Source organism: Betta splendens, chromosome 9 (genome assembly GCF_900634795.4).
Source record: "Betta splendens chromosome 9, fBetSpl5.4, whole genome shotgun sequence".
NCBI lineage: Eukaryota > Metazoa > Chordata > Actinopteri > Anabantiformes > Osphronemidae > Betta > Betta splendens.
This window is the reverse complement of record NC_040889.2, coordinates 31,120,717-31,232,217: the sequence shown is the minus strand read 5'-3', so window position 1 is coordinate 31,232,217 and position 111,501 is coordinate 31,120,717. Positions and strand designations below refer to the sequence as shown.

Sequence of the window (111,501 nt, the reverse complement as noted above, 5' to 3'; positions counted from 1 at the left end):
CACTGTAGCTAGGCTAAAGGCAGATTAAATCCAATCAACCAATCTTTACATTTAGGCCTTGTACCACAGGCTTTTAAAGTGGCTGTGGTCAAACCTTTATTGAAAAAATCTACTCTGGACCCTGGAGAAATAGCCAACTATAGGCCCATTTCAAATTACCCTTTATTTCTAAGATTCTTAAAAAATTGTGGCTAAACAATTATCTGACCACCTGAGTGGGAATCACCTGTACGAAGATTTTCAGTCAGGATTTAAAAAAACATCATAGAACAGAAACAGCTCTGGTTAGAGTCACTAATGTCTTTTCTTAGCTTCAGACAATGGTCTAGTTCTGTCTTGTCCTTAGATCTTAGTGCTGCATTTGATACAATTGATCATAAAATTCTATTGCAGGGACTAGAACCTAGTATCGGAATCACAGGAACAACATTGGTATGGCTTAAATCCTATTTCTTGAACAGATTCTAGTTGTTCATGTTTAATGAGAAATTTCCACATGCACAAGGATTAGCTATGGAGTACCACAGGGCCTGTGCTTCGTCCAATTTGTTTAGGCCTATACACCGTCTCCCCTAGGTGAGATTATTAGGAAGGATTCTATTAATTTTCATTGTTTGTGTCTTTGTGTCCTATTTCATATTACATGTCTTTGGAACCAAATGAAACAGATCAACTAGTCGAAATTCAAAGTTGTTTAAAAGCAATCAAATCCTGGATGTCCAAAAACTTCCTTTAAACTAAATTCAGATAAAACTGAAATTCTTATTGGGGCCTAAAAATCTGAGAGAGACACTTGAGTCAGATAGCCACTCTGGATGGCATAACATTAGCTTCAGATTCTACTGTGAGGAAACCTTGGTGTCATCTTTGTCCAGGATCTCTCTTTTACATCATACATTAAACAAATCTCCAGAACCGCCTACTTTCATCTTACAACAACAAATTTGAATGCAACTGTTGCAATGCATGTTTTTTTGAGAGTTAATTGTTGTGCTTCATAATCCACAATTTAAGCACAACCACAGATACTTCATGTAAAATACGATATGTGTAATATATCTATGTTACAGATAAAAAACAAAGAGCGGACCTGAGTTATGCTGTAGTGCATTGGAGACTTCTAATCAACAGCGCCACATTGGGCAGAACACTAAAAGGTGGGTGGAGGTCTGGCCTAGAGGAGAGATCATGGATACCGGCCAAGGATGTTTTGGACCAGGACCTAATCTGGGACTTCCATATGTCCATCTGGAGATTCCTGGCTCGTCTGGGCTCTGAATTTTTAATGAACTCCAGCGTTGAGGTCTGCGTCTTCTGAGTTCTGACCTCGTTTTCGACACTGCCTGCCATATCTTGTCTGTACTACCACCTGAACAGAGGCTGCCGTTGGGCTGGGTGCTTGGTGATTTGGCACACCGGAGCACATTGTAGCTCCTCACCCAATACTCGACTCTATCACATTTCTTCCGTGCTGAAGTAGTCGATCACACCACTCCTCCATTATGATGTTTCCAGTTCATCCACGGCGGCAAGCCAAGCCTCAACGGTGGTGTTGTGGCGTCGTCCAGGAGATATCCGTAGCATACCTGGAAGTGTTGGACAATCCTGACCACACAAAAATCACCAGACTTGAAACAAAAACTGGGGAGATGATCGAACAGTCTGGCAAGGAACGTGAGAGGTTGATTACAGATCAAGCTGATGAATCGCTGTGACTACATTGTGAAACCATACTAAGCAGACAGGATACAAAACTGAAGTACTGAAATAAAACAGAAAATGTGAAGCGGAACTAAAAGGTTAGAACTAAACTGGAAATAGCACAAATAATACAGGAAATGGCAAATGAAAGTCCAGGCTATGATAGTATGAGTGGATGGACAAACCTTTTTTTTTTTTTTTTCTCCAGCGCGGTGGAGCTGGCTGCTGGTACAACAGCTCCTGTCGTCTTACTTCTATTAATTAATTTCTTCACTTATTTAATTTTTTTATTTTGTGTTTGTTAGTAACATTAGTGTACACAACCTGTACACAGCTTTTTATTATTTTTTTCAAGTTGGTTCAGTACGAAAGCAGTTTAAAAGTACGATGTGCGTGGGGCCAGAGCACACATTGTTTACACCGCGGAGCAGCTGATCGCGGGGGAGCAGCTGATCGCGCGGAGCAGCTGACGCGGAGCAGCGCCGCAGTTCTACCCAGAGACAGACACGAGATCAATGCTGAGCTGACATTGACCTGTTAGCGGTGGGTATGAGGCCATTCTTCCTGCCACTGGAGAGTTCACACACGTATAATAATTGCTGTGTATGTCCCCCCTCGCTAACGCCGACACAGCTTCTGAGACCCTGCTCTCAGTCACCAGCAGGCTGCAAACACAGCACCCACAGGCCCTCTTCCAGATCTCTTTGGACTTTAACCACACACCTCCTTCAGCTGCTCTGCCTACATACAACCAGTATGTGACCTGCCCCCAGCAGAGACAATAAAACCCTGGACTTATCTACGCCAACACCAAAGAGGCCTACACTGCATCCTTCCTCCAACCGCTGGGCAGAGCCGACCACAACATCCTGCATCTCCTGCCTGTGTATAAACTGTTGTACACAGGCAGCCGGTGGTGCCCTGCACACTGTGAAGAGGTGGACAGCTGAGAGCTAGGAGGCCTCAGGGATGTTTTAACACCACTTCGTGGACGGAGTTCTGCGACCCACATGTTATGCAATAACACCACATTTATGCAATAACAGACTGTGTAACGGACTACATCAACTTGCTGTGGAAAAACACCATTCCCTCCAGTCATGTTCGGTGTTCACCAACTGGGTCACCCCTGATATTAAAGCTCTGCTAAAGGAGAAGAAGAGAGCATTTAAATCAGGGGACAGGGAGAAGCTGAGGAGGGTGCAGAAGAGGAGCTGAGGAGGAAAATCGTGAGGGGAAGGCCAACTACCTAAGACACCACATGCCAAAGACCTCAGCAGCTTTAGACTAGTGGGCTCTGACATCACACTGATGAAGACACTGGATAGACTGGTTGTGGGTCACCTCCGCTCTGCGTGGGAACTAACTAGACCATCTTCTTCCTACATCGAGCTCTTCCTCACCTGGAGAAGCCTGGCAGCACTGTGAGGATCATATTCTTGACTTCAGGTGATGCTTCTGAAACACAAACTGGAGGAGGCTGGTGTGGACCTCCACTGACGGAGTGGATTATGGACTATCTCACAAACAGGCCTCAGTTGAGAGCCAGGGACTGTGTGTCTGACACTCTGACCTGCAGTGGGGGGGCCCACAGGGGACTGTACTGGCCCCCTTCCTTTTCACCCTCTACACGTCAGACTCAGACACAACACGGACAGCTGTTCTCAGAAGTTCTCTGATACTCTGCGATCGTCGACTGAATCACCAATGATGACGATGCAGAGTACAGAGGATTCACTCAGAACTTTGTGGACTGGGCCAGAGGAACCACCTCCTGATCAATGCAGGGAAAAACGAAGGAGATGGTGGTGGATTTCTGCAGACGGCAGCCTGCTGTCATCCCACCAATGCACATCCAGGGAAAAGGACATTGAGAGAGTGGACTCTTACAAGTACCTGGGTGTGCGTCTGAACAATAAACTGGACTGCACTCATAACACGGATGCACTGTACAGGAAGGGTCAGAGCAGACTCTACCTGCTGAGGAGATTGCGGTCTTGTGAGTGAGGGGCCACTCTTGAAGACCTTCTATGACTCTGTAGTGGCATCAGCCATCCTGTATGGTGTTCAATTCAATTCAATTTCAATTCAATTTTATTTTATAGCGCCAAATCACAACAAAGTTATCTCAAGGCACTTTACAAAGTAAGGTTTAAGACCTTACTCAAACCCAACAAATCCCAAATACAGCAAGCATTTAATTTGACAGCAACAGTGGGGAGGAAAAAAAACTCCCTCTCTAACGAGGAAGAAACCTCCAGCAACCAGGCGGTGGGGCGGCCATCTGCCTCAACCGGTTGGGGTGAGAGATAGAGAGATAGAAAGCACCAGCAAACAACAAGCAACAAAAGAGCACAGGCAGGATGGTAGGACAGGGACTGGATGCAGGAGGATGGTTGGATCCGCAGTGCCCATCAAGACACAAAACTTTGAGTCCAGATACCTGGAGGTGAGACAGAGAGGGAGAAGAGTGGGGGGGGGGGGGGGGGGAGAGAAGCACAACTACTGGACAGAAAGAGACAAGGTTAGTTAAACATGGGACATGATGGGAGGTTATGGGACAGAGGAGGTAGAAGGAAACAGAGAGCTCAGTGTATAAATTAAGTCCCCCAGCAGTCTATGTCTATTGCAGCTTAACTAAGAGATGGTTCCTGTGACACAATAATTGCCAGTGACCTGAACCATCTCTAACATAAAGCTTTATCAAAAAGGAAGGTTTTAAGCCTAATCTTAAAGGTGGAGAGTGTGTCAGCTTCTCGAACCTGAAGAGGGAGCTGGTTCCAGGGAGAGGAGCTTGGTAGCTAAAGCTCTGCCCCCTGTTCTACATTTAAACACTCTAGGAACCACAGTAGCCCAGCGCTCTGAGAACGAAGAGTGTTCTGCTGGGAGCATAAGGAACTATAAGGTTCTTAAGATAAGAAGGAGCTTTATCATTGAGTACTTTGTATGTGAGTAGGGAATTTTTTTTTAAATTCTATCCTACATTACAGGCGCCAGTGCACAGAAGCTAATGTAGGAGAAATGTGATTCTTCTTTCTAAGTCCTGTCAGAACTCTGGCTGCAGCATTTTGAATAGTGTAGGCTTTTAAGGAGCTGTTAGGACATCTATGAGTAAGGAGTTACAGTAGTCCAGTTAGAGGTAACAAATGCATGGATCAGTTTCTCTGCATCGCTCTGAGAGAGGATGGTTCTGATTTTAACTATATTTCTAAGGTGGAAGTAGGCGGTTCTGGAGATGTTGTTAATGTATGATGTAAAAGAGAGATCCTGGTCAAACATGACACCAAGGTTCCTCACAGTAGAATCTGAAGCAATGGATGCCATCCCGGGTGGCTATCTGACTCAATAGTGTCTCTCAGATTTTTAGGCCCCAACAGTAAGAATCTCGGTTTTATCTGAGTTTGTTGAAGGAAGATTTGGGACATCCAGGATTTGATGTCTTTTTAACAACCCTGAATTTTGACTAGTGATCTGTTTTTTGGTTCCAGGACAATATAGCTGAGTATCATCTGCGTAAAAATGAAAATTAATAGAAGCTTCCTAATAATCTCACCTAGAGGAGACATGTATAGGCTAAACAGAATTGGACCCAGCACAGAACCCTGTGGAACTCCATAGCTAATCCTGTGCGTGTGGAGAATTTATAATTAACATGAACAAACGGAATCTGTTCAACAAATAGGATTTAAACCATCCCAATGCTGTTCTTAATCCCGATTCTATGTTCTAGTGGTCTGTAATAGAATGTTATGATCAATTGTATCAAATGCAGCACTAAGATCTAACAGGACAAGGACAGAAACTAGACCATTGTCCGAAGCTAATAGAAGATCATTAGTGACTCTAACCAGAGCTGTTCTGTGTATGATGTTTTCTAAATCCTGATGAAAATCTTCATAACAGTTATTCCCACTAAGGTGGTCAGATAATTGTTTAGCCACGATTTTTTTCCAGAATCTTGGAAATAAAGGGTAAATTTGAAATGGGCCTATAGTGGCTAGTTGTCCAGGGTCAAGGGTTGTTTTTTCAATAGAGGTTTGACCACAGCCACCTTAAAAGCCTGTGGTACATAGCCTAGTTGTAAAGATTGGTTGATTTGATTTAATATGGATGAGCTGATTAAAGGGAGAACTTCTTTGAATAATCTGGTTGGGATTGGATCTAAAAGACAAGTGGACGACTTGGAAGAGTTAATTATTGAGGTTAACTCCATATGAGTTATGAGGGAGAAGCTGTCTAGGTAAGACAGAGGATTTAATAATTAAAGTTGATGGATCTAGACAGTGCTTCTGTCATTTGGAAGAAGGCGCTGCTGAATGTTTTTTCTAATGATGATAATTATTAGTAAAGTAGTTCATAAAGTCATTGCTGCTGGATTAAGGGGATAGTAGACTCAATACAGCTATGACTCTTTGTCAGCCTGGCTACAGTGCTGAAAAGAAACCTGGGGTTGTTTTTGTTTTCCTCAATAGAGGAGGAATAATAATTTCTAGCAGCACAAAGTGCTTTTTATATTTCATTGGACGTCCTTCCATGCAATGCAGTTTACATTTATTCTGTTGGAACGCCACTGTCTTTCTAGTTGTCTAGTCCAGGAGGCACTGTGTCTAACATTGTACGTAGAGAAGCTCAGCATCATCTACAAGACAGTCAACCTGTTCATAAGGATTAAGGGTGACTGTTTCTATGTATCTACAAGACCTTGGCAAAAGATGATGGAATCATCTGCTTGAATTGTCAACAGCATTGTCAGATAAACATCTGCTATAGTAACATTTCTTTCCGCTATTGTAAGGTCAATGTGCTAAATTCAAAAGTTAATAAGAAATGGTCAGATAACAGAGGGTTTTGGGGAAGAACTATTAAATTTCAATTTCAACCCCATATGTCAGGACAGATCGAGGGTATGGTTAAAACGATGAGTGGGTTTATTTACCTGCTGTGTAAAACCAATAGTGTCTATTAAGAACTTAAAAGCAGGGCTGAGACAGTTGCTGTCAACATCTAAATGAATGTTAAAGTCTCCCACTACAATGACTTTATCTGTGCTAAAAACTAGCTCAGATAGAATTCAGAGAATTCAGTTAAGAACTCCAATATGGAGCAGGAGACGGGGTAAACAATACAAAAACACAACTGGCTCTGAGTTTTAGAGTCTTAGCGAGAAAGGCTAAGAGTGAGGCTCTAAAATGAGTTATTATAACTATGTTTAGGTTTAGGTAATTATAAATCTGATTTATAAAGGCTGTACTCTTCCACCTCTACCTGTACTTCTTGGACATGATAGTTGATGTGACTCATTGGAGTCGACTCATTTAAAGTAACATATTCATCTGCTGCAGCCAGGTTTCATTGAGACAGAACAGATCTACAGTATGTGATGGTCACTTATCAAGTCTTATTAACAAGGATTTAGATGAGAGAAATTGTATTTATAAACCACACTTTATAACTTACTGTTACTTTGCGTCTCTATGCGATAACTAAGACTAGAGTGGGTGGCGGCTGTAGAGAACATGCAGAGAGGCGGGTATAACTGCGATTCTGCAACTGGGCTCCACTCGTTGGCACGGAATGGGGAGGCTAAGCAACATGGCCATTATCAGAAACAGAGAGGCTCCGTTCAACGTGGGATGAGCCGTCTCTTCTAATCAGTCCAGGTTCCCCAAAAAGTGCGCTCAATTAGCCCCAAAGCCCACATCGCTTGCAGGGCACCACCAGACAACCAGCGGTGAAGCGATGACAGCCAGCTATACATGTCATCGCTGGTCCATTGGGGAGGGGTCCAGAGAAAACTACGGAGTCCGACATTGTTTTGGCGAACGAACACACCGACTCAATGTTAGTTTTAGTGACTTCGATTGGTGTAACCGGGCGTAATTAGCTCCTGCGGTATTACGATCTTAGTGTACTTACGCTTAAGATAAGACTCAACGTTGCCCGCTCTGCTGCCCAGGCAAACACTTAACTATGACCGCGTGGATTCTCTAACTTCACGTTGACTATGGGTCACCAATGATCAGAGTGGGTTTCTCAGCAGGGGTGTATCGCTGAGTGGGGAAAATCTGTTGAACGTGAAGCGGTGGTGGTGAACGTGGGCGCCTGCCTAAAGCTACGTTTCTTATGAGCGTGATCAGTCGCCTCTCTACGCCTAGCCGCTGCTGTGGAGCTGCGGGGAACGTGTGACGCGAAGCGCTAGGAGAGCCCGCACCGGCTAAAGGGACCTGGCTAGCTGGCCGTTTTCTAAAGTGCGAAGCCGAGACTCTAAGTCTAACAACTTCGCCTTCAACCCTGCAACTAGCGTACACCTATACAGATACCATTACCAAGGAAAGGATGCTTGAGTGTTACAAGCTTGTTTTGCAACTTTTAGCAGTCGCTACCAGATATAAAACGATAATATTTTAAAAGAGCGAGAGAGTAACGCCGTACACACACAGCGGCAGCAAACCTCAGTAACCGGAGTGATGCGATACGCTTACCGTCAGTCAGCCAAAGACAAGTTTCTAGATCACACTGACAAATCTGCTTACTTCTGCTTAATTGAACTGCTGCGGTTGTCTGATCTCCCTCTACAGACTTTAAATCATTGTATGACCAAGCCAAGGCCAGGTATTGAATTTTGAAATGTTTAAGCAATATGTGTTTTTGTTATAGTTTATTATAGAACTAAGCCTTGTTTTTTGCTTGTACACTCATGTTCTGGATAGTGTTTGTTAACCTAAGGAGGAGAATGTTTTGAAGAACTGTGTTTAAGAAATGTTGAGAAAAGGTAATATCACTTCCTGTACCGTTTTGCATGTTTTTTTAAGGAGTTGAAGTAGTGAGTTATTGTGCTTCAGGGTTTGTGTTTGCAACGTCTCCTCAGTGCTGTGGATTCTGTATAAGCACTACTTACAGTTACGAGTGTAGTAGGTGGTGGCTCCAGGAAAATCTGCCATATAAGACACACAGAGTCGCTTATCTGCTTATATTGAGTGACCAGCTGCTGCCAAACAGTACTATAACTATACTGTATATTTTCAATATACATTCACAATATTAATAAATAGGCAATATTTGAATGGTGTTCTGGTTTTCTGTTGGAGTCCATTTCCCATTCTGAACAGCAAGATAGGAACAAAGTATGAGTATTAATAATTGGAATGTCAAGTCATTTTGAAAGCACAGCTGTTTAATTATGTGTAACTTGGCACTCTGCTCCATTAAAATTTGAATCTTCTGTTACAAGGACCAGATTACGGAATGGCCTTTGTGGAGCATAACTTTGTATTTTGGACTTTGTAATTATGGCTGTCAGGAGCTTCTGTCATTGTTAGCTCCGGCTATTTTCGTACACCCTCTGTGTGAAGAAACATTAATTAGTCAATGCACCTCATCACCATATGCCATTTTGATTTACCCTGGCTACCTACTACTCTGGTTGCCTGTGTTCTTTAGTGTCTTTTGTATTGAATGCTTCTACTCACTAATTCTCCTCCAACTGCTTTGGCAGCTAATTGTGTTACCCACCGAACAGGCTAGTTGAATATTCCAGTCTTCCAGTCTCCACTCTGCAATACTGTGGGTAAATACCTAAATACGCAAAAAATGTGTCTTACCATTGGGTTTTGATTAACTGTCCAACAGGTGGGTCTTTCAGCCCCTGAAGAAAGCTGGCAGGTGTACAGTTCAGCTCAGGACTTGAAGGTCGATGTTTGTACTGTGGTGGCTCCACAGCAAACCATCTGCTCTAGAGATGCTCAAACCAAACAACTGCGACAGCTGCTGGAAAAGGTTGTGTTGTGTTTTTGTTGATAATCCAACTGACAGTATATACTATTAACATAAAATAATAAGTTCACTTAAAGCTTTCTCAATATTTATATAACCTTATATTTAAATTAATGTAATTATCAGATCTGACCTAACTCCTCAACATCAAGAATAACAGACATTAAAATTTATTTAGAAGGCTAGAAGTTTGTGCACCAATGTCAAATTAATTCTGTGTTTTCCAGGTGCAGAATATGAGTCAGTCCATTGAGGTTTTAGACCAACGGACTCAGAGAGATCTGCATTTGTGGAGAAAATGGAAGTTCAGCTGAAAGGCTTAGAAATCAAATTCAAACAGGTCGAAGATGGACATGAAACAAATATCGCCAGACAATATAAGGTACCCACCTACCAACACAAATCTTAAACTACCAATCAGCAGAAGTCTAGATGTAAATAAATATGAAGGTGCAGGGGTCTTTACTCATAATGTACAGAACTTATCTAGTGTACTGCTAATGAAAGCTTGGTTGCTGATTCGTCACACCTGGTTGAGCTACCACACGACCAGCCTTCCTCAATGAAAGCAAGATCATTTTTATACATTTTTTAAGTGAACAATCCAAATATACACTTCATGTTGGATAGAGAAATCTAAAACCAAGAGTTCATATAGTTTACAGTTTCAGTACTTGTTCATGTGGTCACACCTTCACGTCTGTTAGTCTATCAAGGCAAAAATGGATGAGTTGCGTCCCTCATTCCAGTCCTGGAAGGTACAAGGCAGATGCTTTGCTGGTTCGTCAGTTTAAGGAAGAGGCAGCAAATGTGACGGAGGTCCTGGGATCTGCAAGAAAAACTTGGAGGGTTGGACTACCAGGAGCTCCATAGCAGAGTACTAAGTTGGAGGATAGATTAAAGGCCTGCATGCAACGACATGGGTAAGTAAACACCACAAGACAGAGAAATAGTTCAGGAGTCAGTCACATTTAATCAGTTATGTTTATGTATTTCCTGATTGGTGGACATTTAATCAGTCCTGTAACTTTTCTTACTCAAGGCCATTTACCTGTCACAAATAAAACGCATAGAAAACCCAACCCAAACTAGTCTCAATTTACTCATGTTACTAAACAGGCCCACGTTTTTTCACCAAGACCAAGGGCAGATTATTTCTTTTTTCTTGTGAAATATTATCTATGATTATATTACCTATTACCAGCAGTGTTCAAAGTAATAACACCCTCTGGGGACTAGCATGTAATTGTTCTGTATGTTATTACATGCCACTTGAATAAAGACAGACTGACAATACCGTGAGAAAGGCACAGAAGAGGGGAAACAACCACAAGAGAAAAGAGAGTTAAAGGTAATACCGAGCAGTACAAAAAGGCATGGTAATAATGGGAGGAAAGGCAGGGAAACTAGTGGAGCTCAGTGTATGAGAGATATCCCCCAGCATCTAAATCTATAGCACGTTCATTAAGAGATGGGCAAATGGCCTGAGGAAGAATATAGGTAAAAAGTCATTAACTATACTCTTAATCCTGGCTTTAGTCCTGATGAAGCTTGGTATCTTTAACCCAGATAAAACCTGCCTACTCTCATCTTAGGAAGATTTCCAAAATGAGGAGCCTCCTATTCATAGCATGTCCCTGTAACTGAGCATCCAGCTCGTTACACAATGCTGCAGCGTCTGACTGAAATCAGCAAAGATATGACATTTTAAATTAGGTTCTCAACATTGTTCCTTGTAAAATCTATAATAAGTATAAATTCTTCTCTCCACTTACAAGCACTTGATGATGCAGCCCCAGCTTACCTTAAAAGCTCATAGCACGTACGTCCCCACAGAATGCCTGATTTCCAGAGCTCTGATCTACTTGTGGTTTAAAGCATTAGCTATCAAAACCTTATATGTCGAACCGTTTATTCCGAGACCTTCTTGTAATAAAGCTGTCAATCAGAGCTGGCTCAGGTCAGTCTGAAGTGTCTCAACTAGAAAACTTTCATCTGGATCATTGTTAATGGAAGAGCGACTGTTGGTGTTTGGCATTTTGTATAACAGATTAATTATTTAATTTATTATATATTATATTATTGTTGATGTTATAGATTTAATGTTGTTCATGTTTTAGCCTGTGGGAAACTAACTGAAATCCGAGCCAGTCACCATGAAGACATCTGGATCACGTTTCGGATCATGGATGACTGACCACTTGCTTTGCCTGGAGACAACAGAGTGAGACCAAAATATTGACGTCAAACATTTTGACACATTCAATGTGATCCTTTTCTTTTTCAGCTGAATCCTGGTTGTGGCTAACCTAACTAAGATATTAGGATACGTATATTCTATACATACTTATATTGCACTATACATTTATATATATATTCATAGGCTAATTTGTTCTGTCTCTGGTGTATAAAAAATTAGAAACAAAAGGTTTAAGCAAAGCTACAATTTAATTAGATGATTTTAAAGGTGATTTTTACCCTCAATAGTGAACTTAAAAAACAAACAGCAAAAGTTCAAAGTGAAAATGTGACTATATGCCCACTATATCCTTGAACCTTGTGGTAGCAAAGTTGTGTTGGCCGCTAAAAGTCGAGCTTCACTGTAACTAAATCAGTGCTAGGGCAGCGTTTTCTAATGTGATGACTTAGGTTATGAATGATCCTTCCTTATTATATTAATCTAATTTTATTTTCTATCCCCTGTAGGGGTGGTACATGGATGGTTACCATAACAACGATTGTAGGGAGTATCAGTCAAGTATGACTTTCTGGCGACTGAAAACTTACGTCTCACCGTCTGCCTCACCCCTGGTCTGGTACAGGGCAGGTAGTTTATAATGGCTCTTGTACTTAACAAGTTCCAGAGTCACAATCATCATCAAGTTTGACTTCAGCACTTCTCTCCATCAGTTCCAGACAGCTTGACTTTGCTGGATACAATAACATGTACATTACTCCTGGGGCGGTCACTCAGACATTGACCTCATGGTGGATGAGGGAGGGCTCTGGGCAGTGTATGCCACCAATCAAAATGCTGGGAACATTGTCCTCAGCCAGTTAAATCCAAACACACTGCAGATTGTCCGCAGCGGACCACCAACCACCAAAACGTAGTGCAGTGAGGGCGTTCATGATCTGTGGAACGTTGTATGTTACAAATGGCTACTCTGGTGGAACCAAAGTGTACTATGCGTACTTACACAACTCTTCACCTACGAGTATATTGACATTCCTTTAACAAATAAATACAGCCATCTGTCCATGCTTGACTACAACCCTCGAGACAGAGCATTGTATGCCTGGAACAATGGCCACCAAGTTCTTTACAATGTTACACTTTATCACATTATACAGTAAAAAGTTTCAGTGCAGGGACATTTGGAATTAAACCAGGACGATTAAAGGGTAATGGCAAATGCTATAATGTTACTTTTTTTAACGTGACACAACCCCTGAAAGCGATTGTTGAGTAGTGGCACAGCACTGACCCTTTTAGTGCTAATCACTACTGTAAGTACAGCAATAATTGATTCATAGTACAATAACTGAGTCTTAGTACAACCATTTTATACACTGGTATTCAACATATATATAATATCTACATATACTGAGATGGTACAAAGTACAGGGAGTAGTAAAACATTTAAAAAAATCTGTTCCCATGTTATGAGTCAAATTTTAAACAAAAACTGTCTTACATATATGATTCAAGATTTGACAGCAGGTTTTTGCAGGAATGCTATGATTTGATTTTAATTGTATGAGCAAATGTTATCTATTGAAATAATGCATCAATTTGCCACTGCAATATCAGGGTTTTCAATATATTATTGCAGGTCCAAGTATCACAAAGCTTTGTCTTAGTTTGTCCAACAGGACAAAGAAACAAAAATGTCTGAAACCATCCCAAAATAACATGAGAAGATATTGGTCTATTCGCATGTGGTATGATCCAAGTTCTTTCCTAGAACTAAACCTTGAAAGATACAGTCTGAAGGAGACAACGTTCAAACCTGATAGAGCTCATCAGGAGTGCCTCTGACAAGTGCAGACGTTTTTGTCCATACAAAACATACAGAGGAGTTTGAGGCTGCCTTATGATTGGTCCTTTCCAGTAAAATTAGTTTCGATAGTGAAATAATTTTGTTCAAGCAATGCAAATTCTAAATATCAATCACAATTTGAAGAAAGGTGTCATAAAGGGTATATTAGAACTACAAGAGTTAGTCTGAACTGTGCCTGTACACTATGTCTTGTGTATTGGTGTCAGGCGATGGCTGATGGTGGTTCTGTGTGGATTTTGTGAGCTTTGTCACGTATGTCTACATGAACAGACCCAGTATTGATTATTGTTCCACGAAAAATAAATTTTCAGCCTCACTGACTTGTGTCACTCAGTTTAATCAGAATTTAGTTGAAGGAAGTTATGGGACATGAGGATTTGAAGTATTTCAAACAAATTTGAATTTGGACTACTTGACCTTTTTCATTTAGTTCCAAAGACCAATATAGCTGGTATCATCTCATAGCAATGAAAATTATAGAATGCTTCCTTATAATGTTACCACAGGAGAAATGTATAAACTGATAATATGGAGAGAAGCACAGAAACCCGTGGTACTCCAAAGCTAACCCGTGCTGTGTGTAGAGAATTTGTGATCCCTGTGATCCCTGATACGAATCATCCATCGATTCATGGGGTTCTGCCCTTCTTAGGCTAAGGCACGAGCTTATAGATCCTGAACGTACGTCAGCTAGACATCTGGTTTTGCTCTAAGTTTTGGCCTGATACCAGCGGCAACAATAAGTGTTGTAAGCAAATGTCTGTTTCCTGGAGTCTATTTCAGACATTCCTTAGACAACGATTCTGCCGAAATACAAAGGTTATAGACCAGTCATTGCAACCTGTTAACATGACCAGAACAAATTGTTGATTCTTCAGAAGTGCAGCAGACACGGTGTATTTAAGAATGTATAATATTGTACATAAATATACTACAGGTTGATTTGATTATATAGGACAAGCTGAATAAAGGTAGAACTTCTTTGGTAAGTGGACGACTTGGAAGAGTTAATTTTAGACTTAACTCCTAAAAACTACTAATAAAATAAAACACATAAAGAAATACATAAACTACTCAGCACTGCTATCTACAGGTCTTGACTAAAACAGAAACAGCACTGTACACAGCAGCCAGGTTTCAGTGAGACGAACAGATCTATGTGATGGTCACTTATCAAGTCATTATTAACAAGGATTTAGATGAGAGAGATCTGATGTTTAATAAACCAAACTTTATAACTTACTGTACTTTGTTCTGTAAGAGGAACTGTTTGTTTGTGACTTACATAGTAGGTGGTCTGGGAGCAGATAGGGGTGTAAGACCGCGACTCTGCACCCTGGGCTCCACTCTGAGTTGTCACAGCGTGGGGAGGCTAAGCAACATGGCCTGTTATTAGAGAGTAGAGAGGCTGGGATGGACACCGTCTCTTCTGATCAGTCCAGGTTTTCCCCAAAAACTGCTCCAATTAGCCACAAAGTTGCTGGAACACCCTAGACAACCAGTGGTGGAGCGATCAGCCAGCTATACATGTCATCGCTGGTCACATTTGGGAAGGGTTGCAGAGAAAACTACGGAGTCCGACATTGTTTTGGCAAACAACACATCGACTCAAGTTTTAGTGACTTCCAACTGGCATAACTGGGTGTCAACACATGACCATTATAAAATTATTAGCTCCTGCATGTACGAACTTAGCCTACTTATGCTTACCTTAGACAGGAGTTTTAATATATAGACCATTCGCCCGCCCGGCCCCAGGCAAGCGCTTAACTATGACTACTAGATTCTCTAACTTCACATTTCGGACTATGGAGTCACCAATGATTAGCGGGTTTGTTGCCGAGTAGGGAAAATCATCCATTTGTTCAGGGGTCAGTTTGCCTAGTCCTGTTGTTAGTTTACAAAACCATAAGAAGTACACAGCCACTTCAGCACCCCTATGACATGAAGAGCAAACTTATTTGCGAATATTGAGAATATTAAATGCCACTGCCGATGGGATTCCTTGGTACTGTAGGAGCTTTGCCTTGTACAGCATAACATCCATTTATGACAGCCTCTTCTTGTTTGTCTAATAGTTGGAGTTAGAATGCTTTTGGCAAAGTTTTGTTTCCATTTTTCTAATAGTGCATCGCCATATGTATAAAATTATGTAATTTATCTGTCATTACACTGGTTTATTGGACATTCACACAATTCACACATAAAATAAACCAGCAACCCACATGAGATTTGTTTTGCCCATGTATTAAAGAGATGTAGTATTTAGAATGTTCTAGCGTGTTTCTTGACTTGAGGTGCGTGTGGGCGCCGTAAAAAAATGCCGCAGTTTTCAAACACTTATACTGAAGACAAACATGGTTTGCTTCAGCGGACAAATCTAATCACAAAATCTCACAAGCAATTTTAACCATGTGAAAATCAGCAAATACCCACCATTAACGTGATTTATGCCTGCAGCTTCCTGCCATGTTGTTAACAGCGCGACAGTCGCTTGGTAGTGGTCACATGACAAATGAAACGTCAATTTGTGAGGATCAGTAGGAATGAATAAGGAATGAACTGGATCGCTTGGTGCTCGCACAGAGCCTTCTGGCTGGCTGTCAGTGACAAAGAACAAACGATGATCCGTAAGATCCGTATGAACAAATCCAAAAGACCTGTAGTATTGCTGCTCGCCACAGAGCCTGAGCTGTAAAACATGAACGAGAACGTGAACTAATTGTGCAGCCCGAGCAGCCTTTTACGTGACGGCTGGTAGAGAACAAGTTAAAGTAAAACCTATTTTGACAATAGTGAGACTTTTAATCAAAAAAGTAACAAGTTCTAAAAGCTTACCTGGGGCATTGATTATTATTATTTATTTATTTTTTTTTTTTTATGTGACCGAGGTATACAATACTACAAAATCAACATGTTGATATAATGTTTGATTTACAAACACATTTTAATTATGTACACAAAAAACACACATTACAAGACTCAAAGACCACAATAATTACGATTCCATGATTAAAATGTATCAGGTGTCAGGTGACAAATATGAACTGAATATCAGACATAATTAATTTCCTTGTTTCGTCCACACAGCCCCATAGCTGATCTACAGCTGTCGCGTGACTAAAGAACAAAAGAAAGATCATAAGGACACTTCACACCTGATTCGTACGAACAAATCAGGAACGAAATGAAAAGCTTGCTGCTCGCCACACAGCCAAAGCGGCCGGCTGTCACATGACAAAAAAACAAATCTCCGTAGGAGGACACTTGTTGAGTGAATGAGCAAATCAATCTTTTTTTCCTCTTCTGTGACTGAGCTTAAAAAGCTGTGCTGCATGTGGCAAGAGAAGGTACTGCAGAAAATGAACGAATCATTATTGAGAGGACTTGTTTCTCTGATTCATATAAAAGTTAGTTACATTGAACACTTGTTCACGAACGACACATACTTTATTGTCCTTATCACATCTGTCTAAAAGCAGAAAAGGTGGTGATTAGCAAATTCAACATTTCTAAGTATCATATTCCAGAAATTTGAGTTATTAGTCAGAAAGGACAAAATAATGTTTATAGTCTCTTCAACTCAGGAGTCATTGTAACCCATGTCACACTTCACTGCAGTCAATGCTAGACCACTAAAACAGGAGTTATAAAGTGTCCAGCTTCTATATATAAGACAGGGGCGTGGGAGTTATGGGTCATTTTATGTAGAATAACAGCAAAGGTTGAGTTTCACAAAGACAGAACAGATTGAACAGGTAGGGGAAATTAAGTTCAATTTTCACTCAGGTTTTTTAAAAATGTAACAATATTATTATTGAAGTTTTAACATAATCTTTAAAGATGAGCTAATGCTTGTAAATTCTCTCAATTTTGTTTCAGTAAATGCAGTCACAAAATCTAACCTAAACATCAATAATTTACTTTGAAAGTTTTCTTAAAAGTTTTCATTCACCTATGGTAATATGTCAAGAGTTTGTTTAGGTGATGCCAATAAGTTCAAGTCTGGTCCTTAGTTTCATGATTTTTGAATCATAAATCCATGATGAAGCCAAGGCATTAGTTCAGACACAAGTTCGTCACAGTGGCAGTGCATCTAATCGTTGTATATTGTAAATAGTTTATAACTGAACTTGATCATGACATACACAGGAGTGAGAATGTTGTTGTTTCCATTGGAGCCATATAAGTGAAATCACTTTTGTGTGGGCAAAGCTAAAACTACAAGGTTTTAGTGTAATTTGGGATGTTTGATAAATTGATGTGAAACGTTTTTAGGTTACCTGCTTTTAAACATATTTGTGAAAGTGAAGAGATGCATATACTGTCAAAGGTATGAGATATTGGTTTTATACTATGAGACACTGAAATGTTACTGATTACTTGATGGTGAAAAGATGAAAGCTACAAATGTGTATGACTGTGTAGGCATATTTGTGTGTTTTAAGACTCACTGAAGTAATAATGTGAAAATGTTTTATTACTTCTGTGTATAATATAGCAATATGGATCCTTCATTGTAGCCCTTGCAGTTTTTGCTCAAGAATAAAGGGGATTTAACATTGAGTGGCTGACCATTTTGCAGGAGTCATCTTAACTGTCCTAACTAAAGTTTAGGACTCACGACCTTGCATTAAACCCTTTTTACCTGTCCGTCTCGAGCTTGTGCATGTGGGTCTGTCACTTTAGACATCAGCGCCCCCGTGGGTGGTTATGTCAGCTTCTGTTACTCTCCTACTGATAATGACCAGGTGTGTTTAGTCAATGACAAGCTTGGAAGCCAACTGACACTCCAGATCAAGTTTTCAGCAGAGAGAGCTGGAAAACCAACGAAATCAGCGGCCTCGATGGAACCATTTGAGACCCATACTAATTATAGCTAATTAATGAACAGTTGTTTTAATCATTGTTTTTATCCTGACGTCACTGACCTTGCTTTAGTATATAGATAGTGCATAATATTTTGTTGATTTTCTTTTCCTCTTTCTTTTTCCTTCCTTTCTTTTATTTTTTTTCTTTTTCCCTTTTTTACACTCCTTTTGTCCCTCCCACCGTTTCCCATACCTTGTTCCCTACTTCTCCCCTTTTTTTCCCCTCCCCCTCCTTCCCTCCCCTCTTTTTTACTTCCCTTTGCCCCCCTTTTCCCCTTTTTTCTTTCCTCCCCCACCTCTCTTCCTACCCCCACCCTTTTCCCTTGTCTTCTTGCTTCTTCCTCCTCTTTGTTCCCCTCCCTTACCCTCTTGCCCCCTTCTTCCCTTTTCCCCTTCCTTTCCCCCCCTCTTTCTTTCTTTCCTTCTTTTTTTTTGTTCCTTTTTTTTTTTTTTCCTTTTCTTCTAACCCCCCCTCTTCTTGTTTTTTCTCTTTCCCGCTTCTCCCTCTCCCTCCCCTTTCTTCTCTTTTTCTCCCCCCCTGTTCCCTTTCGCCTTTTTCCCCCCCCCTTCTTTTTTTTTTCTCGTTGTCTTTTTTTTCTTCCTCTCCCCTTCCCTTCCTTTTCGTTTTTCCCCCTTTCCCCTTTCCCCCCCCCCCCTTTTCTTCCCCCCCCCCCCTCCCCCCCACTTTTTTTTTCCCTTTTCCCCTCCCTCTTTGTCTCCTCATTTTTTTTTTTTTTCTTTCCCTTCCTTCCCCCTTTTCTTTTTCCCGTCCCCTTTCTGTCCACCCTTGTCTCTTCTTGCCCCTTCTTCCTCCCTTCCCCTCCTTCCCCTTTTTTCTTTTTTTTCTCCTTTTCCTTCTCTCCCCCTTTTCTTTCTTTTCCTTTCCCTTCCTCCCTTTTTCCGTTTTTACTCCCCTTTTTTCTTTCCTTTTTTTCTTTTTTTTTTCCGCCCCTTCTTTTCTTCTTAACCCATAATTGATGCTAAAAAATCGAGTTTTGGTGATTCCTTATTCTTCTATATAAAGAACCTATTTTTTCACTCGTCTGGTTTTTACCTCCAAGATTGGTTTTGGTTTGCTGAGTAGACGCGTTCACTTATAGATGTTAATAATGTGAAGTTACATAGATCAGTAGCGAAAGTTCTTACTTCCAAGGTTGCGTTCTGGTTCTTATATTTGTCACCTTTTGTTGGCAAGTACTTATTTTTACCCTTGGTTCTTTTCTCATAACTCACACCACACATCACCACCCAACACTTACCACACCACACAACAAACACCAAACATAACAGAAGCAAACCATATACAAATATAGATAATGTAATATGCGCCGAACTTAATTTAAATTACAATCATCATAGTTTTTAGTTTCCGATCTTCCGTGTCGTACTGACATGACTTGAATTGACTATACCTTTTTGCTGATGACATCTAAAATTGCATGTAAAATGTAAGGGGATTGTATATAGCCTTGTATTGTATTTTTTTGCGTCCGTATGGTGTTAATTCAATACATTTTTGTGTAGAATTTTAAAATAAAGAGTGTAATATGTCTAACTACAGGTAATGTCTTATGCCCTGGTAATGTGAGAGATAATAAACCATTATTCCCCCATCCAAAGAATCTATGATTACAGACGACCCCTCTCAGGCAAAAGGTGATCTGCCCATGTCCCCTCCCCCCCAAAGGTTCCCTCGACGATCCCTCACATACTGTTCAATAATTGACGATGGATGCCCGCCCATATCAAGCTGTTTTTGCTCCCTCAATGCCTCCAGGGTCGTTTTTTCACGGGGGTAGGAGGAGGGTGAGCAACGGTACTTCATTGGTCCGCGTTCTTTTGCCCGGGCCTGTTTTTTCCAGGGCCCCGGAGATGCACCAGGTCTTTCATCCCCTGGGCCCACTCCGTTCCCACCCCTCCCTACCTCCACCTTGAGCTTACACCGTGAGCGGTCCATGGTCCCCGAGCGACGGCGCCCTCCCTCTTACCGCGATCGGACCACTCGTGTACACTCATTTTGAGCCCTCTGGGACTCATCACTCGGTGTCGCATTGGCCTTACTATGAATTTTAACTTACCAACCCAAAAAAAACATGCCGCATGTGGAAGTTGAATGAACACCATCCCAACGCCGTGCACCGTTTGGGCTTAATAGTTTTTTTTAAATAAAATATAAGAATTTAAAATTTCCTAAATTGCGTTGTCACCTGTCTGTGCTTTTTTTCAATAGTTTTTAAACAAAAATAAACTATAATCCCGCAAACGTTTACACGACCCGACCGTTTGTTGTTTTTAATGTTGTTTGGTTAAGTGTTATTTAATCGGAATTTCTATAATGAAATAAATTCAAATAAAATAACCTATGAAATATTTCATCCAGACCCCGTTTTTAATTAACTTCCGAATTAATATCCAAAAACAACAAAGTGCCCAGTAGACGTTTTCTCGACCAATAAGGTACTTCTTCAGGATTGGGCACAAATGAAAAGAAAACTATCTTTTTTCCCTTTTTGAGAAGCTGATTACGGATAGGATGTGTCTTAGATGAGTGTCCCCCCACGCAGTTACAAGAACATTTAGAAATTGAGTCTCTTCAGGTTGTGCCGCTTCCGAGCTTTTATAAACTCGTTCCTTTGTCGGATTCTCTAAAAATGTGCTCGCTGTGGTATTTAATTCGTCTTTGGCCCTTGAGTTTCGGCTGTTTTATGTAAACCCTTACCTTCTTTCTGTGTGACTTTAATGCTACCACAGGTAATTTAACCTGGATTTCCCCCACTCTCAAATGGAATTCATTTTGATCAGCCCAATTATTTATTTATGGGAACTTTTTCCTCTCCCCCCCTTTTCCTTCTTATTTTTCTCCTTTATGTACTTATGTATTTTAGCCCAAATTAACCATCCTCTATGAATAATTGGTTAGGGTTAGGGTCTGGCCACACGACATTTTACCCCCTTGGTTTTAGTTCGGCTCCAACAATGACATGCGTTTTGGTGTAGGGCCGAAAAGTGGGACGGTTTTTTGGGTTAGAAAAGCACAAAAGAGTGGATCTCCGCCCTTCCCTGAATGTGCGATGGAGGGATCAGATGCAACTCTCCATACAATTTGGAGTCTCCTTTAGGTAACGGGAGGCCCACATCCATTTTTTTCTCGGCCGCTCCATAACCTTGTATCCATCACCGTCCCCTATAACTGTCTTTGGACCTCACCCCCGATGCAAAAAAAAAACTCTGAACATATCTCATTTATGGTTGATAACAGTGCAAACTCTTTTCTTCCCCTTTTTCCTCTCCCCTTTCCTCTTTTTTTTTTTTGCCCTTTTTTTTTCTTTCTTTTTTTTTTTTTTTTTAGAAACCACCATATGCAATTATTATTCTCACACATATCATAACATGTATTAAATATGTGTTCCCGTTTACTACAATTTGTAGCTTTTCCCTATTCCTTCTTTATGACCCTCATAATTTTTTGTATATATATATCTTTGGTTTTATTCGCGACGAGATGGGTTTGACGGTTGAGGTGCATATGTAAACAGTTGCAGAATGTTGGAACCGTGAGTAAAGCGGGTAGGGTTATTATATAGCGCATGATTATGAGGTGGTTTATGAGTTGTTTTTGTCGACTCCATGTGGTTCTGGGTCTAAAACTAAAAAATTACATAACTTAGAAGATAATTAGGGTTTGACGGACAATAAACTGGGTGGTTGTGGTTATGACTTCTTTGGATGTGGTCCGAGACCATGGACTATGGTAGGAACGCGAAAAATGCGCGTTGGGTTCTTAGGGTTTTCAGGGGAACGGGTTAGGGTTGTGCAGGGGTTAGGGTTAGGTATGGGTTTATCGATATGGGCTGGGTGAGGGTTAGGGTTTTCTGTTTATGGTCCCTTGATGGGTACTAGGTTTCCTGTTAGGGCTTAGCCGGTAGCGAGTTAGGGCTTTTTATGGGGTCAGCGCCCAGTACTAGGTGTTCCGTTAGGTGGTTAGTGTTTGCGGTCCTAGGTTCTTAGTGGTGGGGGGTAGGGCTTTTTAGCGTGTTCAGGGGGTGAGGATTGGTGAGGTGTTAGTTGGTTAGGGTTCGGTTTAGGGTGTAGTGCTGAAAAGAAACTTGGGCTTGTTTTAGGAATATGTTTTTCTAGCAGCACAAAGTGCTTTTTTATATATTATTGGACTGTCCTTCGATGCAATGCAGTTTACATTTATTCTGTTGGAACGCCACTGCCTTTCTAGTTGTCTGGTCCTGTGCTTTAGGCTGCGGATCTCTCAGTTATACCATGGAGCTAACCTCCTCTGATTCACTGCCTTTTTCAGTGGAGGAGCCACTGTGTCTAACATTGTACAAAGAGAAGCTGCAGCATCATCTACAAGACAGTCAACCTGTTCATAAGGATTAAGGTGACTGTTCCCCTCTGTGTATCTACAAGACAATGAGGCAAAAGATGATGGAATCATCAGCTTGAATCTGGCAACAGTGTTGTCAGATAAACATTTGCTACAGTAAGATTTCTTTCCAGCTGCTGTAAGGTAAATTATGCTAAATTCAAAGGTTAATAAGAAATGGTCAGATAATAGGGGGTTTTGGGGAAGAACTATTAAATTATCAATTTCAACCCCATATGTCATGACAAGATTGAGGTTATGGTTAAAATGATGAGTGGGTTAATTTACCTGCTGATTAAAACCAATAGTGTCTATTAAGTAGTTACAAGCAGTACTGAGACAGTTGCTGTCAATATCTACATGAATGTTAAAGTCTCTCACTACAATGACGTTATCTGTGCTAAGAACTAAGTCAGATAAGAATTCAGAGAATTCAGTTAAGAACTCTGAATATGGAGCAGGAGGACGGTAAACAATACAAAAAACAACTGGCTTCTGAGTTTTAGAGCTGGGTGAGAAAGGCTCAGAGTGAGGCTTTCAAATGAGTTATAACTATGTTTAGCTATAAGAGTAGTTAAGAAATCTGAGTTATGAATTGCTGCTACTCCTCCACCTCTACCTGTATTTCTAGGAACATGACAGTTGATGTGACTCATTGGAGTCGACTCATTTAAACTAACATATTCATGCTGCTGCAGCCAGGTTCCAGTGAGACAGAACAGATCTATGTGATAGTCACTTATCAAGTCATGTATTAACAAGGATTTAGATGAGAGATATTTAATAATATTTAATGAACCAATTAACTGATAATTAAACTGATATTTAATAAACCATACTTTATTAACTTACTGTTACTTTGTTTTGTAAGAGGAACTGTTTTGATGTTTATTCAATTTTGGTAAGTCACTCCTCTTTGACTTGTTTGTGACTTGTATAGTTTAGGTGCTCGGAGAGTGGTTGGCGGCTGTAGAGAACATGCAAAGATGCGTGAGACTCTGCGTCCTGGGCTCCACTCTGAGTTATCACGGAGTAGAGAGGCTAAGCAACATGGCCATGTTACTAGAGAGCAGAGAGGCTCCAGCTACATGTCATCACTGGTCACATTGGGGAGGGGTCCAGAGAAAACTACGGAGTCCGACATTGTTTTGGCGAATGAACACACCGACTCAATGTTAGTCTTAGTGATTTCCGATTAGAGTAACCAGGCGTCGTTAGCTCCTGTGTGTATTACGATCTTAGCGTACTTACGCTTATCCTTAGACAGGAGCTTAAGAATAATGCCCAACTTAATGATCAGAGTGGGTTTCTCAGCGGGTGTGTCGCTGAGTGGGGAAAATCTGTTTGAAACGTTTGAAAAGTGGTTGGTGGTGAACCCTGGGCGCCTGCCTAAAACTACGTTTCTTACAAACCGTAACCCAGCCATTACCCAGCTGCGTGGGGCCTGCCGGAGGACTGGTAGCAGCAAAACTAGGAGGCTCCACACCGGCTAAAGGGGCCAGGCTAGCTGGCCTGTTTTCTAAGGGGCGACACCGAGACTCTAATCCTAACAACCTTGCCTCCAACCCTGCAACTAGCATACACTTATTACAGATACCATTACCATGACTAAAGGAGGCAGAGCATAAGCTAAACATAAGACACACCGAGCACCGAACCGAGGGAGAAGAAAAAGGGGAAGCCATAGCAGGAAAGTAAGCTAGGTGATACGCTAGCAGAGAAAACACTAGATAACAGAGATGATTAGCATGACGTTTAATGAAAGGAAGGGATGTTGTTTTGCAACTCCAGATATAAGATGATAATATTTAGAAAAGAGCGGAGAGTAACGCTGTACTCACACAATGGCAGCAAACATCAGTAACCGGAAGTGAAACGTTACGCTTACCAGTCAGTCAGCCAATCTTCCTCAGCTCAGCTCTGTGCCACTGAGCCTGGCTGGGAACAGGCAGAGCACAGCAGCAAAACATTATTTTTTTCATTCTACTCAGCTTTATTGTGCCTTTAAATAGCAGGCATCTCGTAAGAATATGTACACACCCACTGCTCTTATATCTGATACATGTTGGTTTCACATATTTCCGTGATTATGGTTTGCAGTAATAGTATTATAATTTCAGTGTGCATGGCCTTGTAAAAATGTAGAGTGCAGTCCATCTGAGTGAGGAGGCAGTTTAAATCAGTGGTGCCACCGCTTACATCATAACTTGCTGTGGTGGATAGTTAGTTAGTTAGATAGTTTTACATACACATAGATTTCACGCTAGCGTTTCTGCCTTTTACTTCATTGTTCCTAGAAAACGTTTAACTGAATATGACCTGTCAGTCACATGTTACTGTAGCTAACCTAACAACATGTTTTTTTGTGTAGCCATGTAAGCTAATTGACCAACAATATCACCAGAAGCTTTGTGAGCTTTAATATCTGTAAGGACAAATAACCTTTATTTTTATATATAATTTTTTGTGTGTTCTTTGTATTTTGCTGTTGTTTGCATTCCTGTCATCTCCCGTTCATTTGTTAAGCAAAAATGGTCTGCTTTGTTTTTCAGACTACTGAGCCAACAGACACAAATGCCTGGAAGAAGACTTCCAGTCATCTTGGGGGATAACCGTTCCACGTTCTTGAAGACCTGCACTGTAAGTCTTTAAAGTTATTGTAAAAGTTCTTTTGGTGATTAGTTAGTTTATTAGTAGGTAAGGACTCAATTTAGGATGAGGGGTACTTTTGGGCTTGCAGTTTTGTCCAATTTTGTCTTATTGCTTAATGAAATAACATTTTTTTTTCTTGGGTTTACAACCAGTAGACTACATGCCTAATTATGGTAGTTTAATAAAATGCATACTGCTATTCTAACAGTTTTCTAGTTTAGGATCTAACTGACAAGGACTCGCACAGTGAAACACCAGTGGGAAAGCAGAAAATCCTCTGCTTAACCTGTCTTGACTGGGAACCATCTTGGAGGGAAGTGTGGTGATGGATGAAATGGCCAATTTGCCTCAGATTTTCTATCTTTGGACTGGTCAACACGCTCCACCTGGACTACCCTAAATACTATACACATGCAGCAATAATTAGCTTATACAGTCCAGCTGAATAATTATCATGTTTTTTAGTTAAATAATTTAGATAATTATTGCAGTGAATGTAAATGAAGTAGTCTAGCAGATCAGTTGATGGTAACGTTTAGGTGCATTTTTCAAAAGAACTTTCAGCCAAGGTGAGAATACATTATCATTCCATGCGCCCGTCCGTGGGGGAAGGGACAAGATCAACTCACAGCTAAGCTGAACTCAGCACAATGTAAATAAAAGTTGAACTGCACCTGGGACACACGATAGATAGAATAACTAAACAGAGATCGCATTATCTGCCTTTTGATCTGGGCATGAACCGCAACATTATACTTTACCAGAATCACATTAATCACAATATCGGCACGAAAACACACTTGTCACAATGTCATTACACAGGCAACACAGTGGATTTGGAACTCGTTCTGTGCCGTAAACATGGCGTCTCATGTTGATTCACAGTGGCAAAGGCAAACATTACCTCCCTTCCACCTACTCTGTATTGCCGCACAGACGTGTTTGTTGTGCATGATCAGCTGCACCTAGGCTGTGGGATGCCAAAACCTTTCACTTCACTTTTTTTAAACACGGTTATTATGGTCATTTACATAAAGTCTCACAGACTACCGCTGCTAACTTGTAGAAGATACTTATTTAAATAAATAAATGAACGAGTGAATGAATGAATGAATGGTATAAAATCCCTCTATGGCATTTCAGAACGCCAGGACTCAGAAGTTCAATGAGTCATTAATGCAGCCACTGTTTGTTCTACATAGGCTTACTATGCACTATTAAAACTATAAAAAAAACTTTTCTTAAATTGTCTCACAGGCAAAATGATAATAATGAAATATAAACTGTGTTTTTCCGGTAAATTAATTTAAAGCATTGGTCCCACAGGGATTTGAACTCAGAACAGAAGTTTGTAAACCCTTTCCCTTACAGTGTTTTAGGATTAAAGGTGGGAGCCAATCGCCATCTACAGGCCAAAAGAGTGTAGCACACACTTTTACACGGTGCAAATCCAGTGAGGCACTTTTTAGTAAGTAGGTGATGGAAAAACAGTAAAGAAAATTAAAGTGGAAGGTAAGTGAATGATTCATGCTTGATGAAACTTTGCATACTGTGAAGTGAGTGACATTAAAATGACAATAAACATTTAATTGAGATATCTGAGAGTTTGAATATTGGATGTAAATTTGTGACACCTAGATACCTTTGCATCTATTATTTTCCTGTAACAAACATTCTATCTTAAACCATTTTTGTTACATACCACCTGTTAATACAGCCACGGAGTTGCTTCCCATTCTTGGTACAGTTCCCGTTGACGTACAGTTTGTTGATGTTGAGTTTGTTCCCTATCCTTCTTACGGATGGGGAACAGTCGTCGGCGGCGGGCGAGGATCTCCTTACGGAATTGATCGTTGATGCTATAGTTGGTCCCCTTCAACTGTCTGCCCGGGTTGTTAACCAGTTCCTTCTGCCTAAAGTCATGAAACTTGATGACCAGGGTGCTGGCCATCCGGTTGCCTTCATCCCAGCCGGTGGGCGCAATAAAACGCAATGTTATTCACAACATCAGCTGGTAGCTTCATCTGTTGCGTCAAAATTTTTATTCATAGTTTCCGCGTTTTCCTCCGCCTCTTCTGGAATCCCCAAGAATACCAGGTTGTCTCTCATGCCGTGGGCCTGCAGATCGATAATGCTCTTACTTTTTTATTTTTCAGTCGCTAGCTGAGCCACATCCTCCGTCAGGGATTGTACCCTTTCCTTTCAGGGTCTCATTCTTGATGGCGAGGGAAACCACCTGCTGCTGGCTGAACTCCAGGGATTCCCATGCATCGAAACTTTTTAGTTTCTTTTCTATCGACTCCAGGATGTGATGTTTTTATGAGCCGAGTCAGCTCCAGGTGACTCACGGATGGCATCTTTTGTTTGGAGCTGTGTCCTTTTTTTCCGTAGGATGAAGTAGTTATTTATATATATTTATTGGCAGATAGTTTATCGAGCTGTTGTTTACTGTCAGTTTCGCGCCGCCTTGTTGTATTTGTCGTACTGTTCTCGCAGAGTCTCGCGTTCTCTCACTCCATTGCATTACTACCCCTCTCCCTGCCTGTCTAACTCCTCACTCTAGTGGGTGAATGTTGAGCAAACAAAACAAAAGAGAACCAGACACAAACCAAACAAGCTGTGTGCTTCATGAGAGGAGAGAGCTTGCCATTTTCAATGAGGGTTGACCAAAACGATGTCAGGTAATATTAAGAATGAAGGGACACTCAGATTGCTCTATAATTTATATGCAGAGACGTAATCATTTTTTCCTCCAGTAACGGCCCCCAGTAACGTGGTTTCCTCCTCATTAGAGAGGGAGTTTTTCCTCTCCACTGTTGCTGTCAAATTAAAGGCTTCCTTTATGTGCGATCTGTCTGTTGCAGGGCAGCCTCATACTCCTCCATACGGAGCTAACTTGTTGGCGCAGTACTCTGGCTCATACAACTAACCACGAATATCGGACTGTGCGTGCTGAAATACTCGCTGTCTTCTAAATAATCTACAGCGGGACCTCCGGCCATTGAATATTAGTGCTGTATGCAATGCAACGAAAAACAATGGCGGCCAGAACAGTTGTGCTCCAGAAGGCTGGCTCCGCCCCCACTCTGCCTGACTGTTGCTGGGGCAGGTACAGAGAAAACCAGAAAGCACTAGTTGTAGTCTGTGGGCTCATGGCAAATCCAGTAATCCACCAGGCTGTGTTGGGGGAGGAATGAATAATAATTTCTTTGCATAGAAAATATGGGGGAATCTGATTGCCCCTTCATTCTACAATATTACCTGAGGTCCTTTTGGTCACGCCCCATTGAAAATCGGTGAAGTTTTCTTTTAAGTGACCAGCAGTCTCATTACTGACTTTATTGGACCCATCTGAACTTGCTTTGTTTTGCCTAGCCTAGTATGACCTGGCCTAGCAAGGGAATGAAATTTTTTTATACATTGAAGAGATTTACAATTCCACACAAAAGACGTGTTTGGCGCTAATAGAAAAGTGTTGTGTCTGTTACTGTTCATCCAACATCACCTTAAAGCCATCAAACTGTTATTAAGTACAGTTTAACCTCATAATATAACAAACACCTGCATAAACTCATCTTTCCTGAGTGAGGCCTGCCAAGTGAGGAAAGCCAGCACAAACTGGCAAGAAGTGACCAAACCACTAAAATATCCTTAAAGACTTTTGAATGTCACCACTGTTGCTTTGAGGTGATCATTCAATAGAACTAGGTCAGATATTGAATGAGACGAACCTTTCACGGTGCCTCCTCTCCTAGATGGATGGTCCTACATTCATACCATGCTGTGAATACATGGAACCTTTGCGTCTGTGTGACTTTGTGCTGTGGTCAGAGTTACACATGACAAAAGTTTTGTTTAGATCTTGCTGCATAGTTAATGTTTAGAGACTCCTCTTCTAGTTGAGGATGTCAGTGATTTCAGTATCTGCAGCATCAGTATGATACTTGACCAAGAGTTGGTGTTTGATTCGATAGCAAATAGTAATGTTTTTTACAAAGAGGTTTTCCTTGGAGTATTTAATCTTAAGATTTAGTTCATAACTCTTAAACAATAATGAACTGAATACAAATATTACAGAAATTAAATGATCTATCAGATTTCATGCCATCTGTGAACACACACAGAACAGAAGCACAGCAACAAATTTAAATGTGTATTTTGTAAATTATACAGAATACAATAAAATAAACATTAAAACCTATAAACATACATTGAAGTGTTTAGCGTTTAACAAGAACGGAAACTGAAACACTGAAACATTAATGAAATCTACAGAACATCCATAAAACCAAGCATAGTGTTACCAGGGTAAACTGAGATCCGATGAGCAGCAGCTGCAGAAAAGCGCTGAGCAGATTTTCTTCAGACTCCATTGATCAACCCTTTGAACCGCTGGGTAACGTAGGTAGGTATAAACCTTAATAAACGGCTGCTTTATGGTTCAACACCTGCTAGTTTATCTTGTTACCAGTTGGATTATTAACCTGGTTCTCTACAAAGCTGTTGTTTCCGATTCTCTCCTCCTTCCCCCTCCTCTCTTTCCGTCTTCTGATGCGACACCAAAAATCAGCCGAGTGGAAATAAGATCCTCTGGTTCGTGTGTGTGTGTGTGAACAGATCTGAGCAGCAGCAGGAGGAGGAGGAGCTGTTTGTGCTGAGTGTGTGATAATGTGTGCGTGCGTGTGTGTGGAGGAAGCCATTTGGCCTCCAGCAGGAAAATGTCTTCTCTTAAAATATGAAATATTTCTGTCTCTATTTTTAGATTTTCAACACAGAAATACTAAAATATATATTTTTTTAGAATATTACATTTTAAGTCAAATTGTACTCTTTATTCATGGTTTATGTTGGATAAATAGTATTTTTTATGCATTTATTATTTGTATCATATTAAAATTACAATACCCCCTGGAAAAATGGGTAGAAGTAGTATGCAGGAGTACACAGTAAAAGACAAAGCAGGAACCCAAAAGGTACTTTGAGACAGTCCCTGCAACGGTTCTGGTTCCAGCCATTCCGGCTCAAGGTCCAAATTATCACAGCACAGTCCACAGGACATGACAACTTTCTCTGTCTCCTACTCAGGCTGAATTTGACCCACTGAGACATGTTTTACAATATGAAAATATATATATTTTCATTACAACAAAAACTACATTTCTTTTGCACAAAGAAAATCCATCTACATACTGACGTAGATTCATAGGTGAAAATGTCTGAGTAATACATTTCAGTGCAGGTTTTTAAAATAGCAAAAAAGAAAAAACTAAATAATATAATGTAAGAAGCCAAGTGAGCAGCACCAGGAGGCAGAGCAGAGAAACCAGGCTCTGGGTGGGAGGAACGTTAAGAAAGTTCTAGCATTTAAATCTATGGCAGCTTCATACAGAGATATGTTTGGTCCTAAGTGTAGAAAAGAAAACCTAAACTGGAACCTGCTTCTAAGTAAGCTCTTTCTCTCCGAACTGAAGCGCTCATGCAACTCACAGGGGACCAGTAGTGACCCAGAATTGGCTCCCCCTCCACTTTAAGGCTTGAAATAAGTGCACTATTAAATCTCATATCAGATCTTACAATAGATAATAATAATAAACAGAAATTAAAAGACAATATTCTTTCTTGTTGCCAAAAGAAAAAGGATACATGTGATGAAGGGAACATAATTATTATAAGTAAGATGAAAGTGAAGATGTGAAAATATTAGAATTAGCAAAACAATATTATTAATATTATATGCTTACACTTATTTCAGCAGCAGTAAAGTATTTCTGTTTTGTCATTTTCTAACATGTTTAAACATTAACTCAAAATAAACAGAAACAGAAGTCTTTAAATACCATTTTCCTTCAATCGTTGTCATGGAAACACCATCTCTCTGCAGTCTCACTGTGTCAGATGGTCTAACACACGCACACACACAGATTGCTGTTGTGTGACTGAGCACAGTGGGTGAGAGGAATTGTGACCGTGCTCCATTCCAAGCTGGTAGCACTGCTTTTTCTGAACAAACCTTAGCTGTTCACCTTGTACTACACTGGGAACTTGGAAGCCTGAACGTGGGCTTAGGGTTGGTACAGTAACAGGAACTTAAGAAGGCTATTTGAGGCTTTATTTGTCTCTTATCTGATAATTGCTTCTAGGGGTGCGGACGCAACACACTGTTTTGTGTGCTATTTATTACAGGAATATAGTCACAACCAAAGTGCCAATAGTATTTACAGTGCTTGGGGGTGAGCCAAGGCCAAAATAACAAACAAAAACCCTCTTACCCAAGGTGTTATCTAAATCCCTACTGCAAAAAAAAACAAACCAAATACATTTAACTAAAGTGACTCCCTATCCATAGAGGCAGCTCACCCCTTCAGTGATTCCTATAATACAATCCATAATCTGGCACAGAAACACACACACACAGTCTGCAAAGTCAAGATGCTGTTGTTACTGCTCAAAACCGGCCCTCGCAAATGTCGGGAGTGACAGGCTCTTGAAGCTGGCGCCTCTTCGATGCAGCCAATGGGGTCCAGCCTCCGCCTCCTTCTTTACAAATTGCCAAGCCTTCAGCTGACCTAGAGAAAACACCCCCCCGGCACCTCTACACACACGCAAACACAAATATGGCCTGGGTCATAACCCCACCTTAAAGGTCCATGCACACGCTTTTTTCATGCTCCACATTGCTAAAGAATTGGACCTTGATGTCTCAGTAAGGTGTCTGTAACTTTTAATGCCACAAAACGCTGTAGATCGCCCACACGTCCCGTTTGAAAATGTGTGTTTTAAGCTCTCGTCCACAACGCTCTATTTTCCGAGTGTGTCGGAAGCTAAACTGATCGCCACACCCCTTTGAGGAAGCGCATAGCCGTGATCCGCCGTGGGAATCAAACGTCACGGTCACTGAATCCAACAGCGACACTGGCTAACTCGTCCTCGTAGTGGAGTTCAACCATATGTTTGATCCAAAATCTGACTCTGAAGTCGAATGGGAGGCTGTTGAAGTGGTTACAAGGTAGTGGTTGCAAGGTACGTCTAACTGGCAGATTCACGTTTAAATTAATTTGATTTATATAATATGCAACTTGATTAGCTTCTAACGCTAATACTAATGGTTGCAAATTAGCAGCCTAAATTAATACAGAATATTCATAACACGACTACAGCTGGTTTGGGAGCATAGCTTGATAAACTAATATAAACTCATTTTTACATGTTTTTTTCTTTCTCGTTCTGCTGCTTTGTGAAAATAATTTTTCTATAATGGGGTCTTCAGCTGCAGCTTATATTTTACCGTATTTGTCTGTAATTAAGTGCCAGTGGAACAGTGCCAGTGGAACAGTGAATGCCTACAGAGGCATGGTGTGACAGCAACTATTGCTTTCAAGATATTGCATGTGTTTATTACTTTTATTAATAAATTAAAATTTCGATAAATCTTACCTCAAGACGCCTGAACCAGTTGCCAAACCTACTGTCATGAATGGTTAATGATCCAGGACTGGAGCCAATATGATTGAATGTGTATTCATTATAGAACACATTTAAGATACAGTATATCAGACAATTACACATGCATGGAATAAATCGGTATCTCAGAAATTCATAAAAAACTTTGGACCATTTTACTATTTACAGATTAATCATAATGTACCTGGGAACTCTGGTTTACAAACATAGTTTTGTTTCTAAATATATATTGACCTAATCTTTTTTTAATTGCTTTTAGTAAGGATGTATGATATATCAAGTGCTAATATATAACTAATAGAAATGTAGTTAATGTTTTTTTCAGTACTATGTCTGTGTGTATCTCAAGTTGTTGCAGGTATCTAGCCTAGGAGTCTTGTTAGCTGGTGCTGTGGACTAGGGCGAAGAGTGTTGGAAGACATCGGAAGCAGTGCAGATGCTGGAGGATGCAGCTGTTTTCCTTGACACCACTCTAGAAGGTATAAAGAATAGAATAGCAGATAATGAAATGACCAGTATTTCCTATGTATCTCACAACCTTTACAGATCTAAACAATAAATAGAGGTAGTTAGATTAGTTTTAATGGTGTTTGGCGCAAACATGTTTTCAACTTATTTTATAGTGCTGGTTTGTTAAATCTTAGCATGACATTAATGACCTCCTTTCTGTCAGGTTGCTTAAATTCTGCTCAGAGGGCCGGTGGGACAGGGATGTTTACAAGGTCCTCCATAGAACAACCTGAGTCCGGCAGGACTTTATTGAAGATGGTCTCCATCACATTTTCCACATAATCTGCACCATAACACTAGAGTTACAAATTACCCGTCAACAGACTAAAATATCAAAGTAGGTTGACCAACAGCATACAGCCTGTATAAAAAAAACGTCACGTTTACAGCTGAAGTAGCTGACTAGGTAAGCAACAACACACATGTTAGACTTAGATAAAACTTAACCCATAACCCAAATTCACGGGTCTACTCGGGCTCAACATACACACGACAGGCTCGGTAGTAATTAGAAACACAGCTGACTCTCACAACTTACTAGCGCTAGCCCTAGCTAGCTGTGCTACCATCGCGCTAGCAGCTACAATGTGAGCTGAGTGAGTGACCTCAGTACTAGTGATGGGTCCGGCAACACCGATGCGTCGGCGCCTGCGTTGAGCTCTTAGAGCGAAACACTGTGTCGGTGCGCGTATCACGTTGGGAAAGCATGTGACCACTACAGTTCCTTTATCAGTCACTGTCTGACGCGCCACTGTGTTTATAAGGAAGTGCATGTGTCGGGATGCATCTGCCGAAAGGAATCCCTGAGCGTTTGCCGTTCATCGTCAAATTCATCTATAATTCATCTCATATCGGAAAATAAGGTTTCTTTTTTGATTTAATTTTATGATAAAGTGAAAGTGTAGTATTAAAATAATTAATTAATTTTAAAAAGTTTTCACTTGATCTATTTGAATTCAGATTAATTTCCAAAGTGACTCTTTACTAATCATATTGTTTTATGCAGGTCAAATTTCGTATTTATTCGACAGAACTTTCCTATTTAAACAAAACTACCTCACAGTGTGTTGACCCCAGCAACACTTCTAGACCCCAGATTTAAATCACTCTGGTTCCGCAGTTCCTCCAAGTGCAATGAGGCCGTCAGTAGACTGCAGGCAGAACAGCAGCTGTCTACACCCACTTCAGGCATGTTATTCAGCATTATTTGTTTCTTGTTGTTTGGAAATGGTGTACTAAAATGGCAGTGTGTTGTTTCTAGATAACCTTTGGCAAGATCTCCTCATTGCAGTGGGCAGAGAGACCAAATTTGTTTAAAAAAAAAACAAAAAAAAGGCATCTTCATTTACAACATGTTCACTTAGATTTTTACGTTATGATACATGTCCACTTTATCGACTGTATCTAAAAATATAAAATTTAAATGTAAATGAAGATATGAAATAATACTATATAACATACAATGGCTTAAATTATATTATTGTATATAATAAGTCACAAAATCAGTGTCAGCTGAGTCTGTCAACTAGGTTGTCTGTAGGGAGTTTTAATGTCCAGCAGGTGTCAGTATTCAGTGACACATTATCGACACAGTATCAATACAGTTTTGCCATGTGTCGAAACGTTTCATGACGCCTCATCTACCCATCACTACTCAGTACCATATATCACACGATTCGAACCGGATGAATGCTGGAGAGGCTTGGACTCAAGCATGTACTTACGTTTGGGGAAGCAGCAAGTGGGCGCTTCTTCAACCTGAGTGACTTCTTCTTTTTGTCTTTTAAATGGTGGGTGCGGCCTCAGGGTAACGGGTTGCTGCACACATTAATGTCAACAAATACTGGTGACCAGATTTTGTTTTTTATAGGCAGAAGACCCACACAGTCCAGCATAATGTTCTCGAACGGCTCACCCATTACCGGTATGGGTTTTATTTGGTGTTGGGGGGATGACCTGATTCGGCTTCCCTGTGAGTTGGCAGATGTGGCACGAATGGGAAAACCTAGTTACATTCTTTTTTAAACCAGGCCGGAAAAAATATAGCAGGATGCGCTGATAAGTTTTTCGTACTAATAAATGAACAGAATAATTATCACGTGACAATCAGCCTTTAATCATTCTGCCTCCACAGTATCTCCTCTCCTGTCCCTAGTACCCTGTTAAACCCCGTTGGTAGTTTGTAAATCATGAGCAAGACTGAGTACTTGTGAACGGAATTTTTGTGGCGCCACAACGTGCTGAAGGGAATTCCAACTCAGATCACTCGCTTTAGGAGTATGCCAGCTGTGTATTAAAACACCATCTTCATTAAGGAAAAATCTGTCACTTGCCTTGTCAGAGTTGGCTACAGATGCGAAACATGAGGCCAGAGTTTGGTCAATCTGTTGCTCCTGGATGGAAACAAACCTGTTAACTTCAAAACATAAAGACGCGCCGAACGGCAACAGATTAAGAGCTGAAGGTTCCCTCTTAACGTTTTTACAGTCTACTGGCTCCTTCACACACAGAAAAGAGTCTAACAAACAGAGTCTTTCAAACAGATTTTCCCCACTCAGCGACACACCCGCTGAGAAACCCACTCTGATCATTGGTGACTCTTTTAGTTAGAGAATCCAGCGGTCATAGTTAAGTGTTTGCCTGGGGCCAGAGCAGGCGACATTGAGTCTTATCTTAAGCTCCTGTCTAAGGATAAAAGTACGCTAAGATCGTAATACACGCAGTAGCTAATGACGCTCGGTTACGCCAATCGGAAGTCACTAAAACTAACATTGAGTCGGTGTGTTCGTTCGCCAAAACAATGTCGGACTCCGTAGTTTTCTCTGGACCGGCTGTCATCGCTCCACCGCTGGTTGTCTAGGTGGTGTCCTGCAAACGATGTGGGCTTTGTGGCTAATTGGAGCACTTTTTGGGGAAAACCTGGGCTGATTAGAAGAGACGGCGTCCATCCCACGTTGAACGGAGCCTCTCTGCTCTCTAGTAACATGGCCATGTTGCTTAGCCTCCCCACTCCGTGACAACTCAAAGTGGAGCCCAGGACGCAGAGTCGCAGTCTTACCCGCCTCTCTGCATGTTCTCTACAGCCGCCACCCACTCTTAGTCTTAGTTATCACATAGAGACTGTGTCTGCTTCTCGACCACCTAAACTATACAAATCACAAACAAATCAAAGAGGAGTGACTTACCAGAATTTAATAAACATCAAAACAGCTCCTCTTACGGAACAAAGTAAGTGTGGTTTATTAAATATCAGATCTCTCTCATCTAAATCCTTTTTAATAAATGACTTGATAAGTGACCTTCACATAGATCTGTTCTGTCTCACTGAAACCTGGCTGCAGCAGGATGAATATGTTACTTTAAATTAGTCGACTCTTAGCCTTTCTCACCCAGACTCTAAAACTCAGAAGCCAGTTGTGTTTTGTATTGTTTACCGTCCTCCTGCTCCATATTCGGAGTTCTTAACTGAATTCTCTGAATTCTTATCTGACTTAGTTCTTAGCACAGATAAAGTCATTGTAGTGGGAGACTTTAACATTCATGTAGATGTTGACAGCAACTATCAGCACTGCTTTTAGCTCCTTAATAGACACTATTGGTTTTACACAGCAGGTAAATGAACCCACTCATCGTTTTAACCCACACCCTTGATCTTGTCCTGACATATGGGGTTGAAATTGATAATTTAATAGTTCTTCCCCAAAACCCTCTGTTATCTGACCATTTCTTATTAACTTTTGAATTTAGCACAACTGACCCTATAACAGCTGGAAAGAAATGCTACTATAGCAGATGTTTATCTGACAACGCTGTTGCCAGATTCAAGCAGATGATTCCATCATCTTTTGCCTCAATGTCTTGTAGATACACAGAGAACAGTCACCTTAATCCTTATGAACAGGTTGACTGTACAATGTTAGACACAGTGGCTCCTCTGAAGAAGAAGACAGTGAATCAGAGAAGGTTAGCTCCGTTGTAAAACTCAGAGATCCTCAGCCTAAAGCACTGGACCAGACAACTAGAAAGACAATGGCGTTCCAACAAAATAAATGTAAACTGCATTGCATGGAAGGACAGTCTAATAAAATATAAAAAAGCGCTTTGTGCTGCTAGAAAACCCTATTATTCCTCCCTAATTGAGGAAAACAAAAATAACCCCAGGTTTCTTTTCAGCACTGTAGCCAGGCTGACAATGAGTCATAGCTGTATTGAGTCTACTATCCCCTTAAATCTCAGCAGCAATGACTTTATGAACTACTTTACTAATAAAATTATCATCATTAGAAAAAACATTCAGCAGCGGCTTCTTCCAAATGACAGAAAGCACTGTCTAGATCCATTAACTTTAAATTTACCAAATCCTCTGTCTTACCTACAGTAGACAGCTTCTTCCCCATAAATCACAGTTAACCTCAATAATCAACTCTTCCAACTCGTCCACTTGTCTTTTAGATTCAATTCAATTCAATTCAATTCAATTCAATTCAATTCAATTCAATTCAATTCAATTCAATTCAATTCAATTCAATTCAATTCAATTCAATTTTATTTATATAGCTCCAAATCACAACAAAGTTATCTCAAGGCACTTTACAAAGTAAGGTTTAAGACCTCACACAACTAAACCCAACAAATCCCACATACAGCAAGCATTAAATTTGACAGCAACAGTGGTGAGGAAAAACTCCCTCTCTAACGAGGAAGAAACCTCCAGCAGAACCAGGCTGGATGTGGGTGGCCATGTGCCTCGACCGGTTGGGATGAGAGGATAGAGAGAGAGAAAAGCACAGCAACAACAACAAGCAACAACAAGCAAAAACAGAGCACAGGCAGGATAGTTGGATCCGCAGCTGCCCATCACAGACACCAAACTTTGAGTCCAATGATACCTGTAGGTGAGGACAGAGTAGAGGAGAGAGAGAGAGAGAGAGAGCGGGAGAGAAACACAACTACTGGAGAGAAAGAGACAAGGTTAGTTAAACATGGGACAATGATGGGAGGTTATTGGACAGAAGAAGTCGTAGCACTTAAAGGTGTCAGCCTTTACAGCAATCTGTTTGCATTTTCAGCGCAGTATCACTGGGTTTTTAGCGCGTTGGAGCTGTGTTACGTCTTTTTGGCCTATAGGTGGCGATCAGCCCCCACACTGGCCTTTATAACGCTATCCTATACTTATGTTATATAGGTCCATGTAAAGTTATGGATGAACGCCTCCTTGGTGTAATGGATTGTTTACAGCCTTGATGTGTCATTTTTTTACCCCGGGTTTGAATCCCGGTGGAAGCAGAAGTTGTAATTACTGAACATTTTTATATTTTGGCATACAAGATAATAAAAAATGATTAATAGGGCTGGCTGCCTGTATTATTTAGCAGAGCTACAGCCATGTTCCCAAGAGGTTCACCAGCCGCTTTCGGCAGTGAGTCATAGACGGACGTTGTTCTGCCTGCTTTCATGTAAACACGGAACTCTTCACAGTTTTTCAAACGTAGATTTTGTTAATTTCGTTATTCATATATAACAACATGCAAATGTTAAAAATTACTGAAAAGATGACAGTACACCCATCTAGTTTGGGTGAACAGAAAACGCTTGAAAGCGTTTCCGTTTTATACTTAGTTTATTTCGTTATTACTTCTTTCACCTGTACCACATAAAGTCATTGCAGAGCTACAGCAGTGTTCCTACGAAGTTAACCAGCTGTTTATTTCGTTATTCCCTCTTTCATGTCCGTCTGGTGAATGAAAATGGGCGGGGCCATCCACGTCCCAGAGCAGGGACACTGGGGGAAAGGGGAAACACACATCAACATGCAGGACAAAGATTTGGGTTTCTCTGCCTGCTACAGCCTCGCTGCGTTGGGTTGTTATTCTCCCTTTCACCTGTACCATATGAAATGTGTTCCTATAAAGTTGATCAGCTGCTTTTAGTGTCACACAAACACAAACACGAGGACATACTGTATTAAGACAGCAGCGACATCAGCAACTGACAACAAACACTAGCGCGTATTGACAACTTGATTTAAGTGATCTGTCTATGAATAAGCGGCTCCTCAGCACCATCGTTGGAACGTCACATCACTGTCTGCTTCAGACGGTGACGCCACATCCACGATTCTCTTGTTGCCTGCATTTGACAAGCATACATTTCCGGTTAAGCTCTACCTGGACACATCATCTGTCATTCGGGCTCTTACGTTTCATTCAGAATCAGAGCAAACTATAGGTCATTGCGGTCTGAGTAAATTTTAAGAGTTTGGTTGAACTTAAAAGCTGCTATAACAAGACAACGACTTAGTTTTTCGTTCTCTGCTTTTTTCTCAAAACGAAAAATCAGATTTAAATCCAACTCCGTGCGTTGTGTCGAAAAAAAAAAAAAACACTTGAATTCCGTTAATTAATATTACGAGCTGAAACGAAAACCAAGTTTGTTTTGTATTTTTTCCTCATGATCAACAAACCAGAAGACGAGTACAGATATGCATATAAAATACATTCATAACACAGACTGATGAAACTGTAAAAACATCAGCAGCTTCGGCAATTGACAACAAACACTAGCGCACTAGCGAACAAAGACGCATAATAATCTATAATATTTAAAAATGAACTACTTTACATTAAATGATACAATACCATGTCATCGTTTTTTGTGCTTAATGTGCAGACACAGATAAAAATGAACAGTCGGCCCTCACATCTTTGCGCCACCTGGTGGTTGAAACGAGACTAGCACCCTGATTTTTTTCAGCTGGCTGCAGGATTAAAAATCCTTAGTCGGGGACGCACCCATGGCGCGCTGGCGACGCGCACGTACTGCGCTAAAAAAGATGGTCGCTTTGAAGTGCTACGACTGTAGAAGGAAACAGAGGAGCTCAGTGTATAAATGAAGTCCCCCAGCAGTCTATGTCTATTGCACTGATCGCCTCTGTTTCCTTCTACCTCTTCTGTCGAATGACCTCCCATCATTGTTTCATGTTTAACTAACCTTGTCTCTTTCTCTCCTGTAGTTGTGCTTCTCTCCCGCTCTCTCTCTCTCTCTTTCTCTCCTCACCTACTGGTATCATTGGACTCAAAGTTTGGTGTCTGTGATGGGCAGCTTTGGATCCAACCATCCTGCCTGTGTCTAGTCCCTGGTCCAACCGTCCTGCCCGTGCTCTGTTGTTGCTTGTTGTTGCTTGTTGTTGTTGCTGTGCTTTTCTCTCTCTCTATCCTCTCATCCCAACCGGTTGAGGCAGATAGCCGCCCACATCCAGCCTGGTTCTGCTGGAGGTTTCTTCCTCGTTAGAGAGGGAGTTTTTCCTCACCACTGTTGCTGTCAAATTCAATGCTTGCTGTATATGTGATTTGTTGGGTTTAGTTGTGTGAGGTCTTAAACCTTACTTTGTAAAGTGCCTTAAGATAACTTTGTTGTGATTTGGCGCTATATAAAAAAAATTGAATTGAATTGAACATGGTTTGGTTCAGTGGGCCGTGGCCACTTGGGGACCGGGACTATGGTGGGCATCTTCCAGACCAGGGGGATGGTGGCAGTGAGATAAGCCTCACAAAAAAGTGAGTAGAGAATAGGTGAGAGCTCTTGGGCACAGTTCTTTAGTGCCTTTGCTGTGATGCGATCCAGACTAGGTGCCTTTTCTAGCTTACACGTGCTGAGCTGACGCCTGACATCCATTCATGGTGAAGGGAGGTAATTCATCAGGATCCAGTGGGGGGAGGGCCACCAGCAGTTTCTCACAGTCACTGGAGAAATCCATGTTGTCATTGCAAGCATAAAATGTATCGAGTTGTGCTTCTCTCCCGCTCTCTCTCTCTCTCCTCCACTCTGTCCTCACCTACAGGTATCATTGGACTCAAAGTTTGGTGTCTGTGATGGGCAGCTGCGGATCCAACCATCCTGTCTGTGTCTAGTCCCTGGTCCAACCGTCCTGCCCGTTCTCTGTTGTTGCTTGTTGTTGTTGCTGTGCTTTTCTCTTTCTCTCTCCCCTCACCCCAACCGGTTGAGGCAGATGGCCGCCCCACCAGCCTGGTTCTGCTGGAGGTTTCTTCCTTGTTAGAAAGGGAGTTTTTCCTCTCCACTGTTGCTGTCAAATTAAATGCTTGCTGTATGTGGGATTTGTTGGGTTTAGTTGTGTGAGGTCTTAAACCTTACTTTGTAAAGTGCCTTGAGATAACATTGTTGTGATTTGGCGCTATATAAATAAAATTGAATTGAACAAATTGAACTGAATTTCTTCACCAATAGTGCTGAATCTATTGATTCATAGGTGTTGGCTTTTGACTCATATCCCACTAATGTTCGTACTCTCTGGAATGCTTGTTTTGTGTTGATGTTAGAGAACTTATGTTCCAGTCTCTCCTTATATTGTAGATTTGCCGTGAATTACTCATTTTTTAATCTTCTGTTTGCCAGTTTCAGATTGATCCAATTCTTTTCTCTGTAAGCTTTGCATTTTTCTTTAAAGGTCCATGCACACACTTCTTTTATGCTAAATAATGGTGAAGAATTGGACCTTGATTTCTCAATAAGGTGTCTGTAACTTTTCATGTCATTAAGCTCTGGTCCACAATGCTCTGTTTTAGGGGTGTGTCGCAAGCGAAGCGTTGTTTGGACTACATAAACTTTGCTGTGAAAACACCGTTCCCTCTAGGCATGTTCAGTGTTTCGCCAACAATAAGCCGTGGGTCACCCCTGACGTTAAAGCTCTGTTAAAGGAGAAGAAGACAATGTTCAAATCAGGGGAAAAGGAGGCGCAGAGGGTGCTGAGGAGGAAAATCCATGAGGGGAAGGCCAGCTACAGGACGAAGATGGAGGAGCAACTGAAACAGAACGTCAGTGAGGTGTGGGGAAGCCTGAAAACCATCTCTGGCTTCAAAGCACCACGCCCACAGGCTGAGGGGGACCTGAGCTGGGTCAACAAGCTGAACTCACATTTCAATAGGTTTGACCTATCACCCCCCCCTCCAGCAGCTGCGTCCAAACCTTTTGTCACCTTACACCACTGGTCCACCCCCCACAGTCCTTCACACATACACAAAGGCCATTACCGTCAGCACTGCAGACCAGCATCCATCCTGGTCCAGGACTCTCACCCACTGGAGGACTCACTGTCTTCTCTGGAGAGCAGCTTCAGTGACAGACTGATCAACCCCCGCTGTGTGAAGGAGAGATTCCGCAGATTTTTCCTACCAGCTGCTATCAGCATGTATAATCAGAACCGTGAGCATCTGTGGTAAATTACTTTTGTTGCACCTCACAACAGCAACAGTGTTGTGTGAAACTCAGTGAAACTCCTGTGTTTTGACTGAAAATCTGGGCCTGGGCCAAAGGCAGAGTAAAACAGGGAGACTGACTTTTAAACTGCTCTCCTGGTCAGTGGAAGAAAGTCGAACAGATTAAATACAATTACAATTTGTAAGGGCCCAGACCAACAGGTGGCAGTAAGGCACAGGAAACAGGCAGTGGCTACAAGTGAACCATAGCAGAGAAACTGATTGTAGTCTTGAGTACTTACTCTGAAAACAGGGATGGCAGAAGTAGGCAGAGTGATGAGCAGACTGAAGGAGGTGGGTCTGATCGGTCCTACACACTAGAAAGTGATATTCTTCCAGTCTAAGGTAAATCACACTAATACAACCGAAGCTGCATATTGTTATTACAGCAGACTGTGACCAATATCAGCAGGGGAAATATCACAACAGCAACTCCACATTACTAAGAAGCTGCACGTTCTGTGCAGTCAATAAGCACCTGTCATAACCCATAGAGCAGTTGGAAGACAGCTACTGAAACACAGAAGGTCAAAATAAACTGGAACAGGATTAGGACTATCACACATGAAACATTCTTATGAACCCACACAGACAGTGAAATAAACACACACTTTAGAGAGTTTTTGTCTGAGATCAACAGGATACAGGATACAACTAACAGGACGTCACCATGTTTCATCTACACAATTACGTAGCCAAAAGAGAATCTGGCATCTCAAAGTTCTGGACCCTAATAAAACTACTCTGATCATTTAACAAACTGTGAGTTAGGAAGGACCCAGGTCAGTGCCTCTGAGCATGAGAAAATTAGACTCACTGCTTGATTAAGACTTTATTTTGAAACTTTAACACACATGAAGTTTAAAAGAGTTTGATCAGCAGGGTCAAAAAGTCAAAAGGTTTCACATTTTTACAATCAGTAACATCAAGGTTTGTTTGCAAAGAAATTGGCTAAGGCAGCAGCAGCAGGTTCTACGTATAGTACACATGGACTCAGCTTCAGCAGAGTGTGCACAGATACGTATCCACTACATGCACTATGCACAGTTTGGAACCATGGAGTAGGGGAGTATTCAGCCAGACGTTAGTCACAATCAGCACCTGATAGGTTGATTGATTATTTGTCTTTAACAAGTAAAATCATTGTGTGTTTTAGTACGACTTCTACAACAATTCCACAAAAAATAATAAGAACCTGAATTGTGGCCTTTTACAAAAACACATGATCACATTACAGTATGCATTTACAAACACACTCACTCAGCTCAGAGGCTTCACATTAAGTATGTTTCTTACCATGTGACATCAAGCTGAGATGAGATTAACAGTAATTCTATTTTAGAGTCAATTTTATATCAGTGATCGAGCAGGTAAAACTGATCTGTTGATCTGTCAGTGAATCCAATCCATTACATAAACTGGTTTTAAACTAGTACGTCAAAATCTTTACTTTACTCAGTTTTTAGTGTTTGCTTACTGATGATCTCATCTGTTTTTAAAGCAAAAATCAAAAAACTGAAACAAAACTTTTTTTTGTTCTAATTTGTAAAAACAGACATTAAGAATTATTTTTGCTTTTTTGCATTTTTAGGCTTTAATTAAAAGTTTTTTATCTGTCACCAGTTTTACAATTCTAAAGTGAACTTTACTAGCTGTAAGAACAGACACTGAGACTTTAGTCCACAACAGTCGTTAACCTTGAGTTTGTGACTACGTAAATAACTAATGTTGTCAGTGAGTCTGCAATAAGTTCATGTATGTGTGTGTCAGACCACTGCTGATAAGCCAGGGGATCTAATTTAAATATAAACATCTGTTTTTTCATGTTTAATTTAAAATTGGCATTTACTTTGAGAAACAAATTAATCAGTTGAAAAGCAGATTCTCACTAGCACCTGTTTTAATAAATCCAAATAAAATCCGACATCCTGATCATCCCAGGGTTAATATGAGGCAAAACAATTTTAACCCTGAATACTAAGCCAATGTCTGATCATCAGCTTTTCACCTGAAATAACTGATTTTTCTTATGTCTAACATAATGAATGAGTGAATGCTGGGTTTGTGTGTTGAAAATATAAAACTATGCTGATCAACATCTTTCACATCTGATCTCTGATATTTAAGTGTGTCTAATTGGTCCAATGAGAAGGCATTACCCTTTGTCTTCTGAGCTCTTTACATCACTTCCTGTGGCAAGACGTCCTCATTGGTTGAATACTGCACTAGACTAGACGGCTACTCTGCACAAAGCCTACAGAGACAGACAGGCAGAGAGACAGCTGTGTTAGAGTAGGTACAATTAGACAGGCAGAGAGTAAGACAGGTGATGACTTGGGGAGGGGAGTTGTGATGATAGACTGATTGAATAAAGGGGTTATCAGTTTGTTAGAAATTTGAGTGAAGTCGGTCAGACAGGCTGCAGGTTTGTCCTGGTTTAGCTCAGGGACCGATTGTTCTGCCATGGACAGGTTGATCATGCGCCTGGATGGTCAGTTCTGATCTATTAGTGTTATTAGTGTCTATTAGGAGAAACAGAGTAACAATTTTCGTAACCCAAAACCACATTTCTCTGTTCTGTTTCTCAGCATATCTGTGTAAAGTCATCTCAAACTGTAGACTCTCGGGTGAGTTCAGGGTGTTCGACAGAAAACTGGAATTCAGAGCCTGCTCAGGAACATGAGGATTTGAAACTAAAACATGAAGCAGAGTATTTTTTGTCTCCTCACACTTAGATAACTGGAGTGTGGGGCCTTGTGACGGTCTATACCCAGCTGAGTAGGGCCACAGCACCCTGTCAGGCCCTAATGATGATAAGCAGATTGAATGAGTGGGTGACTGATTTGACTACGTATTCATTCAGACACGTGAGGCACAGACCAGCAATAATACTGACAGATCTGCCTGTTTTCACTAGCCTGATCTACAGGATCTGAACAAATCAGAACTTTGTGGAAGTGTGTGACGGGAGTCATACTGACACACCTTCTTCACAAGTGTAAAGGGAAGTCAGACAAGTATTTAGCACACAGAAAGGCCAAGCACAGAATCAGACAGATTGCTGGTAACATTCATTGTCCACAGCTCACCTAGAGGGCCAGCTTTTAGTCATTAGGATTATCACATATAGTCACATAAAGGTCATTAAAGGGTCATAGAGGGGTGTGGATATCACAGAGGTCAGAGTAAGGATGTGTAGGTCAGTTGAAGGTCATTGACAGGTAATGCAAAGGTTATATGTAGGTCATGGCACCTTTGGCACTGCTGTCCAGGAAGACTTTGATGTAGGATGTGGGGACATATCCCTCCTCTTCCAAGTTTCTCCGTACTCTGGTCCACCCATCTCCTTTGTCTTCCTCCACTACGGAAAGTAGTTCCCCCTCAACCATTGAAAGAGTTCCTTCATTCTGACCTGCAGAGAACCACAGAAATCAGCAGAATACATAATCTTTGAGCCACATAATTCATTCATAGTTTGTTTGTTTATAGTTCGCAGGTTATGGGGTTAGGGTGGGTTAGGGTTGGAGTAATGCTTGAACGAGGACCCAAGCCGGTCTCCACGGCCACACCATCGCTGTTCCTCAACCTGCCTCATACTCGGCGCTTCTCCTCGCTCTTGCCCTGTTTCACCAGTTAGAACTGTACAGTGAAGCGAATTCTACAGTTGTAGCACTTCAAAGCGACCACCTTTTTTACCGCAGTACGTCCGCGTCGCCAGCGCGCCACGGGTGCGTCCCCGACTAAGGATTTTTAATCCTGCAGCAAGCTGAAAAAAATCAGGGTGCTAGTCTCGTGTTAACCACCAGGTGGCGCAAAGACGTGAGGTCCGACTGTTCATTTCTATCTGTGTCTGCACATTAAGCACAAAAAACGATGTCATGGTATTGTATCATTAAATGTAGAGTAGTTCATTTTTAAATATTATAGATTATTATGTGTCTTTGCTCGCTAGTGCGCGCTAGTGTTTGTTGTCAATTGTCGAAGCTGCTGATGTTTTTACACGGGCCAGCCGAGAGACACAGTCCCTCCTCCAGCCAATCCAATAGAATAATATAAGTATAATAAGTTCCATTTAAAGCTGATTTTTCGTTTTGAGAAAAAAAGCAGAGAACGAAAAACTAAGTCGTTGTCTTGTTATAGCAGCTTTTAAATTTAACCAAACTCTTAAAATTTACTCAGACCGCAATGACTATAGTTTGCTCTGATTCTGAATAAAACGTAAGAGTCCGAATGACAGATGATGTGTCCAGGTAGAGCTTAACCGAAAACGTATGCTTGTCAAATGCAGGCAACAAGGGAATCGGAGAAGTGGCGTCACCATCTGAAGCAGACAGTGATGTGGCGTTCCAACGATGGTGCTGAGGAGCCGCTTATTCATAGACAGATCACTTGGATCAAGTTGTCAATACACGCTAGTGTTTGATGTCAGTTGCTGATGTCGCTGGTGTCTTTATACAGTATGTCCTCGTGTTTAAGTGTCGGGTCTGTGTACGTTTTAACGGTTTGATTTCCCCCTCCAGAATAAAAGTTGGGAAGACGTTGTTTTAGAACGTTTTAAACCCGGAGGACCTGTTAATGTGTCTGGACACGCTCCCAGTAAGTCCAGTAACTTCGTATTGTAACGAGAAACCCCCACCATCTTGTTTAAAAAGGACAAACCGCATTTATTCGAAGCTGTTAAAAACTAATTAACGAGCTGAAAACGAAGTTTTCAAAACCAGACACATTAATGGATTTAAAGCCGTTTCCCGTTTTCTCGTTTCGGGGAAAAACAAATCGACTGTGGCATTGGAGCATTTTGCCAGAATGAGCTTTGCAAAAAAAGGACACTTGGTTTCCAAACCGCGACCTAAGCATCCCCTTAAACTTCACAGTTGGGGAATGATTTCTAGGTGGGGACCAGGACCGATGATTATTTTCGAGGGGATTATAGATGGACATTTTTTCGAGGAGCCTATAATCAAATGCACAGTGGGGCCATATACAGTATTAGAAAGTATATTGAAACACGGCATCGTTTTTTCCAGGACAATGACCTCAAACATGTCGCTGCAAGAGCCTGTCTGGAGGCGAAAGGAATCAGCTGGGTGCGCACACCGGCAGAGTGCCCTGATCTGTTCCCCTACTAATTAAACAACATCTTGCTTCTAAAACCAATGGTCTTTTTCTTATACTCCTGACATTAAAAACCTTTCACTTCACTGCTTTTAAATGCAGTTCTTATGGACGTTCACATAAAATGTGTAAGAGGATTTTATTAAATATAAATAAATACATTGTATTAAATCTTTTTCTATGGCGCGTCAGAACGTCAGGACTCAGCAGATGAACAACGCATTAATGCAGCAGCTTGTTTGTTTTACATGTGCTTATTACGCACGATAAATGATAACGTTTTTTACTGATTGAAAACGAAAATAAGTCCTGCTCTGCAGCATAAAGCACTTTGACCACTTTTAAGGTGGTCAAGTTAAACAGTCAAAACAGTAAGACATAGTCAATGTGTCCTTTAAACGGAAGCTGCATTATTATACTTTACCGTAATGACATTTACCACAATATCTGCAGAAAAACAATGTCTTATTACACAGGCAATACAGTGGATTTGAAACTTGCTCCGCGCGAGTTACGGCGTCTGATGTTGATTCAGTTGCAAAAGCAAACTTCACATCCCATCCCCTACCACACATGGCACAGAGACATTAACATATTGTCTCCACTCGGTCAATAGGTGTAAAATACTTTAGCTCAGAGACAAAGAAAAAGCTCCATGGGAGATCGGGCAGCATGATAAGCTGCACCTACGTAGGCTGTGAGATGCCAAAACCTTTCACTTGACTTTTTTTAAATGCTCTTCTTATGGTATTTCACACAAGTCTGGCAGACTACCACTGCTAAGTTGTAGAGAATATTGTATAATAAAAATAAATAAATTGTAATAAACTCTCTCTGTGGTATGCCAGAACGCCAGGACTCAGTAGATCTCTGACTCATTAATGCAGCAAGTTGTTTGTTCTGCATAAATTGATTCTGCATGAGTAATAAGGACTGTTTTACACTTATTTAGCCAAAGACAAAACTTAAAAGAGAGACACCCATCAAGTATTAACAAATGTGCAATAAAAAATATAAACAGAAAACGCTTGAAAGCGTTTTCATTTTATATTCCGTTTATTTCGTTATTACTCCTTTCACCTGTGCCACATAAAATCATTGCAGAGCTACAGCCGTGTTCCTACAGAGTTAACAAGCGGTTTATTTCGTTATTCCCTCTTTCATGTCCGTCTGGTGAATGAAAGTGGGCGGGGCCGTCCACGTCCCAGAGCAGGGACACTGGGGGGAAGGGGAAACAGGCATCAACATGCAGGACAAAGATCTGCGTTTCTCTGCCTGCTACAGCCTCGGCTGCGTTGGGTTGTTAGTCTCCCTTTCACGCCCACGCACCCTTGTTTTTTTCTTCTGTAAATAAAACACGTTGTGTGTGCATACTAGGTTCTGTGGAACACTCCCTGGGGGTCCAGCTACGCACTTTATTGTGCGAAGGGTATTATTTTCGTGACACTGTATGAAAAAATAATTAACATTATAAAACGCGATATCATTTATTTCACTCAACCGCCTCACTGACTGCAAGTCGATTGATTGCAGCTGATCCCGTTTAATAGTCCCTTGTCTAATTCAAGGTACACACGCCAACAATCCTGTTACGAGCACTACAACCACTCAACGACTAGGAAAAGAACAAAGAAGACACCACCGATTTACTACTCCGACACTTGTACTTCCTCGGAATAGCAGGACAACTTGAACCACGGTCCAAATAACGTGTACTCAGGTGAGTAGGAGCCTGCTGCGTTTTTCCACTGTCTGAATGCTGTTGCTTTTTTGCTAGCAAAAAAATGCTAACAGTGAGTTACCCACTAGCGGTGTTTTCACGTTAGGAAAGTTGTAAGCGCTGAAAAACGTAGTTGTAGCCGGATATTTTAACGTCGTACATCAGATAATTTAGCCATGATTTTTCTTCATGGGAAGTTTGTTAGTAGTGAAACATTTGGTAGTTACCACATTTACCCCTGTAAGCTAATTGACTAACAGTATCAATGGAAGCTTTGTGAAAAGTGTAAAACATCGTTTTAGACAGGTTGTCAAGACATTTTTACCACTTAATTTTACGAAATTCTCAACAGGGCAGCATATTCAAACGTAAGGTCACAAAACACTGGTGATATTATAATATTCATCCAAGTGGCTTTCGTTATCATACAAAAAAATTATTATAGTTTAATGTTACTGGATGATTCAGAACTGTGATTAAAATCGTTTTTACTGTGCTCAATGATTTACTTAGGCAGACTTGTACCACCTCCAGACGAAACCAGGGTGACGTGTGAACCAAAAACCCTTTGAAAGGTGCAAGTATTGCCCTGTTACTAGTGAAAGAAGATCACAATTATTTACTAATTATAGGGTAAGGCGTGGGACTTATGCAAGAACAGAGCCATTACGTTGTCTACACCAGGAATGCCTATGTACATTCAAATCGCTTAATGCAGTAAAAGTACATTTAACTCACTCTAAAAATCCCAGGTAACCACCAAATGTAGATGTACCAGTCAAGTTTTGTTGTCTGTCTTGTGATTTTGCCGAGTCTTGTTCTGAGACAGACTACGTCACTCATTTATACTGTACACACTTAAAAGTAAACCATAAAGTTAGGTGCTGTAGCAATCCACGTCTGGACTGAGGTAACCTGAAGCTACATGTGAACTTAACTCCCTCCTTTGAAGAGCCCCTACGTCCCTTTAGTCCCCAGAGATAAGGGACCCTGAATCTTTCTCCACAACAGGGGACTGGCTTCTATCACCACAGGCACCAATTGACGCCAACATCTCAAATGTCCATATCAAAGAACCATGAGTCCACTTTGTTGATCTACCTGTAAATCCCTCAGGATTCTACCTCTGCTTATCATGCCAAAAGGAGAGGCTGTCACATTTATCACCAAGAAGCTGTCTCTCCCAGAACTGGGACCACCAGCCATAAAATGTGGAATGTGCTCATCAGAGAACGAGAGACTTCATTTGGACACAAGTTCTGGTTCAAACGCACCAGAGCTTTCAACCTCCATGAAACAGATGTCATTGTATTGTGTGGACAAAATGGTTTCATTTGATATTAGATTGGTTTCTGTGTGATGTTCAATGCCTGATCTACAGATTTGCCAGGAAATTCCTAAAGTTACAAAGGGACTTCAACTCATTTCCTTTGTGTGTAGACACAAAGTTGAAATACAGAGACTCACCTTCTTTACTTCTTTTAATCTGTGCAACATACACATGGACATTTCCACCAGCTACAATTCGGTATCCTCAATATTGTATCACATTTTTAAGTGTTACAATTGTTTAATTAGTAATGTCCAGATTAGGTCATTTATAATTTGATTTTGCTTGCATTTATTATTCATGTATGTTTTAGTGTTTACTGGGTGTTGCATAAGACAAGACCAGGAATCATGAATAATATTTAATTTGTTACAGCGTTGTAAGGGACCACATATAAGACCTTAAGATTCTATGCATTTAATGTTGCTGGTTAACCATTCTGACTTCTCTGCTCATTTGAGTGTCAGAGTGATCATTACATGTTTATTGTGTTATGGTGTGATGGAACTTTGAGCTTGATGAAAAGAGGAAAGCTTAGTTATCCCAGATTTAGAAGTGATCCAAACCAAATGGTTTGATTCCTGATCTGAAGAGGTGGAACTCTTCACCACTGGTTGAACTCATTTCTCCGCCCTGCAGGGACCACTGCCCCAGGGGTATTTAAACCAGTGAAACACCCTAGTGGAGGCGGATTTCCCTCTATCTTCAAATTTCTTTCACCTTCTCTTTTTGCGTCGCATTACTTTTCTTTAATTTTCCTTTGTTCTTAAATTTTGTAAACCTAAGTTAAACTTAGAAACATGAACGTACAACGATTTTTGTTACGTTAGAAAGTCATCAAGAAACTCCGCAAAACTGAAACTATCACAACCAGTCCTTAAGTGACTCGCTATTTTTGATCGAACTAATTAAATTAGATTCCAGCCCGTTTCCTTTTTGGGCTAGTTTAAGTAGCGCTGACGCTTTGAAACACCTTGGAAGTCCAGCCTGGCTGACTGTTACTTTGCTGAACCCCGGGCCGTCATCAATCGCGGGCGGCGATTCCTGGCCCAGAGGGCGTGGCACCTGGACCAGAGAGGGCACGTCTGCTCAACCGAACCGGTAACGGGAGACGCTGCACAGCGGCTACAGCTCCAAACTAAGGCAAGACAAACATCTCTAATCCTCTGAGAAGTCTGGTGTTTCTCAAAGCGCTAAAATTGAACATCCCAAATTCATTAGTTATCCTTTGACTCGAACTAGTTAAAGACAAATACTCTTTTCGCTTGATCAAAGCCATCACACACTCAGGTCTTGACCATTCTTTGGGTTTCACTCATTGATTCATTCACTGTTCATCATCTCATTCTGATCGTTCTCTCATTTTCTGTTCTGTTTATTTGAGTATTTCCATATTATGTTATTCATATATCCAGTAGTGTTAGATTAATAAAACGTTAAAAGGAATCTGGTTTTGTGTGCATTGCTCTTCAGATTTAAGCAGAGGTCACTGAACCGCGACAAGAATTCACGGCATAAGAGACTGATTTGGTTTTATCACAAGAAAGTGGTTATTGTTGTTCATGAGTGGTAACTCATTGAATTGATATCTGGCGTTGACTAGATTCATACAAGCGTGGTTTCAGCTTTAAAACAAACCTGGTGCCCCAACTTCGAGGTATATTAATGTTTCTGCATTAATATCAAACTATTAATAATTTGAATCCGCTACAGTGCCCTTATAAAAACTGCAATGTTTACTCCACTTTCAAAGCACATAAAAGTAAAATTCACAAGAAACACAACTGGAAATGTTTAAAGTCAGAAGTAATTGACTGTGATTTTCTAATCAATGACAATGATACTGCAGAGGAGCAAACATCACATAATGATATAGAGGAATAGTTGAGTGAAGAAATTGGCAATAATGATCTTTACAGTTTAGAAAAACTTGGAGCACAACTTGGCATCTCTCCTCTTAAAGATGCAAACCATTCTGCACATACCTGAGAGTTCTGTGCAAGAAGTAATACAACAACTTTATGACATCAATAAACTATCAGAGGCACTTCTACAAGACAGAGTGAGAACAGTACTGAAAGGATAACCTCCCATCATTGTCCCATGTTTAACTAACCTTGTCTCTTTCTCTCCAGTAGTTGTGCTTCTCTCCCGCTCTCTCTCTCTCTCTCTCCTCCACTCTGTCCTCACTTACAGGTATCATTGGACTCAAAGTTTGGTGTGTGTGATGGGAAGCTGCAGATCCAACCATCCTGCCTGTATCCCGGCCCTGGTCCACCCATCCTGCCTGTGTTTCGTAGTTGCTTGTTGTGGTTGCTGTGCTTTTCTCTCTCTCTTTTGTGAATTGTATAGTGTAGGTGGTTAGGGAGCAGACACAGTCTCTATGCGATAATTAAGACTAAGAGTGGGTGGCGGCTGTAGAGAACGTGCAGAGAGGCGTGTAAGACTGCGACTCTGTGTTCTGGGCTCCACTCTGAGTTGTCACGGAGTAGGGACACCTCAGAGTGCAAGTCACTTTTGCTTGCCTAGCAAGGAAATGTGACATGCAGCAACAAGAGGTATGTTCTGGGAGACAGAAACACCCATGATCGGCAGCTCAAGGAGGTGACAAATGACCCAGGACTGATTCAGATTTATGGTGTGAAAAGTGAGTGTCTTTAACTAAGACTCTCAAGCACTTTAATGTAGTCCGAGGTTACCCTCCTGACATTCTACATGATCTTTTTGAAGGCATTGTTCCAGTTAAACTGTCCCTGTGTCTTGCAGACCTGGTAGGCAAGAAGTATTTCACACTAGATATGCTGAATCGGGCCATCAGGTACTTTAACTACACATTTACCAACAAAACAGACGACCTCAGATGTTTGGGAATGGGTTTTTCACCAAAGGGACAATTGGTGGAAATGGCCATGAGAATTGGTGTTTTATAAGGCTCCGCCCTTTCTTTATTGGTCACTGTTTACCTGAGGGAGACAACACGTGGGAAATTCTCGTGCTTCTTAGAGACATTATTGAATTAGCAGTGGCACTAAGGCATACTGAAGAGACACTAAATTTCCTTGACTCTAAGATAGCAGAGCACAGGCGGCTGTTGCAGTCAACCTTTCCACATTTTCAGCTAAGGCCAAAGCATCACTATTTGGAACATTACACTCATCTTGTGAGAGCATGTGGTCCCCTGACTGAGGTTTGCACAATGCGCTTTGAGTGGAAGCATAGGTTCTTTTAAAAAGCAATTGGTATTGCTCAGAATTTCAAAAATGTTCCTGTCACACTTGCTACTAAACATCAGAAAAAAGTCCAGACCAGCAGTTGAGGTTGCCAGGGTTACCCCAGTTTTGCCTGCCTCTTTCCCATTAGATGTTCAGAGAATAATCACTTCAAACCTTGCTCTCTGCAAGGTTTGAAGTGATTATTATTACTCTGCGAGCTCATGCTCAGGTCTACCTGAATTTGCTCAGATTGAGAAGATTTTTACTGTTAACAAAGACATACTGGCAGAAACGAGATCACATTTCTCCTACATTAGCTTCTCTGCACTGGCTGCCTGTAAAATGTAGGATAGAAATTGAAATTCTTCTACTCACCTACAAAGTACTCAATGATAAAGCTCATTCTTATCTTAAAGACCTCATAGTTCCTTATACTCCCAGCAGAACACTTCGTTCTCAAAGCGCTGGGCTACTTGTGGTTCCTAGAGTCTTTAAATGTGGGAACGGGAGGCAGAGCTTTTAGCTACCAAGCTCCTGTTCTGTGGAACCAGCTCCATGTTCAGGTTCGAGAAGCTGACACACTCTCCACCTTTAAGATTAGGCTTAAAATCTTCCTTTTTGATAAAGCTTATAGTCAGAGACGGTTCAGGTCAATGGCAATGATTGTTAGTCACAGGAACCATCTCTTAGTTAAGCTGCATTAGACATAAACTGCTAGGGGACTTAGTTTATACACTGAGCTCCTCTGTTTCCTTCTACCTTATCTGTCCAATAACCTCCCATCATTGTTCTATGTTCAACTAACCTTGTCTCTTTCTCTCCAGTAGTTGTGCTTCTCCCCCGCCCTCTCTCTCGCTTCCCCACTCTGTCCTCACCTACAGGTATCATTGGACTCAGAGCTTTGTGTCTGTGATGGGCAGCTGGGAAACATGCTGCCTGTATCCAGTCTCTGGTCCAACCATCTTGCCTGTGCTTTGTTGTTGCTTGTAGTTGTTGCTGTGCTTTTCTCTCTCTCTATCCTCTCACCCCAACCGGTCGAGGCAGATGGCCCACATCCAGCCTGGTTCTGCTGGAGGTTTCTTCCTTGTTAGAGAGGGAGTTTTTCCTTTCCACTGTTGCTGTCAAATTAAAGGCTTGTTGTATGTGGGATCTGTTGGGTTTAGTTGTGTAAGGTCTTAAACCTTACTTTGTAAAGTGCCTTGAGATAACTCTGTTGTGATTTGGCGGTATATAAATAAAATTGAATTGAAATAAATTGAATTAATACAGTAGAAGCTCATCCATGTCTGAGGGATCTGGGTCATTCTCTGGCTGGGATGCATGGAAAAACAGTCTGAAGTTTAAGATGGGTAATTTCAGAACAAAAATCCGCCAGCTGGGTTGAGTTGATGTCACTCTCAATGGTGGTAAATGTGGAAGGCACAATAATAATGCAGACGCTCCCAATGACGTCAAAAGGCCAAGGAAAGGGTAAATAAACTTCCTGCCTGAAACACCTTAGGGTTTGACGACCACAACCTGGAAGCTATTGTACATCGTTGGCCAGCTCTTGTTCCAAACCTAATGTTAAGTATTTGTATGAATTTTGTTTGACTTCTTTGTTACCTGTTTTTAAAGAACAATGAAAAAAAAGTACTTATTTTGTTTAAACACTGCATTGTGTAGTATTGAGGGTTTCATATTTGTGTTAATCTTTGTTGTTGTTTTAGGTTTGTTATGAATATAGTGGGGAAGAATCTTCGAGAGGACTTTTTTGAGGCACTTGATCATTTCACTCTCTCTCTCAGTTCTCTTTGCTTTTTCTTTTCTGGTTATTGTCTGGTTTTCTTTCCCCATCTTAGTTCTCATTTTCCTCTTGTCAGCTTAGTACTTACAGTACACTGTTTGAAACCAAATGCTACATTAAAAAGACACAGCCATCTCCTGGGAAATGTATTTGAACCACTTACTCATATATGGTATGTTTTGTACTGGTATGTGTAATATTGTTTTATGGAATAAGGTTTTTGCCTTGGTTTTACAATCAGCATACTGTACAAGTTTAATTATGGTAGTTGATTAAAAGATGTACTGCTGTACTAATAGTTTTCCCTTTTGCAATGTAACTGAAAAGGCCTTATCCAGTGAAACACCAGTAGGAATCCTGTGTGTTGATACAGAACAGTCTCAGCTCAACCCATCCAGAGTGGGAATCATCCTCGAAGGGAGTGTCATGATGGATGACCTGGCCAACCTGCCTAATCTATGCTCTCTACCTGGACTACCCGAAACTGTATACCCGAAACCTGAAAAATATTCAGCAAGTAATGCTCAAGCTGGGTAGAAGTGAGCTTCCGCCCAAAAATTTAAACCCTTAAAACTCAACTAATTACCAATTTTGAGTACAATGTAAGGGTGCTAATTTTCTTTAGTTTATGTTTCACAACTGTTGGGGTCTTCTGTGTATGCTTTTGTGAAGTGAGTGACACATGAAACCATGTTGTACTGTCTTTGGTTTAGTTAAGATTAAAAACAGGGGTGAAACCTATTTTTGACCAGTCATGTTAATTATGAGTTTGAATATAAAATGAGGTGCAAAAAGAATTAGTTGTTGACAAAGTTTTTGTTTGGAAATTGTTTCCTGTTTTGATTTCCCTGGTCTGGTTTAAAAAGGACATATCGTGCAAAATCCACTTTTTAGGCATTTTGGAGTATGGCTCTATGGTTCACATTTACACACACTGAGCACCGTAGTGCATTTACTTTGCATTTACTCCTTTTTTCACATTTTGAGACTTCATCCAATGGAGACAGACCTCCTCCTACTCTGAAACCGTTCCTTCCTTGTTGTCACAGACGCAGGGAGTCCTCCCTGCAAATCCAGAACCACCACCCCCACGATGATACCAAACCAAAACTGGACTTCCGCCATTTTCAAGTTGAGTCCACTTGAGTTTTCATTTGCCATTACTTACATTTTCAAGTTGAGACCACTTAAATTTTAATTTCCCATTACTTAAATTTTTAAGGCAACCGGTTTACTCAAATATTTGAAGTAAACTCCTTATCCGGGGTTACAGTGTAGTGTGTAAGGCAAGATGCAGCTGATCATTAAGAGATTTGAAGTGATGAGATCAATTCTGTATTCTCTCCTGGATTTTCCAGAGAAGCCATTAAATACAAGCTAAATATTATATAAGGTAAAGTTCAGCTGACGAACATTACAAGAAAAGCACAAGATGGCGGCACGCAGTGGCTCTGTGCTCTCCTTTTCTGTGTTTTATATGGCTATTTTTGTGTGAGTTATTACTTGTTTGAACTATATCTTTCTGGGCGAATAACATCTACAGCCGGCATGAGCTCCTAAATTTAGGACTACAAAGTGAACAAGTGGTTACAGCCGACTTTTTTGGCTCTGGTAACATCCCAAAGGATATCACCAGGACCCCGGGGTCCCTGTAGATTACCATCCCAACAGGGTGGAGGCGAAGGCGGTGAGGGACAGAAGGCAAAAGCAGGGGTGCCAGGCTGATGTACTGTTAAAGCTGCGTAAGAGCCAAAACAAGCCACCGCTCCCTAGCATTATTCTTACTAATGTACGTTCCCTTGCAAACAAAATGGATGGACTAAAGCTTCAGGTGACAACAAACAGGATCGTCAAGAACTGTTGTGTTTTGATTTTCACCAAGACCTGGCTTCATTCATCCACACTGGATGCGGCTATTGAGCTAGCAGGCCGCACGGCACATCGCCACGACAGGAGTGGGGACTCTGGTAAGAGCAAAGGAGGGGGACTATGCATATATGTGAATTTACAACTGGTGCACCAACTCCAAGACTGTAGCCAGTCATTGCTCTCCGGATGTGGAATATATGACTGTCTGATGCAGACCTGTTTATCTTCCAAAAGAGTTCACTGTTGTCATGGCAACTACTGTGTACATACCACCAGAAGCTAATGCTAACTTGGCACTGGGACTCCTGCATAGCACGATTAGTAGCAACCAGGACAAGTACCCTGAGGCTGTGCATATTATTGCAGGGGATAACAATGCTGAATTAAAGACTATGTTCACTATGTTCTATCAGCATGTGAAATACACCACCAGAGGAGATAAGACACTAGATAAGGTCTACTCCAACATGAATAATGGCTATAGAGCTATACAGCTCCCACACCTGGGCCAGTCAGCCCACATGTCCCTGCTCCTAGCACTAGCATATACCCCCCTCAGAAAACAGGCTCTTACCAAAAGAAGGACTAGTAAAACCTGGCCCGAAGGTGCCTCCCACTAGCTGCAGGATTGCTTTAAGAGAACCAATTGGGAGAGTTTTGACCACCCAGACCTGGAGGAGCACACAGCAGCAGTCCTTTGCATCTGAGTATATTTAAACCAAAAACCCTGGTTGACCAGAGAGGTTCAGCGACTGCTACGGGGGAGGAACACAGCCTTCAGGACTGGTGACATGAACTTTTACAGCTCTGCCAGAGCCAACCAGAGAGGCATTTGACAGGCCAAACTGGACTACAAACAAACAGAGGTCTGAGGACAACCTCAGTACAAACAACACACGGCAGGTGTGGCAAGGGATCCAACATCTAACCATCTACAGATCAAACCTTGCTGCTGTCGATGGGGACCTTTCACTGGTAGAGCTTAACCTCTTCTTTGCCTGCTTCGAGTTGGAGCCACCAGAGACAGCTGCATCACAGGCAACAACGGCCCCTCCCTCAGTGTGGAGGAACATGAGGTGAGGCACACGCTGAGTTCTGTGACCCGAGGAAGGCTGCCAGACAAGATGGTATCACTGGTTGGGTGGTGAATGACCGCGCAGACCAGCTGGCAGGGGTCTTTACCAAGATCTTCAATCCGTCCTTACATTAATCAATTGTCCCACCTTGCCTCAAATCCTCAACTATAGTCCCTCTGCACAAAACATCCACAATCAGCAGCCTTAAGGGCCACAGACCTGTTGCCCTGACCCCGGTTATCGTGAAATGCTTTGAGAAACTGGTACATAGTCACATTACCTCATGTTTTCTATCAACACTGGACAGCTATCAGTTTACATACAGGGTGAACAGTTCCACAGAATATGCAATCACCTCCACTCAGAGGGTTAGAGTAGGGTCCCACATTTCGACAGCTCTCACCCTCAGTATCGGCTCCCCACAGGGCTGTGTGCTGAGCCCCCTGCTCTACACCTTCTACACACATGACTGCACCTCCACCCCACCACAGCCATACCATCATTAAGTTTGCTGATAACACTACAGTGGTGGGGCTTATCTCGGGAAATGATGAGTCCGTTTACCGGGATGAGGTGGTGCGGCTAGGTATCTGGTGTGAAAGAACCAATCTGATCCTCAACACAACGAAGACCAAGGAACTGGAGGTGGACTACAGGAGGAAACAAAACAGACATTCAGCCACTGTTTATCGATGGAGATCTTGTGGAGAGGGTGGCTGCTTTCAAGCTCCTGGGCGTCACATTGAGCAGGGCCTGACCTGGGGCACCAACACCACTGCTCTGGTGAAGAAGGCCCAGCAGAGACTGTACTTTTTCAGTCTTCTAAGAAAAACAACCTGAGTAAGAAACTGCTGTCCTCTACCGTTGTTCAATTAGAGAGCATTTTTAACATACTATGTCTGTGCCTGGTTTACAGTTCCCGCTGCCCTAAAAAAGACTTGGAAACATTCTGCTGGATCCATCACACCCTGAACATTCCCTGTTTGAATTGCTGCCTTAAGGCAGAGGATACAATTAACAATTAAACAAGGACAAGCAGATTAAAATACAGCTTTTATCCAAGAACCATCATGGCCTTAAACGCTGCTAAAAAAGGTTAATTTATTAAGGGAAGCATGCAATAGTTAGGAGTAGGTGTAACCTACTGGTGTTTTTATTTAGCAGTTTAGTTTTTATTATTATGACCATTTTATTCCACTGAAATAATTGCACTGTAATTTTGTTGTACAACGTACAATGACAGTAAGTGAAAAGAAATCCAGAATTTAATGGTTTCAGTCACTCGAGGGAGTGAGACAGCGACTCTGTGATTGTGGCTTGTCACGGTTTAGGCTGCGACAACCTCGGCTGTATTACTGCAGCCCCACATGGTGACACCACGTGACTAAACACATCATCACTGTCCAGACAACAAAGGAAAGTTCAAGTGTGAGGTCACCTTCAGGTACCATATGTACACTGTACAAAATTAACAAGTTACCTGTCACAGTCCAGGTCTTTCAGTCACTGTTTCCATTCATTTTCGGTTTCCATTTTGTTGCCACTTCCTGTTCCAGTCAATGGTAAACTCATCAAGCTTTATTTTTTGGTTCTAATTAACTCACCTGTATCCTATTTGGTTTCATCACATCCTGTATTTACAGTCGTAGCACTTAAAGGTGTCAGCCTTTACAGCGATCTGTTTGCCAATTTCAGCGTGGTATTACCCGGGGTTTTTAGCGCGTTTGAAGCTGTGTTACGTCTATTTGGCCTATAGGTGGCGATCAGCCCCCACACTGGCCTTTATGACGCTGTCCTATACTTATGTTATATAGGCCCATGTAGAGCTCCGGATCAACGCCTCCATGGTATAATGGTTTGTTTATTGTTTAACAGCCTTGATGTGTCAATTTTTTACCCCGGGTCCGAAGCTCGGTGGAAGCAGAAGTTGTAATTACTGAACATTTTTATATTTTGGCATACAAGAAAATAACAAATGATTAATAGGGCTGGCTGCCTGTATTATTTAGCAGAGCTACAGCCATGTTCCCAATAGGTTCACCAGCCGCTTTCGGCAGTGAGTCATAGATGGATGTTGTTCTGCCCGTTTTCATGTAAACATGGAACTCTTCACTGTTTTTTTCAAACATAGATTTTGTTATTTCGTTATTCATATACAGCAACATGCAAATGCTAAAAATTACTGAAAAGATGACAGTACACCCATCTAGTTTGGGTGAACAAAACGCTTGAAAGCGTTTCCGTTTTATATTCCATTTATTTCGTTATTACTCATTTCACCTGTACCACATAAAGTCATTGCAGAGCTACAGCAGTGTTCCTACGAAGTTAACCAGCTGTTTATTTCGTTATTCCCTCTTCATGTCCGTCTGGTGAATTAAAGTGGGCGGGGCCATTCACGTCCCAGAGCAGGGTCACTGGGGGAAGGGGAAACACGCATCAACATGCAGGACAAAGATCTGCGTTTCTCTGCCTGCTACAGCCTCGGTTGCGTTGGGTTGTTAGTCTCCCTTTCACATGTACCATATGAAATGTGTTCCTGTGAAGTTGATCAGCCGCTTTCACAATCAGAATCGTTTTTATTCCCCAGGTTTGAACAGGGAAAACATTATTTTTATTTACAAAAAAAATGTAAATGGTTTGACAAGCATACATTTCCGGTTAAGCTCTACCTGGACACATCATCTCTCATTCAGGCTCTTACGTTTCATAGAAGATCAATGCAAACTATAGGTCATTGCGGTCTGAGTAAATTTTAAGAGTTTGGTTGAACTTAAAAGCTGCTATAACAAGACAACGACTTAGTTTTTCGTTCTCTGCTTTTTTCTCAAAACGAAAAATCAGCTTTAAATCCAACTCCGTGCGTTGTGTCGAAAAAAAACAAAAAACACTTGAATTCCGTTAATTAATATTACGAGCTGAAACGAAAACCAAGTTTGTTTTGTATTTTTTCCTCATGATCAACAAACCAGAAAACAAGTACAGATATACATATAAAATACATTTATAACACAGATTGATGAATAATTATAGATTCCTATTTTATGTTATTATACTTATATTATTCTATTGGATTGGCTGGAGGAGGGACTGTTTCTCTCGGCTGGCCTGGGAACTGTAAAAACATCAGCAGCTTCGGCAATTGGCCACAAACACTAGCGCACTAGCGAGCAAAGATGCATAATAATCTATAATATTTAAAAATGAACTACTCTACATTTAATGATACAATACCATGACATCGTTTTTTGTGCACACACATAGAAATGAACAGTCGGACCTCACATCTTTGCGCCACCTGGTGGTTAACACGAGACTAGCACCCTGATTTTTTTCAGCTTGCTGCAGGATTAAAAATCCTTAGTCGGAGACGCACCCGTGGCGCGCTGGCGACGCGCATGTACTGCGGTAAAAAAGGTGGTCACTTTGAAGTGCTACGACTGTATATTTCTAAAATATACTTTACAAAGTACACTTAAGAGAATCTACGTTTAGTATTCTTGAGGGGTTGCGTGTACTTATTTAATACTTAATGGGACTAAATTAGCCCACTTTTAGTCCCCACAGGTTTACCAGTATATTTGAAACGAAAATTTTAAATGAAATTTGAAAAGTAACCTTTAAGCACAGAATAACATCACATTTTATGCATTTTAAATAAACTTGCATATACTGATGTACTTCCAGGCTACCAATAGTACTGAGTACTGGACAATTAAACTATTAGTGTACTTCATACAAGCTATTAGATAACTGTAGTTTATAGATTTTAGTGTAGCAGTATAACACATCAAAAGTGGCAGTATACTGCAGTATACTTTTGATATGAGTTACATTAACTTTTAATAATAGATTAACTTCATTAATTAATTTGGGAACTTTCATCTCTGCATTTTAATTCCTCCCCTTGGAAGGGGATGAGAAGTGTCTTTTTCAAAGACATCTGGGGGCTCAAACTTTGGACCTTCTGCCATACTCTCCCTACTGAGCTACCAAGGCAACTGAAATGTAATTGCTCATATATGAGCCTGAATAGTGAATATTGGAATTGAAACTTTGAACGCAGTTCACAGTGGTCTGACCAGATGAGCTAACCAACAGCCACTCCAACTTAATTGGAGAACAGGTTGACTGTCTTGTAGATGATGCTGCAGCTTCTCTACGTACAATGTTAGACACAGTGGCTCCTCTGAAGAAGAAGACCGTAAATCAGAGGAGGTTAGCTCCGTGGTATAACTCAGACATCCGCAGCCTAAAGCAAAGGACTAGACAACTAGAAAGACAGTGGCGTTCCAACAAAATAAATGTAAACTGCATTGCATGGAAGGACAGTCTAATGAAATATAAAAAAGCACTTTGTGCTGCTAGAAAAACATATTATTCCTCCCTAATTGAGGAAAACAAAAACAACCCCAGGTTTCTTTTCAGCACTGTAGCCAGGCTGACAAAGAGTCATAGCTGTATTGAGTCTACTATCCCCTTAAATCTCAGCAGCAATGACTTTATGAACTACTTTACTAATAAAATTATCATCATTAGAAAAAACATTCAGCAGGCGACTTCTTCCAAATGACAGAAAGCACTGTCTAGATCCATCAACTTTAAATATACAAAATTGTCTGTCTTACCTGGACAGCTTCCTCCCCATAACTCATATGGAGTTAACCTCAATAATTAACTCTTCCAAGTCGTCCACTTGTCTTTTAGATCCAATCCCAACCAGATTACTCAAAGAAGTTCTACCTTTAATCAGCTCATCCATATTAAATCAAATCAACCAATATTTACAACTAGGCTATGTACCACAGGCTTTTAAGGTGGCTGTGGTCAAACCTCTATTGAAAAAACCAACCCTTGACCCTGGACAACTAGCCAACTATAGGCCCATTTCAAATTTACCCTTTATTTCCAAGATTCTGGAAAAAATCATGGCTAAACAATTATTTTACACCTAGTGGGAATAACCTGTATGAAGATTTTCAGTCAGGATTAGAAAAACATCATAGCACAGAAACAGCTCTGGTTAGAGGTCACTAATGATCTTCTATTAGCTTCGGACAATGGTCTAGTTTCTGTCCTTGTCCTGTTAGATCTTAGTGCTGCATTTGATACAATTGATCATAACATTCTATTACAGACACTAGAACATAGAATCGGGATTAATGGAACAGCATTGGGATGGTTTAAATCCTATTTGTTGAACAGATTCCAGTTTGTTCATGTTAATGATAAATTCTCCACACGCACAAGGATTAGCTATGGAGTTCCACAGGGTTCTGTGCTGGGTCCAATTCTGTTTAGCCTATACATGTCTCCTCTAGGTATGATTATTACAAAGCATTCTATTAATTTTCATTTTTACGCAGATGATACTCAGCTATATATGTCCTTGGAACCAAATGAAACAGATCAACTAGTCAAAATCAGGGTTGTTTAAAAGACATCTAATCCTGGATGTCCCAAAACTTCCTTCAACTAAACTCAGATAAAACCAAGATTCTTATTGTTGGGCCTAAAATCTGAGAGAGACACTATTGAGTCAGATAGCCACCCTGGATGGCATAACATTAGCTTCAGATTCTACTGAACCTTGGTTTCATGTTTGACCAGGATCTCTCTTTTACATCATACATTAAACAAATCTCCAGAACCGCCTACTTCCCACCTTAGAAATATAGTTAAAATCAGAAGCATCCTCTCTCAGAGCGATGCAGAGAAACTGATCCATGCATTTGTTACCTCTAGGCTGGACTACTGTAACTCCTTACTCATAGGATGTCCTAACAGCTCCTTAAAAAGCCTACAGCTCATTCAAAATGCTGCAGCCAGAGTTCTGACAGGACTTAGAAAGAGAGATCACATTTCTCCTACATTAGCTTCTGTGCACTGGCTGCCTGTAAAATGTAGGATAGAATTTAAAATTCTCCTACTCACATACAAAGTACTCAATGATAAAGCTCCTTCTTATCTTAAAGATCTTATAGTTCCTTATGCTCCCAGCAGAACACTTCGTTCTCAGAGCGCTGGGCTACTTGTGGTTCCTAGAGTGTTTAAATGTAGAACAGGGGGCAGAGCTTTTAGCTACCAAGCTCCTCTCCTCTGGAACCAGCTCCCTCTTCAGGTTCGAGAAGCTGACACACTCTCCACCTTTAAGATTAGGCTTAAAACCTTCCTTTTTGATAAAGCTTATAGTTAGAGATGGTTCAGGTCACTGGCAATTATTGGTAGTCACAGGAACCATCTCTTAGTTAAGCTGCAATAGACATAGACTGCTGGGGGACTTAATTTATACACTGAGCTCCTCTGTTTCCTTCTACCTCATCTGTCCCATAACCTCCCATCATTGTCCCATGTTTAACTAACCTTGTCTCTTTCTGTCCAGTAGTTGTGCTTCTCTCCTCCCCCCCCACCCCCACTCTTTCTCCCTCTCTGTCCTCACCTACAGGTATCATTGGGCTCAAAGTTTGGTGTCTGTGATGGGCAGCTGCAAATCCAACCAATCCTGCCTGCATCCAGTCCCTGGTCCTACCATCCTGCCTGTGCTCTGTTGTTGCTTGTTGTTGCTTGTTGCTGTTGCTGTGCTTTTCTATCTCTCTATCCTCTCACCCCAACCGGTCGAGGCAGATGGCCGCCCACATCCAGTCTGGTTCTGCTGGAGGTTTCTTCCTCGTTAGAGAGGGAGTTTTTCCTCTCCACTGTTGCTGTGAAATTAAATGCTTGCTGTATGTGGGATTTGTTGGGTTCAGTTGTGTGAGGTTTTAAACCTTACTTTGTAAAGTGCCTTGAAATAACTTTGTTGTGATTTGGCGCTATATAAATAAAATTGAATTGAATTGAATAGAATTTCATTTACATTTACAAGCAAAATACAGACAAATGTGAAAAAAGTTTTTAGGCTTTGTCCAGTCAAGAAAGTGTTAGAAGTTGTATCCAAGCTGTGTCGAAATCTCAGTAACTGTTACGAACTCGCCCCGTTGGTTCCGAACTGTCGGGGTTTGACAGGGAACCTACTAAACTCCTCCCGTCGGTTCCGAACCGACGGGGCTTGACGGAACCCTGGGACAGGAGAGGGGATGCGGTGGAGAGGAGCAATGATTGCCCCGTTGCTCACACTGAGCGGAGGCTTCAGGCACCACGGCCGACGTGCTTCCAGCACACAGCTCTCTGTGTAATCCCTCACACAGACACCTGGCCGCAACTGGCAGACCAAGTCGCAGGGAACACAGGAGAGGGAAGACCCCAAATGCACGACCCAACAAGAAGCTATGATTAACATTAAAGGTTTATTAAATACACTCACAACATAAACTTACTGCGATGCAGGACTCAGTTCAACACAAAAGGGAAGAACTAAAAATCACTGCAAAGCAGGTAAACATATTTAATAACCTAAACTCACTAGTAATACTAAACGCTCCAAAACTATGGGTAAAGTACCTAAACAAGAAACATAAGACCTAAACATGAAACATAAGACACTCACAAACCTTACAGGACATCAAATCAAAACACAGGAACTCCACTCCTTACTCTCCTCTCTTTAGACATAACTGGGTGTAGCATCCGGTTACAACCGCGTACACACCAACAAGTGTGTGAAACAAAAGACATCCCTTAAATACAACCAAAAACAGGTGGGTCAACTAATTACACAGGAAATGAAAACTCAAACACAGACCCAAAACAAAAGTCCCAGGAGCGCCTCTAGCGGCGCGGAGGCTGAATGTCACAGAAGCTGCTTCTGGTCTTACAAACAATTTTTAGTTAATTTTTACTGTTTTAACTGTGAAAATATGACAGACTAAAAAAAAAGACACAACAGTGCTGTATACTTAACAGATGGTTCATTGAGTTTAAATTGAAATGTGTAAATCAAATATCTGTACACTGCACATACTGTACTGTACTGTAACACGCTATGCATTTGCCATGATAGTATTCCTGTCTTGTACTATACATTCAGTAAAATCATAACCATTCCTTGCTTATGCCAGGCCATGCCTAGCCATTTCGTTTAGCCTTGACTAATTCACCTAAACAATAAACTGGATAGGTCTTACAACACAGACACTCTGTACAAGAAGGCCCACAGTAGCCTCCACCTCCTGAGGAGCCTGAGGTCCTTTGGTGTGGGCAGACAGCTGCTAAACACTTTCTATGACACTTTCTATGGCCTCAGTAGTCCTGTATGGAGTTGCTGGTTGGGGGGGCAGTACAGGCAGAGACAGGAAGAGAATTAACAAGCTGGTTAAGAAAGCTAACTCTGTGCTGGGCTGCTAACTGGAGTCCATGGAGGAGGTGGCAGACAGAAGGGACGTTGGTCAAATAACATCCATCATGGATAACCCCTCCCACCCCCCTGCACCACACTGTAGAGGCTCTGAGGAGCTCCTTTAGCACCAGACTGTTACACCCACAGTGCAGGAAGGAGCCCTATCACAGGTCATTCCTCCCTACATCTATCAGACTGTACAATACATCACTGCAGTGACACAATATGTACGTTCACGGTGTGCCCATTCATTTGATTGCAGTCACTTATGCTATCATCCACATCATCAAATATCAACGTTTAATAACTCCTATTTTACACTGTGTAACTGAAGACGCGCAATACCTCATCAGACAGCCATCTGCCACCCATAAATATGCTGTATGCCCTGCTGTAAATATACAAATATGTTACCTCTTACTTAAAGTTTACTTTTACTTCTTGTACAGTCAATACTTTTGCCTCCTTGCTGCTGAAAACAACAGAATTTCCCCATCATGGGATTAATAAAGTTTTATTTTATCTTATCTTAGTTGTTTTTTGGTGTTCCTTGTCATTTGTTCATGCTATGTGTTTTGGTTTGTCTATTGGTTTTCGTATTTGGTTAATTAAAAAGACTGATTTTCATTTATTCATGTCTCTCTCCTGCTCTGACTCGATCCAACTCTCAGCCATACTCTCACACATGTTCGTCATTTTCTTAAATTAAATACTTATGTTTCAAAATTGTTTCCACAGAACATAGCTTCAATCCGCTTTTCACTATCTCACTAGCTATGGAGAAGAGCTGTTCGCACGGAACTGATGTCTGAATATTGAAGACATTTTTATTGGAAATGTTACTTGTCAAAATGTTGTTGTTGCTGCTGTTGTTTCTTTAATTACAGTTTGGACTTTATAAGTACATTACAGAAGTGTGATGTGAAACATGTCTATCATATAGATGTTAAGTCTGCTTGCCATGTTTATAAAGCTTTGACATGTTAAGACAGCCAGCCTGTTTAAACTACAGATAAACAGCTTGTAATGTTGCGTGATGTATCGACACCTTGCTTGCATTGGACACGTGATTTGGAACGTGCCCAAATGGTATTCAGCAACATTTCCACTTCAAAAGATCGATGCTGTGTGTGGGAAATTATGTTTGTCATGACATGCTGTGCCTCTGGCTGAGGGTTGTTCCTGGGGGGTCATCAAGCATTTGGTTATCAAATGGTGGGGGTTTCACTGTGGTGATCATGGGAACAAGGAAGTAAAGGGGGGTTTACTGCACTCGTATATCAAAGACCAGTCAACAGCTCATGTGGGGTTTTTGTAACAGGGTATAAATACTGGTAATAAAGTAATAAAGTAAAAATCCAGAGCTTGAATATTGATCATGTGTCATTTTAGAGTAGTGTTTGATTAATTTATATTATAATTTAGCCTGATTTATAAAAAATAAGGAATGTTGTTATGACATTGTGATCTTTTTACTGTAGGATACCGTCCTCTAAAGTAAAGACACAATCATACCAGCTTTTTTCAGAAACTGTGCGACTTGAACAAGCCAGATGTTGAGTGACCCACCTTTAACAGAGGCCTTTATCCTTGACAGGGCTGTCTTTGCTTTTGCCTTTTGCCCCGGCTCTTTTACTATGTTGTATAACAACTGTATTAATAACTGCCAAAATTGAACTGATAATTGGTCGGCTATTTTTCTTCACACTCTAACACAGGGATTATATAGTTAATTAAAACCTGTAATATGCATAATGTAAGACAAAGTACCTTGAAACGGATACAGTGATTTGCAGGTGCCAATGCTCGGTAATGGGTCTTCATCTTCCAAGTCGTCATCAAACTCTGAACTACGTGACTTAAAGTGAAGCTCAGCACTGTGGTCTTCAGTATAACTGCCATCAGGACTGAGAGATTGGTATACGAGACACAGAGTTTGAAAGAGAGTAAGGTAAACAGCAAAAGAAAGATGGGCATCAATTGATAATGTTTCTACCTAATTTGCACTGCTGTTATAAAATTAAGTGTAACCTTTTCATCTAACATTAATGGATTTAAGATCGACCACCTCCAAATAATTTGTTGTCTTATTTGTAGGCAGGGGCAGAAAAGGCTGGTTTTCATATCTGTGGATCCTCAAGTACAGTGTGCCTTTTTGTTTCTTCACATCTTTACATATAAGTAGCTTGCATGATGTAGATGAATTTCCACAACAGGTGTCAAAGTAATTAATAGCAAAATACTTATTATTAGACTTTTCATGCCAGAAAAATAGCCTTGCAAGCAGGTATGGGATGTATGATGTCCAATTAATTACTCATTATTTATGAGAGTACCTCTCTCTGCTGGCTGGGCTGCGGTTGTCCATCTGTTTCAGGTTGCTGCAGCCTGGTGTTGTCACCTGGGAATTAATCCCACAACTTCCACTCTGTCTCCTGCTGTGATCAGCCAGTCTGCTGTTTACCTCTGATAACCAGGCCTGCAACATAAACACATTCATTTTCAGAATTTTGAGATATGCATGGTACGCTGAAACACACATTGTACACATGTACAGAATATCAGTAAAGTTTTTCCTTTCTTGTTTCTATTTTCAGTATTGTATAGTAATAAAAACATGTCAAGCTGTCCAAACTACACTCTTTTCTTTACTCTGACACGCGCTTACAGTATCTTATGAGAGGCTGCCATGACTAGGAGGCCTCTTACTGTGTGTATCTTGATGTGCCACCTGTGAGGTGGATGGATCATCTTGCCAAAGGAAAAGTGCTAACTAACAGATTTAGACAGATTTTTGAGCAATATTTGAGATTAACAGACCTTTTGTCTTAGTACAGCTCATAAAAACGGGGGTAAAAATAAGAGTGTCACGTTTACGCATTTGTTCAGTGTACATCTATGGTACCACATGCACAAAGGTTCTGTTTCGTGCCATGCGGTTTTACTTTGCTGTTCTGAAATGTTTGTGGACACCAGGCCAAGCACTAGGATCTCTATGTAAATCTTAAACCAAAAAAACCTTGTATTGAAGGATCAGTCACACCTGGTTCCTCCTCAGTTCATCCTCCAGACGCTGCAGGTTCTGCTTAACTTCTTCAAGTCGAGGGTCCAAACTGTTGGCATCACCCATCTGAGGGCTTTGCTTATAAACCTCTCTCAGCTTCAACAGAGCATCTCTGAAAATGAAAGAAAGTCCAATTTAATCCAAAAACTATAAACATAAACCTGAAAAAACTTCTCTTTCACCTGTATCACTGCACTGTGCCATTATGCTGAGTCTCCTAATTGTCTTTGGTTGTTTTCACTTTGTTAATACATAAAAAACAAATTCCCACCTCGCCTCTTCTTTGGAGTGGTCATATCCCTACAAGCGGTCCTTTTCCTACAAGCTCGGGTCCTCTATCACAGGCTTGGGAGCTTGAGGGTTCTGGTCAAAGATCTCAGATGTTGTTGTGTTTCTTTTTCCTGATGATGCTATCACCTGGGATTGCTACATCTACCACTACAGCCTTGTTCTCTTGTTTGTCCACCACTACTATGTCGGCACATGGATCAATACATGAGCAGCACTCAGAAAGGAATTGGTAGTAACACCAGGGGGGCAAAACACCAGCTACTGGTAGACAAAACAGTCACCCCAGACTGTGAGACCAGACATTCCAACCTGTGCACTGCCTAGATTGACTGATTGAAAAAAAAGCCTATCACTCAATGTCTCATACATGGATCATGGAATGCTTGGAACTACACAAGACCAACAGGACTCTAAGAACCTTTATCCAGAACTCAATGGGAAAGTGGCAAACAACCCTAGAGGCCAACTTCAGGCTGATTGCCTAAGAATCCCCTCAGCCAGATCATTACCAAGACTGGTTATGGGTACAGACTGTGATGTGGGCTTTGTGACTAATTGGAGCAGTTTTGGGGGAAAACCTGGGCTGATTAGAAAACACAACAAATTCATCCCCCGTTGGACGGAGCCTCTCTACTCTCTAGTACCATGACCATGTTGCTTAGCATTCCTACGCCGTGAAAACTCAGTGGAGCCCAGAACACAGAGTCACAATCTTACACGCCTCTCTATATGTTCTCTACAGCCGTCCCCCCCTCTTACTCGTAGTTATCGCATAGAGACTGTGTCTGCTCCCTGACCACCAAAACTATACAAGTCACAAATTTGTATACTAACAATAAGTGTGGTTTATTAAAGGTTACTTTTTAGACATTCGGGGACATTTATATGACTCTCTGGTTCATGTTAAGACACTCCCGGTGCGTTATAAGTACACACCGTACTTATTTCACATTTTGCGATTTTATCCAATCCAGTCCAAGAGCGATCGGTTTCAAATGTACATAGTCATAGTCCAAGCCTTTCCAGCATTTGTCGGGTTTGAATTGTGTGATGTATGGCACAGAGGTCATTAACCTCAGCTCAAATTTTAGCTGCTAGCTCCATGTTAGCCGCTAGCTTGTTGTTAGTGCACTGTTAGCCGCTAGCGTTACGGCTAGCACTAGCCCTCCACATTAAGTTCAGTACAACTTAGGTTTGGCTGCAAGAGTAAGTTGTGAGTCAAGTTGTGTTTGTAATTTCTACCGAGCCTGTCATGTGTATGTTGTAGCCCAAGTAGACCTGTGAATTTGGGTTATGGCAACTTCCACCAAATTTTAACAATTCTTGAATTATGGTGCAGATTATGTGGAAAACCTAATGGAGACCATCTTCAATAAAGGACCCAGGTTTTTATATGGAGGACCTTGTGAGCATCCCTGTCCCACTGGCCCTCTAAGCAGAATTTGAGCAGCCTGACAAAAAGGAGGTCATTAATGCCATGATGCCCAAGATTTAACAAACCAGCACTATAAAAGTTGAAAACATGCTTGCAGCATTGGCAAGGTTTAAGTCCTATTTGTTTAACAGATTCCAGTTTGTTCATGTTAATGAGAATTTCTCCACATGCACAAGGATTAGCTATGGAGTACCACAGGGTTCTGTGCTTGGTCCAATTCTGTTTAGCCTAAACATGTCTCCTATAGGTGAGATTATTAGGAAGCATTCCATTATTTTTCATTGTTATGCAGATGATACTCAGCTATATATGTCCTTGGAAGCAAATGAAACAGATCAACTAGTCAAAATTCAGGGTTGTTTAAAAGACATCAAATCTTGCATGTCACAAAACTTCCTTCAACTAAATTCAGATAAAACTGAAATTCTTATTGTTGGGCCTAAAAATCAGAGATAGACACTATTGAGTCAGATAGCCACCCTGGATGGCATAACATTAGCTTCAGATTCTACTGTGAGTACTTTGACCAAAATCTCTCTTTTACATCATACATTAAACAAATCTCCAGAACTGCCTACTTTCATCTTAGAAATATAGCTAAAATTAGAAGCATCCTCTCTCAGAGCAACGTGTCAGGCGGGCGGATGAATCAGACCCACATGCACGGCACAGGAGACTAAGAGTTGGAGTTGATCCGATTTAATAGACTTACAGGTTTCCAGGAAAACAGGATTCACAGGAGAACAAGCAAGGTGATAAGCAGGAGTAGGCAGGATCAGTGGTCACAAAACAGGCAAGGTCAGAACCGGGGTATCTACGACGACACTACCAAAGGGCTTGGCTAAGACGAGGTCCACAAACTGGCAACAAGGTCTATACACAAGAATCGCTGGAAAGAGGACATGCATCACTACAATCTGGCAGAGGTCTAAGGTGAGTACTGGTGGTTAAATACCTTACGGTCTGCTGCCCTCTTGTACCTGGCCTGAACCGGCAGCATAGCCTGCCGAGCACCAACCCAGGTCCGCCTACAGCGACGGAGGAAAGCGTGGACTGATGGAACCTGTACCTCCTGTTCCAGGTCTGGAAATAGCGGTGGCTGGAATCCATAGGCACACTGGAAGGGCGTCAGTCCGGTGGTAGCACATGGCAGGGTGTTGTGTGCCTACTCCACCCATATCAGCTGCTGGGACCACGAGGTGGGGTTTCTGGACGAGAGCAGCCGGAGGCCTGTCTCTAGCTGCTGATTGACCGTCTCTGTCTGGCCATTGGTTTCTGGATGGTAACCCGACGAGAGTAGCCCCCAGCAAGGCACAGAATTCCCGCCAGAAGCCTATGGAGCTTCTGGCGGGAAAGACGTAGTCCAATACGGCCTGGGCCGTCTGCTTGGTGCTGGGAAGTTTGGGCATGGGTACGAAATGTGCTAACCGGGAGAACCGATCAACCACTGTCATAACTACCGTGTGTCCCCTGGAAGGCGGTAGGCCAGTTACAAAGTCCAGGGCTATGTGTGACCAGGGCCGCAGGGGAACTGCAAGTGGGTGAAGCAGGCCCGCTGGAGGCTGATGAGACGGCTTGTGGACGGCACACAGGGGACACGCTGCCACATACTCCTGTATGTCTCGCTTGAACCCGGGCCACCAGAACCGACCACCTACCATGAATGCCAATGAATGACCTTTCCACGCAGGCCTGGAGGAACGAACAGGCGGTTAGGAGGACACGCTGGGAGCCTAGGCTGACCACGGGTAGCTTTCTTCACCCGGGTCTCAATGGCCCAGGTCACTGCGCCCACCACGCAGCCAGGTGGAAGGATGGGTGCTGGTTCCACCACGTCTAACTCACGGTCCCCTATATCATAATTTCTATCCGCCTGTGATAGTTTGCGGGATATAAAGGCGCATGGGTGTAACTTGCCGTACTCTGGATCCTGCTGATACACCACCGCACCCACGCCGGACTGAGAGGCATCCACCTTTACCACAAACTGACGGGAGGGATCCGGCATCCGCAGGATGGGCGCTGAGATGAAGTTTGAGTTGGTTGAAGGCGGAGTCGGCTTGTGGAGTCCACTGGAACCTGATCCTAGGAGAGGTTAGAGCGTGCAGAGGCAAGGCAACCGTACTGAACCTACGGATGAACCGTTGATAAAAATTGGCAAACCCAAGAAGCGCTGGACGTCCCGTTGACTTTGGAGAGTAGGCCAGGCCTCAACAGCTTGTGTCTTGGCCGGGTCCATCTGGATCTGCCCCTGTGATATGACGAAACCGAGGAAAGATACCGTTGTGACATGGAACTCGCACTTCTTAGCCTTGACGAAGAGCTGATGTTCTAGGAACCGCTGGAGCACCCGCCGTACATGGGCGCGATGACAAAGGCCCAGGCTCTGTCGTCGTCTCTTTTCTTCGCCTGTCAGTCAGGCGCGACCCAGCTGCATCGGCTCCTCCGCTGACAGCGGCGACCCGGAAGTGGAAACAATCGCGGTGCGCGTCTCCGGTGTCCACTTGCGGGGTTCCGTGCGTTGCGTTCCCATGTGCGGCGCGCTTCTCGATCGGGCTCCTTCCGCTTCCCAGTTCCACGACTCCGCCAGCTGCTCCTGTTCGCTGCTCCACAGTCGCTGGTCGATGCGGATGGCCAGCTCTATTAGCGCGTCCAACTCCCTCGGAAGCTCTCTTGTTGCTAAGCAGTCTTTCACCCGGCGGGGAAGACCTCGGATGAAAACATCCCACAGCGCGGTGGTGTCCCAGCCTGCCTCCGCCGCTAACGTTCGGAACTCAATGGCATACTTGGAAGTGCTCCGGTGCCCCTGTTGGATGTTTACCAGTCGCCTCTCGCCCGGGGGTTACCTCCTGGAAAATCTGCTTGAGCGCCGTGGAGAAGCTGTCGAATGTACTCAAACACACGGACTTGTTCTGCCACTCAGCTACCGTCTAGAGCTTGGCAGCTCCCGAGAGGTGGGACATCGCGTACACCACTTTGGATCGCTACGTCGGGAACCGTGGTGCGTGCAGTTCAAAATGAATCTCACACTGGGTGATGAACGTCCTGCAGTCACCTGATTCTCCGGAGAAGTGTTGCGGGGCTCCCAAGCTGACGTCCTCTTCTGGTGGAATCGAGGTCGCGTGGATCTCTGCCAAACTCTTGACCAGCTGAGTGAGCTCCGCCACGGAGCTCTCTTGCCGCGCAGCACAGCTGGTCAAATCGGCCTTTCTCTCCAGCTCCTTGAGCCGTTGCTCCTGAGCCTGGAGAGCGGAGCGCACAGCCTCGATGCCGGCTGGGTCCATCTTTGGCCAGATTGTTCTGTCAGGCAGGCAGATGAATCGGACCCACATGCACGGCACAGGAGACTAAGAGGTGGAGTTGATCCGATTTAATAGACTTACAGGTTTCCAGGAAAACGGAATTCACAGGAGAACAAGCAAGGTGGTAAGCAGGAGCAGGCAGGATCAGTGGTCACAAAACAGGCAAGGTCAGAACCGGGGTAAACCGGAAAACTGGAAGTAGTGCTAAATAAAACAGGAAATGACCATTATGCAAATGTCCACACTGAAGTTGTGACACATTGCAGAGAAACTGATCCATGCATTTCTTACCTCTAGGCTGGACTACTGTAACTGCTTACTGATAGGATGTCCTAACAGCTCTTTAAAAAGCCTACAGCTTATTCAAAATCCTGCAGCCAGAGTTCTGGCAGGACTTAGAAAGAGAGATGACATTTCACCTACATTAGCTTCTCTGCACTGGCTGCCTGTAAAATGTAGGATAGAATTTAAAATTCACCTACTCACCTACAAAGTACTCAATGATAAAGCTCCTTCTTATCTTATTCTTATCCTAAAGACCTTATAGTTCCTTATGCTCCCAGCAGAACACTTCGTTCTCAGAGCGCTGGGCTACTTGTGTTTACTAGAGTTTCTCTGTTTCCTTTTACCTCTTCTGTCCAATTTTCTCTCTCTCTATCCCCTCACCCCAAGCGGTCGAGACAGATGGCCGCCCACATCCAGCCTGGTTCTGCTGGAGCATTCTTCCTAATTAGAGAGGGAGTTTTTCCTCTCCACTGTTGCTGTCAAATTAAAGGCTTGCTGTATGTGGACCTGTTGGGTTTAGTTGTGTAAGGTCTTAAACCTTTGTAAAGTGCCTTGAGATAACTTTGTTGTGATTTGGCGCTATATAAATAAAATTGAATTGAAATAAAATCGAATTGAATTGCAGTTAGGCAGGTGGAGGAGTGGCAGCAATTTATAACTCAGACTTATAAAGTACTTCTAAACCTAAACATATTTAGAACTTATTAGAGAGCCTCACTCTGGGCCTTTCTCACCCAGACTCTAAAACCCAGAAACCAGTTGCTTTGTAGTTCTTCGCTGAATTCTCTAAAGTCTTATCTGACTTAGTTCTAATACAGAGAAAGTCACTGTAGTGGGAGACTTTAACATTCATGTACTGTAGATGTTGAGAGTAACTGTCTCAGCACTGCTTTTAACTCCTTAATAGACACTATTGGTTTTACTCAGTGAATCAGAGCAGTTTAGCTCCATGGTATAAATCAGAGATCCGCAACCTAAAGCACAGGACCCGAGAACTAGAAAGGCAGTAGCTGTCAAAATGGCACAATGGTGGAAGGACCCAAATGCACAGCGTGGCTTGGATAAAACAAGTATTTAATAATAGCGTAGTCAGGCAGGCAATGGTCATACACAGGATTGGCAAAAACAAAGTCTGACAAGGCGTAGGCAAAGACGTGGTCAAAAACAAGCAGCGGTCAAAACACAAGACTGGAACTATCAGAGACTGGACTACACACAAGACAGGTTTACCAAAATGGGTCGTACACTGGAACTGGGATAACAGCAATGCTGGAGTGCTGGTCATGGATGAACGCAGACAATCTGGCAAGGTTACATGGCAATGGGTGGAACTTAAGTACTGGGAGTGGTGATGACTAGATAGGCTGCAGGTGAGTTAATTAGAACCGGAAGTAAAGCTGACTGGAACTAACAATGACTAGAACAGGACGTGGCAAGAACATAAACAGTGATGCAATAACTGAATATATGACGGTAGCGTTCCAACAGAATAAATGTAAACTGCATAGCATGGAAGGACAATCTAATAATATATAAAAAAAGCACTTTGTGCTGCTAAGAAAACATATTATTCCTCCCTAATTGAGTAAAATAAAAACAACCCAAGGTTTCTTTTTAGCACTGTAGCCAGGCTGACTAAGAGTCAGTGTGTTGACTCATAGTCAGGTGTGTTGAGCCTACTATCCCCTTAAATCTCAGCAATGCCTTTATGAACTACTTTACTATTAAAATATCACCATTAGAGAAGACATTTAGCAGCAACTTCCTCCAAATGACCGAAATCACCCTCTAGATCCATCACTTTTAAATTTACCAAGTCCTCTGTCTTACCTAGACAGCTTCTTCCCCATAACTCATTTAGATGAGTCCAAGCCTCTCCAGCATTTGTTCGTTTGAGGGCTTTCATTCAGCTCACATTTTAGCTGCTAGCGTCATGTTAGCCGCTAGCGCAATGGTAGCGCAGTGTTAGCGGCTAGCGCTAGCCTCCACATGACGTTCAGTACAACTTGGGTTTGGCTGCTATAGTAAGTTTTGAGAGTCAGCTGTGTTTCTAATTACTACCGAGCCTGTCATGTGTATGTCGTAGCCCAAGTAGACCTGTGAATTTGGGTTATGGCAAGTTCTATCAAAGTCTAACATGTATGTTGTTGCTGTCTTCTCGTACGTGTTGCTTTCTAGTTAGCTAACTGTAAATATGACGTTTATTTTATACAGGCTGGCGCATCCCAGCTACCAAAAGGCAAGGAGGTTGCTCCTTAAACTGACACGCCAGTGCACGCTGTGGACACATGGCTACCTTGTAGAAGAGTTGTTGCGCACCTCAGGAGCAAAGGTATGTACATTTAACAGCAGTATGATAATTTGTTGGCCAATAGGCAGTTTTATTTGAGAACTTGAGAAATTTTGGATTTCACATTTTAGTAGCTAAGGTATTCATAATCTGATCTATACTATTGTCTATATATTTACTCTGTATGCAGTTGGTCAACTTATTTTGATATTTTAGTCTGTTTATGGGTAATTTGTAATTCTAGTGTTATGATGCAGATTATGTGGAAAAGATGATGAAGACCCTCTTTAATAAAGTCCTGCTGGACCCAGGTCGTTATTTGGAGGACCTTACTAACATCCCTGTCCCAGTGGCTCTCTGAGCAGAATTTGAGCAACCTGAAAGAAAGGAGGTCATTAATGCCATGCCAAGATTTAACAAACAGCACTATAAAAGCTAAGTTGAAAATGTGTTTGCTCAAAACACCATTACAACTACCTCTATATATTATTTACATATGTGAAGGTTGTGAGATACATAAGAAAAACTGGACATTTCATTAATCTACTATTCTATTGTTGATACCATCTAGAGGGGTCGCAAGGAAAACAGCTGCATCCTCCATCTGTACAGCAGCTGCACTGCTTCCGATGTCTTCCAAAACGTGATGAAGACAACAAAGATGCTCACATCTCCCCAGCCAACTGCCCATGACTGTGCCTGTTCCACTCCAGAAACCATGCTTTCAACATAACTATGAATCCTACTGTAGCGGAGGGTACACCTCCGCCGCATAGGGGGTAACCTAAATAGTCCACCCTGGATGACTGAAGTAGTGCCAGATCTAGGTCTGCAATTCTCCAGTCAAATCAGCCCCGATACACTATGTGGATAGGTATGTGGTTTTCTACCTAGTCTGACTGCCGGCCACTGGGTGCAAATGCCTCTGTAGGCATTTACTGTTCCTACATTGGCACTTAATTACAGACAAATACAGCAAAATATAAGCTGCGGCTGAAGACCCCATTATAGAGAAATTATTTTGACACAGCAGCAGCACGAGAAAGAAAAAAACGTGTAAAAATGAGTTTATATTAGTTTATCGAGCTATGCTCCCAAACAGGCTGTAGTTGTGTTATGAATATTGTTAATTAATTCAGGCTGCTTATTGGCAACCATTAGTATTAGCGTTAGCAGCCGCTAATAAAGTTGCGTATTATATAAATCAATATATTAAATTAAATGTGAAATTGCCAGTTAGACGTACCTTGCGTTAGTCGAAGTGCAACCACTTCAACAGCCTCCCATTCGGCTTTAGTCAGATTTTGGATCAAACATATGGTTAAACTCCACTATGTAGGCAGTTTCGCTGTTACAATGGATTTAGTGACCGTGACTTTTGATCCCTGCAGCGGATCACGGCTATACGCTTCTTCAAAGGGGTGTGGCGATCAACTTCGCTTGCAAAGCACCCCTAAAACAGAGCGTTGTGGACAAGAGCTTAAAACACACATTTTCAGACGGGCGGAGGGGCGATCTACAGAGCTTTTTGGCATCAAGACATCAAGGTCCAACTCTTTAGCATTGTGTAGCATGAAAAAAGTGTTTGCATGGGCCTTTAAAAACCTCATAGGTCCTTATGTTCCCACCAGAACACTTTGTTCTCAGAGCGCTTGGTTACTTTTGGTTCCTAGAGTCTTTGAATGTAGAACGGGAGACAGAGCTTTTAGCTACCAAGCTCCTCTCCTTTGGAAACAGCTTCCTGTTTAGGTTCGAGAAGCTGACACACTCTCCACCTTAAAGATCAGGCTTAAAACCTTCCTTTTATAGTTAGAGATTGTTCAGGTCACTGACAATGATTGTTAGTCACAGGAACCATCTCTTAGTTAAGCTGCAATAGACACAGACTGTTGGGGGACTTAATTTATACACTGAGCTCCTCTGTTTCTTTCTACCTCAATTGAATTCAATTTTATTGAATTGAATTGAATATGACTTAACAGTGTCTCTCTGTGATTTTTTTTGGCCAATAATAAGAACCTTGAATTTAGTCTGACTCTATAGTGTCTATAGTGTCTCTCTCAGATTTTTAGGCCCAGCAATAAAAATTTCAGTTTTATCTGAATTTAGTTGAAGGAAGTTTTGGGACATTCAGGATTTGATGCCTTTTAAACAACTTTGAATTTTGACTAGTTGATGTGTTTCATTTGGTTCCAAGAACATATATAGCTAAGTATCATCTGCATAACAATGAAAATTTATAGTATGCTTCCTAATGGAGGAGACATGAATAGGTTGAACAGAATAGGCTGAACAGAATTGGACCAAGCACAGAACACTGAACACCATAGCTAATCCTTCTGCATGTGGAGGATTTGTCATTAACATGAACAACCTGGAATCTGTTCATCAAATAGGATTTAAACCATCCCAGTGCTGTTACTTTAATTCCGATGCTATGTTCTAGTCTCTTTAATAGAATGTCGTGATCAATTGTGTCAAATGCAGCATTAAGATCTAACAGGACAAGGACAAAGACCAGACCATTATAACCAGAGCTGTTTCTGTGCTATGATAATTTCTAAATCCTGACTGAAAATCCTCATACAGCTTATTTCTACTCAGGTTGTCAGATAATTGTTTAACTATGATTTTTGGTTCAATAGCCTATTAGTAAAAATTTGTTGATTTGATTTAATATGGACGAGCTGATTAAAGGCAAAACATTAGGTAATCTGGTTGGGGTTGGGTCTAAAAGACATGTGAACGACTTGAAAGAGTTAATTATTGAGGTTAACTCCATATGAGTTATGGGGAAGAAGATGTCTAGGTAAGACAGAGGACTTGATAAATTTAAAGTTGATGGATCTAGAGGGTGATTTCTGTGATCTGGAGAAGTTGCTGCTAAATGTTTTCCCTAATGGTGATAATTTTATTAGTAAAGTAGTTCATAAAGTCATGCTGAGAAAGGTCCGCATTTAGATCTTGGAAAGTAGTTCAAGTGAGCGCTCTTACCCCTCCGTTTGTACAGTAATTTAACTTCAACTGTAAGAAGGAGAAACAGTAGCAGCTCCTGTTGTAAAACTTGTACATTCAGTAATTATGTCTTTGTAAGTATAAATGAACTTTTCATTTCAAGTGTACAACCTTTGTAACTTAGTACATGTATAACATTACCTTACATCATTGATCCTTCTCTGTTTATTTCAGTTACAATGTAATATAACACAAGAAACAAACGCCTTGTGTGGACTCTTTCTTGGACTTTTTTATAAGTTATTGTGGGCCCTTCTTGCAGGGCTAAGGGCTAAGTACTGTGGGACCTCCAGATACAGACTGACAAACTGGTAATGGCCAACCAACCTGACATAGTAGTGGTGGACAAACAAGAGAACAAGGCTGTAGTGATAGTGATTAAATTTACTCTATGGCCCAGCTGTGTGCTGTGTGCCTTCCCTTATCATTGTCATGTCTCAGCCTTTTGATCACCACTATTTTCATTGTCTGTTTGCTGTTTCCGGATTATTTTGTCATGTTTTCTGGTTTTGTTCCGTCAGTTTAGTTTCCACTTTACGGTTCGAGTCACGTGCCCTCTCAGCTGTTTCTGTTTAGTAATTATTTATGCTTAATCGTTTATGCTAACCCCCGATGGAAGACGCAGAATTAATAAGGAGCTAAAGGCCCAGTGCAGCCCCGTTCCTCATGCACCCATTTTTCAGCCACGACAGACCAATGCCACTTCCGTGCCTTTGTTTTCAGCCCCTGTCTCATCGCCACGCCTGAACCCTGCTGCACTGGTCCCCCAGCCACGCCTAAACCCTGCTGCACCTGTCGCCCAGCAAGCTCCAGTGCATCAATTGAGCCTGGCTCAAGCCCCTGTCGCCGCCTCGCAGGCTCAAGCTCCAGTCGCCGCCTCGCCGGCTCAAGCTCACGTTCCAGTCGCAGTCCCCCAGCCTGTCCCAACCACTGAACCACAGCCAGTCACTGCATCGCCGCCGGTCCCAATTCCAAGACCTCAGCCCTTGCTCCTACTACCGATTCTGCCTTGGCACCGGTGGGGAAGGAACCGTCCGGTTGTCAGCATTCCGGATGACGTCGACGAAGCCCCAGATCCAAGTTCCAGGATCCAAGGATCTCAGCTCCCACATCCAAGTCTCCCTCTCCTCCCCCAGTTGTGTTCCTACTGGCGCACTTTTTGAACAACCCTACGCTACGACCGACCAGTGCGCCAGAGACTATTTCCTCCAAGAAGCGGTGTCACTTATCCATAGGACTTCTGCACTTTTTGAGGCTATGAGATTCACAGAGACCCAGCATCTCAGCCTGCCTCAGTCCCTGTGTCTCAGTCTACATCCACCACAGGCTTCTCGCCTGTCCGGACCTCTGCTGCACCGGCCACCTGTCTGTGTCAAGCCCCAGCTCAGCCCCATCCCGCTCAGAGGAGGTTGTTCCTGTCCCTGTTGGCTTGGAGGAGGCATCGGGAGGTTACCGCCCTAGTTCTGGCACCTTTGTCCTCTGCTTCTGTGTGTGGAGGTAGTTTTGGGGCATCTGGCTGGTCGTTGAGGACCACATCTGCTTCAGCTTCCAGGGGTCCGACAACGACCACGTCGGCCTCAGCTCCTGGTGGTCCGGTACCGACCACGTCTGCTTTGGCTTCTGGTGGTCCAGAGCCTCGTCTGTTCTCGCCTCTGGTTCTGGCTACTCATCTCTAGTTTCCGGCTCCTCGTCTCTGGTTCCGGCTCCTCGTCTGTCCTCGTCAGTGACTTGTCTCTGGTTCTGGTGTCTCGTCGGCCTGGCAAGGTCCTACGCTCGTATCATCTGCCAGACTGGTGGCCTCGCCTTTGGCTCCCCCTGCCACGGTGGTGGCTCTACCTCCTTCGTCAGTGACCCCCTCAACGCCTCAGCTTCCTGGAATGGTGTCCGCCTGGAGGACGTCACTGTTTCCTATGGGCCGCTGGACGTGCCCTGTTCCGTTGCCTGCTGCCTCAACTCTCCTGTATCCGGGACGGCTCCCAGTCTGGAGGATGCCATCGTCCCCTGTGGGGTTCTGGAGGTGGCTGGCCTCGGCATCGACCTCCCAGAGTCTACGGTTTGCCCCTGGGCACTCTGTGTGCTGTCCCAGCTCAGCGGCTGCTGGGCCAAAACTCTCCTTGCCTCCATCCTCTCTAAGGAGGATGGGTTGGACTTTGTATTGTGCTCCCCGTGCTGTGGACTTACCTTATGAACTCTTATATTTAGGTTCATGTATTGCCTAGCTTTTTTTGTTGTAGCCCTCCTCCTGTCCTCCCCCTGCCCACCCTGTTTGTCTTCTACGGTCTGTTTTGTGTCTGGCCCTCCTCCGGTCCTCCCTCCACCCGCCCTGTTGGGGTTTTCTGTGTAGCTTTGGGTGTCTGGGAATCCGTCCTACATGGGGTAGTTCTGTCATTTCCCAGCCTTTTGATCACCACTGTTTTCATTGTCTGTTTGCTGTTTCCGGTTTTATTTTGTTGTTTTGTTTTGTATGTTTTCTGGTTTTGTTCTGTCTGTTTAGTTTCCGCTTTACATTTCGAGTCACGTGGCCTCTCAGCTGTTTCTGTTCAGTAATCAACTTTGTGTATTTAGTCACCAGCTCGTACCTCAGTTTTCCGCCAGAACGTAGCGTGTACTCACTTCTATCCAGCGTTTCATCACCAAGTTCCAGACCGTGTAAGAACCTGTTTCCTTGTGGTATTTACCTGTCTTTGCCTGTTCCCTGTCGGTACCGTTGCCTGTATTTTGGATCTTCCGTTGCTGACCATTGCCTGCCTGAGTTTTTGCCTGCTGTTTTGTGGATTCCTACCATTAAATGGATATTCACGTCAGTCCTGTCTCTGGCTGTGCATGTGGGTCCTAAACCATGCTCGTGCTATTTATTGTATTATTCTTTATTGTCACAATTACTGGTTGTTGCCACTATGCTTGGTATTATTTTTTAACTGTGTTTTTAAATATCTGGACAACAGTTGCCAAAATGCTGTCATGCGCATGCATAATGACATTAAATTATTATTTTGTCTTATCAGTGTATAAAGTGTGGATTCCTGTGTCAGCAGCAGGTAACGCATACATATTAGCATATACAGTAGATTAAGTGTAACACTGTCTAATGTATGGTGTAGATTTGTGCATGAAAACACATGCTTGATCTGTGAATGTAACATGCAGGTTAATGTGTTGAATGCTCTACCGCTGTTCCCGTTCTCTCTGAATCTCTTCGTTGATGCTGTTGATTCTGGTTTGAAGTTTTTTGCATCTCTGTTCAGGGGGGAGGTGACTGCAGTCTGCAGGACCAGATCCCTGCAACAGTTTATTATTATTGATTGTAAACTGGAAATAACACATTAACAGTTAACAGCATGCACATGTGAGATACTAACCAGCTTGAGTGAAAGCTGTCCAAACAGAAAGAAGCATGTAGAAGACACCACATCAAAAAAAAGTTAATGTACAGTATGTCCATGGTCACACGTGGCTATGTGTGTTTACAGTAAATATGAGAACCAATGACCATGTGAGCTTGTTTGTACAAAGCTCATATGCTTGCCTGATCCAGTTGAGTGGATTTCATGCACTCACTGGTCCTGCTTCAGAAACTATTCTCCAGACTGTGTATGCAGGTGTATGTCTATACTATACCCCTCTCTTCAGGCTGCGAAGACACTGCTTCCTGGTTCTTGAGCTAGAGTTCATGAGGTCGTTCAAGCGTTGTGTGATCGGTTCTTTGGAGGCAAGGGGTGGGGACTGGGGACTGTTGGCCAAACCTCCAGGAGAAGGTGATGTGGGGGGTGGAGGGGGTGGCTGACGAGGTGAGGACAGGAGAGTCAGCAGCTGGAGAGGAAGAAAACCTGTGGTCAATAAATTCTGAGTCAACAGGTGTGCTTCTTGCACATGTAGTACCTTGTTTTTGCGGATGAACGGCCACAGCTTCTTGCTTTGCCTGCGGCCTTCCGTCCGATTGTCAAGGTAACTGGATTCAGAGATACTACGCCTCATAGTTGCACTGTAGTCTTCAAATTCTACGTCACCTGGAGGGTCGAAGCCAGACTTATATACTTCCACCACCTGCCGAGTGTCCTACGAAGATACACACATTGAGATCCCTTGTGAACACTGCCAGTCACCTACAGTCACATTGACATCCTTTGGGAACACTGCCAGTCACATCCCTCACACTTATTTTCCTGTTTTCATTTACAACAACAGGTGTCATCCTGAACATGTAACAGTCAAAGAGTGGATTTGCAGCCCTGACACTGAACTGCTGGCTGTGGGACTCAGCATTCAGTTACTCTGCCCCCCAACTTTGGATTTAACCCTCCCTCCAGATATTCATAAAGTCACTCCCTTTCTTTAAATCCCATCTTAAAACATACCTGTTCAGGCCCTCCTACTCTCTATAAGTAGTAGAAGGTTAATGCTGACAGATTAAGCTTTACAGTTTTTATTTTTATTGTGTTACATTTCAGTGTAATTATTTTGCTTTGGTTTTATATGGTATGAGATTTTTACTTAATACATTTTATTTATTAATAACAATAACAATAATAATTTTATCATCAACTAATATACTAATACTATACTAATATACATGCCAAATATTCCACAGAATTTGGAAATATGCTGGTGCATGTCAGGTTATGGCAGAGATCGGACCCACATGCACAGCGACCAGACGACAGACAGATGGTACAGTCCAAGGGTTTAATGCAGTTCTCGTAGTCACAGACAGTCCAGATCATGCACGGAAAAACACGGAATAGAAGTACAGGAGGAGCAGGCGTGATCGGTATCAATAACGGTCGTGGGTCAAAACCAGAGGGCTCAGATTTCCAGACTTGAATCGGCAGGCTAAGGCAGTTCCAGTAAACAGGCAGACTTCAGCAACACAGGCAACGAGTTTACAGTACCGGTCAGGATCAGGCAAGAAGCGGTAATCAGGTACACGGAAACAGGTCGGAAACGGGGTAAGCTGAACGAGAGAATGCTGGAAGGTGAAGTCATGGATTCAACGATCTGGCGGTTTGCTTGGGTGAATACTGGTGCTTAAATACTGAGGACTGATTACTAAATGACGAGCAGGTGCGAGTAATGACAACCGGAACATGAAGCGGTAAATAACCAGATGGAAACAGAAACCGAAAGTACTACAAAATAAAACAGGAAACCGAAGCATGGCGAGTGAAACCAGAGTCCTTCAGAATAAAACAAAAACCCAGATCGTGACAGTGCATGTGTGTAAGAGAACTCACTTACTTATTTGTTTAATTTCTTTGGCTTTTATGCACACATGTGTTATATTGTACATGTAAAATGGCAATAACGAAAAACTGTGTTCAGTACTTTGTAAGGATTAATCATATTGTCTGACAGACAGACATGTTAAGGACTGTAACTACTGTTCTTTTATTTATTACATAAATATCCCAGAGAACTATAACCAGAATTAAGCCCCAAAGAGACTCACCATCCGGGGCTGGATGCTTTCAGCAGCATGCATCATGGCATCCAGAGAATGACTGACAACAGGAAGAACTTTTTTCTCAGCCTCAGTTGATGAACGCATGGCATCAGAAATTCTTTCAATCCGCCTCTCCTCCATGTCCTGGATTCTCTGCACAGAGATTTAAGCATATTTCATTGTTGTACTACAAGAAAGGTGTCTTTACTTATCTCACAGGAATGGAAATGTGACCAGTGTGTGATATTGCTGCTTCACCTGATATATAACTGGGACCAGTGTGTGATAGTGCTGGCGCTGGTCTTGGTTAAACTGATTTAAACTGGCCACATAGTCTTTTCTGGATGCTTCGGCAGATTGTCGTTTCTGTTGAGCAGTCTGACGAACCTGAAACCAGACAATCAAGACAACCAATTTTGTCTAACCCATGGGGTTATGGGTTGTTGATGTTGATCTGTGGCTGCAGACATGCTGGAGGATGTTTTGTTCTGGCCTTAATATGGTTTTAGGACCTCACCTTCATTGAACAGCGCTGTGAGACAGATAAACAGAGATAAGTTCATTAGTTGAAGCTAAGCTAAAAATTAAATATTAAATGCAGTTAAAATGCTTAAAAATGTTTGTTTAATGCTTGATGTTTAATAAAACCTTTAAATATGTTCACAATAATTACCCAACACAAGACTAAGTAACACAAAATGAGTCTATTTCAGTGCAACCTTTTCTCCTTCTGTCTTGTCAATGTCGATCCTGTCAGAAGCGTGCTGAGCTCGTTCAGCTTCTTTACAGTCTCGTTCAAATCGACGTTTACTCTGAACAGATAAATCAATACAAACATTATTACTGCTACTTTACTGGAACATAACATTAATTTTCTTGCAAAGTTTATTTTTTTATTTTGACTCAAGTGTCTGAACGTTGTGGTGACTGTGTGGAGGTGGTCTCAGATTTTACTTACAGACTCCAGTTGTTTCCATGAGCTTTCAATGTGCTGCTGGGCACGGCGGCCATCTTGAAAATGCTGCAACAAACCCAACATACCACACTGGTCAAACTAGTAACGCATAGTCAGCTGTGATCACGCAAAGTTCATATATGTTTACTTCAATTTATTTCAGTTTATTTTAATCGTGCCAGGTCACAACAAAAGTCATCTTAAGGCCCTTTACAAATTAGATTTAAGAGGTGGAAAATATGGAGCTAAACTGGGGTCATTAGTCTTGAAAGTCTAGTCGTGTTTTTGAGTTTCAAGTCTTAATTTTTCACTTTCAAACCGTTTTTCAGTTACAGGTCAAATAAAAAGTGTCTGTCTAATGGTGATAATTTATTAGTAAAGTAGTTCATAAAGTCATTGCTGCTGAGATTTAAGGGGATAGTAGGCTCAACACAGCTATGACTCAATCAGCCTGGCTACAGTGCTGAAAAGAAACCTGGGGTTGTTTTTGTTTTCCTCAGTTAGAGAGGAATAATATGTTTTCCTTGCAGCACAAAGTACTTTTTTATATATTATTTAGACTATCCTTCCATGCAATGCAGTTTACATTTATTTTGTTGGAATGCCACTGCCTTTCTAGTTGTCTGGTCCTATGCTTAAGGCTGCGGATCTCTGAGTTATACCATGGAGCTAACCTTCTCTGATTCACTGCCTTTTTCTTCAGAGGACCCACTGTGTCCAACGTCAGCTGCAGCATCATCTACAAGACAGTCAACCTGTTCATAAGGATTAAGGTGACTGTTCTCTGTGTATCTACAAGACATTGATGCAAAAGATGATGGAATCATCTGCTTGAATCTGGCAACAGCGTTGTCAGATAAACATCTGCTATAGTAAGATTTCTTTCCAGCTACTGTAAGGTCATTTATGCCAAATTCAAAAGTTAATAAGAAATGGTCAGATAACAGAGGGTTGGGGGGAAGAACTATTAAATCAATAATAATAAATAAATCAATTTCAACCCAATATGTCATGACAAGATCAAGGGTATGGTTAAAACGAAGAGTGGGTTCATTTACCTGCTGAGTAAAACCAATAGTGTCTATTAAGGAGTTAAAAGCAGTGCTGTTGCTGTCAACATTTACATGAATGTTAAAGCCTCTCACTACAATGACTTTATCTGTGCTAAGAACTAAGTCAGATAAGAATCCAGAGAATTCAGTTAGGAACTCTGAATATGGAGCAAGAGGACGGTAAACAATACAAAACACAACTGGCTTCTGGGTTTTAGAGTCTGGGTGAGAAAGACTCAGAGTGAGGCTTTCAAATGAGTTATAACTATGTTTAGGTATAGGCGTAATTAATTAATTTGAGTTATAAATTGCTGCTACTCCTCCACCTCTACCTGTACTTCTAGGAACATGATAGTTTATGTGACTCATTGGAGTCGACTCATTTAAAGTAACATATTCATCGTGCTGCAGCCAGGCTTCAGTGAGACAGAACAGATCTATGTCATGGTCACTTATCAAGTCATGTATTATGTTATATAGGCTCATGTAAATAACCATTACTTAAGTGTAGTGGTTAAGGCAAAGGGCTCATAAATCTCTATTCCGAGTTTAAATACCCATGCAACCAATGATTTAGTTTAATTTACAGAAAAAACACAGTTTGTATTTCATTATTATCGTTTCGCCCATGAGACAATTTAAGAAAATACCTAGATTTTTCATAGTTTTACTCGTGCATAGTAAGCCAATGTAAAACAAACAAGTTGCTGCATTAATGAGGTGTTGATCTGCTCAGTCTTGGCGTTCTGACATGCCATAGAGGGATTTTATATTTATTTTTTAAAATATATAATATATATATATATATAATATAGATATATATATAATATATATATATATATATATATAGATATATATATATATATATATTTTCTTTATTTATTTATATTAATTATTATCCTCTACAGGCCCGGTGTCCCTGCTGGTTTTCCATCTCTCCCTGCCCCAGTTACGGCTGATTATCTCGATCAGGTGTGTTCAGTCAATCAGCATCTGAAAAAGCTAACTGACACACCTTATGAAGGTGGTCAGCAGGGAGAGTTGGAAAACCAGCAGGGATACCGGCCCTCGAGGACCAGGATTGCCCACCCCTGCTCTACGAGTTAGCAGCAATCGTCTGAGACTTTATGTGAACGACTATAATAACCGTGTTTAAAAAAAGTGAAGTGAAAGGTTAGGGTTAGGGTTAGGGGTTAGGACGTAAACAAGTCCCTGCGCCAATGCTGAGTAGGGGGAAGGGATGTGTGCCTTTGCGACTGAGAACCAACATGACATGCCATGTTTAGGGCACAGAGCGAGTTCCAACTCTACTGTGTTGCCTGTGTAATTAAGGTGTGTTTTTGTGCAGATATTGTGATTAATGTGATTCTGGTAAAGTATAATGTTGCGGTTCACTTCCAGATTAAAACGCAGATAATGTGATGTCTGTATCTGTTTAGTAATAATCACATTTTGAAGAACAGTAAAAGGATAAATTACTAATTAAAACAGAGACTTTTTAGTATAAACAGAGGTTTATTTCGGTGTTAAACTGTGTTAGGACACGGCTGGGTGTGTCATTACAAACAACTCTGCTGCATTAAGGGCTTTAATTATTCCTGTTGTAGAATTAGATATTATAAATGATTCTGAGCCATTTTCCTACCAAACCATGAATACGCTATATCTATCGCTGTGTTCCCATGTGCAGTTGGACTTTTATTCATAATGCGCTGAGTTCAACCCGGCTGTGAGTTCATCATGTCCCTTCCCCAACGGAAGGTGCATTCGTATGATAATGTATTCTCCACTTGCCTGATAGTTCTATTGAAAAACGCATCTAAACTTTACCATCAACTGATCTGCTAGAATACTTAATTTAAAACTTTACATTCAGTGCAATAATTATCTAATTGATTTAACCAAAAAAATATTATTTAGCTGGACTGTATGAGCTAATTATCGCTGGAACATCTCATCCATATAACCATTCCCATTAAAGAGTGAAGGACCTTTATTTTGTTTGTAAAATAAGCACAGCAGTACTAGCTCGAATGAGTTAACTACTAGCTAACATGAGGAACGCAACCAGTTACGTATGTCTGCGAACAAATCCACATGTGTCCAGTCTCTGGTCCACCAATCCTGCCTGTATCCAGTCCTTGGTCCAACCATCCTACCTGTGCTCTGTTGTTGCTGTGCATCTCTGTCTCTATCCCCTCACCCTAACCGGCCAGGCAGATGGCCGCCCACATCCAGCCTGGTTCCGCTGGAGGTTTCTTCCTCTCCACTGTTGCTGTCAAATTGTAATTAAAGGCTCGGTGTATGTGGGACCTGTTTGGTTCAGTTGTGTAAGGTCTTAAACCATACCTTGTAAAGTGCCTTGAAATAACCTTGTTGTGATTTAGCACTACAGTGGCAGCGGTTCAAAGTGACTAGGGTTTTTACTGCAGTACCGCCGCGTCGCCACGGCGCAGCGAGTGCGTCGCTGACTAAAGATTTATAATCCTGCAGCCGGCTGGAAAAAATCAGGACGCTAGTCTCATTTTCACCACCAGGTGGCGCAGCGTTGATTAGAAGCCTCCAAAGCACTACAGCGTAACTGAGGTCCGACTGTTCATTTCTACCTGTAACACACATATATTACACCAGACCTATTTTACTATTAAGTATCTGTTGTGTGCTCAAACATGGGGAGTGTGAAGGGCAACAACTTGTTGATGGCTTAGGTATTTTCTGTTCACTGCGAAGTTATAATCGTTCTGTGTGGTTTAAAACAGGCAGCGCCACAGCAGCAACACATTCTTGTTTTTATTCTCCACCTCCGCTTTTTCGTGTCTTTAAATAGAAGGCGTCTCTTAAAAATATGTACACACCCACCGCTCTAACATCCGATACAACACATTGACTTCACATAATACCATGATTATGCGTCGCGGTTTATTTAACATAATTTGAATGCGCAAGTAAAGACGTAGAGCGCAGTCCATCTGCGACTACAGCCGCTTATTTAGGTTTTAAACTTCCACAACTTGTTAATGAATGTTTTCCAATAGTCGTAGATTTTACGTAAATAACCGTAATAATCATAGGAATTTGTTTTACAGCAGTTGTCGGTCGTAATTTTGACAGGACGCCAGAAATCAGCAGATCTACAGCGACGCATTACAGCAACATGTTTGTTCCTACGCGTTTACTCTGTGTCTGCAGAACTGCAGTTTGACTTGTTTTGACTGTGCGTGTCATTGTAACTGAGGCTGAGAGACTTATTCGACCAGTGTACGTTTCAACATTTTCATTTCCCATCCGTCCATCCAGCCACTTTCACCGGCGTTTTCGTTTCTCTTTCGTTGAGCTGCAAACGAATTTTAATCAAAGCACCGCCTTACAAACCAATAAAACAGGCAAAAATATTTGTTTTTTACAAAAAGACACGGAATTGGAGTTAATATGTTTTATTGTTTAGAGCCAAACGGAAAACAAAAAGTGGAGACATCAATCTCTTACACAAACACGTGACGTGTTTTGGAGTCATGTGTCCAGACAGAGAGTGACCAATACACAAATGTATGGATGTGCAAATGCAGGCTACGAGAGGAACAGGGCAGTGGTGCACGAGATGTAGCGAGAATTTGTTTTGACTGTGCGTGTCCTTGTAACTGAATGAGTGGCTGATGTGACTTATTCGGCCCGTGTTATGTTTCAAAACTTTGATTTCCCATCCGTCTATCTATCCTGAATAAAAGCACCGCATTACAAACCAATAAACCGAACAAAAATATTTTTTAACAAAAACACACGGACTTGAATTTTAAGCTGTTTTTTTCGTTTAGAGAAAAACGAAAAACAAACTGCTAAAACTGCTTTTAATTTTTAATGGAAGCTCATCCGTGGACGGGTCGCGGGGCAGCAGTCTTAGCAGAGAGCTCCAGACTGCCGCTCGAATGAAACACGAGATTGAATGATATGTGATGTGTTTCGTACTCAGATGACTTGGATCTGAGTTCGACCAAGCTTTTGTTTGTCTCGTGTTTGCTCACAGTCGCAAAGGAAATCTACACACCCCTCCCCCTCCTTCGTAGAGGCGCATAGACATGCTAATGTGTTGCTACTACTCGATCAGCAGGTGAGAAATACCTCAGCTCCGGGACAAAGCTCTGTGAGAGACTGGGCAGCATCGGGCGGCGTGATCAGCTGTAGGTCTAAGACTCATTAATGCAGCAAATACTTTGTTCTACATGTTTACTCTGCAAAAAAAAAACGTATGTATTTATCATAGCTTTCTGGTCTAAGTTATTTGTAGCACTTCGACATTCGTTTAAAATATGCAGTGCTTTTTAAAATGAAAATACTAATATTATTATTTATTACCTTTATTGTAAACACAGTATTAATTGCACAATTTGGACTGGCGAAGATTTGCGCTTCTTTCATAATAATCATGGATAATCAAGGAAGAAACTGCAGTTCATATTTGTTATTCAGGGACGGTTTAATAAAGATTCAGTGTGGTTTTTAACTGAACTGTCAGCCAAGATACGTGCATTATCAAATGAATGCGCCTGTCAGCGGGGAAGACATCAACTCTATTCAGTCGCTCTTCCGTCGCTGTTGCCGTCTCCTCCCCAGTTCACACACCTTAACACTAGGACTACTGGGTTTCTAAATATACCAGTTCCTACTACAAGGTGTTCCTACGAAGTTAACCAGCTGTTTATTTCGTTATTACTGCTTTCACCTGTACCACATAAAGTCATTGCAGAGCTACAGCCATGTTTCCACAAAGTTAACCAGCTGTTTATTTCGTTATTCCCTCTTTCATGTCCGTCTGTTGAATGGAAGTGCAGGTTTGAACAGGGCAAACATTATTTTTATTTACAAAAAAAAATTAATACGTTTACAGATTGACCGGTGATGCCGCACGGGTTGCTCTCAGTTAAAACAGCTGTTTGAAGCAGGGAAAAGCGAGTTAGCTGTCCTTGTCGATGCCTTGACAATGTTTTATCATCGGCTAGATCTCTGAGCCCCACTTTTATGTCTTCTTTGGATTAAAAAACAAATGTTGAATGTTCTCAAATAATATAATATTGCCGCCCTCCGCGGCTCCCAGTGTTTGTTTTTTCATTTAAAACGTGGGTGTTACCGGTGGCAGACCTCTGGTCTAGATCATCCTTATTCACTTTTTTAAATTGTAGTAGTGTAACCTTAGTTAGTATTCCTTTTTATTTTTTTTATTTTGTTTGGGAAACGTGACATTTCAGCTACTGTGATTTTATTTGTCATCAACATTAGTTCCTACCTGTCCTTGTTGACGGGGGACAGGAAAAAGGTGACGCGCGTTGGATAAGAGCGGCGTAAAGAAAAAAGTGTACATGTGCCGTACTGTCTTGCCGTGTGGTGCATTAAAGAAGCATTCCACGTAAAGAAAATTGCCCGTACCAACAGCAAGAAATCAGGGTTACAGTAGCTTGTCTGCCACAAATCGAACGCTGCACGCGGGAGGGCGCACCGTTCAGCTTCCTATTTTCGGTTTTAAACTGCCATAATTTGCTATAATTTACTTACGTTCATAACTTCATACTATAACGCGACCAGCGGTTCATGGTCTTGGCGATACATGCACTAAGTAATACAACGTTGTCATCTCGTGATCACATGATGATGATGAGACGCTGTTTTTCCAATAATTAAAAAAAAAAACTGCTTCCACCCAGACTCGAACCCCGGACAAAAAAAAAAACGTTGTGGCCATGCACGTTAACCACTAGGCCACCAAAGACCTGATCATTGGTCGTTCTACAAGGGGCTATATGACGTAAGCAACTACGATGTTTTAGGACCAAAAGTGGGAGTCAATCGCCACCTACAGGCCAGAAGGACGTAACACATTCCTCCCGCAGTACAAACCCGGCACTGACGCGGCAAATTTGAAACCCAAACACGGTGGGGGTAGACACTTTTACCGGCTGCCTCTGTATATAAGTAAAATTGAATTAAATTGTTATGTAAAGAGGGCAACACAATAGGGGGTAGAATGCATGGGCTCATTGACCCTGCTCCTCCTTGAAAGGCTGAACATCGCTGAGCTTCCACGCTCATTGAGCCCAGGAGCCTGGCAGACATGGATGGTCAGAGCAGGTCTTGCTGATCTGCATCGGTCCCCCCTTCAGCAGCTGATAAACGGACCCTGTGTTGGCCTTGGATCGTAATTTCACATGTTTATTTCCACCAAATATAAGTAGCTCTCTATTTCTCTGTCACACATCGAATTTGACTGTAGAAGTTGCTAATAGCAGTAGGCTCAGACCATTTTCCGACTTTCGTGATTCAGTAAAACGTAAAAACAAAAAATGTTTTAGCTAGAGGACAGTGTTTTAAAATGCAAAATTTTGATTTGTAGATTAAACGAATTGTCAGAAAAAGTAGCTTTACTTGTTTTTTTCATTACCACATTCAAAATGAAATAAGGAAAAAATGGCTTGTTTTTTCATTTTTTGATTTTTGATTTCAAATGAAAAATCATTTGAACGAAAGGTACATGGTCCGTGTACGTTCTAACAGTTTGATTTCCCCACTAGAGTAAAGCTGGGAAAACGAGTCGTTTTTCTCGTTTCTCGAGAAAACGGGAATGTGACAATGTTTATTTGAGACTGAGTTGTTGTGTTTCACAGCCACACCGGAGTTACACTGTAGTGCATTGGAGGCTTCTAAACAACATTGTGCCACCTGGTAGTTACAATGAGACTAGCGTCCTGATTTCAGCCAGCTGCAGGATTGAAAAACCTTTAGTCAGTGACGCACCCATCGCGCCATGGCGACACAACGGTACTGCAGTGAAAACGCTTGTCACTTTGGACTGCTACCACTGTATGTTATTTATACGATGATTACAATTGTCCTCCGTATTGCTCTTTGCGTACAGCCGTAGCACTTTAAAGCGACCACCTTTTTTACTGCAGCACGTGAAGCCAGTGCGCCACGGGTGCGTACCCGACTAAGGATTTTTAATCCTGCAGCAAGCTGAAAAAAATCAGGGTGCAAGTCTCGTGTTAACCACCAGGTAGTGCAAAGATGTGAGGTCCGACTGTTCATTTCTATCTGTGTCTGCACATTAAGCACAAAAAATGATGTCATGGTATTGTATAATTAAACATAGAGTAGTTCAAGTATAATAACATAAAATAGGAATCTATATTTATTCATCAATCTGTCTTATAAATGTATTTTATGTGTATATCTCTACTCGTCTTCTGGTTTGTTGACCATGAGGAAAAAATACAAAACAAACTTGGTTTTTGTTTCAACTCGTAATTTTAATTAATGGAATTCAATGTTGTTGTTCTTTCGACACAAGGCACGGAGTTGGATTTAAAGCAGATTTTTCGTTTTAAGAAAAAAGCAGAGAACGAAAAACTAAGTCGTTCTCTCGTTACAGCAGCTTTTAAGTTCAACCAAACTCTTAAAATTTACTCAGACCGCAATGACCCATAGTTTGCTCTGACTCTGAATGAAACGTAAAAGCCCGAATGACAGATGATGCGTCCAGGTAGAGCTTAACCGGAAATGTATGCTTGTCAAATGCAGGCAACAAGAGAATCGGGGAAGTGTCGTCACCGTCTGAAGCAGACAGTGATGTGACGTTCCAACGATGGTGCTGAGGAGCCACTTATTCATAGGCAGATCACTTGGATCAAGTTGTCAATACGCGCTAGTGTTTGTTGTCAGTTGCTGATGTCGCTGCTGTCTTTATACAGTATGTCCTCGTGTTTAAGTGTCTGGTCCGTGTACGTTTTAATGGTTTGATTTCCCCCTCCAGAAAAAAAGTTGGGAAGTGGAAAAAACACGTTGTTTTAGAACGTTTTAAACCCGGAGGACCTGTTAATGTGTCTGGACACGCTCCCAGTAAGTCCAGTAACTTCGTATTGTAACGAGAAACCCCCACCATCTTGTTTAAAAAGGACAAACCGCATTTATTCGAAGCTGTTAAAAACTAATTAACGAGCTGAAAACGAAGTTTTCAAAACCAGACACATTAATGGATTTAAAGCCGTTTCCCGTTTTCTCGTTTCGGGGAAAAACAAATCGACTGTGGCATTGGAGCATTTTGCCAGAATGAGCTTCGCAAAGAAAGGACACTTGGTTTCCAAACCGCAACCTAAACATCCCCTCAAACTCCACATTTGGGGAATGATTTCTTGGTGGGGACGAGGACCGATGATTATTTTCGAGGAGATTATGGATAGAGTTTTTCGAGGAGTCCATAATCAAACGCACAGTGGGGCCATATATTAAAAAGTATATTAAAACACGGCATCGTTTTTTCCAGGACAATGACCCCAAACATGTTGCTGCACGAGCCTGTCTGGAGGCGGAAGGAATCAACTGGGTGCGCACACCGGCAGAGTCCACTGATCTGAACCCCTACTAATTAAACAACATCTGGCTTCTAAAATCAATGGTCTTTTTTCTTATACTCCTGACATTAAAAACCTTTAACTTGACTGCTCTTAAACGCAGTTCTTATGGACGTTCACATAAAATCTGTAAGAGGATTTTATTTAATATAAATAAATACATTGTATTAAATCTTTCTCTATGGCGCGTGAGAACGTTAGGACTCAGCAGATCAACAACGTATTAATGCAGCAGCTTGTTTGTTTAACATGTGCTTATTACGCACGCTAAACGTTTTTCACTGAATGAAAACGAAAATAACTCCTGCTCTGCAGCATAAACCGCTTTGACCACTTTTAAGGTGGTCAAGTTAAACAGTCAAAACAGTAAGACATAGTCAATGTGTCCTTTAAATGGAAGCTGCATTATTATACTTTACCGTAATGACATTTACCACAATATCTGCAGAAAAACAATGTTTTATTACATAGGCAACACAGTGGATTTGGAACTCGCTCCGGGCGAGTTACGGCGTCTGATGTTGATTCAGTTGCAAAAGCAAACTTTACAGAAGCCAGAACGCCAGGACTCAGTAGATCTCCGACTCATTAATGCAGCAAGTTGTTTGTTCTGCATATATTGATTCTGCATGAGTAATAAGGGCTGTTTTACACTTATTTAGCCGAAGACAAAACTCAAAAGAGAGACACCCATCAAGTTTTAACAAATGTGCAATAAAAATATAAACAGAAAATGCTTGAAAGCGTTTTTTGTTTTATATTCCATTTAACCGTGATGTCCCTGGCCTGGAGTCCGGCATTAGAGTGATTCTGTCCGGCTTTGGCTGTCAGGATGTGGCTGGTGGTGGACACATGCTTGTATGTAATGTGTAGATGTGACAGATAAAAACTATTCTATACTATACAATGTGTAAAATAGGTTTTACCGCATCAACTGGTGTTTCCACTGAGCGCACGCAGCGCTGTGTTGACTTACATGTGACAGTACGAAAGTACCTTGACTTTTTTTTGCAGTGAAGCAAATTTTAAAAAAAGAAAAAAACAAGCTGAAACTGGAAAAAAGGTTTGAAAGTGAAAAATTGAGACTTGAAACGCTGTACAGAGTTTACTAGAAAACCCAATAAATCCCATTGAGAAGCACAGGAGATTGGGCAGATATCTGCCTTAAGCAACTGGGGTGAGGGGAAAGAGATGAGAGACTCTGAGTCCAATGGTATTGTAACAGAGGGGGAGAGGAACAACTACAGGAGAAAAAGGGTCACAAAAGAGAGATTGCAAAAGGTAGATTGTGGTGAAAAAAAGGTAACTTTGTTGCAGAGATATACTAAAAACAAGTAACTCTGTCCAGCGTCTATATGATGTTACGATTGACAGGTCCTGTAGCGAGCACTTTCTAAACTGTATTCAATGATGGCGGTGAAAGAGTTCACCAGCATCTTCGCTGGGAGGTAAAACTTCAGCTGCCTCAAGAAGTACATTCTCTGCTGAGCCTTTTAGGTGATGGAGCTGATGTTCTGCTCCCACTTGACATCCTCACTGATGATGGTGCCCATGTGGAAAGAGACCACAGAGGTGTCGCAGAGGATGACAGGGGGGGCTGGTTCCTTCCTGAAGTCAACTGTCATCTCCACTGTCTTCAGAGCATTGAGCTCCAGGTTTTTAGTGCCGCACCATGACACCAGACTGGCTATCTCCTTCCTGTAGGCCGACTCATCTCTGTCAGAGATGAGGCCGATGAGGGTGGTGTCATCAGCAAACTTCAGGAGTTTGACAGACTGGTGTCCAGATGTGCAGCTGTTTGTGTACAGGGAGAATAACAGGGGTGAAAGGACACAGCCTTGGGGGAATCCGGTGCTGATGGCCCGGGAATCGGAGACAAGCTTCCCCAGTCTCACATACTGCTGTTTGTAAGTGAGGAAGTCTGTGATCCACCTGCAGATGGAGTCAGGCACATTCAGCTGGGAGGGTTTGTCATGGAGCAAAGATTGAAATATTGTATTGAAGGCAGAGCTGGGTCTGTAGTCATTGAGTCGTGTGAGTCTCGTCTTTTTGGGGACAGGGATGATGACTGAGGATTTGAAGCAGACTGGCACCTAACATATCTCCAGTGAGGTGTTGAAAATGTCCATGAACACTGGAGACAGCTGGTTGGCACAGTGCTTCAGGATGGAGGGGGAGACAGGGTCCGGGCCTGCAGCTTTGCGGGGCTTCAGCCGTTTAAAAAGTCTATTCACGTCTCCCTCCTTGATGGAGAGAGGCTGTGGGGGGAGGCTAGTTGCTGGACATTGGCTGGGGGGGCTGTTAGGACCGTCTGCTGCCTGATCAAAGCGGCAGTAGATGCAGGTCATTCAGACAGTGTTGGAATGACACTGTCCTCACAGAAGTTGATGTAGGCGTCACAGTGTCTATGTATTTGCCTAAGCTGTTAGTGGCAAACCTGAAAACGTCCCAGTTTTTGCAGTCCAGACACACCTGAAGTTCCCCCACAGCTTCACTGGTCCACTTCTTCCAGATCCCCACAACCGGCTTGCAGAGTTTTAATTTCTGCCTGTAGGCTGGAATCAGATGCACCGTGATGTGGTCAGACAGGCCCAGTGAACGCGATGCTGTGAGAGAACGCGAGACTCTGCGAGAACAGCACGAGAAATTCAACTATGCGGCGCGACACCGGTAGTAAACAACAGCGCGACAAACTATCGGCCGATTTAAATAAATAAATAACTACATTATTTTAGGGAAAATAATCAACCACCCTACCATTCTGGATAACACCGAAGAAAGTTTCGTACATCGACGAGTGCTTCGAGCGTCTGGTAATGGGGAAAAAGGAGACGGCTCCCAACAAGCGTTCCCGTCCGTCTGACTCACCTGAGTCACCTGGAGCTAGCTCGGCGGATAAAAACATCCTGGAGTCAATAGAGAAAAAAATATCAAGCTTCGACGCGCGTCTGGCACTAGTGGAACTCCTCCACAAAGAGTTTATGGCCCTCCACGACTCACTGGAATTTAGCCAGCAGCAGGTGGTTTCTCTCGCCACCAAGAACAAGGCCCTGAAGGGAACGGTGCAGTCCCTGATGGAGGATGTGGGTCAGCTAGCGACCGAAAATAAAAAAATAAAAGAAGGCATCATGGTTCTACAGGCCCGCAGCATGAGGGACAACCTGGTGTTCTCGGGGATTCCAGAACAGGCGGAGGAAAACACGGAAACCACAATTAAAAACTTCCCTAAACAACAGATGAAGATTCCAGCGGACGCAGTGGACAAGATGGCGTTCCACCGTTCGCATAGACTCGGAGGAAGACGACCGGATGGCCAGCGCCCTCGACCCATCGTTGCCAAGTTTCATGACTTTAAGCAGAAGGAACTGGTTAAGAGCCGGGGCAGACAGCTGAAGGGAACCGACTACAGCGTCAACGACCAATTCCCCAAGGAGATCCCCGACCGCCGCAGACGACTGTTCCCCATCCGTAAAAAGTTCATGGCAGAAGGCTGCAGGGCTGTCATCAGCGTCGACAAACTGTACGTCAATGAAGAGCTCTACTGGGACCGGGAAGCAACTCCGTGGCTCTACTAGCAGGTGGTATGTAAAAAAATGGTTTAATATAAAAGGTTTGTTAAAAAAATAATAGATGCAATGCAACTATGTGTTATAACTTTACATCCAGTATTCAAACTTGTTCTCTCGCAGATGTTTCATGTAAATGTTTTTTGTCATTCTAATGTCACTCACTCACTCACTTTGCAAAGCGCTCATCATACTTAATCACTCACTTTCCTTTCACTTTAATTTTCCTTCCCTTTACTCTTTTTCCTTCACCTACTTTCACTCCACACTGTCTACATCCTTTTCTCTGTTCTTCTTCCACATAGTCAGCCAGCTATGTAGCCCTCCAGCAGCCACACACAAAAATCTACTGCACAGGGGAAACACGTGCACATACATAGATAACACACAACTCAGAATACACAGGTACTTAAGGTTAGCCACACACCTAAAGTCTGTCACACTACATACACACAAGACTAGTGATCCACAGCAGTCAGGTAAGATATGACACCACTGAAGATTGTCACTTGGAATGTACGTGGAATCAATAAGAAGGAAAAACAATTTAAAATATTTAACCATTTGAAAACCCTACAAGCAGACATTGTTTTACTACAGGAAACTCATATTCCCAAAATTATAAATTACACTCTGGCATCAGCAGAGTTCCCACATGCTTACTTAGCCGGTTACAATTCTAAACAAAGAGGGGTCGCCATCCTGATAAATAAAAAGATTAACTTTACTCATAACGATACCATTGTAGATCCAGAAGGCAGATATATAATCATTAATATCTTGATAGGAAACATTGAATATTGCATAGCTAATGTGTATGGCCCAAATGTTGACGACCCATCTTTCTTTCACAGCTTTTTCACATCACTGTCTGCTCACTCTGGTTCCAAACTTATAGTAGGAGGGGACTTTAATTTAGTATTTAACCCAGAGTTGGACAGGCTAAGCAAAGCTGTGAGCAACAGGAACTGGCAATCAGTACAGACCTTAAAACAGTACATGGATGACTTCGGTCTCTGTGACACATGGCGTTCTCTTCATTCTACATCCAGGGAATATACCTTTTTCTCGCCAGTTCACCACTCTCACTCCTGTATAGATTATATTTTAGTAAATAACTCAGTCTTACAAGATGTCTCTGACACCAATATTCACTCTATCACAATCAGTGATCATGCACCAATGTCCATTTCGTTGATTAAGACAGCCACACCATCAACCAGGAATTGGAGGTTTAATACATCATTACTCAATGATCAAGACTTCATCAGTTATGTCAGGAGAGAATGGGAAACCTTTATAGAAATCAACGATACACTGGAAATCTCACCCTGTGTTCTTTGGGAGACTGGGAAGGCAGTTATGCGCGGTAGAATTATTTCATATTCATCACACGAGAAAAAAGGACATGTTACTTGAATTAGAATTAGAGCAAAAAATAAAATCTCTAGAGATTAAATATGCTGCCTCTCCAACCAATGATAGAATCCAGGAAGACCTAAAGAATCTAAAGCTGAAATTAAATAATATAATTGATTGCAAAACTCAGTTTCAGATAGACCAATTACGCTGGGAGAACTTTGACCATGCTAACAAATGTGGTAAATTTCTAGCTAACCAATTAAAAAATAATAAAGAGAAACAAATCATCCATTCAATAACTAATAAGGAAGGCAACATTACTCGTGATCCCCATGAAATAAATGATACCTTTAAAAACTTTTACCAAGAGTTATATATGTCCCAAATAGATCCATCCACCTCAGCCATAGAGGCATTTCTGAATAAACTAGAACTGCCAAAGCTAAAGGAAGAACAATCCACAACTCTAGACTCATTGTTATCCTTGGCAGAACTACATTAAGCTCTGCAGGAGATGCCCAATAAAAAAGCTCCAGGACCAGATGGATTCCCAACTGAATTTTAGAGTTCTGGTCCATGCTGGCACCCAGCTTTTACAAAATGGTAGCTGAAATTAAACAACAACAATCATTACCCACAAATATGAATTCTGCCTTCATAAGCCTGCTCCAAAAACCAGGAAAAGACCCTACACTCCCATCGAGTTATAGACCAATTTCACTAATAAACGTAGATCTAAAAATAGTGTGTAAAGCACTTGCTAGAAGATTAGAAAAAAATCACTCCATATATAATTCACTCTGATCAAACAGGCTTCATTAAAGGTAGACAGTCAACAAACAATATGAACAGACTAATTAATTTAATTGATTATGTCACCATCCATAAACTAGAGTCAGCCATCGTCTCCTTAGATGCAGAAAAAGCTTTCGATAGAGTAAACTGGAAGTTTCTTTTAGCCACTCTGCACAAATTCGGCATTGGGGAAACATTCATAGACTGGATCCAAATATTATACAACTCAGCAAACGCTGCAGTCAGAACAAACAACCAGATCTCACCAAGGTTTAATCTGCATAGAGGGACAAGACAGGGCTGCCCACTTTCCCCATCACTATTTGCAATATTTATTGAACCTCTAGCCGCAGCAATAAGACAGCATGAAGGAATTACTGGAATATCGACCAAATCAGTAAATCATAAAATAAGTTTATATGCTGACGATGTGTTACTGTTTCTCCTGGAGCCACAGACGTCTCTTCCTACAACTATCGGCCTCATAGATGAATTCTCAGGACTTTCAGAGTACTCTATTAACTGGACCAAATCTATAGTGCTACCACTTAACCTTAAGGTGACTAACATCTCTTCTACCACACTCCATTCAGGGAACATTAAATACTTGGGCATTGAATTGTCTTCTAGGCTATCAGAGCTTATTGATCTAAACTACAATCCATTGTTAAAACAAATAGAAGCCAACCTCAAAAAATGGCAGTCCTTACCCATTTCACTTATGGGAAGAATTGCCTCCATAAAAATGATGATCCTGCCAAAAATTAATTACATACTCTCAATGATTCCAACTCAGCCAGCCCAGGCGTGGTTTAAGACATTAGACTCCTACATCTCACAGTTTTTGTGGAAAACCAAGCCACCACAAATTAGTTTAAAAACTCTTCAAAAACCCAGACGCTGCGGCGGCCTAGAACTACCTAACTTCCACCACTATTTTCTCGCCAATAGACTGAACCATGTCCACAAATGGATAAAACCCATGCCAGCAGACTCCTCCTGGATAGACATTGAACAAACATTTTGTGGAAATATTAAAGTTGCAGATCTGCCCTTTATCAGCACCAAAATCAAACATCATAGGTGTTACCAGAACATTAGCATAAAAGCATCTCTGCAAGCCTGGTGGGATTTTCTTAAAATTAATGGGTCTTCGCTTACTCTTTGCCAAAACACACCTCTCTGGAACAATCCAGACATCATACAAAACAAAAAGGCAATAGACTTTCCAACTTGGCATATCAAAGGGATAACACATCTGAAACATGTTTTCACAAGAGACAAGTTTACCTCTTTTGACCAGATACTCCCATCCACATGCAACCACCACCAGTAATAGAGCGATTTATTGATATATCAGGGAAAAGGACAGTATCCAAAATCTATATCTTAATTTCCAATGTAGACCAGACAGTGAGCCTTCCGATCTCTAAATGGGAAGCTAATCTCAATATCGCCACTAATTACACGTTCTGGAATAATATATGTTCTAATTTATTCAGAATGACAAAAAATACAAATTTACAACTAATACAATACAAAATTCTTCATAGAACTCACTATACAGGACAAAGGATGTTCCAAATGGGTCTCACAAACTCAAATATTTGCCCTCACTGTACAGATAACACAGCAGATAGATTCCTACATGCATTCTGGTCATGTTCACCTGTGCAGCAATTTTGGCGAAGAGTATGTGAACACCTGTCAACCCAGTTAAGCTGTCCAATCCCAGCGGCCCCTGCACTTTGTCTTCTAGGAGATCTAAGTGGACTTGATCTAGAGACAAACTCATCACACACACTTCTTTCTGCCCTCTGTGTCGCAAAGAAAATCATCCTCATGAACTGGAAAACTAAAAAAAATTAAGCATTACTCAGTACCTGAACAGCTTGTTAGATTATACCATCTTAGACACATTGTCTGATGTGATCGAGCGAATGGTGTGGGAGCGAGAATATATCTGAGAGTGCATTGGTTCACGTATGATTGACTAGTTTGTTGTGAGAGAGTCTATGGTGTGTGTGTGTGTTGATGTGATGATGTGTGTTGCACATGTGGGTGGGTGTATGCGTCTGTGTTCGTGTGAGTTGATATGCATGTGGTGCGGTTGAAGTGTGGGGGGTCCGGTTTTCCGCCCGGGGTACGATGATCGTCTGCCTGGGTGTTTTTTTTTTTGCTGACCCCCACCAATTGCTGGCCTTGTGCTGCAGGCCGCTGTGGCGCCAGGGGATGAGGTCGAGCCGATGGGGTAGGCCCCGCTCCGCTCGTGTTGGGGTGGTGGACCGGGGGTGGGCCCCACTCTGGGCGCGGGGGCATCTTCTGGCGGGCTCCCTACGGACCGTGGGTCCTCGGGCTCTACTCTTTCAGGCCGACCCTCCTGCCGGGGGGAGTGTTTGCCCCTGGTTCTCATGGGGCGGACAGCGTTGACCCCCGGTGGCCCACTCTGGCCTCGGGTGCTGTCTCTGTGGCTGCTGCAGCTCTGCCTGGGGGGCTCTGTGTGGGCGGCTTGGGTCGCAACACCTGCCCTCCTGGAACTGAAGATGTGTGGGCTCCATGGCTGCTAGGATTCCTTCCTCTGCTTGCTGGATGGGCATAGTGGCCGAGCCCCTCACATCACCCTGGCTTCCACAAGTGGCATTGTTCATGCACCAACGTCTGCCTCACCCTTTGGGTGAATAATATTAAGCTACAGCCTTACTAACCTTGTAGTGGGACACTTTCCAAATCCAACTGTAAGTATTATTGATACTTATCACCACCAATATCAATAATGTGTAAATATGGAATTTGTGGTGTTGTATGCCATGACTTTTATTAAGTAGTATGGGATATGTATAATAATGCACATATGTATGTATATTATATGTATATGTTTGTATGAGTATGTGCACATACCTTAGCACTATTATTGGTATTAGTATTAATCTCCAAGCTAAACCACAGTACAAAAGTTGTTTAGTTATGAATGTGTTAGCCTAAGGTACATCCCTGCTTCTTTTTTTTTGCTCCGATTGTTTACTTAACAGATTTGCTTGGTTTCAGCAGCTGGTTGCACCCCTTACCCCCCCCCCCACCCTCCCGCATACACACCCTAAAGCAGAAACCTAACCTGTCCACCAACACAGCAACATCACACACATTTTGGATTAGCTAAATAAACCATTAAATAAACCATAAATCAGGAAGGTTTAAAAAAGCTGTCCATCACAATATGGCATTCAGCGTAATATGTGCTGCTTGCTAAACTGCTGGACAGAACAAAAAAAAAAAAACAGGCCCAGTGCAGCGCGGGGGACGGCACGATAAGCACCGCTGATGGTGGTGTAGCAGTGGTCCGGTACCTTTCCCTCTCTGGTTGAACATTTTATAAACTGTATTTGGGGAGTTCACATGAGAGGCTGGCCTAATTAAAGTCTCCCAGGAAGATGACTAAGGTGTCTGGGTTTGTTCGTTCTATCCTCAGAATCTCATCAGCCAGCGCTTGCTGTGGTGGGATGTAAATACCGGTTTTGTTACATGAGCGCACGTTGGAGAGGAATATTCCAGGCAGTGCAGTGCATAATCCGTGCCGGCGCAAATGCACCAGCACTCCCGAGCATGCGTCTTTCCTGTGGCGCTTCACTTTCTTATGTGCCTGCTTGGTCAAAATGGCCAGTGAATTTACGGTAGAGGCGAGAAATGTTGGGAATAAGTCCATGGGGGTTGTATTCAGTTGAATTCAATTTTATTTATATAGCGCCAAATTACAACAAAGTTATCTTAAGGCACTTTACAAAGTAAGGTTTAAGACCTTACACAACTAAACCCAACAAATCTCACATACAGCAAGCATTTAATTTGACAGCAACACTGGAGAGGAAAAACTGATGTAACTGATGTGATTCTATTAACGTTCCTCAGACCGACATCTTCCAACACTATGTGGCCTGCAGTTTACAGTTTATAGCTAACCACTTAGCTATGGCATTTGTTAGCCTGCCTTGCTTTCATTCATACTTCTACCACACGCCACAGCCAATGTAGTATGCCAAAGTCTCCCTTCACTGTTTGTTTAGGTGGGAGATTTGGCATCAACGGTGTGTACTGCATTTAAGTGATGCTTCAGACTCAAAGTACTATGGACCTATCTCCCCGTGTTTGCATGGGTTCTCTCTGGGTTCTCCGGCTTCTTCCCACAGTCCAAAGACGTGCATTAGGTTGATTGGCCTGTCTCCATTGCTCGTAGGTGTGAGTGTGTGTGTGAATGGTTGTCTGTATGTGTGTTGCCCTGCGATAGACTGGCGACCTGTCCAGGGTGTACCCTGCCTCTCGCCCATAGCCAGCTAGGATAGGCTCCAGCACCCCCGCGACCCCACATATGGGACTGAGCGGTATGGAAAATGGAATGGAAAAAACAAACAAACTGGTGAATTATGAATTCCTATTGGACATGGACGGTTATGGGTGCAACTACACAGTGACACTGTGGATGTGGGCAGGGTTGGACCATCCAACTCCACCATCAATCCACAACCAGTACCATCTGACAAATATGGGAACTGTTTATTTACTCACCGACTTCCTCTCAGCTTTTAAATCCTGGATATATCGTGTGAGCTCAAAGACAATCTGTGTGTTCAGGTGTTCGACAAATTCTTCTCTCTGAACTGCAACATCATTCAGCTGCTGGAGCGTCACCGCAAACCCCAAACACCAGGTGTATCTGTAACAGGCCTTATGCTTCAGTTACACGTTCTTTATAATTATTTCTCAACAGAAGAGTCACAGCATGGTAATAACGTAATAACTAGACTCCCCTAGGTCCACCTCGAAGGAGGATGACTCGACTTCCAGAAAACCTCATCTGGAGGTCACCAACATTATGGAGAGAAATTATTTTAACGCTTAAGAAATTTTAAAAGCAGTAAGCATGCTTGCCTCACCAGGAGGTGCCCTGTGATGTATAAACCCAGGCTCTCACCAGTCTGTCAGCTGACATGTGACTGCGACCCTTGTGTAGAATAAGCAGCTAAGAAAATGACTGAATATGTTAATTTTAATGTGAAAGAAGTCTGCTTCTTTCTGTGGGTTTATATAGACCTCAGTACTAGAATTCCAGTCTGGATATGCTGGTCTATGATTCTTTGAGTCCAGAGTACAGACATTTGGCTTCAGCCTGTGTCTCTAAAAACACATCCTCATTCATTTCTTTATTTATTCATTCACCCGCTCAGTATGACAGTGACTGCGATTTAAATGACTATCTGGTTTCTGGTCCACTAATGCTGTCTGCATCTACTTGTGTCTCTGCCCAGTGATGTAAACGTGATTGTCTGGATCATGTTAGAACAACAGACACTGACCTGCTTTCATCCTCCCTGCTTCTCTTAGGGTGGTACTTCTTAGACAGACTCCTGCACAGTAAAAAAAAGACAGAAACATCCCATGAATGCTTGCTGTGAACCCAAATCTGTTGTACCACATGCTGAAAGAAACAAATCTAAGAAATGTGAAAAAAATGTGAAAATGTGAATAACTCATCCAGACTACCTGTTCCCTCAGCCTTGAACTGTCTGCCTTACAAGAACTATGACTATTCTAAGGTGATGGATGCTTGCTGTGAGAATGTCATCGACTATATGCCATTAACAGTAGGAGTGGATGGTCCTCTTCTGTTTGATGAGAAGTAGTTTTACATTCCCTTGGCGATACATGTTTTAACAACAACAAATATTAGTAAGTGCTTAATGACTTGACAGACAGGTAAAAATGGCAACTGTTGTTTTTTGCCTCGCAATCTGACATCATCTCAGGTCCTAACAACTGTTTACTCAGCTTCACATCCTGCCAGTCACACATGTGATTTGTAAAGAAATAATGGGATTTTATTAACTGTCTTTTTCTGAGGTCAATGTTTCATCACAACCATGTGACAATGCAAAAGCAATATTTATAAAGGTCTGTGACATTTATATGTTTTGGTACATGCTGGTCCTTTTGCTTATCATAGACAGTATATATAAATAATAAATTGATGGCAGCTGTTTGAGTGGGTTAGACTGACTTAAACCTAAAAGGTAATAACTGATTTCTGAGGGTTTCTCAAACCTAATCAGTGTGTAGACTTTGGTCCTTGCTCCTGTTTCAGCAGCTGTCCTTCTCCCCATGTAGAGTACTTTAACTGTGTTAGCAGCTTTTAGTCGCTGGCTGAGAATTACAACTGTAGCATTGTAATATGTCTAGTGTTAGTGCTTTAGTTCATACGATTGTCTACAGCTACATGTCACTGTTACAGGTGACTTGTCTGTTTAGAAGCAGAGAAGCTGATGATGACAGCAGCTAAGCTAATTTACTACAGCTGAGCTTAGTGTTAGCTCATGCAGTTACAACAGATATCAACTAATACTAGTTGAAACTAGCGTAGGTGTTCCACAGATACAGATCACCAGTTAGGGATTCTTCTATCCTATAGATACCAATGGCCGAAAAATTGTGCAAACCATAACCTCCCACTTATATGTATAATTGGAACTTACTGAATATCAGACCATTGATCTGAGAGAAACATCTATATTATTACATTGAAAAAATTATTGCTTCAGTGTAATGACAACCCATGTACAACGCCAGCACTGGAATTAAACACTGATGAAAACTCTTAGTTTCTCTGTGATAACAACATGAAGGCCGAGAGTAACACACATGAAATATGAAAAGTGACTACCAATAATACAAATATTAAAATGTGTAGAACATGGCAAGTCTCCACACTCCCGTTAATGTACCTGCACCTTTGTGTGTAGCACTTATTTGGTCAGCGTTCATGTCTGAATGATATTACCTGATCTGTTTGGCGTAGTTCAACTCAAGATCTGCTCTCTCTTTAACAAACTTGGTATACCTTTCCAAGAAGTCAATTCCCCAGCTTGTGTACTTCTCTAGGTTATCAAACTGATCCTGGAAGACAAAGAAAAGCAAACATTAATAACTATGTGTCCGGACAAAGCGTACATTTAACACACAAATGGTAGGGGTGCGTCCATATGTGTATTAAATCCATCAGAAACAGCACAGTGGTAGTAGTGTCTTTTTTGTAATGATTCTATTCCATGAGGCCAAGGCACTTGGGCTATTAAACTACATTCTTTCTGTCACAGAAAGAATTGAATTGTGCCAGTTGTGGATTCATTCAGCAATACAGAACCCAAAGTCCTCGGCCTTGGTGGCAGACGGGTGTCTCACATGGTCTGACTTCTGTTGGACTGTACCATCCTTCAGATCACAGTACTGTCTTTCAGTAGTTTATCTTTGTGGAATTATAGTTTTACTCTGTTTCATTTTTTAAGTATTATCGGGTCGAATCTCTTAACCTAATTCAAAAATCACATCCGGAGTAGGTGGCGGAATGAGGTGTATGGTGGGAGGTCGTGCGCTGCAGCATCATGGACGGTCGAGCGCGAGCCGCTCTCGTCACTCATTGTGTTGCTATGGCAGAGCGGACAAAGCACGAGGCCACCTAGCACGCAGTTTCCGGTAGATAATCGGTCATCCACTTTAAACCCGGTGACCGTGCAGATGGTGTAAAAAAGCTGTACCTACCCACAGCTCGGTGCCCCAATTGCAGTCCATGTCTTTGCTCTACTGCTCGCGCTGCTCCGCCTCACGATAACAGTGATCGCTGGCTACTGCTACCGCCCGCCCCGCGCATTCCGCAACCACTGACAGACCGATGGTGTCAGTCTGCAGCAACACGAGCGAAAAAGATGCGGTCACGCGCGGCGCGTCTCCCAGAAGACCCTTTGTCAGAACTGATGCCGAGCCTGCAACTGCGTACAGCGCATGCTCAGTTTATCCCGATTTCATATGCGCACATCAGCAGACAGACCATAAAGATTTCTACACAGCTCATGCAGGTGACGCTCTTCTGCCATTTATCACCGTTTCGACCTTACTTTAACATGGCTTTTATATAACACTTATTTACTTTTATAACATTTTACAGTATTCATTTTGATATATTTACTTCTTTGTTTTATTTAACTTATCTTACCCATATTCACTTTTATCAAATTTTACGGTATTTATATTTGTATTAATTCGTTTAAATATTATTTGACTTTTAACTGGTACAGACTGGGATGGCAGGCAGGGGACGAAGCTAAGCTGATACAGCTAAAGCTTTAACTACCGCTAATAAGAATAAGAATAAGAAAATCTTTAATAGTCCCACAATGGGACTATGTCTGTGTCTGTCTGTTTGTGGTTGCTGCAGCTTCCTGGGAACTTGGGTGTGGCCATTTCTGTGACTCACTGACCTTAAGAGTTTTGTGGTGGAAATTTCCCATAAAGAGGCAGATGAGAGAGTTGTCTTTGTGAGATTTATTATAAATATAAAGGGAAATAAAAATAATAGGGAAAGCAAATAAAAAGCATGGATGTTGATCGTGCACATCAACAAACCAAAAACCAGCTGGGGAGATCAGTGCACACACCACGAAGGTGTGATGCAAAGAGCCCTCGATCCTCAAGTTGTTTCTGCCTTTTAACCCCTCTGTCCGTGTACGTTGGAACGTCTGTGTGGCCCAATCAAATTACATGCACCCTGTCTTCCCTGTCACAATGTGTGTGAAGATGTTTACATTCTCACACTTGCATTGCTGAAGTCCAACTATCTGTGAGAAAGGAGCACCAAGTCTCAACAGACAGAGACACAACTCCCCGGCCTTGGGTTTGGGAGCTAGAGTTGAGAGTCTATCAGGCAGAGACAACCATTCAACAATCTAGGTGAAATGTCAAATACATACGGTAAGACAAAACATGAGTTATTAATTGCAGGGCATAAGTCATAAATCATATAATAATTCAATTCAATTCAATTTTATTTAAATAGCGCCAAATCACAACAAAGTTATTTCAAGGCACTTTACAAAGTAAGGTTTAAAACCTCACAACTAAACCCAACAAATCCCACATACAGCAAGCATTTAATTTGACAGCAACAGTGGAGAGGAAAAACTCCCTCTCTAACGAGGAAGAAACCTCAAACAGCAATAGCTGTAGGCAGCAGAACAGCAAAGCAGCAAACTTATCATGATGTAAGATAGGTTTGCAATCAGACTTCCTATGCTTCCACAGAGCGTCTGTGGAGTCTGTGTAGATGGTAAAAGACTCTCTTTCTGCTAGTTTACTAGCTTTCCCATAACAGTTTGTCT

The 111,501-nt window shown here is 41.9% G+C and overlaps 1 protein-coding gene and 1 pseudogene across 2 annotated transcripts; one reads left to right on the top strand and one right to left on the bottom strand.

The window, feature by feature from the left end:
• The first annotated feature begins 9,315 nt into the window (after positions 1 to 9,315).
• LOC114862059 (noelin-like) lies at positions 9,316 to 13,849 on the top strand (annotated as a pseudogene).
• Positions 13,850 to 43,499: 29,650 nt separating this feature from the next.
• fnbp1a (formin binding protein 1a) lies at positions 43,500 to 110,248 on the bottom strand. Of its 2 annotated transcripts, none has more exons than XM_029161346.3 (18): positions 109,889 to 110,248; positions 109,131 to 109,246; positions 107,653 to 107,703; positions 106,865 to 107,012; positions 87,143 to 87,205; positions 86,904 to 86,996; positions 86,702 to 86,716; positions 86,443 to 86,571; positions 86,191 to 86,337; positions 84,624 to 84,800; positions 84,363 to 84,524; positions 84,104 to 84,118; positions 83,914 to 84,023; positions 70,106 to 70,238; positions 69,399 to 69,541; positions 68,833 to 68,969; positions 45,936 to 46,094; positions 43,500 to 44,936 (listed from the first exon to the last, which is right to left on the bottom strand). In XM_029161346.3, exons 1-18 carry the CDS (start codon positions 109,916 to 109,918, stop codon positions 44,908 to 44,910), a joined length of 1,857 nt encoding a protein of 618 aa, XP_029017179.1. In that variant the 5' UTR covers positions 109,919 to 110,248; the 3' UTR covers positions 43,500 to 44,907. The 2 variants fall into 2 exon arrangements, with proteins under 2 accessions (XP_029017179.1, XP_029017178.1); XM_029161345.3 differs by having other exon boundaries at positions 84,363 to 84,554; positions 109,889 to 110,237.
• Positions 110,249 to 111,501: the final 1,253 nt, after the last annotated feature.

Coding starts and splice junctions, on each gene's coding strand:
- fnbp1a (XM_029161345.3), bottom strand. CDS start 109,918: ATGGACTGCAATTGGGGCACCGAGCTGTGG. Junction 107,704..109,130: donor AACTACGCCAAACAGATCAG/GTAATATCATTC, acceptor TTTACTGTGCAG/GAGTCTGTCTAAGAAGTACC. Junction 86,997..87,142: donor CATGGAAACAACTGGAGTCT/GTAAGTAAAATC, acceptor TTATCTGTTCAG/AGTAAACGTCGATTTGAACG.